The sequence below is a fragment of the Amblyomma americanum genome, chromosome 11 (genome assembly GCF_052857255.1).
Source record: "Amblyomma americanum isolate KBUSLIRL-KWMA chromosome 11, ASM5285725v1, whole genome shotgun sequence".
NCBI classification, from domain to species: Eukaryota; Metazoa; Arthropoda; class Arachnida; order Ixodida; family Ixodidae; genus Amblyomma; species Amblyomma americanum.
Window position 1 is genome coordinate 8,310,842 of NC_135507.1, and position 142,495 is coordinate 8,453,336.

The following is a 142,495-nucleotide window of genomic DNA, read 5'->3' on the forward strand; positions in this document are numbered from 1 at the left end:
ATAAAGTTGTTTGTAATGGGTTTGTCCAATGCATAGGTGGCCTGGTAAAGTTTTTAGTTATTCCTGTCAGAAATTGCACTAACAAAAAACGTGATAAAAATATTTGAAATTGTTTTCCAAAATGAAAACTACCCCATGTATAACTGTGTGCTCACATCTGTTGGCACTTTCCGCACCCAATTCAACCAGCAGTGTTCAATGCTGCTGCATTATAATATACGTCAAGCAAGTCAGCTTAGATCCTCTTTTTTTTTTTCTGCACTTAATACATGATGTGGATTGAATGTTTTGCCATTCTCTTTGGTTTAGCAGTAACAAAGCTATGCTGTTACTAAGTTAATGCTGTGTCTTAACATGCCCAGTGACAGCAAAAGCTGCATGGCAAATAAAATAGCTTAGTGGGTGAGTAAAAACAAGTTTAATCACAATAGGAAGCATATAAGTAGCTAGTGGTGAACATATAGCAAAAAATAAAAGTTCATACAACTTGTTACTCCCTTGCTGTTCCCACAGCGTTCATCTCTTGACTAAAATCTAGGCACAATGTTGCTAGGTATGGCCTAGAGCGAGTTTAGGACTTGTTACATGAGTAATAAAAATATAAAGTTCTGCACGTCGCTCAGAGTGATCACAGGATGGTGCACATCAAGGACAAACACAGTTTGCAATGGACAGTTCTTGTTAATTTCTTTGCTAACTTTGTCGAGTTCTTGTGTTGCTGATTTATTTTTACATGCATTTCAAGACTTGCTAGGGCATTGATTACACCAGCAAGGATTTGAGGTTAAATGCAATACAATCAGAGAGACTGTAAACACCAATATTATTATATTATACAATATTATAAGTGGGCGTTTACCGCATGAGGCGGATTTAGGGTTGCTTGATGGCGGAATTAAACACTGGCCCGTCAATGGTCCAGGGTCCAGTTTGGTCCAGGACCTTTTTCCCAAGCATCTCACCCCAGAAGAGCCGAGCACCAGGCCGGGAGAAATCTTGTACCCATTGGAAAACTGGTGGGTAGCTGACAGCACTGGGGATCGAACCCAGCACCTCCCAGATGCGAGGCGGATGCTCTACCACAAGGCCACGCTTAGGTTTAAAAACCGAACCATTAGATAACCATATTAGGTGAGTCGATATAGTGGGTGTTTAGTGGATGTGAAATATGCATATTTTAACAAAAAGGCTTCATTAATGTCAAGCATCGATGGTGACAACACACTTTTTCTCGCAACCAACTAATCGCTAGAATATGAGACCAGGAAGTTCAATGGCTACACTTCATAAATTTTTTTCTCAGAAATGACAGCCATCAGTGTCTGATAAAATGAGTGATACTTTGTCTTGGAGCAGTTTTCTTGAATATGTGTGTGAACAGTAAGTGCAAGTATGAATGCATCAGAACAGCAAGAAAGAAAAGAAAAAGGCCATAGTGATGCCACTGCATGTGTCCAGCCAAATCATGGCATGCAGTAAAATGACATCATATTTGATGTCGAAAGTTGACTACTGTAATGTTAAATATGACTGCATTCAACTGCGAGTCTACCGAATGAAAAATACAGCTCTACAGCATGAACCAATCAGTCAATCCAGTAATTTCCACACTTTCATATCTTGTCATGAACATCCAATAGCAAGTTCATTCGTGGTTCAAAAACAAACCACACATTGACAAAGTTCCTCATAACACTGCACAAATTACAGCACAAAAAGAAGTTAAAACAAACAGTCACAAAACTTGCTACTTAAAATAGCCTGAAATAACACGTCAGTAGCAATTTGCTTAGGTTCAGACAAGGGATCACCATACAGATCACTCAAGGAGGCTAGCCATGAGCCCGCTTGTTTCACTCTGGGACTTTGTATGGTAAAAGCATACAAGAAAAGAAACAATATGAGTAAAAAAAAATGTCCATGTCCACATCATACCTTCAATACAATGCTAATAAAATGTTCTCACTACGGAATGTCACAGGCTAAAGTGTGGCATGTGACAACTCTTTCTACTTTAAGGCAGAGACGAGGCGACATTTAAGCACAAGTTTATATAAATTCCACACACACATGATCATAATGATAAAAGTGTGAAATACTAAAAAAATAGCAATTTAAAGATGCCCATACTTATTCAGAGTAAGTACAGTGCTGATGTATGAACCAGAAAAATATTGTATCAAATTTAAAAGTATTTTTTACATGCTTATATGTACTGTTGGCAATATTGGTTGAGCAACTGTTTCTTGCCTTGCATTATGCGAAAAACGTCTTTACTTGAGACGCTAAGCGGCAAACGACTTCAGTAGCAGCATGGAATCAGTTTAGCTTCAGCAACCGCTTGAACCAGGCTTGCATATGCAGTGTTTTTATGCTAGACATGGAATGGCATGCACCTCTTTGTGAACCCAATGTATCGCCCTTGACTTCTGAGATGTTTACAAATATGACATGCACGCTGTTAAGTGCTTGCCATCTTAATTTTCAAGAAACATGACGTATCTACTAAACCAAAAGCCGCCCTCGATGATCCAAGTAAATAGTAAAGTATGGTCCCACATAAGTAGCACTTAGCTTGATGTAAGAGTCAATTACTCATTGCCAAAATCATCATGTGGCAGCCCAGAAAACAAGGTCACAGACAAGTCCATCAACACTCACTCCTGAAGGACTTTGGTCACTGTTATATAGCTTGTATCCTGTACCTATTAACAATTTCCTATTCTGTGTTAGTATCGCTGAAGTCGGTAAGGACAGTTTGACTCCATTCACTATCCTCCAGTTGTTATATGTTTACACTCCTTCCATGAACAAGTTACAACATACTAACAGTGTAAAGCAACATTACTGTTATGTTGCAAGTATTGTGTCAGACTTGAAGGATGCTTATCCTTGAAGAGGAAAATTGACTAGCAGCCACCAAAAACTGACTGCTGAAGTCAACTGAGGGACTAACCTCTAATCAAATACTAAGTAGGTATCCTCTGTCATTACTGTTGTTGCATATTGTTTTGCTGCTCTGAAAAGCTACTGGGTGAGTACTTTGTTTAAGCTGAAATTATTGGAGTTGCAAATTCCATTCAGTGTAGCACTACACAGTGGCTGCTTCTGATATGTTGGCCACGACAGCTGCAATGCCCCGCACCTCAGTAGTCTAAAAGGCACATTGCATCATGAACTGGCAGTGCAATAGCGCCCGCCAAGGCAATGCCCGTGCTGTCCGCCAGCGATGCAATGCGCAGAGAAAATTCACGGTGTTGAGGAGCTACCTGAAAACATAACGGAACGAACAAAAATTTTAAAATTGCCACCACATTTATTTATTTATTTATTTATTAATGCTGCAGCCCTCATTTGAGGGTCATTACAGGAGAAGAATTGTTAAAAAAGGAATTCTAGGCACTGCCAATACACCATCAGAAAGTGTGGTCAAAGCATGAATACAAGATCAGTAATGAATAACAAAAAATGCATGCGTGAAAGCATGAATCGAGAAGCGAGAATTGACAACAAAAAGCATGATCAGTTCTTAATTCTCTCATTTCCTGTAGTAAAATTCCCAAAAAGACGTTCGAACTCTGGCATATTGTGCTACTGCAGCACAGTCTAGAATGCAGCGCCACAAAGTAATACAAGAGGGAAAGAAAGGGGTTTGGGGACCATCAAGGAGTGTTTTATGAGGCTGTGTTGTGGCACTGCAGTTTTAACTTGTACTGTGTTTTAGAGGAGGATGAATATATGTTTCTTTGTTTGTTTTTGTTCATGTTTATGCTTAAGAGGTTTAACGTCCCAAAGCGACTCAGGCTGTGAGGAACGCTGTAGTGGAGGACTCCAGATAATTTCAACCACCTGGGGTTCTTTAACGAGTGCTGACATGGACATGGGCCTCTAGAATTTCGCCTCCATTCAAATGCGACCTCCACAGCCAGGATCGAACCTGTGTCCTTCAGGTCAGCAGCCAAGCGCTATAACCACTAAGCCACAGTGGCAGCTAGTTTATTTTTATTTGATCCTGAGTTATCTGGAGAAGCTGGCCTCCACATGGTTGTGCCAGCACCGATCATGATGAATAATTACTCCTAAATACTTAAAGCTACATGTATTCGAAGAAGTCTTCACTAATTTTATAGCCAAAATAAAGCAGTTTTTTCTGGTTATATGAGCTAATGTTGACTTCAAGAAATTAATCTCCACTGCCTGCTTTACGCATCACTCACATAAACCTTGCAGGCATTGCTTTATTTTAATTTGATCAGTTGTATTTAGCATTCTGGAGTAAATTAAAATCATTGGTGAAAAGTTTTATTTTTACAGGCTGAAACAAGAACATTAGTCACTGATATAAATAAAAAACAATAGTGGAACCCCAAACTAAACTTCTAGTGAATTAAACATGCAGTTTCCAATGCATATAGATTGTACACGACCACTCAAATAGGCTGCAGTCCATTTCACAATATCTGAAACAATAAAACTACGCAAACTGGAGTAAAGGTTGGAAACATTTTCACTGCTATGTGGGTTGCCCTCCACCATTAGCGCATTTAACACTGAGATATCTCTGCCAATAGGTCTAAGCATGAAACAACTGCAGCTGACAGCCCAGTGCCATCTTGTGTTATGTATAGATACTTAGTTCCCTTGTATTTGATGTTATTTTTAAATTCCCATCTGATCTTTTGGAGCTATGTATGCTTCTTAAAGGTCCAAATAACATGTCCAACTTCCGCTCCGCGGGTCACTAGTTCGACAACTAGTGAGAACCCCATTTTAGCACAACAGGGGTCAAACAGATTTTGAATGAACTCTCCAGCAGATCCTCTTCAGCTTCGTCAAATTTGCTTCTTGAAATTCACACAAAGCCACCTTTAAGCATTTTAGGCGTAAAATTTTGTGACGAGATACAGTTGATTCTGGTTATATTGAACATAAAGGCGACCACGAAATAGTTTTATACATCAATATTTCAATCTATATATAAAATATGTCATCAGGTAGGCTTATTAGGATTCTTGATCAACAAAGATTACATACTCTCAGTTGATTTGGTGACAGAAATAGGCTTTGATTTCTTTAAAGGCAATTCTCACCACCAGCAACTGGAACACTAAGAAGCAACTTTGCCTCTGCAGGCTCTCCTTGTGCGAATAGCAGCTAAGGCTCAGTGATATGAGATATAAGCACTGTGTCTGGCCCTCCCCCGCTTGCTGAACTGCCACGAACCCTATGTTAAAGGTGTACTAAAGAGGAACCTGAACTCGTCTTTTTACCGTGGGAACTCGATGTACACGTTCCGAGCATTCTTAGAAACTTCGAATTATTGTCCTGTGCGGCCGATTTCCCTAATTTAAATGGGATTAAACGTCCCGGCTCCCACCATTTTTTTAAACTCAATGCTGAAGGTAGGAGGAGTCAACCAATACGTGGAGTCGCTTTCAGCCAGTCCCGTGGCAGCTTGCCGCCTTGCGATCGGCGGAGTGATGTATAAATCAGAGTCCACGCATATTTTTATTTCCATGGGCCTAATTTGTGGCTATGTTGTCTGCGACTGAAACTACTTAGTCACAGAAACCTAAAAAACAAAATAAAAACGAAAACGAAGCTGCCACGGGACTGGCTGAAAGGCACTCCACATGCTGGTTGACTCCTCCTACCTTCAGCGTTGAGTTCAAAAAGAGGCCAGAGCCGGGACGTTTAATCCGATCTAAATCAGGGAAATCGGCCGCACAGGATTATAATTCGAAGTTTCTCAAGAATGCTCGCAACGTGTAGATGGAGTTCTTATGGTAAAGAGACTAGTTCAGTTTCCTCTTTAGTGCACTTTTAATCTGGAACATCCCCTTTTCTCCTGCCTTGCTGGCATTCAATCTCCCCATTGCCCATACCCCTTCTCCCAAAGTGTTAAGCCTGGCTAGCCTCAGACCAGCTGATAGGCCAGGTCCCTTTGGGGACCTTGGCACAGGATATTCTTGACACTCAATGCCATGTCATAATAAAGTTCTTTCTCTCTCTCTTCAGACCATACAAGCTGAGAAGCAGTAATATAAGCTTCCTTTTCTTTACAAAGAAACACAATTCTTGTCTTCCATCTACTTTGTTTTTCCAGTAGCTTAAACAAAACGACTACTAATTCTATGCAAGTCATCACGCAGCCAAAGCTATGACTGCTGCGCCTTGCCTTACAGTTTACTACAATAAGCAACTGAACAAACAGCTGTACCTTTGACATCTGCACTGTGATAATAAAGCACAGCACAAAGCTCAGCTCAAAAATGGAATCGAAAGCTGTGACGGAGGCGAAGCTTAAATGATCAATTTTGCCACAATGGCGCTTCCAAAAATTGTAGCACCCACGCATTCATTTATGAGTCTTGCAAGCAGCACCATTTTGTTAATTTCCTGAGCCAGTAAACAAACATGACAATTAATAAAAGTCACTGACTGAAACTGGGGCGTGTCACAATTGCTTGCAAGACACGCTGACATATATGAAATGCATGCCAAGATGATGATCGAGTTTCTATCACATAATCGTCACAATCGATTTTAAGCTGCAGAGTACTGTTTATCAATGGCCAACATGTTTTGCTCAACAGAGTGAACTCACGTCTTTAGAGATCCGATAGAAAGTGTTGACGTAGGCTGCTCCGCCGAGGAGGCCTTCGTACAGTACGACGACAACTACAATCCAGAAGCTGGGCAGGAAGAGGAAATAGGCCTCCGAAAGGATGAAGACCATGTTGGCAAACTGCAGAAAAAATTATGACATTAATATAACTTGCAAGCAGTTTTGTACTCCAGGAAAACAAGTCACATTCTGAAGCCAACCATATGTTGTTCTGCACCTCCTGTGGCATTGCACCGATTGTAATGTGCGCATGGCTTCTCTGAATGCATGCGCCAATTATCATCATCACCATGTTCTGATCCCACTTTGAAGGCAGCATCACAAAGCTTAAGTGTGCTAAAAGGGGTACCAAATAATTCTGACTGTACTTTGTGTCACTGCACCCACATTCATTATTTGCAAGGTAGTGATCTGAATTAATGTGAAACTAGCTGAAAAGTGTTCCATTCTTTTATTCTTGTTCACAATTTGATGACATCAAATTGGCAGTATCCAGAGAGGCAAATTTCCTTTGCTGTACCCAGTTCTGCTGCTTCAGAAAGTCAGTGTGCTATAAAGGTGATATCCGCAGAATTATTGTTCTAGGGTATAGCTCCAATACTCTTAGTGGCTTGGACCTCTAGCCCGTTTACACCAAGTGGACACTTGGTACAAAAATTCTTTTTTCCTTTTTTTACAATGTGCTATCACATTTGTTTCATACTTAATTCAATGTATATATTGTGAGGATACAATCAAGGCAGAAGATTTGTTCACAAGGCATTTCGCCACACTTATAGCAGTATGTATACACCCAGGAGAAATATTGATGACAAACCTGCAACAATGGAAGGAGCCACAGCTTTCTTATTTGTATAAAATTTACAGAAGACCGTGAAATGAGCACGCCAACTTGATACATAACCTGAAGCCTGAAACAGAGAACAATGTCACAGTGTTTGAAGCGACAAACTGGTGATCTTGTCTTTTCTACAAAAGAGTTCGGCAAGAATATAGCCAAGTGCTTACCACCTGTACTGCTCCTTGTGTGTAAGCTTTGTGTTCCTGAACACAATTAGCTCAAGCTGCAACGAGACAAAGGCTTCATGTAAATACTGTAGTTGGACTTGGTTAGTTCAGGCTCGGATAGAGGTGCCCAGTACCATCACAATGAGCCATAAGAATAAACAAGCTCTAAGGTAATTCACTTAGGATGTGTAATAAAATGGAAGAAGAAAGATCAGCACATACCAGTCCTTGGTTTATGAAGTACTCGGCAAAGTAGACAAGCCCAAGAGGAATCATGAACCTGAGCAGTGGCTGAAATCAAAGTGGTACAAACTTGTGTACATAATTAGACAAGCCAAAAAAGTGTGTATTTAGCCACTAACATATCTGGTTATGTAAACAAGTTAAAACCTAAAATGATCACAGCTGTAAAAGAACTCAGCGGCAAGTGTGAAGCCAAAGCAGTCTTTTAATGCTAATGAGACCATTTTGTTCACCATTAACCTAGCAATTTATTGGAATTAATTACTGTATACAATAAATAAACAATGATGGGTAATTGCTTTTAGCAGTTTCTGTTCGGTAATAGAGAAAGCGTCAGTAGTACCTGTATTTTTTATGTCACTGCCTCTTCCGTCGTTCACCTCTCATTCTACTTATGAGTGACTGTCAATACTTTATGCTTTTGAGCTGCGTATTTAATGATGGCTGTGCCTCAACTAACCTTAATAAGCTTCAGCTTTTGCATGAATGTGAGCGTGCTTTTGATTTGCTCTGAACAGCCGCTGCTGCAACTCAGAAGTGGTTCTTCGTCAGGCACGACTACGCTGGGCTCTCTTGAGCGCAGTCTTGGATGGACTAGAATGCCCCAGAAACTGCAAGGGACATAAGAAATGCACATCAGCAATTCGTAGTCATGTCTTGCTAGTCTCTACCTTCAGCAATGTCCCAACTTGAAGCATTATCTACATAAATTTTCAAGGTGCTAAGCACAGATCTGCATGAAAATAGTCTCACAGAACAGAAACAATAACAGAAAAAAATGCCGGTATACAGTTCTCATGCAATGCTGGGAATGATAACTGATGTACAGGGGTAATCATGCCAATGACAAAAGCTTTTGTTTTGCAGTGGACATAAGTTGGCTAGCAGTGATGATGGTGCTTCAACCATGTGGCGTATTCTATTTCCACTTGGCAAGATGTTAAAGGGACTATGCAATAAATTAATTGAGATTAAGTAAAGCAGACGAGAGATAGGCATTTCATGAGTTGTCACCCCAACGCAAGAATTTTTAAGCTAGCATCAATAACAACGAAGATATAGACGATTAAAAATTATGCTCCTCCTCTCCCCCTCAACTCGTACACGCGGGGCACCAGACAAAAATAAAGAAGAGAGCTCTGGGACTGGGCCCTGCCCTTGTATACGTCATCCGCCGCCGTTCCTTTTGCAACTTCCGGTTGTCGCTCCTAGCACCCTAGCAGCAGCGTCGGCGGCATGGTTGCGGCGCGCGTCGGGTTTCTTTGCTTGTCATCTGTTCTAGTTAGCAGTAATGGACCTGGACCTCGAGGCGCGACTGCTCGCTCTTACGGCCGTGATGGGCATCGAGCCCTATGCGTTCACACCGTACCGGCTGAACACCAGCGACGACAGTATCGACTCGGCGAGCCACTGCGAGTGGATCCGGAACTCTCGACAGAAGGAGGCGGCAGAGGAAAATTGAAACCATATGCGCGAAGGCAATGCCCTGGCTCGTGCTTGCCCGAAAGGGTCGCGCGGCGGCATGAGCAGACGATTGAGCAGATGATTTTCACGGCTACCGGAAGTGTGCCCGTGACGTTGTGGCTGCCGTGGCTCCAGCGAATGAGAGCGTGTGGTGCCCTGGCGACGTCATGGGTACAGTGACGTCTTTTTCACGATTTTAGTTTCAAAATCGGTCACTACGAGCACACCAATCGGCCCGCGAATTTTAAAAAACACGGTTTTTAAAAATTCATAATAAATTGCCGGCTCAGTTCCGAAGCATTCACTTGGTGTGAATGCTTCTTAGCATCATTTCTAAGCATTGAAAACATTTACAAGCAACTTTTTATTCATTGCATAGTCCCTTTAAGATGTTGATCTAACACTGTCACTTAGGAGGCAAACTTCGACTTTCATTACGAAATTCACTATCGTTTTGCTTAACATAAAACTTGAAGAAAGCTCCCTTTTGAACAATTCATGCTTCTACAACTCCAGGGAAATGCACTTTTACTGTTAACAAAATGCTCAAAAGCAAACAAAGGTATGTGCGTAGTGGTAAAAATGGAAACAAAAAAGGGGCATGGATCTCTAGCATTTCACCTCCATTGAAACACGACCACCATGGCCCAGATCATACCCATGTCTTTCAGGCCAGCAGCCAAGCACCATGACCACTGAGCCATTGTGGCAGCCCAAATCCTGAAGTGAACTGAGTGGTTAATCATGTGCTGCTGTTCTAGCAATACCTAGTTTTATGTATTCTGCACAGTTTTGTTTCAAGATGCTGCTTCAAGTGTTTACCACATTTGTTCCACAAATGTAAAAAAAATGATGTTTAGTATTGTATTGTATGCAGGGCTTAATTTCACAATGCTGAAAATGGGCTGCGAGAGATGCTGCAACAGCTCCCGGTTATTTTAGGGTGCCTGGGGTTCTCCAACATGCAATGACATCGCATAATGCACAGGCATGGGCATGTTTCCATTTTGCCCCCATTGAAATGAGGCCAACTACAGATAAGGTTTGATCCCAAGAGTGGCACTTGCCTGACTGCCATCATCACTGGTACACACAGCATGACCAAAAGGGTCGTCTCAGGTGTCAAGACTGATGCCATGGCAGCATAAGACAGGGCACCCAGGACGCCAGCGCCACCTAATGAGCACACACAGATCAAATCAGAGCAGGCAGTTTCTGCACAGGGCTGCAAGAAGTTGCAATGCAAAATGTGCTCTATTCTATTCATTTTCTCCAAACAAAACATTGTAGTGTATGGTCGCAGTAGACAGATGGAATGGTGGCTTCCAATTAGGCAAAGTGATAAAGAGACTAGAGCAATGTGCTAAGCTAGTGCAGTGCACTTTCCAACAGTAAGTCCAAACAACAACACTGGACTTTCCAAGGAATTGCAAAGTAACTGTACAGTTCTCTAGCAACATTCCTTACTCTTTAATAGAGACAATCTTCAGCAAGTTCAAACTTAACAGGTACATCTACAGATGAAATAACAAGGCAAAAAAAAAAATCATTCTCATAAATTTTACAAAATGAATTTGACACCATACTTTTTGCTCTGCACAGAATAACTCAACGTAACATTGACACACACCTATCTTAACCTTTATTTTTATGTGAAAAGCCCTCAAATATTAGAAACAAAAGGATCCTTAATTTTTGTAAAAGCCACATGTACCTCTTGTTTGAATTCTATACATTTCATGGCTGTTTTGATTTAGTTATTCATTTATTTATTTATTATTCCCCAAATGCCCCTAGGTAGGGGTTTTCATGAGGGGTGGACATCTTCAGTGAATGATGACGTGTTGACGTGTTGATCTTTCACTTTACGCATTTTTTTTTTGCCTTAATATCAATGTCCATGCATCTGAGTGAACTTCCTCAATTAAAGCCCGAAAAGAAATACTGCTATTCTGGACTTAAAAATGCTATTGCAATGAAGTGCAGATGACACGATCACAAACAGCAGCGAATGAGTTGCATACCTGTGCCGGATGACCAAGTTGATATCACATCCCTGCAGATAAGAACAGGTATCAACAAACAACTCAGGCAGAGTCCTTATCACCTCTTTCATCAAAATCTGCCATGCCATTACCTACCAGTCTTGTGGAAATAGAAACTTACGATTCAAAGTACGATGAGTAAGCAAGGAATGTGATCTCGCCCAGGCCACTTCCAATGGCAGCACAGACAACCCCTGCAATAATTCAATCCAACAATGCTTGTACAGCAATAACTGAATAGAAGATCAGCTGGGGGGATTCGTGATTTGCTCACCAAGAAAGGACATCCACTTCGCAATAGTGAAAGAGGTCATAAGAAAACTTGAGCAGGAAAGCAGAACAACAGCGGTAACTTGAATGCTGGCAAAAGAGAGAGAAAATTTGATTCACTTACATTTTTCTTTCATGTTTAACCACACCAATGAATATTCAGCACTGTTTGGTTAAAGTGGTTGCTGTTGTAGTTTTTATTTACATGCATATGTATGTCCTCCGCTCTTATGAGCAGCTCGCTGCAAATATCCATATGCAGCATATTTACACAAATTTGGCACAGAGGCTGTTTATTTCTTCAGCTTAATTAAAAATCTTCCATGTGAACATGCATCTGTCTGGCTAGTGAAAGTATGTGTCATACTTAGACGGTTTGCGAAGATCGTTAAATTGGCTCTTAATGCAAAGAAAAGTAAGTTTCACTGCGAAGCGAAGAACAGGCGCCGAAAGCTCAAGAGGAGCAGCCTGAAGCCATGTTCCCGCTTTGTGATGAAAGCTACTTTTCTCTGCATTAAGAGCCCGTTTAACCATTTCTCGCATTCCCTCTAAGTATGACACAAACTGTACATGAGGGCTATCACTGGCTATTGCAAAGAGCTGTGTGATCTGAAGCTACATACGGCTCAAGTATTGTACAATCAGCTGTTTTTTGCCATTGAGTTCCATCACAGTGAAATTCAGTAAACAGTGTGGCATAAATGCAAGCTGTTCGCACTAGTCATGTATGAAGCCCACCTCTAAAAATGCAAAAAAGCAGATGCATGCCAGACTGTTTTCTTATTTGGGATAGTCGCACCTTGTGCTGATGTTGAAGAAAGGGGCAGTGAGCTTTATAAATAGGGCAGGCAGGATATCTGCAAGTAGGATTGCCTGGAAGATAGAGACAGCAGTGATAGCAATTCACCATTTCATCAACACTGCTGTAATATGTACTTTCTAAAATGAAGAATATTAATTCATACTGCAGCAAAAAGCAAGCTGAATGGAAGAAGATGGGGACAAGCAATAAATAGGCGGCATTAAGGGAGTCACACAAATAAAGTGCACAAGAATGTCAGTGCATGTGAAATCAATCAGAATTCAGACTCACGACATGCGAGATTAGACATCCCATGCAAATGACATCAATAACTATGAAACAGCACAATAATCACTAAAAGAAGTTATAGTAGCCCATATTAATGCATCAATGTGATTATGGCATTATTAACCAGTGTGCACATGGCATCATTATATAAGATCCAAAAACAATCCATACACCATGGGCAGTGGCTGGCAAGTGACCACTTGTTTGCAGCTGTGAGTCTAGGACACCACTTTTTGTTACTCAAATTTCTGTAACCTTAAAACAACAGCATTTCATTGATTGATGGAAGAGGAACAAGATGTAGATCGCTCTCAAAACCACATAATATATAATCATGTATGGAAATTTCCAGTATAAACAACACTCACACAAAACTGGTTCCATTTACATATGACTGAACACAAACAGAAATGAGGGAAGGGCTCAACAATATTTACTTTGTTAATCAAAACATGCACAATGTACATGATGTGATTCCACATTTCTGATATAGAACATAAACTGTTTTCAGTAAGCTGTTCAGATCCTGGCAGAAAACACCAGCCTGCTGTTTATGTATTGCTCCTGTTTTTCAGAAAAGCCTGTTTAAATACATCTACCATGCTAACAGTTGAAAAAAAAAAAAAGAGTAACAGGTAACACATAAGGATTATCCTAGAATCAGGATTGTACATGTTAAAATGGAAAACTTGGATCAGTAACAGATATGCCACTTGAAAAGAGCAACTTACCCCTGTGGATGTTGGATTGCACCTTGTGCTGTTCGGTGGATGTGGATCCACCGTAACCTAGGTGAGGACAGCAGGATGTTGTAATGCAAGCAAATGAAATAAGCAAATAAATCACTCATGGCTGTAGGGTTCTTACATTATGAGGACCAAGATCCTTGTTGAGGATATCAAATGCTGCACTAAGCATAACCACGTATGCATAATTGTTGCAAAGCCCCAACAGCCTGGAATGAATCACATATGTATGCTCATTAGATTGTTCCTTTGGGAAAGTGGCCATAACATTGTGAATTACAAGCCACAGCTCAGTACGCAATGAGATGAGACAGGCGAAAGGGGACAGCATCATAGGACTTCGTTTTTCACTGCTCCACGTCACAGCTGAATGTAAGATGCAGTCAATAACGAATGCACACTTGTCCACAGGACCATTATGTTTCACAACTATGTTTATAGCTCTAGAATGCCTCAGTCCATCGTATTTGATGAAAGGCAGCCACATTTTAGGCATGCTCTTTCAGTTATGCTTTCATGATGAAAGAACATAAACTGGCCATGACAACTCGCAGAACAGATGAATTTATTAGTGTCGAGGATGACCTCCATGTGAGACGTTCTAAATACAAACACCGATCAATTTCTGAATTCTTGGAAGACCAAACAACAGCTGCAAACAGAAGCTGACCCTATTGTATTTCATGCTAGGTTATTGTAATCGCTCTTTAAATGCCCAACTCAATGAAATCAAGCGAGCAGCCTCTATTCCATATTAGGTCCTTAAAAACAACTTTTCTGTGTATAAAGCATTAATCAACTCATCTTCCTTTAGAACTCTACAGGAAGCCATATCTATTGTCAATATAAGACCTTTATTGGAATAAATATGGGAAAAAATAATCATTACCAAAAGCCTGCAAGATTGCGTGTGCGCCTGAGTTTATCTCCATGATCTGTGGTGTAAAGGGAAAAGATTGTTGTTAAGATCACAAATATCCACAATACTGAGACAAATGCAATGTAGAAATAGCAGCATTACTGCCCTACAACTATGCAATGATCAGTTCTCTGGTTTCATTGTGGTGTAGTGTTTTGCCATTACAGCACACTATGGGTTTATCCGCGTTACACTTTTCAAAATCTGTGCACAGAAATTAACACAACACCTACTCAGTTACATAAAGGGTGATGCTACACACTACTTATACATTAAATTTTTCTGCATTGCTAACCACAGGCATAGCCAAATAATTACCCAGTAAGTGAACTCCAACTTACAGAACAGAGTGGTACTATGGGCCAGTGGCATAGCCAGAAATTTTGTTTGAGGGGGGGCCTCCTTATAGAATTTGTAGAGGGATCAAACACATTAATCATAATTGCATTGCCAATGCCAATGCTATTGTGTATATGATGCTGAAAACGAATTCTTGAACGCTAAGCACTGTCAAGACATGTAAAATATGTATTTTTCATAAAAGAACATATTCGTATGTCCCAAAAACTGTGGAAGAAATAACTGATATCAATGCTTCTATCTTTTTTGTCTATTTAGTAAGTAAAGAAAATGTCTCAGGAATTTTAGAACTATATCAGTTGGAAACCACCAAAGTAGTGCATATCTCTGATATGAATAATCAATTGAGGACAAATATTTTAACAAATCTTAGTCATTCAAGAACCTTGTTTACAATTTTGTACATATGCAATGGCCACGAAAAAATCTGAGTGACACTGTCCTTCATTCCAATGTATTGCGTGGGCGCAGCTGTCATTGGTCAAGTATTTTAAGTAATTGCATCGAAATTATAGTCGCAACAGAGAGCAGATATAAAAAGCAGGAGTTCTGCAAAATATACATTAGAAGTGTGAAGATACAATGGAATGTCACAAATGCAAAGACACAGCTTGAGAAAGGGCAAAAAAGTGTCGCTGGAAACAAACTTCACTGAATGTATACACAAAACATGCCAAGATGATATTTAAATGTATTGTCATTGTTAAATATATTCTATAATAAATCTACATACCTAAGTTGCTCTATATAATATGTCAAAGAAGCCAAATAAACATGTTTTGCAATCGGAGATCGTAACCTTTACGCATAGAAAGACAGACTATCTTGCAAGAATATAACTATGATCGCAGAAATTGGGATATGTATTTGGGCCACGCTGCGGTCTCGACAGAACCATATGGATAGAATTACAGAGGAAGAAGGCAGAAATCAATACGAAAATGTGTATGCTCGCTGCCTGCTAAGTGGCAACAGTCAGTCTGCACAGAAAATTAAAGAAGGGTATTGGTCTGGTTCAAAAAAGAAGTAAAAGTAGGTAGCTAAAAAAAGAAAGAAAAGGACAAATGAAAGCCACATATGATGCGACAAGTTGAACTACCCAATATCAGAGAGTGTTTGTTTGGAAACGCCGTGCGGGCCGGGCTTTCAATGAGCAAGGTTGTTCAAATTGGTTATTGATGTCCTTGTAATTTTCGTATTCGCATGATAAATTTTATCTTGATGCTAACTGTTACAACAAACTACAAAAATTTCTGCGGTTTTAAAGGCTAATGAATAGTCATATGTTTTTCTAATTACGCGTTTATGGACCTGAAGGAACAGAGCTTTTTACTTGCATTGGTTTTGCTGCTTCGCTATGTAAAGGACAAAGTTTATGAGAAATTTATATGCATAAAGTTTGGCAATTGAAATCCATGCCCTCCGTAGATACCGTGGCTGCTGCGAGATTCTGCGACAAGCCTGCTCGTCATCGAAACACCCCTAAAGCTTTGTGCTCGGATGGGGCTCCTTGTATTATGTGACTCCAGGTGCATGGGCGTTAATTGCCACGAAATCCAGCCCGAGTTCGCAATGTTCGCACCGAAATGTCTTCTTGAGCGTGAAAAAGATATTGTAGACAAAATCCAGCACGATTTGCAGCGCCGGTGGTTGTTTTGGCCGGCGGTGCATAACAGTGCGAAAAAATTTCGAGGGGGGCTAAGGCCCCATAAGCCACCCACCTGGCTACGCCCCTGCTATGGGCCATACAGCCTCAAGATGAGTGCTGCTGTTGCAGCACTTGCTCATTGCTATGGTGGAGAGCAGCTTCATCCTTCAGCTGCTAGTTGTTCTCTCGTTCCCTGTACAGCACCACATGCATGCTGTCACCTGTTTTCATGTGTTCTCACCATAGCTGCAGCTTTGCCAAGATTGCAAACACACATTTAAGCAAGTGCGATGCCAAACCAACAGCTGCCATTGATGCTGACTGCTGCCCACAAAAGTGCCACCTGGCTCCTAGGTTTAGTCATCAGTAACTGTAAACTTACCTGCAGCAACATGCACCAGTAACAGATGCAAAGCAGTGCAAGAATAGAGGCACGAGAGAGAGAGAATGATTCTACAACCACCATAGAACTTGTCAAGAAAAAAATTTTTCAACACGTAGGACCAAGAACTAGATGATATACCGTAATGTGTTTGAGCCATCAGAAGGCCTTGCATGAAGCTGCACCAAATCATCCACATGCAGTCAATGAGAACAAGCCTTCAAGTTGCACTCCAAAGGAGTAGAAAAAATACACACAACACTTGAAACCGAAGGCACAGCGCACGAAGGATGGGACTAATAAAGAGATAAACACAGCGCTGAACCATGTACCGACTAGCCCAGACAAATACCTCATTGCAACACACTTGAAACCTTCACGTTAATCTTATCTTTCATGTGACAAAATGAAGTTGCCCTTTTTTTTTACCATGCACCTGGCACATATAATTCAGACCGAAAATTAAGTGAAAACTTATGATGCAGCTGCTGCTTGTGTTTGTGCTTCTCATAGAAATATGTAAAATATAATAAACATTAAATGAGCACCATGTTATCTAGCCAGGTGGATGGGTCACTGCTAAAAAGGTTGTATGCATGGTAGCTCAAATTTTTTACTATCATTTATACCTTAACTGATTATCTCTTTATTGTTTTTGCCATGAGTGCCTTCCATATGCAAGAGAACAGCCTCAAGTAGAAGGATTCCCGCCATTCATTTATTTATTCATTTTATTTATAGAAACTGCAATCGCATACAGGATTTTAGCAAGATGGATTTTAGCCCTGATACAAACTGCTCGACAGGCAACAAGAGCAGAGCAAAGAGTAAAGAGAACTGAACACAAAGCATCAGACACAACAGAATGTACCAAGACGAATAAAACAGGAGGTTGTCACTAATCACAGATCAATGTAGCAAAGAAAAAAGGTTTAAAGAAGGCAGGAAAATTACATCGTTGTCAAGCTTATTTCTATCATTAACAGTCCTAAAAAAAGGAAGATAGCATCGACGCAGTTATTGCAAGTGGAATAGGTAGCTGCTGCTAGTGTGTGCCTGTGCCATGTAGCATATCTTGCGGAAAAAAGATATATTTGAAATGTCTATTTTGTAAAGCCTTTTAATTGACTGCTGTAAGACCATATTTCTTTTGGTTAAGTTGGGAAGTTGAACCTTTGTTAAAAGTGGTGTTATTGAAGTGTATCCAAAGCTGTAATAACTGAAATGAAGGTCTTTTTTTTATATTTGCACTCTCGCTAATGTTTTCGAGTGTAGATGTACCAGATGCTAGAAGCATCAGCCAACGTGGGGCATACAATAGATATATTAGCAAAAAGGCAAACACCAGGTGTAAATATCTTTGACAATCATCTGAAGAAAGAGGGTTTTTGATTAACAGAGCTGGTTACAAAATTAATAACCTTAATAAAGCAACTGAAAAATGCTTGACTTCAGTTAGGAAAGCATTACATACTGAATATCTGAAATGAAGAGGACATTTTGCAAGATATTTTCACAAAATTTTTTTTTGAAAATTCACCAACATCTGCCAACCTTCGCAACAAAAGACAGCTTTTTGAAAAGCCTTGTTTAACTTGAATTGGTTGCTACCACTATTAATTAAGAGTAAATAGTAGAGACAACAGCACATAAATTAATCTTAACAACAATGCCACTCACAATATCATCATTATATAGCAAGAAAAAATTACTAACGACTTATCTTACTTGGCAAAATGCAAAGTACGTATACTAGCCCATCGCGTTTCATTTCGTTTTCGATTCGAGGCTAGAGTTTTAAGGTCAGGCTTCAGGCAAATATCAGTGAAATCGGTGATTGGGGACCTTTGTGGTAGAGCACTACAAAATTTTGGGACCGCTTAACGCACCTTATGAGAGGGCACTGCGACAGCGGTGTGTTGTGCATCTATTGCACATAAATGGAGGTTGATGAAGACGGTGATGTGCAGTACACAGTGCAAAAGAGTGACAGTTTAGCATCAAGTGTGACTGGTTATGACGATAGCATAGTGCTCTCATGCTGTGGCCAGTGAAGCTGATCTGTTCGCACCATTGCAGGTTCGAAACAGGCATGGCACAGTTGCAGAGATATGTATCTTATTTCAGCAGGTCTAGCTTGCTTCAGGCAAACAGACAACGGGTTATTTCATGATTGGAAGCTTTGGTGCTGCCACACTAAAAAAAAAGGGTCCAAGAACACTGCCTTAGGGAATGCCAGAATCCTTCTGAAATTTTAAGGAAACATTGACCCTTGAAGGAAACATGCTGTTCTCTTTTCAAAAGAAAGGCTGAAGTCCAAATGATAAGCAGGGTGTGCCTTAATATCATATCTAATTTAAGAAGCAACTTTTTATATATGACTTTGTCCAAGGCTTTTGTAAGGCCATGAAGACTGAATCTATATGTTTACCTGAATTTACTGGCACTCTAAAATCATGTAAATTATTTACAGAGTAGATATGGGGAGGCCTTTTCTAAATCCATGCTGGGCACTGGACAAAATATTCAACCTGTTGAGAAATTCAGAAATGTTTATGTATTATGTGCTCAAGAAGTTTGCATGATGTTGAAATGAATGGGGCAATAGTTCATTATGTGCCGTCTATTACTGTTGTTAAGAAGAGGCTGAACTTTGGCTGTTCCCAAATCGCTCAAAATCTTGCCACCACATATAGACTTAGAGCATAAAACATAAAAATATTTAGAGACCTACGATACAAAGCATTATAGAAATTCACTAAATGCCATCAGGTCAAGGCAATTTTTTTAACAGCAAGGCTGATGTTTAAGCTAATCCATTTGCTAAGCACTTCTGTATTCTTTATGCACAAAAAACAAGTGCACATTTAACCTAACCTGACGAAAGCACTGCAACAAACTGAATGATCATAGCCAGCCAACACTGTCTTGCAAAAAAGAAATCCAAAGCACGGCCAGGCACATGGCATCAGGGAAAAACCAACATTCGCCAGCACTCGTCCTACCATTGATGCCCAGATTCATGCAGACCCACGCTTTTGCAGCACTTCACAGGTTGCCGAATAAGTGACTACACGTGGGATAGTGAAATGAAATAAGCTCAAAAACCTATCGCCACAATACACGAAAGGGTCCCATCAACCAATCTCCATCCACGAAAAGGTTCCACCACCAGAAATAAAAGAACACACACACAACAAATATGCTAGTCCATAAAAGGAAATATTTTAATAAAGCGCCCAATGCTGCTATTTTCAGGATTACATTTATCTGCAAAGTACTGGTAAACCAGACAGATCCGTGGGGTACATAAGCCGGATCTACAAAGGTCGACTCGCATGCATGAGCATTTCCGCAGGATGCACAGCCACAAAATGCTTCAGAGCAATGACAACATCCCGCACGTGCTGATCAGGCAAAAAATACACAAACAAAACAATGTTATTGTTCGCGCATCCACGCTGTGTCCCCCATATCCGCCTTGTTCAAGCTACCGAACGAAAGGCACCACGAAAGTAGCGATCGAAGTATACAGGCGCTAAACGAGGCGTGGTTATATCGGAGTACAGTCACAACTAACGATCGTGTAGAGCGTACAACACTGAAGACTGCTAAACGACATGCCAGGCCCCAGTTGACACACCGAGTTTACAACGTGTCGTAAGTATCTGTTCTTTTGGTCCCCCAAAGTTTAACTATTGACGTTGCAACTCCTCAGAACACAAGTTTCATACAACGAAACTTGTAGCGACCGCCCACTTTTCACTGTGCTTTGATAGCACATAATTCAGGTGGTTTGATCACAAAATCAAGCGAAGTGAACAGACTACAAAGCGAGACTGCTCTGTATTTCGGGGCGGTGCGTCGTAAGCGACGTTGTCACAGCCAGCGAGTGACAGACAGTAAGCGACAAACACTAGAGCCCAAAAAAAACGAAAGTTGAACCTCTCGGCACAGGTGGTGTCTCTTCCACTGCGTCGACACAGTCAAGTTGGGTTGCAGGATTCGGAGTCATTTCGCTCCTTTCGAAGACGGCGCACCTCGCAGGCAGCATAAAGTACTAGACGATCATAAATGTGCAGGCGTCCTGCCAAGAAAATAGTTCACAGGGCTAGGCTGCATACTTGCGCGTTATCAAAGAGCGTTACAGCTACAGCTGTTGCATCACTACGCTCCTAACGGAGCCAACTGGGCTATGGATAAGGCTATGAACGGCCGTAGATGCTTTATTTCTTGATGCACTTCACATTAGGAAGGCAAACATTTTTCAATGTATTTTTGCTTTTGAATGATGAACAAAACATTATTAAACGTGAATCACCACGTGAAATTTACCTATGCTCAACCTGAACTGAATGAATTTTGTATTCTTTTATGCAGTTTCGGTTTCTGTTCAGCAGTTGAGAAAGATTTGCTGCGTCACAAGTTTTAATGTATATGCGTACGGCAAATACGGTAACGCGTTGCAGTTGCTATCGTTGCGAGGCTTGCCTATAGACACATTTGCCGTACGGTAGCAGTTCATTTCTAGGCACCATACAGTTTCCCTCCCCGTAGTCACCGTGTTTACCGCACGGTGGGACTGAAACTAATGAGCGCCAGAGCAAGTGAGGCATGAAAGAACTTCAATTCGGTTGTAATATTCTCTTGTTACCATTGCGACGTCTGGATCAGTTTAACGTAAAAGTTTGAATGAATTAAAACTACGAAGCAGCTGTTACATTGCAGCTTCTGTATGACATACGTAATCTCGTACGAACCTATAATGTCGCAATCTGGCAATTAAAACTGCAACTGAAACTACAGACAAAAAAATTCAGTTAAAACTATTCATTAAGCGCTGATGACTTTCATATTTACTCATATTGTAGGCATCACCCCAGATTTGAAAAAAAAGTACTCTGAAGAAACCCAGTCAGCACTGAAAAATAGAATAACGTTGCATTTTTGTTTTCGTCAAATGTTACTGCAATGTTCGTAATGTCCTTATATCCTAACGTTTTTTTTTTTTTTGATGTCACAAACAAACGTTAGAATAACCTTCCCCGACGCTAATGAAAAAGTTAAACAACATAAATATAACGTGCATTTAGCATCCTTAAAAAGTTCAGTAACACTGCACACGCATGCCGGCCCACCAGTTGGTCAGCTTCAAAACATCACAGCACTTTGTAAAGACCAACAATGGGTAATTAGAAATCCCTGGTAGCACCGAAAGATTACGGTAATGTTAGATTTTTATTATGATCAAACGTTATTTCAATGTGCTTAATGTCCTTTTTTCTGATGTTATTGTAATGTTACATATAAACGTTAGAATACCTTCCCCGAACATTAATAAAACATGTAAACAAAATGGTGAAGCAGCCCTGCACAAGCATGCAGGCCCACTGCTTGTGCTGGCACACAACTTACAACGTTTTGAAAGACCCAGCAATGATTGTGACACTTCAGTTCCACTGTACAGCGCAACATACAACTCGTATTCACTCACCTCCGAACGGATATCATGGAGTCAAGCTTATATACCCATTACTGAGGGATGTCCCATGAGTGATAGTGGCGAACGGGTAATAACCAAAGTTTTTCTGACAAAATAATGGGGCCGTGCACGCAATCTATGGTGAGCACTAAGAGATGTGGTTGCAAAGTACTGCTAGTTGAAAAACATCTTTACTGTAAAAACAGTGAGAAAGGTTCTGGAAGTCAGTGCTCGAAATATATTTGTAATGTTGTTCTATTTATGACGCTAAAATTATGATAACGTTTCGAATACTATATTAAAACAATGTTTCGTTAGAGCGTTAAAATAGCGTTCTCTATATAACACACAATTAATGTTATATGTTAATTTTAACGTTAATGTAACATTACAATGGAACATGTAGCATTACTGCAGCTTCCATAACATTTTTATAACACTATTCTAATGTTAGGTACTACCTGGGAAGCTTTCTGAGAAATTGAAGGGGCTGTACATGCAGTTACAAAGTACAGCTAGTTGAAAACATTTTTACTCCAACAACAGTCGGAAAATTTCTCGAACCCTGTGCTTGAAATGTATCTGTAATGTTGTTTTAAAATAATGAATCAGACGTTATAATAACATTCACAAGGCTATATTCATGCAATGTTTATTTGGAACGTTACGCTAATGTTTATTATACAACACAACATTATGATAACATTTCGATGTGCGCATTAGAAAAAAAAATGTTTACTTAGAATGTCGAACGAACGTTTTTGATATAACATATGACGTTATTTGTTAATTTTTATAATTGATGTAACGTTTAAATGCAACATATAATGTTATCGCGACTTACCTAACACTGCTCTCATTATATTGATATTCGGTGCAACTTGGGAATCTGGTGTCTACTCCTTTTAAAGCGCCTTCAGGCTTCGTCGACTCATGGCAGTTAATGCGCGTAGTGCGTTAGATCCAATGATTTGTCCCAGAAAGGACAGTTTTTTAACCAGATATCGTTGGTAGCCACATCAGAAAAGGATGGCAGCCTCCGTCCATCACATTATTTCCAGAAGCGGACGTGAGGTCACCACACAGAAAGTGACGTCAACCAAACCGGAAGTGACTGTGCGTTTTGATAATACCCACTGCGCCTGGGTAACCACCTCTAGACATCTTGGGAAACGTCTAATCCCAATCTAGAGGACCAGAAGAAATGTCTAGTTGTGTGCAGACATGTGTATGTATGGTTCGCAAACACAACCATCAAAGATGGCGCGAAACTCAATGTGAAGGATCTTCTAATTCTATCGCACTGCCAACACGTAACGCAATTAGATGTCCCTGCGAAATTTCTGTGTCCTCCTCGGTTAAACCATATAAGACGCGCTTGAGAATCTCGTTGGGGTTTTGGGGGTGATAATAAGGACCTAGCCCTAGCTTCCACCTCCATCTAGCTCTCTCTTCCACCTCTACCTCAAGCTTCCAGGGCACATACCTTCAGCTTACGCACTCGTACTGAAGGCGCTGCTGGTTGAACAAATAGGGAGAAGACATGGTGACAGAACTGCAGGAGGAGATCTCCAGCAAAACAACCCTCCTTCATCCTTCCCTTTGTGGCGCACCTGAAGCGTCCACCGAAAAGTGAGAATGAGATAGTTACTCTGTCTTTCCTTTCCTTACGACTAATTTTTTTGGCCACCCCACTATCACCATTATAACTTATCCCAAAGAGAGAGAGAGAGAGAGAGAGAGAGAGAGTGCGTGCGTGCGTGCTCACGTGCCACATACATGCAACGCATTTGGCAAAGGGGAAGAGAGAAAAATATTTTGTCATTAATTCAAATTGGAAGGAGGCCCTCAGGAGGTGAAGCCCTATAGTCTAGAACCGATTTTACCAGAAGCATTTACCGATGTGCCTTTACGTTCACAAGGAATTCGATATTGCGCGAGATAAAATGTAACCATATTTAGTCAGTGCAAAATCCCAACATCTGACGGTTGCTATTAAAGATTCGGGATAGTACTGAGGATTGTTGAAAATTAAGAGAAAAAAACTCGTAGAGGATAGATTTTTTAAAAATAAAATGTGACCATTTATGGCGTTTTTGAATGTCGGTAAATTTTAAAGTGCTATTTAAGAAAAAGCTTACTGATCTAGAACTATGGATTTTGCCTGAACTGAGGAAAACTACCTGCGGAATGCTAAAAGATTCAGCGGTGATATCTCAATGCAACCTGGCAGAAAGTCAGGCTGAAAAGTGCGTTTTCGCAGCACGTGCAAAGTTTAAGATATTTTTCCAAAACTGTGCCATAACAAAAATAAAAAAGTTTTCTAATGTTTCAAACAGTACAAGCTCCAAAAATTTGCTGAGAAAATACTGATGTACGACAAAAGTTTAGTGTGTATTTAACATGGCTCCAAACTTGCAACTTCGCGAGATGTCAAAAAACATTTTCCATCTCTTGTGATATACGGTTTTTTTTTTCGAGAATAACACCACGTTTCTTTAAAACTGAGCTTCATTCCTTTCAGTGCATGCATGTGACCATGATACATGAAAATTTAATCGCAAACAAAAATTATTCACGAGATTTGAATTATAGCCCTTATCTGAACACACTCATATATCATGCAGTGAAAAATACTCCGCCTGGTGGCACTCGCCACCACACCGTTTCACAGTCACTGAATGCGGTTTCAAAAAGGACGCTATTAGCATCCATTCATTCGCCCATTAAATTTTTAACATACCAGCTTACCGCGCCGCTGAGAAATGGACACTATATGGGAAGGCTCACAACTGCTGCCGCCACGTGTCAGTGCAAGCTCTGGCGAACGCACCGCACCGGTCGCGCATTAATAATAATAATAATAATAATTGGTTTTTGGGGAAAGGAAATGGCGCAGTATCTGTCTCATATATCGTTGGACACCTGAACCGCGCCGTAAGGGAAGGGATATAGGAGGGAGTGAAAGAAGAAAGGAAGAAGGTGGTGCCGTAGTGGAGGGCTCCGGAATAATTTCGACCACCTGGGGATCTTTAACGTGCACTGACATCGCACAGCACACGGGCGCCTTAGCGTTTTTCCTCCATAAAAACGCAGCCGCCGCGGTCGGGTTCGAACCCGGGAACTCCGGATCAGTAGTCGAGCGCCCTAATCACTGAGCCTCCGCGGCGGGGCTCGCGCACATGACGCAGGGCTAAAGAATGTTTTGTTATTTTTGTTTAACGTTGATAATCGCGCATTGGGCCAGCCAGACAATCAACGTTAAACAAAAATAACAAAACATTCTTTAGCTCTGCGTCATGACGCGACAGGAAGAGTTTATTAGAGAGGACAGGAGACAGCGCACATGTTCCCTCGTGAACGAATGCGCAGAGAGGGGCCCGCGCTGCAGGAATAGCTTGGAGACACGTGAGGCGAGCGCGCAGAGACAGTAAAATACAGGACGTCCTACAGGTAACGCGTCCGCACTGCAGACAGTATCGATGCTAGGCAGAAACAGGTGCATCGACGTGCTGAGAGAGTTGTCAGATAACAAAACAGAAGGGAGAGGTGCACATTACTGAAGGCTCCACTGTCATGCGGGAAACGGCGCCTTGAGCATCGCTGCAACGTTCACAGTCAGCGCTGAGGTGAGCATCGCTGTCTCAATTTTCGAACTGCGAATTAATGCTTTTCTTTAACACGGATCGTACATGGATCGTACATGAATCGTACATGAATCATATAACCCTCATGCAATATACCCCAACGTGAGGCATTTGAGGTGTAAATAAGTGAGTAAATAAATTAGCTAAAAACTTCGAGGCCTTCTTAACAACTTTCCTAAAATATTTAGGTTGCCGGCTATGGTGTCTGCAATGAGTGAATATAGTGTAATTCTTGCGGTTTTCCCGCCAAAACTCAGGTTGGAACCGGTTCCATTGCGCTTATGTGGTATACATGAGTCATAACTTTGTAGAATGTTCGAGTACCTCCCGTATGATTATCATATGGGATTATACTAATCTGTCCCATGAATCCACCTTAATCCACCCACTAATCCGCACCAATCCACCTTTACTCATTATCTAGGCTAGACCTACTTCCAAGATTTTGGGGGTTCTTATAGACTTTCAAACTTGGCGGTGGCCTATCATTGGCCCTCTCGTGGTCACAATGCGTTGACGACGTCACGGCCCTCTCAATCGCATTCATATATCGCGGGGACTCCCTATACCACTCCTGGCTCAGTGGTGCGGTGGTTCAGCAATGCACCACTGCACTGGCAGGTGACTGTTTCAAACATGGCCACCTGTGGGGCTTGTGAGACCCAGGTTGCTCATGCGCAGCGCCACAGTGGGCAGGTGGGAATTGCATCGTATTTGGCAACGGTGGGCAGTTTGCTCACCATCCAGTGTGCAGCTTGGCACCTGCAATGGTGAGCTGGTTGTGATGACGTCTCAGGGTCATGTGACTTCTCCGACCAATGAGGGAATTTGTGACAGAGAAGCGGTGAATGTTTTGTGAGACAATATAAATACTAGTGCATTAATAAAATGACGTGGTCCAACTCTGACACAAAAGAGAACGCATGTATTTTTCCGTTTTCCCTAAATATAACTGAAATACTGCCGCTACGAATGAATTTTGGTTGACTGTAGAAGCAAAGCGTCTGTGCATATATTTTTCTGACGTGTGAGTTCGTTTAAAAGTAAGTCTGGGCATGATGTCATTGTATGCGGGCCATACATTGCTCTAACAGAGGCGCACCCTTTGTAAAAAAAACTACCAGGCGCAACCAAAGATGTTGCGCATTTCAGCGCTACCTCGTCGCATAACCCCGCCTGTAAATGATGTCAGCGATGAATAAGCGGATTAATGTAAAACTATGCAAAGCATAACAGGTACGCGTTAACTGATGCTCGAACACCCCAAGTGGCACCATCGTGCCTCTCCTGGTTCTTGCGTCCGGAGGCTTCGGCTTCACAGGCGTGCGCTTACTGATGCTGATACCGTCATCTCATCATCTTATCGCATCGTGAGCTTGCCCATCGGGGTCCTACCGCCGCCGCTGACAATTTCACGGACGCGCGACTCCCGAGTTTACCGCGTTCGTCGCTAGCACTAGCGATCGCGGCGACGCTCGCGGCGTTCTTCCGATTACTGCTTTGGGATACCCCCCCATTCCACCAATCTTCTCAGCCACGGTTGCGAGCGACTGAGTGACAGCACGCTCACACTGTGAGCGTCCCGTGAGCATGACGTCACCCTGTGACATCAGAATAAAATCGGGCGCCGACAATTGTAAAACGGCTCCTCAGCACCCGCAGTTCATAGTATACTCCTACAAGATACTAAAAAAGACTCGCCCTTGTGAAAAATGATTCCCATTGCATCTATGTGCACAACAAAAAAAAAGCAATTCTGCACAAGCCGTACGCGTAACAAGCCGGTCACGGGAGAAGAAATGGCTTCTATAGCCCGCATTGAACAATGTCACGTGATTGTTCAGTCGCCTGTTCAAGATCATGCGCTGTCAACCACTTTCTTATCCTCTTCTAGAGAATTTTATGCTTTGGGAATTAACGAACAGTTTTACTTGGGCTGGTGAAAACGTGAACGACGGGTGCAGTTATATCTTAGCTACTCGCTCATGCTTCGAGTGGTGGTTGGTGTGCAAAGAAAGAAAGAAAGAAAGAAAGAAAGAAAGAAAGAAAGAAAGGAAGAAAGAAAGGAGGAAAGAAAGAAGGAAAGAAAGAAAGAAAGAAAGAAGGAGAGAAAGAAAGAAAGAAAGGAAGAAAGAAAGAAGGAGAGAAAGAAAGAAAGAGATAAAGAAAGAAAGAGAGAAAGAAAGAAAGAACTTCTCTACCATGCGCAACGTAAATGTTAGAAACTCTTCCTGAAAATGGATCAGATTGCCATCTCTTTCCACTCTCCCTCTCTGATTTCTAGATAAAGCGTTATCCCAGGGCTCTACTGAAAAGTTCATAAGGAGTGCTCCGACGATAACGGGACACTCGTATTCCCCTTTCGCTTGGCCCTCCAACTATATGCTCGTTCCGTGTTCGACAAGGGTGCCCCTGTATCCTTTTTTTTTTCTTTGCTCACTGCGGGCGCCTACGTCGGAGAGATAAGCAAAGCATCGGGCCTCAGCTGACTGCGAAGGTTGCGTATCTACCTGTACACCCCACAGCAAAGAACGGCAGGCGCGCTTATGCATCAAGCGCAGGAAAAGCCGGGAACCTTCCTTAGGACACTTCTGCGACGCCTTGTCTGATTAGGTATGCTTCTTTTATTGATTACAGTGTTTTCTCTCTTTTATCAAAGTTAAAGCAATATTTCGAAGTAGGCAGTATTTCACGTTACCAAGAGTTTGGTAAGCACTCGTCTTACCGCGATACGCGAGTTATGAACCAGTTGGCACTGTGCTACTGACCACAAGACTTTAAATTATTGTTATTATAAAACGCGTCTTTGTCAGCGACCACGCAACTTGTCTTCCGCGAATTCTGGAGTAGTCCATGGGGCTCTGAGACAAGCCGTCTCCAGGTTAATTTAGACCGCCTGGGGTTCCTGTTAACGTGAGCTGGCATCGCACAGAACAAGGCCGTTTTCACATCGGCCTCCAGCGAAATGCGGCCTTAGCGGTAGGGATTCGATCCTGCTACCTTGAAATCAACAACCGAACGACAAAGCCACTGACATAATTATGATACTATTGAGACAGTCCGTTCCCACCGGAGATAGAGGTTGCACTTTTCCGCTTTCTAGCCTGGTTGGCCATTGAACTAATAATATTCATGTATACAGCCATCAAATATGCTATATGAGGGGTGTAAGAAGCTAAGTTCTACAGTTCATTCCGAATTACTAGCCGTGCAGAAGCTTATATATTCACCGGTTAGTATACTATCGGACTTGTTCACAGTTCCGACGATACCGGACGTCTATTGTCTATATTTACTTAGCACCAGCATGTGCATCATTCAGTGGTCACGATCATCATCATCATTAGTCATGGTTATGTGCACCGTAGAATAAAAGCCGCTCCCAATAGTCTCCAATTTCTGCGCCAGCCGCAACCATTATATCCCAGCAGTTTTTATCATCTAATCTGCTCACATGACCTTCTGCAGGCCCCTGCATCTGCATGAAAAATTGGAGGGGACATTTAAGCTCCACTTTAAGGATATGACGCGATAGCGTTAATGAGTTAATGCCCATATATGCGGAATTTGTCATTCTCAACTTTACGTTCAAATGTTCCTGGGAGTCCTCATAGCACTTCTTGCGCAATGGTGCAGCGGTTAAGGAATGCGCCACTGCCCTGCGATGGCAGGTGCTGCCACCGGTGGGTCTTACACCCGAGTTGCTCTTCTCTACAGTAACCTCTCACGATCAACCATTATTTTAACTGCCACCTGCCAGGGTGGTTAGTTTGCTGACAATCCGGTGGGTAGGTTGTGATGACCCCCCATGGTCAAGTGACCTATACGTTGCACACCTAGGTCGCTTCTCCGGGGGTGGCTGCTTTGGCCATTCTACGCCACCCTATTTATCGCTCACGACGCCGACATCGCCGACGCCGCATTTTCTGCGTAACAGGGCCTTAACGCTATCGCGTCAATATATTACTCAGTGGTACTGGTTTAGAAATACTGGGTAAGGGGCGGGGGGTAAGAATTTTTGGTTTATCTTGGTGTCGCCATGCATCTTGCTCTGTACAACGCCCCGATTAAAGCTCCGATTTTATCGGTTCCACCAGCTATACCTATACAGCTATATGCGCCTGCTCATGGGTGTAGCAAATGTTATTTGATTTCTTCTTGCAGTGCCAGTCTTTTAACCGAACAATTAGCTCCGTGCGTGAGGAAAACATTTCTCGCAAACAGCTGACGTTTTGCGAGATGTCCCAGTAGCGGAATTCGTATGTGTTAAACCTTCAACCGAACATGATCACGGGGCTCGTCCTGTAAAGTAAACTCTAAGTGCTCCGTTCCTTTTCGATTTTTTCGTAGTGAACTCAGGCTCCTGCTTTTGATAACTGCTATATGTGACCAATCGCTACGTTTCATTCCCTTCGCTGCCTGCTATGATACCCGGAAACTGCTCAATTTAAACAGCGGGAAACCAACCCGCGGCTAGTTTTTTGTCTCGTTTTTGAGGACGATACCACCTGTACCTTTTCCTGAACATTCTGTGTATTACCAAAAGGATTGAACGTGGCGCGAGAGCACAGTGAAAGTTGCATCGAGAGTGTGGTTTTATTGTTAACCGACATTCGACAAGTTGAAGACGTCTGGTGCCGAGACTGCCGTTAAACGTGTGCACTTTTCGATGCTACACCCAAACTCCCGCCTTTTCTCTTTTTACCCAAGCCTACAGAAGGTATCCTGAGAGCGGTCCCATCATCAAGTCTCGAAATGGCCGACGAAGTCCGCACGGAACCGCCGCACACAGTGCCCCATCATGGCTCTGATTCGCCCAACGACTCTGCAGAACCCAACGCAGTGCCTTATATCCTTCAAGAGAGTAAACGCAGCAGTGACGTTAGTGTGGTCAGCTGCGTCTCTACTTGGCGTCGAGCAGTCCAGACCGTGCTAATGGCCAGACTCGAGATATTCCTGGTGTTCTACTTGGTGGCCCGCAGGATGAGCTCCACCGCACTCCAGGACTTGCTCATCCATAAGTCCTGCCTCAATGACCTTGCCCTGAACGCCAGCGTGTGTTCCCACCTGGACGACTTCGAGGAGTTCAAGGACATGGCCGAGAAGGCTGCCAGCATGACCAGCATGATGCGAGCCGTCGTTTTGCTGACGCCGTCCGCTGTGATCGCCATCTTCGTCGGCCCCTGGTGCGACAAATACGGCTACCGGACTCCGCTGGTGACCGCCACGTTTGGGTTTCTGGCCAGCACCTTGTTGGACGTTTTTACCGTGTACCATATGGGGATGGCGCTTTATGTGAACATCCTGACCGCCATTCCAGACGGCTTGTGCGGCGGCCCCATCTGCGTCCTCACCGCAGTCTGCAGCGAGGCGACGCTGACCACCAAGGAGAAGCGGAGGCGCATAAGGTTCTTCGCCATCAGTGTGACCATATCGCTGTCCTCGCCTCTGGGCAGCTATGTCGGAGGCCTCCTGTACGGCCGCTTCGGTTGGGAGACGGTGCTCTATTCGTCGTTCGCCATCGCGGCTCTTGGACTGGTGTGGAGCTTCGTGGCCATCAAGAACCTCATGAAGCCCGACCATGCTAAAGACGGACTGTCGCTTAGGTTTCGTAACTTCTTCCAGCTGCAGAACCTGACCGAGAGTGTCAGGAACGCCATGAAGCCGAGGCCTAACAGCGGAAGGCTGCAGCTCTGGTGTCTCTTTGGGGCCATCTGCTGCGTCATGTTCGACTTGGCATGTGAGTATACGCTTTCAAGAAACTTAACAGTGCTTTTAGAAAGCTCTGGGCCACATAGTAATCAAAGTCACGAAGCCTGCAGCGCGAGTCGCGGATTCTGCGCTGCTGTCGCTATACAGAAGCGCTTAGGACATTTGTGACTATTGTTTAAGTGTGAGAAGTCATGTACCTCCAAAACTCAAGGGCATGCAGACTTACAGCAACGCCCTTCGCGCCTAGCCTATGGCATCCTTTCTATGAGTAGCAACACTTTGCCAGGATAATTGAGATTTCCAGTGCGATTCCTGGAAGACATCGTTAGGCACTTAACGGTACTAATGTTCGCATCAGCGGACAGAAGATAAAGCTTCAAGAAATATGATGTAACTTGGGTGCATCAAGTCCATGGTAGAGTGAGGTTGGGTAGATGGTTCTTGAGCCCAGACAAGACAAGTCCTATTGTCGAAACGTTGGCAACCACCTTGAGGCATCCCCCCCCCCTTGTTCCCTTTTTTGGTTAGGTATAATAAGACAGCACAAAATGGACAAGGGACCGTAGGGAAGCTGGAGTCCGCCGACGAACGCTTCAACGAGAGGCCCATACGAATACAAGTGTTCGTGTCGTAACATTGGTGAGCGGACTGAGGCTTATTCCCTCCTTCCCCTTGTTCGTTTTGCACTGTAAAGATGTCTATCTTTTACGCGCCAACCATGCAGTGCGCATGCTCGGTCTCTTCGCAGCCATGGGCATCGCGTACTTCTACGTGCGCAAGATGTACTCTTGGTCGGTGTCCCACTACTCGACGGTGCAGTCTGTCTCGGCCGTGGTCGGCGTTGCTCTGAACACGCCCATCATTTACCTCTTCGTGAAGGTGTTCAAGATCAGCGACCCCGCTATGGCCGTGGTCGGTGTCAGCTTCGCGACCGCGCAGATGATCATCCTCGGGTTGGCCTACGAAGAGTGGCTCTACTACCTGCGTGAGTAGTACATTTTACTCATGCTCCGGCGAGGTCAGCCGCCGCGGCGACTAAATGGTTATGGCGGGCGGCTGCAGACGCGAAAGATGCGGGTTCGATCCCGGCCACCGTGGTCGTATTTCGATAGAGGCGAAATGCTACAGTCCCGTGTGCTGTGCGTTATCAATACACGTTAGAACCCCAGGTGAGCGACATTATCCGGAGCCCTCCACTACGGCGTCCCGCATAGCCTGAGTCGCTTTGGGACGTTAAACCTCATAAACCAAACCAAACCATCCGGTGAGGTCACTTCATAACAGATTGAAGTTGAAAGGAAACACATCTATCAAGGCCATGCACCGACCACAGATCGAGACAATGATAAATTACGCGGAAAATAGGAATGGGTTATGAGGCCAGGCACTCTCAAACTGTGAGCAGCAGGGCTTACCGACATCCCCCCCTCCCGAAAAAAAAAATAAAAAAATTAGGGGCGGTTAATAGGATTGACGCGGAGAAAATGCGATAGCATGCTTCTTTCACTCGCCAATCTATTCCAGTGCCAAAGCCTCAGCTGTGCTATGCGGTATCCAGTGTAGCGGCGGGGCCTCAAACTGATTTCGATTAAACCTGCGCAAAAATATCGGTGCATGGTCGTATCTGCATGCATTTAACATACAGGGTATTTCTTGCTGTAATGAAAATAAAGCCACAAAGCGGAGAGACAGATAGAGAGTGAGGGGAAACTCCCAGAAATGTTTTGGCTTGCTCCAAGGTGGAGATGCGACAGTGATAGCTACGATGCCCTCCTCCTCGTCTCCTCTCTACGTAAGAGTGCCAACTACAGCAACAACCTGATTCACTGATCAGCTGGCAGTCGCTGGAGTTTCCGATCACGACATCCCACGCCGCCACCTCTTATCCCATTTGTAGCTCTCTCTGTAAAAAAATTACCAATCTAAGCATCATGACATGCGCTACGGAGAGGGTTCGGCCCGATGCGATTCCTCTCTGGTCGGGTTTACTTGGAACTCGAAGCGATGCTACGACGAAACAGATATGAAGAGCGCGTCATTCGCGATGCGCCACCTGCTTCCGCCTTGAAGCCATCGGTGTGACTCACTCAGAGGCGTCGACCGCGTAAAAGCGGCTACGCACAGAGAAAGTTCGTTGACGCTCGTGAACGTTTATTCGCGGCATGCGCCTGAAATCATGTGCGCGCATTTCCCGTTCTGTGGTCACGAGTGCCGTTTCTATACCACTAAAACCTAGCTCCTTATATATAGCTATGGCATCTCACAACCACCACCGAGGATACACTAGGCGGAATCGGGCGAGGTGGCTTCAAGACCGCGATGAAATGCACAAATCTCCCCCTACCCCCCCTGTCGATTAATACTCGTAACGACAATCTAAACAAAAAGGAGTAAAAAGGGAGTAAGCTGTGCTCTAGCGCACTCCCTTTGTGCACACGCGCGTTTTACACTCTAAACACAAAGGAATAAAAAATTTGCTGTGGTTTAGCTCTGGTTAAACCTGGAGTGACGCGACTACAGCTGGCCGAATGAACTTGCTCAATCTAATTACAAAGTCGGTCTTTACCGCTCCGTCTCGCTGTGTGTGCGCCTTCTTCATCTTCGTCCCATTTGACACGGCGCATGCGCACAGCTGTGGAAGCTCGGTTTCGACGCCGGCAGCAGCAGCTGCTCCGCACCACGTGGCTGGTCACGTGACCAACCGCGTGACGAACCACACGATCAGCCACGGCGCAGGCAGCTGCTCCGCACCACGTGACCAACCACGTGACAGCGCGGCGGCGCAGCCACGGCACCGCCGCGCTGCAAGCCCGAAATGCTACCGTAATGTACCTTTCGCTACAAAAAGGAAGTCAGCTGTCCTCTAGAGCTACGGGCAGGGACATTTTAATTTTCGCTCTTTTTATCGTCCCACAATAATTTTTGTCCTTTAGAGCACTTCTTTACGAAATGAAGCGCGCTAGAGGATAGCTTGTTCTTTTTTTACTCCCAAATAGGCGCATTTGTGTTTAGAGTGTATGCTATGCGAAATCGGCCGGTGTTGGCGACAGCTTTGTTTTGGTTGCTTCTTTTTTTTGTATTTGCCAGCTTATAAAAGCTCGATTTTTGGGGAGAGTGGTCTGTTTGTGATTAGAACGCTTATACCCTATTTATACAGCCCAACCTAAACTTGTCTCCAGGATCCCTTTAAAGCGAATGATACTGTCCAAGCAATGTTTTGCGCAACCCTAAGTAGAACGCTTGTAGTATAGCTTGAAGACGATGGGTTTATACGCTATTTTCTTTCGCACACGCACATGAAACTGACATTGGAATTACTGCGGAGGATAGAAGCTATTCCTCAGTACTCAGACTCATCAAATGCCATAGCAGTGAATCCTATTCGCTAATAATCCGCACTAAGAAAGAATGACGAAAAATATTTCTCGTAGCGCTGTATGGTTGGACCTTGTAACAAAGGTCAACTCGGGAAGATACATTATGTGGCGGATGCAAATAGGATGAGGATAAAGTTACCTTTTGGTTAAGATTAATTGAGTAAAACAGTTTTGATCAGAGAGCCATCCATACGGCGTTCCCTCAGTGGAACTCAGCTCGGTTCCTTCTCATGCTGCTCGCGCTAAAGAAGGGATCGTGCAGGCCAAGGACAAATCAGGCAGCAATAGATTGGATACGTTCAAGTTTACATAACCCTTGTAAACAGTGTAAACTTCTTTGCTTACAAGCTTAAATTACGTTGAAGAAAGCTGTAGGATCTAGCTGCTTTGCCAGCTACGAATTTATTAAGCACCGACCACGTACAGTTCTCAGAAAGAAAAAAAACCTCTCAGATATTTATGCGTAGTTCTTGACCAAATCATTTCACCTTTACGGGATACTGATATGTTATTTAGCTTGTCTTCTTTGCGAAGCATACGTGGACGAATTTTTTTTCCTCACATTTAGAGACATTCTGTTGGAGCAATATCAGCTATCAATGCATCCATGAGCTGTGTGGAATCGAATTTAACGGACTATCTGGAGTATAAAACATAATCGTCCGCAAACAGTCGCGTTCCAGACGCAATCCCGCCAGTAATATGATTTATAGAAATAGAGCATTTTATTATTTTTATTGAAAAAAGGTTCAAAGGAAAACTTTGGAAAACTACATTTCCAGCGTTTTCTTTTGAATCGAAGACAATATCCGAACAGCTATTTTTTAGTCATAATGGGCCTTGCTGGAACGACAAACAACAATTCGACAACAAAAATTCATAGCGCAAAGAAGAAACTAGTATAGTTTACAGTAGGTATTGGTGAACCTCATGCATGCACATGTATTTGGCATTCTTACTGTACCATGCTATAAGTGTCACGTCATGGCAGTGTGACGTCATTCGAGTTTCCTCCCACGCTCGGCACTAACGCCGAAAAACCACAGCAACGTCCCCGACACAGCTGTCACCGTAAAAGAAAGCTATTCTGTGTGCTATACGGTTAAACTGCACTGAAGAGGCATTTCCGTTGGGAGAAACGACTTCCGGTGAACTCTAGACACGTGTATATACGAAGTGCAGAGCACATGCTCCGCCATAAACGCGAAGCCCTTAAACTTCACATCTCTCGCAGAACCTATAGTCTGGGCTGAGTTTCAAATCCGTCCTTTCCAAAGGGATGATTTTGGTGAACCGAGGAACGGTCAGCTACACTCTAAACAGAAAGGAATAATAAGGGAGCGAGCTGTCGTCTAGCGCAATCCATTCTATAAAAGAGTGTATGCTAGAGGTCAGATTACTCCCTTTCTGCTCTCATTTAGGTGCTTTCGTGTTTAGAGTGTACATCTCGATCAGTGATGTTCCAGACCCGAAATTCCCAATTTCTGGCTATTTTTTGCCAGCAGCTCTCAAGGAAGTCCAGTGATTTGAAGAAAAGAAAAACGTAGAAAATTTCATTCCTTAGAAGTTCCTGAATACATATCATAAAGAGCACTGGCCAAGGCCAATAAGGATGGAAATTTTGACGCTTCGGGAGCACTACGGCTCCCTTTTTCACTATGAAGAACCGGCGCACGAATCCGTTCTTTTGTAGCACCCAAAAGCGTTTTTAATGATTTGGCATATATCATTAAATCTATGCTATTTATGCTGACTCATTAAATCGCTTTCCAGTGCTACAAAAGAACGGATCCGTGCGCCGGTTGCTGCATAGTAAACAAGGGAGCCGTAGTGCTCCCGAAACCTCAAAATTTCCACCTTTATTGACCTTGGCCAGTGACAGTACTCCTCATCACCATGATTCCTGACCGGACGGTATGCCGACAAACCCTCGACTACATATAATAAAAATTCCCCTTTTGCTACATTTTGCTCTTAAAATTTCTTAAACAGGGAAAAATTCTCCGAATGAGACATCCCTGACGGCGATTACGTTGAAATGATGCCGCGTGAACGCACGCGAACTGAACTGGCATACAGGATGGCGGCCGGGCTTCAGTGGGCCAAAAATTCGTCAAACAACGAGTTGTCGAAACCGAGGGCGCCAACTTTTTGTCCGTGGTATTATCGCACCCGCATTGTTCGCGCTCGCAGCGAGTGGCGTCGTGTCGACAGCAGCAAGCACTGATTAGAGTGGCTCCTTTTGTTTTTTCACGCAATGGCCTCTTCAGGCGAGAGTGCACACACAAAGCGTGAATGCTGGCGCTACCGGAAAGCACGTGCTTCAGTCAAGAGCTCCCCTTGTCTGCCTATTTATTCCACCGAGCCTCAGGTTTTCCGCTCCGATAGGGGCGCCCGCGACCTCGCGTAAGGACACAGTCACGGGTGTCTTTGCCTCATATGTAGCGTAACGGGCAGAACTGAAGGATGGCGCCAGCATCGTAACCAGTGGTCTTTGCAAATGGCTCGAACCCCAGCCACAATAGTCGACCAAGAGGCAGCTTGACTTTGCTAAGCTCCCATGTAATGAATTAATATAAATGCTCCTTGTGATGATAACAACATATTTGACTTGACAACTAAGTATACATTGCTTTGACTGTTTGGTTCTGCCTAATTTCTGACATGACAAAGTCGAAGGGTAGCCTATATGTCTTCCGTTATATGCATACGCATTGGTGGTAAAAGACAGCTCTGATCTCAGTGCAAATACTAGTAACGACACTTACTATCTAAGAAATGTTAATTAAATTTCGCGAAGTAATTGTTACTATACCATTATAAACACAGACTGTCTATGCAGTTGATACACAACGACAAGGCCATCAGTTTGTGGTGCCGCCGTTGGCAACCATAACGTGAGCTCTCTCGCCTCTGCGTGCTTACCAACGTGACATCTACAGATTTCCTAGTGACTTTTTTTTGCCAACACCAAAGGTCGTCGCACGGACAAGCGATGTTGTGGATGGCTAAATAACCGCCGCTATCAACAATTATGCTGACAGACAAAAAGTGCTAACGGGCTTTTTTTCTTAGTCGTGTGGCGGAGCACTTCTGAACGGGCACCGGAATTTCCTTTGACGTCATGCAGACGTCTTAAACGTCCACAGGACGTCCATGAGAGAGCCAGTGCCGATTGAGTTATGGCACCCCTTAAGCTCTGAATCTATGTAAGGTAAAAAAAAAAAAACAACAACCTTATCCTCACCTTTCGAGACCTTTTGGTCTTAGGGGTGCCGTTTGGGCTCCACTGTATGGCTTAGAAGAAAACATTGTTGCCTGGTTGTTTTGACATAGGCGGTACAAACAAAATGCCTACATGGGACAGGAAATACGCGAAATGCTCAGGTGCTTGCCAGGTTTCCATCTGCCAGCTACTAACCAACCTTTATATGGTTAATGGTTAATGAATTTTTACGTGCCAAAGCAACATTGGGGCTACGAGTTATGGACAGACCTAAATTTGTTCGAGTTAAGTGTAGCCTAATCGCTATTCTTTTCATAAACGGGATTATGGCGGGGCGTAAGCGTCGGTCCAAGTTGAGAGAGTTCTATTTAACGAGATTTTTCTATATACTGTGATGAATACATGGAACGCTTCTAGGAGATATCCGAGAGACAGACAATATATTGAGACCGCACAAAATATTGTCTACTCCGAACGTATCTTTGCATATTTACAGAGTGCCTCGTGGGGCTACCTTCCTTCGTGGGTCAGGTGGGAATCCGTACCCACCTCTCCAAGCTCGTGGGAGCCGACGAAGTTGGTGAGTGACGCCACGACCACTTCCAAAATTTGTGGCTCGCCTTGTTCTGTGCCCCTAATCTATATTTTTGTCGTGGCCTTCACAATCTCCCCCCCCCCCCAAAAAAAACAGCTCTCTGACATATCTGCTGGCGATGAGTTATTGAAAACACTGACCGCCATCATAAACAACACAACTGGCATTTGTACGTGCGTAAAGTGTGTTATATCGTTTCGGTATCTTAACTCCAAGACACACCGACCTCTTCACTAACACCCACCGCAGGCAGTATTGCTTTAGATAGCACAAATCTGGTCAGTAAAATACTGAGTGGCAGCAGAATACGTCTTACAGAATGGTCCCCAAGGCATACCACTGGGCAAAACGGCACTAAATGGGACTAAAAAGTATTAAATTATAAGTCCAGGGAAATGACCCAACGCCAAGAAGAACAAGGCAAAAAAAAACGAAAAAAACGAGTTTAGAAGAGGCTCCGCTGAGCATTAAATGCACGATAAAAAACGCCATACTCTCAGTATTTTTGCGAATTGCCCAGCCCCGCAGAGAAAGCGAGAGAATGGAGAAGGGGCGAAAAGGAGGGAGGGATAGCAAATTCAGCTCCTGTGGAAGAGAGATTGCGTAGAAAGGACAAAGACACGTGAGGAATCGAACAACTGTATGCACGACCAGGATGCTGCATCACGGTCTGAGCAACGTACATACGGAACAGTTCTTTAGTCGTGCCAATCCCAAAGCTCCGAATCAGAACCCAATTCGTCACCTCTGCGGACAGTTTCTGAGGGTTGACAGACGGCAGTGCCGTTAATGTGCCGGGAAATCAAATACTGGTGGCCCACCCTTACAACGTATCCATATTCTCCATATACATAGTTTCAGCACAGCTTCAGAACGTTGATCTGAACGCCACATGGGGGCGTGGCAGCCAGCTAACTTGAGTTTCTTCTGCGTTAGATATACATCAGCCCGATGCGGAGCTTCGCAAACGATCCTCGTCTGGCCCGCGCTAAGCAGGTCCTTGACTCCCTGTTGCAATTTATTTATTTAATTTATTTATTTATTAGTACCTCCGACGGGCGCAGCTCCAGGGCCAGGTTGAACTTTTTTCCCGACCCTAATTCCTGTTCTTTTTACCCTGAGTACTGTCTCCTCCCCAACCTCGCTCATGCAATTGCATGTCAAGGATGAAGTACTCTTTTCACTTCTTCCAGTAAACATGTTCGCGTCACTTTGTTGCAGGCAAGATCTTCTCGCTGTTGGCCTCGTTCGAATCGGTGGTGCCCATTGCTGGCGAGGTGTTGCTGACCACCGTATTCAACTGGTCCATCGGATTCCTGCCCGGGCTGCCTTACCTTGTGATCGCCGTCATCACCTCCATCGCCATTGGCCTCACTGCGTACGTTGTACAGAATGGGGTGCAACACAGATTTTGGTCTTGGGGGTCCAAATGGCCTCCGGGATTTCCCGTTTTGCGAATCACGGAGGCCACGTCAAGAACTGTGTATTGCATCGCAGGCATAGTAAAAGTACTGAAGAAACGAGTCCCCGGGTGTATGTTTGCGGCTTATCCCAGTAACGGGCAACATTAGAATGCAATTCTAATTAGTCAATTTTTTCAAGTGCCCAAAAAGATGGACTGAAACGCACAATTTTTCAACCAACCATCAACACAGCAATCGTTCTACCAAGATTTTTAGTAACGGCGGTACACAGAGTTTACGACCGCCGTAGGGCAACTACGGTAACTGAGGCCTTACGACAAATGTGGCTAGGCAGGCATGGCAGCGGGAGCAACGGCAATGGGTTACCGCGTTCACCAAACGGCTTTCTGGCTGTGCTGAAACTCTCCACTGCCTATACTACTACGTCCGTGGTTCATTACACATTACATGTTCACAAGTTATCAAAGCATAAAACCACGCCTCCCTCCTGCCCCCCCCCCCCCCCACACACACACACACACGCACGCACGCACGCACGCACGCACAAGCCGCCGCGGTGGCTGAGTGGTTATGACACTCGGCTGCGCTGGCCCGAAAGACGCTGGTTCCATCCCGGCCGCGGTGGTCGAATTTCGATGGAGGCGAAATTCTAGAGGCCCGTGTACTGTGCGATGCCAGTGCACGTTAAAGAACCCCAGGTGGTCGAAATTCCCGGAGCCCTTCACTACGGCGTCTCTCATAGCCTTAGTCGCTTTGGGACGTTAAACCCCCATAAACTAAACTATATACTAAACACACACACACACACACACACACACACACACACACACACACACACACACACACACACACACACACACACACACACACACACACACACACACACACACACACACACACACACACACACACACACGCCCCGTTGAGAATAAATAACTGGCTGATTACTTTCGTACCTTAGAAGTCCTAAATAGAAGGCATCTACAGGTTTTGTCAAAAGTGGAAGGTATAATGATAGCGAAAAATTAAATTTCATCGCTCTCGTCTCATGCATCCTTGGATAAATATACAAGGCCTAATTGGAACTGTGCGAATTGCGCAGCTCCCCAATAAATCTCCGGGCTTTGACTTCAGTTGCATGCCACCAGGAAGCGGACGCGCAGGCATGGCACAGGCGTATGGTGCTGGCTGGATAAATTCGTCTGTATACAAGGGAGGAGCCTCATGCTGAGTGCCTCGGTATCGCATGTGCAATTTACAAGATTTGCGCTGACATTTTAGACGTGCATATCGGAGGACACAGGCGCACTACTAAATGTGAAAAAAATAAAATAGTCCTTAAATGCTACTGCCTCTAAGTTTTCTGTGCAAAAATGTACGCTAACTGCAGTGATTAAAATATCAATATTAGTAAATTAGTTCGGTTGCGATGAGAATTTTTCTCACTCTGTCTGCCTGACCACATAACCCGTTTACAGTAACGACTTTCGTGTACTGCTTTAGGTATTTTTTTTAATTCTTAAAGCTTAATTTTGAACACCCTGTATAGCGGCATCGTTGCTCCGCCACTGCCTCGACGCGCCAGATATCGGCTAGATACCCGCATACTTCCCAAAACACGGAGAATTTTTGTTTTCGCGTCCTGACTTACAGCAGTGCAAAGTCTTAAGCGGTACTTGTAGTTGAAGTAGACTTGTAGCTAGCAAATGGGGTTTAAATAAAGGTCTGCGCAGTGCATCTTAATAAAAAAAAATTGGCGGTGGTTTAGCTCTGGCTAAACCTGCAGTGAGCGATAGGTACAGCTGGCCGATTGGAACTTGCTCAGTTGAATTGCAAAGTCAATCGTTCGCCGCTTCGTTTCTCTGGGCGTTCCTTCTTCATCTTCGTCCCACTTGACACGGCGCATGCGCACAGCTATGGCAGCTCGGTTTCGCCGGTGCGCCGCGCCCGGCAGCAGCTAGCAGCTGATCCGCACCACGTGACAGCGTGGCGGAGCAGCCACAGGGTGGCGGCGCCGCCACGCTGAAGGCTCAAAATGCTACCGTAATGCAGCTATCGCTACAAAAGGAGGAACTGGAGGCGCGGATTTTCGCGTGAGGACATGCATCCAGAATTTAAATAGTTTATATATAGTCAAGGTCCTATACCACCTGTCCTTTCTCCCCGAAAATTACATCATCGCCATTGAGTGCAGCTTCCATAGCGCCAGCTCTTAAGGCGGCGGTTACCGGCCTGTAGTAGTGGCTGTCAACATCAAGCGTTTGCACATAGGCCGGATGGAGCGCAGACATAGCCCAGAGGGTATTGAGGTAGCGCGAGGAGAAGCTGCGAGGAGCAGCAACGAGGATGAAAAGCAGAGAGGAGCCGCACGCAACGTGAACCAGCGAGTCAATGGCTGGAGAGCGACGCCCCTAGGGGGCGCTCCGCACGCATAAAAGCTAGGGTGCCTCGATGCTAACGCCGTAATAAAGGGCCACAGTAACTTTTTTTCACAGTACCACGCTTCTTTTTGTTTCCTCGCAGGTATGTGACCAAGCTGCACAGATACAGCATAAAATACCAGGACATGTCCGCGACTGAGGTCTCCTCAGGACCGATCAACGACTGAAAACAGTCGGACAGATCACTACAGCAGGAAACTCTGGATTAATGCGTATTACCTGGAGGCACTCGTCGGCACATGTAGATATACGACGTTAGGGACTGAAAGACCGAGGGGTGCGCAGGCGAGCGACGGCATTGTGCAGCTCTCCGACTTAGTCCCCTCAAAGGATCGACGTCAGCATCGAGTGCAGAATGAATTTTAGCGCGCCGAGTGTTCACTATTAGACTGATCAACGAAAGAAAACTCGCCGCAGCTTGCTCGTTCGTTTTAAAATGCTTGTTTCACGAATCACAGTGCTGCGCCTCGAGCCCGTACGGTAACAACCTGAAAGTGATCGGTGCCTCATAATGATGGAGCCATATCGCAAAGGTGTGTGATCGCAGCAGTAAGGACCTGGCATCACGTCAGCAGGGAAAACCATGCCACCGAATCCGAAACTTGTTGGAAGCGAGCTATTCTAGCCCCACAAAGCAATGCGGGATTTTGCTATGGTCCAGTGCTCAGAGCAAAAGCCAGACCAAGCAGGCGGCCAACAGCGACAGAAACGATGTGGGCAGGAATCGGGCTCATCCAGTTGTGCTGACCCACATCCACCAGCCCCAACCGCTGCTTCCAGACGCCGAGCGCCGCCACTCACTGCTGAGGGCGTTCAGGAGGAGCCTCAGATAGCATTGCCCTCGCAGGGACCCTCTTGCTCCGTTCCACTACGTGCTTCTAGTCTACGCTTCAAGCCATCAACGACGACCTTGAGATTTGAAGCCATATAGAGACAGTGCAAAAACCAGTGCGCCACTTCAGAGTACGACCGAGTCGGACCAACGGATAGTGCATGTGGCGACGTATATAATATAATCATTTCCAGCTTTCAGCCCCACCTAGGAGTTCATGCTGACCCAGTGTGGAATATGAAGCACGTTGTCTTTCATTTTTTGGATCGAATCCAGTGTAGTGCATTATGCAGAGGAGGTGTTTGAAACTCAGTTATATAGAATGAACAAGGCGAGCAGCAGGCTCGCGTTAGCCGTGCCGCTACTTACAGGGAGAAGATGGCTGCTCTCTCTTCGTCGAAGTTGCCATACACGTGGCACAGCCCAGCGCATGCCCACTGCGCCCCGCTAAAACTGATGGATTTCGCACAGGTATAATTTTGGCGGCGACCAATCAGCGGCTGGGTCTGAAAAATTCCGCCCGTAAGAGAGGGTAGCAAATAGTATGTGGTGTTTAAAGGGTCACTAAGGACAAATATAAGTTCACCTGTTTCGACAGGGTACTGCGTTCTAATCACAGAGACCACTGACACCGAAAATGGAGTTTTTGTAAGGTAAAATACGAAATACAGGTGTCACCACCACCAGCCGATCTCCAGATTTAAATTAGTGCGTCGACACTGCTATTAAGTTGCGTATCCCCGAGGCCACGCTACATCGCCATTCACTTTAAAATGGTGGAAACTTGCCAATTTCGATAAGGCTGTCACGAGTTTGAATCGACTGGCGGGAAGATTGTACAGCGAAAGCTGTAATAGCCTTGTGCAAGCCAAATAGTAAAGAAATTTAGGAGGTACAACGGCAGCCGTTTAACGTATTACGGATTAGGCGGAAACCACCGCCATGTCGCTCAAACCGCGATTGAGGTGTCCTTTCATCCAAGGGTTCGGTTATGCGCCTTTCCCTAACTCAAAATTAATGGAGTAAAAATCAGCGGGAGGAATAAGTACAATAGGTTTGTAAATCAAGATCATGGCGATCGCATCTTTATACGCTAGAATCCACCCTGTTGGACAAGCGCAAAAAAGATTATGGGCAGAATGTGGAAGAAAAAACTTGGGGGCCTTCTTAACCACGTTGTTAAAGAAGAAAACGCGATAGCAATTGGGGGCCAACTCCCAAATTTTCCGGGTCCTCACATTTTCAACTTAGGCGGTGCCCTGATTGATCCACTGGTGGTCGCGCTGTGTTTGTCGTCACGACCCTCTCAATCCCATTCATAGATCGCGGGGAGTCCTCATACTCCTACTGGCGCAGTGATTAAGCGATGCTCTCCTGCACCGGCAGGTGGCCGTTTCAAACACAGCCACCGCTTGGGCTTGCGAGACTCAGGCTGCTCTTCCTCAGCCCCCGTAAGGCTCATGCGCAAAACCATGGTGGGCAGCTGGCTACTGCATTGAATTTGGCAACGGTCGGCCGCTCGCTCACAATCCAGTGGGCAGGTTGCCACCTTCCATGGTAGCCTTGGACGTGGAAAACTTTTATTTCGACAATTTTAGAGGTGTTGGCGGCCCTTTCAGGCCGCTAGTCGCTATAGTCGACCATAGGACCAAGAAGCTGCACGCACCTGGTTGCTGCCATCGTGGCTCGACGTACGAGAAACTTCTGTACGTCTCCCCTCACTGGCCAGCAGGTGCTCCCACTGCGTCACACTCGGGTTGTCAACTTCGGGTCTAACTCTGCCTGCGGGCAGGTCTACATTACGTGCCCGAGTGTCGATTTTGTCCTTGCACAACGGACATTCGTTGGTGCATTGTGTAGAGTGCATCTTGCCGAGTTTATGTAAGCGTGGGTAGGTGCCTATCTGTAGCCTTATCCAACCTACTGCCTCTTCTTTGGTTTAGCTTTTTGTGCGGGGCTGACTAGCGCTCCCGTTGCCCCCGGTAACTTCGTTAAGGAGAAGCCGGAATTTTTTGTTCCACGTAGTACGACAGGCTAAATGCTGTCGAATTAAAATCCGGCATAATCGGCGTCGATATGATCTAAAATTGTATTTTCAAAAGGTTGGACTAGCACTATTTATATCTCCAAGTTTACTGCAATGTTCGAACAAAAGCCACATAAAGGCCGACGGTCTTTCCACTGCCGTGGTATGTTAAACACACACTGAACCCTCGACAGCGCACATTACTGAATATGCTACCCGTGATTGACTTGCAGGTTAAGCTCTTTTTAAATGCGCGTTGGCTGTGCACTCAGCCCGACGTGGCCACACGATGCCTGCTCCAAGAGAGAAAAGCAACAGTAGTGGCCTTTGTTTCTGGCCTTTGAATTATTACTTACGAGGTGTCGTCTGTTGCCACAAGGAAAATGTCAAGTAAAAAACAGCACCAAACCGTGAAAGTCCTTTGCGAGATGAATACTGCAAAAAAAGAAAATTCTAAGGACAATAACGATTCCTCCTAATATTAGCGAAATTTGAACGCAGCTCTGTCGGTGTCTCCGTAGACTCACTGTTTAGCTTGGCTGGATCATCTGTATGTCTGGCGACGATAAATATTCGATAATATCAGTTAATGAAGGACGACAATTTGCAACGCACAGCGCACGGGAATGTGTATATTGGTCCGATAGCAGTATTAGTTGAAGATGATGTGAAATGCACAGTGCGAGTGTGTGTTGCAAAGGCGTAATCAGCTGCGACGATAGCGTAGTGCTCTCGTGCAGCAGCCAGTGAAGCTGACCTGTTCGCGGCGCCGCGGGTTCGAATCCCAGTCACGGCAGTGTTTATTTTTATCTATTATGGTTTGGCTCGTTTACACCGGCCGACAGTGGCGACGCGGCTCAACCCACGAACGGACACTAAGGATATGCGCTCTAAAAATTACGGACACTATAATACCTATAGTTCTTTACAACGATGGCTATTAGATGGAACTTTTGGTAACTGTCTCAATACAGAGGGGAACAGAATATCAATTGGAACACGAAAAACGAGACCACGTTTAGAACGGAATAGAAACAGAATAATGGATTGTTGGGCGAGCTGGTGCATGACGCAGGAAAACAGCGACGCAACACAGCACAGCACAGGAAAGAACACGACACATGCGTACACTATAAACTGTTTATTTGACAGAAAAGAGTCATATCTATAACACCAAACTTCGGCACGTGACACATCGCATGATCGCTTCGAACACAGCCTGCAGCACGAATGCTTGCAAACCATGAATAACGCTTCTAACTTCTTACATATAAAGCACCGCTATCGTTGCCTTAACAAAAAGAAGATATTTCTTAGCAAAAGCAATGTTAAGCATTCGTAGTAAAAGCAGTGCCAAAAAAGCGAAACAAAAGCAGTCAAAGGAGTAAAACTTTAGAGCTAGAGAAGGTTCGGGTGCAATGGCCTGCGCGAAGACATCGTCGTCGCTTCGGCGCGCACGGAGGCTATGGCCGACATTTCATTTCTTGCGCTCTACATTTTTCTTCTTCTTTCTACTCTATCGTCTATATGCCTGCAGCAGAGATAGTTGCCAGTTTGCACCAGGCAACAGACATTCTAGCTCGGTGGTTCGCGCCGTGGTCGCTAGGATGCACTGCGGTTTTGCGTTCAGACACCCGACGCAGAACTTGAGTAGTGTAGGCCACAGACCTATAACTGCGATACGAAGGGAAGAAGTTGGTTTCTGGCGAAACAGTTGCTCAGAGATCAGAGAAACTGCTCGGGTTGCGTTACTAAAAACTGCTGACAAAGCGCTATCCCCGCTTTTATATTCCTTGTCCGTCATGAAAGCCGAGTTTACTCCCATTATGTGTGTTTAACGCTCCAAAGGGACTCAGGCTATGAGGGACGCCGTAGTGAAAGGCTCCGGAAAATTCGACCACCTGGGATTCTTTAACACGCATTGACATCGCAGAGTAGACGGGTCTCTAGAATTCCGCCTCCATCGAAATGCGACCGCCGAGGCCAGGATCGAACACACGTCTTTCGGGTCAGCAGCCGAGTGCCATAACCCCTGAGCCACCGTGGCAGCTTGCTTTCGCTCCTTAAAAATCAAGAATGAACCAAAACCAACTAACCAAACAGCAAGTTATCTTAGGCGCTTCGTCCTGTCATCTACCTCCGTGTTTTGTCCTGTTTTTGCGCATTAAAAATGAATTAACAGAAACCAACTGTCATGAATAGTGTTCACATGTCACTTTAGCAGTTTTGCATCCACAAGAGAGCTTAGTTTTAAAGATTACTTTCCTAACGAAAGCACACCACATATTCTATTGATACACTTTGTGGTACACTTGTGTGTCTTATGCTGGTTATATTTTAAATCTTTTTAACTCAACGAAAAAAAAAGACGGCTGCAAGACATATTGAAAGGGATGCACAGTAAACTGCTTATACAGAAGGATACCTAAATCAGTGGAGTTTTGAAGTATTGGAAAACTGATATCAGAGGCATTATGGTGTGTTATAAACAGATACTCCAGAGACAACACACGCAAATGATTATGAAAAAGGTTGAGACAGCAAGATGGAATTAGAGTTGTTACGCACTCACCATCATGAACAATGTGAAGGAGGACAAATAAGTGAGATTACCTAAGCTAGAAACTCTGTTGAAAGCATGAAAGGTTATCAGTAAAGTAATTGGAACATATTTAAGAAGCTGCAACACATTTTCACCATATGGCACACTTCTGCTATCCCCATAAAGTAGCCGACAAAATTGTGCAGACGACCGAAATGTCTGCATTAGTGCACAATAGCTGTGCCAACAGCCAAGTACTTATAAGGTCAGTATGCGAAGTGCAGGGAACATTTCGATCACTTATATGGCTTCCTAACAGCAAATGAATAGCTAAGTGTTTACAGGCATTGTACCTTGGCTGCACTGAGAGGAAGAACAACACATGGTACCTGAGGTTGGGGAAAGCTAACACATACATCTAACACATAGATAAATCTGTTAGCCTTACTTTCCATGCCCTTTGCTTTCCACTGCATTGGCTTGTTTTGTTTTTACAACCCATTCACACACGAAACAATGAGCCTGTTCTGCCCATCAGATATCTCAGTCATGCAAGGCCCGTGAGTGTGGGACTCTACACTGTTTGGGTGCTGCAGGATGTTTCAAGTAAATTTTACCAACAGATTTTAGGCATCAGTAAAATGAGCTCTTGGGCGAGTTGGTTACTTATCTTAGGCACAATAGCAGCGCAAAAAACACACAAAAGAAGAAGAACGAGACATCGAGAGACACGCACAGACGCTGCACTTACAACTGATTTTATTCCAAGCCATCAAGAGGAATATATAGGCTGTGAGTGCAGCGTCTGTTCATGTCTCTCGGTGTCTCGTTCTTCTTCTTTTGTGTGTGGTTTTTGTGCTGCTACTACACCTATGATTTTAGGCAGAACACATGAAACCGAATAAAGTAGGCCATCTCACAACATTCGAGAAACACAGATTTTACGTAAAAAAGCACACCAACTAGTTCACACAGAGGTTTCAATAAATGTGTTTATTCTCTCATTCTTACAAATCTTAACCGCTTGATGGTCATTCTTTCAAAAATGAACTTTGCAGGGTATTCAAATAATTTTACTATGATTTTTGAACAAAACAAAATGACCAAAGTCGGGAAAGAAATTTGAAACAAAATTAGGAACAGTATTTTGGTGCTAGCATGACTGAGAACTGCAAAAATATTCAATGACATTTGAAAATATGGTAGTCCTTGAGACTTGGCTCTATGCACAGTGCCTTGTCGCAGTCTGCACACATAAATCATGTGTCTGCTCTCCGCTTGGGGTGCCGAGTTGTGTTGGCGCAGGCAACAGCTTTGCAAACTAAACATTTTGACAGATTTGCCTGTCTGGTTGGGTTTGAAGACTTATAATAAACTACTTTAACCCAGCGTTTCGAAGCCGACTCAGCTCCTACATCAGGGGTGACTGAGGGCAGTAGCTAAGCGTCTAAGTATGGAGGGGAGGAGGGGGGAGTCAAAGGAACGACAGCTGTGACGCGAAAGGCGCGTCAATGGTCTGGAAACCCTGTAAGCCAGGAAAGCTGATAATACCCCATGACTGTCAGTAATGAGCAATCTAAAGACAGTGCCAGTAAAGATGAAAATTGAGATCGCGCAGAGAAAGCAAAACCACGAAAACGCGTCACTGTGAATCGCACCGCACGCTGAAGAGTGAAATCAGTTCTTTTTTTTTTGCAAAGGTAGCATAAGCAGTTTTCTAGCAATTTTAGTAAGTCCTAGGAGGTGGCCGCACCTCTCAGTGAACATGTATCGTCAGCATGGCATGAACTTTCGAATGCAAGGTAAGAACCGTTCCCATACGGAAATAACTATGCAAGACAGAAATCCGCTGCCGTACGTGAATGGAAAAACTTATCAAAGGGTTAAAAACAAGCCAGAAAAATGTGTCGAGATTACAGGAGTAATAAGCAGCAAAATATACAAATCCCATTCCTTCCTAAATGTATTTTATTTCAAAATATTGCAGGCCAACATTTATGGCCTGTGCAGGGGGCTACAGAAATCATGTAAACATACAATAACACAAGAAAAGGCAGTTCACGAGGTTGCAATCAATATTACAAGCAAAAAGGTACAATACCCACTCAATCCAACTGTGAAAAGGAAAAAAACTGTGCTTAAATGCCGCAGTCCCGAAAAAAATTGGTTCAAGCAAAAAATGACTTCCAGACTGCTGCGTTTATCTTGGTGATAACTGCTTGAGAATTTTGGGATGAGGTATGTTAAGTTTATGTGTAAAAACGGTTATGAAGAAACAATAGACGGGACATTTGTCTACTTACTTCAAATCCTGGGATTTTGTTGGTTTTCATTAGTGTTTTAGGTGAATCTAGCCTCCTGTACTTGTTATGAACATGTCCACTTTCTCTGTAGACCATATCACGATGGTAAATGTCTCATTATGAAGGGATCCCATAAGACTGAAGCATACTATTATTTTAATCTAACAAATGTTGTGTATGCAACAAGTTTGAGCTTGAGTTTACTTGGAGCACCTGTAGACTTCCACCTTAGGTAGCTTGTGCACTGCTTGCACTGGTCTATATAGAACATTTAGCCACAGTGATTAAATGCCAAAACATTAAGGATGCAATTTGTAATAAAAGTAATCTAAGTAATAAACAGACCAATGTGCACCAGCAGCCCTTGTTTACACAATCCTGCATGAAAGAAAGCTTCTTACTTTAAATACAATGTGGAGTCAACACAAGCACATAGTAGCTCGTAACTGCCTGTGTAGTTACAAACATCAGGATAGTGAATCTTTGTTTGCTGTAAAATATTGTGTACACATTAGTAATCTAGGCAAAACAAGTGCTGCAAGTATGGAGTATTTCTGTGCCATTCTCATTTTGATCCTTTGTTCTCTCACAGTCACAATACGTATGTAATGAATGAAAATAAGATGGTGTTGAAAGGAGAAAGCGATAATCTTTCAATACTATGAGTGCGAATTATTTTACAAACAATTAAAAAACGGTGAGCACCTTTTCTCTTATGACAATCCTTTCTCCTGGGACAGTACAAAAGTGGAAATAAGACATTCAGAGTAAGCCTTACAGTTTGAGTTTTTTTCGTACACACTTTGTACTCTGGATGAAGCATCAAGAATAAAGGCATTAATAAGATATACAAATTCATAGACACAGCACATAAAACTGAATATACAAAAATAGCGTTATGGTAATTGCCAGAACTCCAACAAGAAGTTCACGATTTTCTCACTGCAATTTAGACAATTGGCTGAATAGCAGGTTAATACAATATGGAAGCAGAAGTTCAATAGTGCCTGTGTACACTTTAAAAGTTCCACACACAAAAAAAAGCAGCTTCCCAACACTGTGGAAACAAGCTGCAAGGATCATTAAGACCACACTCTAGAGCACTCACGTGCGATTACCTCTGGTGTCTTTGTTGAATGGTTGAATATGAACAAAGGCTCTGGCCATAAAGGACAACTGATGCTTCGGACTAGGTATGACAATTGGTATGAGCTTAGAATCAGGATTTTAGCAAAAAGCGCACTATACATACACTATACAAATAAAAAACTAGTAGTAGTGTTTTTCCTGTATTTTCAGTACTGTAAAAGGTACACCTGCCTCAATTACTGCAATGTCACCGAACCCAGTGAATGTTTTCAGGAGCAACCAGTGCTTGCTGGAGATGCCACACCATCAGTATTGTGGTAGTTCAGGTTGGCCAGTCCACCGTGATATAAAGGAGCACTTTAGCACTGGCGCTGACCAAGACCAAACTGCCGGTAAAAAAGTATTTATTACCACAGTGCACTGGTGTTTTGGGCTTATTTTCATTATCACTATGCCCTTAGGCCTCCTTCAGGGCAAAAAAACTGACAGCCAAGAACTTTGAGCATCCTTTCAAAGCTGAAGCAATTTTTTTGTACCTTGCACTGCACTTTGGCACAATGAATGGGGTTATCAGTGTTCAGTTAGATTATGGCACAGCACAGTGTACCTCGTGGGAAGCTATGTATTAACTACACTGCCAGGCACCGAAACCAAATTTGAAATGACTGGCATGTATCATAAAGACACCAAAGAAAAGTAATTCATTGTCCACAATTTCATAACCAGGTGCATGGTGCAAGAAAGAAAGTGCAGGTAGGCACTGCTGGTACGTTCGGTTAGCTTGGCACCATTTTTCTTAAACGCGTATGTGGTCCTTGCCATATGCTATTTCATGTTTCCATGCCTGAAACAGAATGGTTTCGCTGGAGACGACCACAATGATTAGTACAAAGACGCCATGTCATGGTCACTACGAGTTTAGAATGCACTTATGGCTTTACTTCTTTCTTTCTCTTTACATTTTCATGGCCATAAGAGAAAGGTTTGCTCGAGACAGGCATCGCAAACAGCACAAAAAAATTGTGCCACGAGGCTACAACAGTTCTAAAAAATAAGCAAGAAATGATTTTGATGCCGTGCTCCCTACTGCTTTCAAAGCACAGGTGCTGCATATCGTCCTCAGTTGACATACATGTACCCAGGTGCATGAGCGGAAAAAAGTCAATATCATTGAAACAAAAGAATGGATGAATGCACAGAGTTTTCGTTTTGTTGACGGTTCCAGGGCACGTTTCGCACACCCGTGTTCACCATGAATGTGTTGGCGGATATAGCAGCAAAACAGTCCTCAAACCAGCTGGTCACCAGCACAGTTCATCGTTAAAAGGTGCAAATAATTCCTGGGGTATTGCTCCTGTAATCTGCGTCTGCTGTTGTACGCACATTTTGCTCTTGGAGCTGCCAGGTGCTTTCAGTTGTGACTAGCAATAGCGTGAACGCCCACTACCTCACGTACAGGCTCCGCTGGGCACATGGCACCATAACATGATACGACGTTTGTATAAAGACTGCCAGGAAACTCCGCTGCGATCCTCACGTGTTACATGAGGCGACGGCGGAGTTTGGCCAAAACATTGTGGTCCCCGGCAGGGCCTCAGAAACGCTCGCAACGTCGTCCGGTCGCAAGCAGGCTACATCTAGTCTGCGGTGCGAACTTCCATTTTCGAGCAGAACCATTTCCGTCCGCCCTGCCGTGGTCCTTTGCAAGCGCTCTCCAAGTTACAGTTGGTAAGTCTACTTTGTTATGCACACGTTCCCATTTTTTTAAAGCTTAAAAATATATGCGATTAGCCAAAGCGATTTCAGCGAACATCTTCACGTCTTGATTGTCTTGCGAGAAAAAGTGCACTGAGACAACACATACTAACTCCTTCTGTGGGCTAATCACTCGGATTTCCAAACGGCGAAAGTAGATGACGTCACAAGTGTTGAAGCGCGCGATTCGGTCGACGCAAAGCCCTTTAGGATTACCGTACAGCAACGAATAACTTCGCAATACTGAGTCGAAGACTTTTCGCGGTTTCATGTTACGCGTTCGGCGAGGAGTTGGGATGGTGCTGTGAGCGCACGGAGAGCTCAGAAGTTTAAGGTACGCAAGCGTCCTACGTTCCGCACATGTGAAAACAGCTCAAGTTCGCGAATACTATAACTGTAAAAAAACAACTTCGACGTATATTAGCGAGTTCCTTATGACTGTCGCTCAGGCAAATCACTACGCTTCTCCTAAGGATGCTGCGAACGTCTGACGCCGACGGCTTTCTCGGAGCTTGGGAAAAAAACAAAAAGCACATATATAAACTGCCCTTCCGAGGGGGCGTATTTACTACCAGGCAGAAATGCTGAGAGGTCACTGCAGGCCCTTGAAGACGACTGCCTAGTTATCACAAGAGCTATGCCACTTGCCATGCCTTCACGTAGAGCCTTCAGACTGTGGCGTTTCGTAAGTGCTTCGTTTTATCGAAATACATTGCAGCTTGCGGTTAAAGCTATGTAACCAGTAGCAACGGTTCAGATATATTTTTGCGACTCTAGCTGAGAACGATGTCTAGCATCCGTTAATAGTAAATGACAGCAACGTTGGAACCGAGTAAACTGCTGACAAAGATGATGTCACACACAAAAGCTACGGCCGACTAAACTGTGATTTCAAGTTTTTGCCTCAGTATGAAAGAAATGAAAAACAGACTGCGCTCCAGGCTGCGGCGCAAAGCAGAATTTTCATGAGAGAAGTATTCAAATGTCACACCCCAACAGCGCCGATTTCTTACCTGCGCAAGTTCATTCTGGGGATGTAAAACCAGTTTGTGCGTTTAGTTAGTGCATCGTAGAGCAGAGCATGGTAACCATTACTATTCGCAACTGCTTCACTATCACACAAGACAGGAGTTAGCTGCACTAATCGCAACACCTACTAATGTTAGCAGCAGCAATCCCGACAGCTGACGACAGGTGTCAGGCTGGAAAAAACAAACGCCCTTTAAAGCCAACGTAGGCCAACGTAAGCCACCATTAGCCGTCACCATAGACACGTTAGCCGTCGTCCCCGCCGTCGTGTTTTGTATTGCTCTAAATTACGCAGTTTTAACACAATAATTTTTATTTAGCTTCATTGTGGAATTTTGAGTTTGTCAGTATGTGCGTTGTGAATTTTTTAAATACTATTTTGCATGAAACAGCGAAGTACAAAAGCCCATCAAGCAACTGTGAGACAGCTAGCGAAGATGGCCGCCTCCTGTGCATATTTCTTCTTGTTTCTGTCAAGGATAAACTCAAGGATAAATTGCTGGGGTGTGAAGTCGGAGCATTCTTTGGAACTGCGGAACAAGCTGTGTGAACGGATGATTCGCTAAATATAAAATGTTGTACCTTACAGCTGCTGTCACCGTGTACATGTATACGCAGCTGCCTTTTGGACCTAGCCGTCCGCTCGTGCGGAAAAGCCCGTAAAGCTTTCTTTCCAATAAGTGAAGGATTTTCTGCGGAATGTCTCTTTCCTGGTGAAGAAGGCGTTGTTGTGGTCGCGCTCGGCGTATCGCGAGATTCTCTCCTATCCGTATCGCACTGTTTGCTAAACTGTAATTTTAGAGGCGTTACTCGGAGATAACATCATATGGATAAACGTCGTCGTCAGCTGGTTCCCACTTGGCAACAAGCTTTCGTATCTATCGACGCGCATTCGAAGGCCACACTGAAGGTAGGCTCACCAACTGCTGGCTGTTAATTTTGCCTCGCGCTACAAAAGGGTGACGCGCGATTGTTTCTGGGACGGAAGTGTGTGATTGAGACGTTCCAAGTTGCGCGCTTGACGCAACACACGGAAGGGGATGAGTCAGAGATGGATATGAAACTCCTGGTGCTGCGTGCTCTCGAGCAAACGCAAGATGCACTTTCCGCTCAGTGGAGGAGTGGAAAGACCACGAGGATACGAGCACTTCGGCGGCTGTGATGCCCGTCTCGTCAGACGTGAGTTTGTCATAATCTTCGGCCGAAAGGCGCTGCTATTTTCGCAGTTGCATGCTCGCCACACTGTGTATAGGAGACAGTCCTCTGCAACCTGGCGCGTTTATTTAAAGCACAAGAGCTGAGTATATCGCAACCGTGCGAAGGCGCGTGACAGTGCGGGCAAGGTTCACGTTTCTTTACGCAAGCAGCGGTCACTGTGTGGAGAGGGCGCACTTGGCTACGCTTACGCGCATTATTTTCGAGACTGGAGGGCGGTGTTTTACAGTCGGCAAGACGTGCAGCCATCTGGCATACCGGAGAAACGCCTGCTGAGCGGATTTGTGACAGGTCAGTTTCGGTTGAAGTCAGGATGTTACTTAAACCACTGGGGCGGCCGACACTTGTGAGTGGTGCTAAGAATCTCGCTTGGTGGGACTGTCACATATGTTAATATGAGGGGTTTCACGCTCCGGAGATGCACCTGGGCTACTAAAGACGCCGCAGTGAAGGGCTTAGAATTAGTTTCGACTACATCCGGTTCTTTAACGCGCACCGCGATCGCAGAGCGCGCGAGAGTTTCCGCATTTCACCTTCAACAGCATGCGGCTGCCACGATTGATACGTGTGTGAAAGAATTCCCAGCTACCTGATCAAAAGTGCTTGCAGTGAAAGCCAGATTTTGCATACGGCAAACGGTTGGCCGGTACCTCGTGCCACGCGTTTCTGGCGACAGCATTAACTTAAAGTTGGCGATCACTTAATTCCCTTTTACACATACATCGCTCAACACCTCAAGTGCTGTGCACTTGATTAAAATTCTATAGCACCAGCATCTACCGTAGAATGAAGCCCTCTAGTGTCAGGCGACAGTGTATAGTTGTATGTGTATCTGTATGTGCGTTTCCCGCGAATGAAGTGACAGTGCTACGACTCAAACTGGAATTTTCTGCGCGCCAAGCGACATAACCCGCCTCTCACCGAAGATCACGTGACCTCACGTAACCTTACTAAGCGGTGTTGCCTCACACCTGCGAGACAGGCGGAACGCGTTAAGAGCGCCCTTGACTGAACCCCGGACGTAATTAAGCGGTTTCTCTTGCCTGCATTCTATCCTCGTTGGGTATGCATCCAACTTCGGCGTTACTGCCGCATTAGGTGTGACTGTATAGTCAAATCGACGCCAATGCTGGAGGGTTTGCGTTGAGGGGCATTTGCCATTTCATCTTCAGCTGTACTGGACTCTGCGAGGAGATGATGGGCACAAAGGCTCTTATATTTCAGGGTCTATTCTTTGAGCTTGCTTTGAGCATTGTCAGGAAGTCATTCGGTTCGTATATCATCTTCAGACCACGGGAACAGTGACAGAACTGCATGTCAGCACTATCTGACGACGCGCGTCTCTTGTCGAGATATGCGCCGTGCACCCTTCTTAACATGTTCGCCTGTTCGCACACACATCGGCGTCGTACACGGCTTTTTCGACAGAAGTACTGCAAAAGACAACTATGCGCTTCCGTTATGGAGGGCCGTCTGGACGAGCGAATTAGAGCGTGCGAGCTGTTTTCTCAATCAGTTTCCGTTGCAAATCGCTATCGCTGTGCAACTTTGCGCGTAAGTTCTGCATGCGGTTTCCACGTGACCATGAACGTTACCTCAGCCTGTTGAGCCTATTGCTCGTTTGCACGGAAACAAATTTGTGCAGCGCGCAAGCAGTCAACAAGCAAAGTTCTGCCGTGATGCCACTTGCAGTAGAGGTTAAGAAAGCGGCTTACGCGCGCTAACTCGCTCGCCCAGTTTGCCTCCAAGGAAGAAAATACCGTGCGAGCTTTCTGTTAAATAAGGCATCTCCGATGAAAACGCGTGGGCTAACAAGCCAGCAAATGAGAGAGGGTGCACTGCGCTTGTCTCGACAACAGGAGCGCGCCATCACGTAGCGCCGACTTGCAGTTCTGTCACCGTTCGCATGGCCTGTCCGTATTTACTCACGCCTGCACAAAAATAAAAAATCGCAGTCATAGGGTCGGTAGTTTTCTGTGAGCTTTTGCCGTTTTCCCGTGCTTTGTGCTACGTTGGTCTGTATGCTTTTAGAAACGCGCATCAATGTCTTACCACGCATACTATATGGGGCAGAATATACATTTAAATAAAAGTTAGAAATTATCGCATTGTGAAGTGCGGAAATGCTGCTCCCATTGGGCAAAACTGCGCCCCTGCAATAGGCCTTCTACATATGTTGCGACAAATGGGTGTATTTTGATGCAATCGCGCCATTGGTGAGCCAAAGTACGATTCCAACAACCGACTTGAGCCCGTGCGAATGCTTGTTGGGGGGGACCATCGCCTTAGGCACGGGCATGACTGTGGCATATTTACCCAAAGTGTGACAAAATTGGTCAACGATAGAAACTAACTCCATTGCGCTCTGCTAGTCCGTGATATGTGCGCGTTTCGCCGACTTTTGCTTTGATGGCCCCTTCAAGTTCAACCAAAATGAACACAACGAACGCACTTTAAAAATGCTGTTAAGAGACTGGTAACTAAACAGGTAAATTTCGAACATATGCGTGATTATTCTTTTTTTCGCAGCGCCATCACGCGTCTCGTAGAGTAAGCGTATAACCGCAATAGTTGCAACTGATATGCAGCTCGCTTTTTCTCGCAGGTCATTCACGCTTACCGCGGCACCGTTTCCAGTAGCCAAGCTGCCGGTTTGTTTGTACATTGGGGCCTCGTTAATTCCGACTTTAAGCGCGGTTGTCTATCCGGTTCCTTTAAAGAGCAGTAAAAACAAAAATCAGCAACGTTAAATAATCTGTCGCTCTGGAATTTTCCGCGTGTATAATTTGAATGACCGAATTATACACGCCTAATTGCGAGCTCGTATTGTCGCCGGACGTCTTTCACCGCGCGAACCTGTAATTATTGTAGTTATAGTCAAAGAAGCCTATAGCAAAAGTCCAATCGAGCCACACCCCCGAAGCAGTCTGCAGGTGCTGAGGCGAGGACCACGCAATTGACCGTTTGCGGACGAGCGAGCGCCGCCTGTCGTGCAAATCGGCCGCCAGCACTTTCGGTTGGAAAGGGGCACTCGAGAAAACATGTGCACATGTTCTCGCGCGCTTGTTTTGTTGTTTTAGTGTTGTTTCTTTGCCGGAAACGTGCGTTTGATAACGAAAGAGGTTATTAGAGCACGAGAACATCACATTTCCGTTTTTAGAAACTGGGTGGAGCGAAGACTTTTCGCGTTGTATCCTGAAAACCGACCATGTGTCGCAATACCTGCACTCTACTACCTCATCGGCACGCCGAATGATCAAATGAAAATGTGCATGAATGTGCGCCTATGCGCGGGCGAGTGTTGTAACGATGCCCATTCCTAATAGGCACATACGTTCGCGCTTCCTTGATAGGGCAAGAGTTTCTGCTAACTTCATGCAGCACCTTTTGCCGCAGGCCACACTTAACTGATTAGTAAACGACCCGTTGTACTATCTCAATCCCGGCTCGTGCTGATACGGCAGAGCGTTGCTTTGCGTGGTAACGGGCCGCGGGAGCGTTAGAATGCGCGGATATACACGAGGCTGCGCTCGGCCGTGTTCCCGCTGTTCAGATAGCACATCTTTACATTACGGTATTTATGGTGAATGATCATACTAGCATATATATCATTTGGTTTTCACCGAATACACACGTGCGTCGATGCCAAAACTCTTCTAGAACGACCGAGCTGTGTGCACTTGGCAGCAAGCGCGAAATGTAGCAGGAACACCAATTTCGAAACCTGCTGGGTGCGCGCTTTACTGGCTCCATCAACGGCTTATTGTTTTGTGTCTTGTATCTCGTCGCGGCATTTATTACGTCGAAGTCTCGCAGTTGCGAAACGCATGGTTAGTTTATATAGAAAAACGTTGCAGTTACATGGCAGTTATAGCGCACATCAGTCGCCGCACTACAGCGCAGGAATGCACGGCCGGCTCATGTTTTCCAACCAAAACCAAATCGCCTACAGGCGGCGCTGCCTGCGCCTTCACCACGCATGCGCAGAAACTTTTCCGCAAATGAGCAATTACGAATCAGCACTTCGTAGTCCCTACTTTGCAATAGCAACACCAGCAATAACTGAAAAGTAGTAGTAGTCGCAGTGGCTTATTAAAATAACAAAAAAGGATAAGATTTTTGCTAGCCCAGGCATCTACCATCGATACTGAAGCACCTGAGCTGGGGCAGCGGAAATAAAGACTAGCAAGTGAAAATTGAAAAAAAAAATGGGTCTGTGGGAAAGGAAATGGCGCAGTATCGGTCTCACGTATCGGCGGACACCTGAACCGCGCCGTAAAGGAAGGGATAAAGAGGTGCCTTAGTGGAGGGCTCCGGAGTAATTTAGACCACCTGGGGATCTTTAACGTTCACTGACATCGCACAGCACACGGGCACCTTAGCTCTTCTCCTCCATCCAAACGCTGCCGCCGCGATCGGGTTCGAACCCAGGAACTCCGGACCAGTAGCCGAGCGCCCTAACCACTGAGCCACCGCGGCGGGTGCAGCAGTAACTGGTGTTTCCATTATCATGCTGTGTTAGCCGTCGGCTTGTTTAAACAGTCACGTATCGCCGGTTTCGAGTGTGGTTGCTTTTAAGCATTGAACGCACCACCCAATAACGAATGCCCCGAGGTGCTTGCCTCCGGCATTTGACGGTTCCCGTTCTTTCTGCAGATTGTCACTTGGTGGCGACTACGGTGTGGTCAACTGCCCAGAAGACTAACGTGGTGTGCTGAGATGAACGCCTTACTGAGCTCACTTGCGTTTACCAATAACTGAATTCGTCAGCTGCAATTGCAAAAATCAAGCTCGGCGGTCGCCCAAAACAATGACAGCCGCTCTCAGCCGCGCACAATTTAACGGTGACGAATTTTCGAGATGAGGTACGGAAAACACACACGACAGTCTTGAACGTCGCGTAAGTATATACGTGTCTACATTCTTGCACATGGGAGTCTTGCCGCCTGTGGCGTCATAAACAAAAGTGGCAATACCGCGTGCTTTGCGCCAGTATATATGTCCGTCTTGCTGCCTCGAGTTCTGCGCATGGCAAGCGCAGCGCAGTTCCCCGTGAGCGTGTTCGCTCATGGACTTTTGCCTCGTGTGTTTGCCGGCGACCGTATACAGCAGTCGCATTCCGAGCCGGGGAAATCGCTCGCAGCGCTCTCTGTTGTTTGTGTATACACAAGGCGTGGCGGTGTTCTGTGCGGTGCACGTGATCGCGCGGAGGCGACACAAGACGTAAAACTCGCTCGATCGTCTCCTCTTGAGCAGAGTCGAGTACGTTTTTTTTTTGTAATTTTGTGACTAATCTATTACGTTTTTCATGCGGTAACGTTCCGCATGATTCAATCACTTCTTTCTCTAATTGATTACTGGTGATCAGTCACTTAGTTCCGGAAACCAGTAGTAACCAACGATACAGCTGGGAGAACCTCAACCTGACAGCAAACACTAGTATGACAGACAAATTTTGGCTATTTCGGCGAGTTACGCGCACTGGAGAGGTTGCTTTGCGTGCAAGCTTCTCGAGAGCACATGTATTATGGTGCGATGTAGCCAAAAATTGTTGTGATACAGGGTAACCGCGTTTTATAAATTCTAAAAACTCTATGAATATTACTTACGGTGGGGTACATGCCTCTCAATAATTAAGGATCGAGCCTGACACAGCTAGTTAAAAGGTTGACTACTCAGTATTAGTAGACCAGCCTGCTAGTTAGCAGGTCTCAGCTGTATTCCAGTGTACTACAACGCTGACAATGCTGTACCGAAAAAAAGAGCTCTTGTAACTCAAAAGGCCTATTTAAAAAAAAATAGATGAAACACCCGGTATGCCCCGGAAAGGTGAAGTGAGAAAATAAGGACGATTTGTGAACGTCCAAGAACGTTGTAAAGCTGAACATGCAGGCTGAGATGCTTGAAACCAAGAAAGCAGCAACATTTACTAGATTGGTTACCGATGGCGAATGCTATACGTCGCCAAAACGCAAAGGACGGCTCCAAGGACTGGAGCACAAGCGCTTGCGAGTCTGCGTTGTTGCATCTGGGTTGCAAGCCCCAAGGGTAGCGTTGGCCTGGCGGCCTGGGGCAAAGCTGGAAACATTCGAAGGTCCCATCGTGCCGTCCCTTGCATCTGGCCGTGTAGAAGTTCCAGCATAGAAAAACTCCACATAATTCAATCAGCTGCTGGCGGAGCAGTACGGTTATCGAAATTTTAGGTTTTTCCGTCAGTATGGTCTAAGATTTGCTTAGATTTTGCAGTGAGCAATCTTTTATCTGCAATTTTGAATTTCTGGCAGCTCACATTTTAACTCCGCTTTGATAAATATGTCTGGAAATTTCGTTTGTGCAGTATTTTACGGAATGATCGAGGTGTAATTTTGCGAGCATAAGCAAAAGCTATTTGCATTTTTGCAGTCTGTATCGTAGATGACACGTTGAGAGTTACAGGCTTATAATCCGGGAGCACCGTTCTAGACATGTATATTCTTCAGACCGTGACATAGGGACTAAGGGTCACTGGCGAATCGCTGATAGAGTTCTTAGGCCCTGATCTGTAAGCATTCTTTTCCTATTTTGTTCTTAGCCTCTGCGATTGGTCAGTCCCGCCTTCGACACCTGAGCACGCCTGTGGCACCGCTTGCGTCAATCTTGACGTCACAGGATGCAGCTGCATGCCTATGGATTGTAAAGAAAAAAAAAAAAGACCGGAAAATGAATTGTTTCAAAATATCGCTCCTAAATAAAATTTCACATGTTGAAGGCTGCAGGGCTTTTGCTTTACAAGTTCCATCGTTTACACCTCACACAGCATGAATTATTTCCACTCAAAATGAATACCCGCCTCGGTGGCTCGGCTCCTGAGCCGGAGGGGCGCGGCGGCCGCGTTTCAATGGCGGTGAAGCGCAAAAGGCGCCCGTGCGCTGTAATCATCATCACCATTATCAGCCTGACTACGCCCACTGCAGGGCTAAGGCCTCTCCCATGTCTCTCCAATTAACCATTTCCTTTGCCAGCTGCACCCAACGTATGCCCGCAAACCTAATTTCATCCGCCCACCTAACCTTATGCAGCCCCCTGCTACGCTTATTTTCCCTTGGAATCCACTCCGTCACCCTTAAGGACCAGCGGTTATCTTTCCTTCGCATTGCATGCCCTCCCCAAGCCCATTTCTTCCTCTTGATTTCGACTAGGATGTCATTAACCCGCGTTTGTTCCTTCACCCACTCTGCCCGCTGTATACAGGGAAAAGTAAATTTAGTACCATTACCAACTAGGGTGGGAAGCTGCGCTTCCCACCTTGGCTTTGAGTTCGTTTTACCATGTGGCGCTTTCATGCACAAGCGATTTAGGCCACTTTCTAAGCGCATGTTAAAGAACCCGGGTTGGTCTCACTGGCAAGTCTTCCACTACGCCTTGCTTGCCTCATAGCCTATGTGTCGCTTTAGGACGTTTAAACCCAACAATTTACAATTTTTATTTTAAATGAAAATCTGTTGTCAAAAGCAAAGTTTGTACATAGGGACCGTACAAGTGCGTCGGTGCTTTTACATGCCGACGATTTAATTGCTTCGGGCGCTCATTTAATCCGGCATGCTTGAAAGCCTATAACTTCCAGTGCGCTCACAAGGAAGTATGAAACGCAGAATTACGACATTAGGTGACAGTCACTAAGTTGCCATCAGGAAGGAAATAAAGACAAGGAACGTAAAAAGCAACATGAGTGCAGCAGCTTGATATCAGCGTTGCTATAGTGTTGCGCTGTTATCGCAAGCGCTGGGCAGACAATTCCGGGAAAATTAGAAGGGGGCTGGCCATGTCCTATTGAGTGTTTAATCTCATTGACCGGGCGCGATACGACTGCGAGCCTAAGACAAGCGTGACGTCAGAGTAGTGTGATGTTCAGCCAGCGATGCACTCTTAAAGCCAGTCAGCCAGTGACGCGTCACTGGCTGACGCAGACGAGAAACCACCGCCAACATATCGGCCTGCCGCTGGTGCGAGGCCGTCGAGTTAAGGCTGCAGGTGATTTCGTTTGCTCAAACCACGCTTGAGAGCAGCACGGTCTTGGCGCGCAAGTGCGTCAGTCACGTGGCTTATTTTGTATTTAGCGGGTTTTCTTTGGACCTGATAAAAAAAAGACACAAGTGAGTGTTTCCTGGGGGTTTCTGAAGGTGCTCGACAACTCTTCAAATGCAATTTGTTGTCTAAAGTCAATATTTATTAACTGTGATAATAAACTTAACTAAACTTATAATTAATCGCGAAATCAAAATTGCCTGTGGTGCGCAAGTTGGATGTCACCAATATGCAACTAGTTTCACTCGCCTGTCTCTAATAATTTATTTTTAAACTCTTGGCTCATGTAAGCTGGGACACCCGGTAGACCAGCAACCAAGGTGGGTGCGAGCACCTTGCCCGGAAATCATGGGCGGCTTTCTAATGTCAGGTTTTATTGCATGGCGCACACTGCTCGAGCGCTCTACATAAGGGTGACGCTGACTGTACAGTATGCTGCACACTTGTATGATATCTCTTTATCCTGCGTGCACATATATAAACAGCGGAGCAAGAAATTCTCGAGAACGAACAGGACCAATGCATACAGGGCCAGTTCTAATTTGGCACAGATGCGCTCGAACTATTCGATAAGCGCCGTCTGCGCTCGTTCTAATCATGAGCGCAAATAATACGTTTTCCCACATGCGTCTAGCAGCGTTTGTTAGCGCAGGCGACGTGGAATCTTAGTGCACTTCCGCCTTCCAGCTGCCCCCCGATCCCCACCGCGCCGACCTTTAGTATGTGGGCAGACTTCGCTGAAGTGGAATATAACCTCACGTGCGCTCCACTTGTCGGTCGGAGAACTGTGTTATCGTGACCTACTGAAGTGCGCCGTTCGCTTGAACACGGGAGAAGACAATGCCACGTCATGCCCTTGCATATTTAAGCACACTGAGCTCTCCAGGAAAATTGCCGGTGTGCCTTGTTTCTGCGTAATCCATGAGTGGTGTATACTCCTCGCCTTTACGAGGCTTTAACACATTCATTGCGGCAGTCGTGGCCTACCGGTAGGCCGCCTTTAAATTATTTTGGGTGTTCCTTGACCCACCAGTGACCAACAGGCGAAGCCAACGTCTTGGAACAGCCTATACACGGCAATATCGACCTGGTATGTGATTTTCGTAGCGTTTTTGGAGCTCTGAGCTCGCCCACGGCTTCATCGCGCTACTCAGTATTCGTGGCCATACAGCATGAAGAACTTGAGCGACTATAAGAAGTTCCGTATGCATGTCCTCACTGCTGTGTATTATACGGGTGTCTTCCGCCGCGTGAGGAGTTCTTCTTGGCCCGATGAATTCACTTATCATCCGATGCTTTGTTTCGCTGAATGAAATAAAAGGAAAACATTCTTCACGCATTTGTTCCTGCTGGAATTTCGCATGTGATTAATAACGGATTGATAATTGCAGACAATTAAAATGACGTCAGTTTATTTAACGAATTGCAGGCATATCTTGCTCACGGTATATGATGCAGAGCCCGTTCTGGACAGCAGCTGCTGGTATCCTCTGCGCCAGCAGGGGCCTCATTTGAACTCGGAAGCGACGTCGACCTGTTCATGCGACATTGAAGCTCCTTGCTGGCTCAGGATTCACGAAAAAGTGGTTCTTCGACTATGGAGATTTTTTCGCTGATGAGCTGGGCGCTGTTTTCTTTAGACGTGTGTATTGCACCACATGCTGTTCCTATATTTGAGATGCGAATACGGTAGCGTGTGGTCCTGTTCCCTATCATCCTGAGCATCATCGTCAGCCAGATTAGATCAATTGCTGGACCATGGGATCGACCGCAGCGGTGGCTCAGTGGTTATGGCGCTTGGCTGCTGACCCAAAAGACGCTGGTTCGAACCCGGCCGCGGCGGTAGAATTTCGACGGAGGTGAAATTTTAGAGGTCTGTGTAGTGTGCGCTGTCAGGGCACGTTAAAGAACCCCAGGTGATCGACATTTCCGGAACCCTTCACTACGGCGTCCTTCATAATCTGAGTGGCTTTGATGCGTTAAAGCCCCATATACCAAGCCGTGTGCTCTCCCATTGATCTCCTTGCCCTGGCAGCTTCAGCTGCGGTTGCCATGTGACATATATCCCAGAAAAGTTTTGTAATCTTGATTCCCCACCTGACACTTTGCCGCACTCGGTTGGAATCCGGTCTATTACCTTAAAAGACCATTGACTATTTCTAAATTCTATTTTATGTGTCAACTACGTCCATTTTCTCCTCTTAATTTCCATCAGGATAATCCTCCGTGTTCTGATATGCATAAAGTTCTGCGAACATGGCCTCGCAATTTCTTCAATTTTTCTTTTCTCTAAGCTTTAATTCTGTTGCGCTCTATTCATCAACACCAGTTGCATATCGCAGATGCTCACCTTATTCTATTTTTCCTCTTTCTTCTTTACATCCTTTTTTTTTTTGCCTTCCTCCGTCACAGGATAGAGAACCGGAATTCCTTCTTTCATCCATGCAGCCTCTTTCTAGTGAGCATTTTTTCTGCTAGCAACCCTGGAAGTCCGGGTTTCATTTGCTAAGCCTGACTGTATTCACTGCGCTCCGTCTCAGCACTTTGCCTCTCTGGTGTCTGGCGGGGTCGAGCAGGACTGTGTTTCGATGCGGAGGCGCACCTTCTCGCGCATGCGCTGCATAGACGCCTATTCTTTTTATTTTTATTCGATATGTTTGCCATTAGGCATAATGAGAAAGGGAGAGAAAGTTAGTAGAAGGAGTGTAAACAAGCCTCGCTTAAAAAGTGGCAAAAGTTGTCGATAAAGCGATTACCAAGAGTCCACTTGCTATAGTCGTTTTCAACGTCCCATCGCAGGCCTACGTTCATTAGGAAGCGTCTTCTCACGGGGGCTGTAGCCGGGCAAGCCCACAGCAGGTGTTTCGCGTCACCACAATGGGGACACTTGTCAGTCACTTCTAAACGTTTGTCACGCCACCGATGACTCACAGAGGGAGTCGGAGCCGCTCCTGTCCGAATACGGATACCTCCTCCTCCTCCTCCCGAGTGAGACCACTGGGGAGAGGGTACGAACACGGAGGAATTGGAGCGCGTGTTCGCTGACGCAAAGCTTGTTTCCTCGGAAACATGGGACAGGAACAGATCTGGGGGAAGAGGGGAAAGTGGCGGGGTGTGTGATGTGTCAAGGTGTGTCATTGCATCCACATGAATATTATGCGGATCGTGAGCATGGCCGCGAATACAGTGTATACGCACAGGACGGGTATTTTTTGTAGAATTGGTGAATGGATTGTGTAATTTGGAATGTGCGCTTGACTGCTTTACGCTGCTTAAAGGCGGCAAGGGAGTCAGTGTAAATGTGAACAATATCGAAGGTGGGTACGAGTGGAACGGAAGAAGTCGCATTGTGTATCGCTTGGAGCTCCAACGCAGAAGGGGGGGGGGGGGGGGGGGGCTGCAAGTTGAGATGAGATTAGGATAGGAGGGACTGTAAACTGCGGTAACTCTCTGCAGTGCTGTGTGTGATGCATCGGTGTATAATATGCACCGTGGAGGTAGATGCGCGGCTGATATCGGCGGCAAAGCAAAGGAGCGATTGTCTGTGAGTTGACAGTATGACCACGGAGGAAGAGTCTGTAAACGATGAAGCTGAAGCGACATCTTGCGTGCTCTGTTTGCCTCACGCTGGTCGATGATTTCACTTAATGTGTTAAGTTGAGCACACTCTTGCAGAATGGGTATGGGTGTAATACGAGGGAGGTAAGTAATTGCGCCTCGGGAGGCTATGCCTGTTCTTCATAGGATAATTTTCTCCTCCTTTACTAGAGGCAAGGCTGAGGCGACGATAAAGTGAGGGCCCATTTGATGCTGAAGGGTTCGACTATAGTCTTTAGGGTTGCTCGCGTTTGTGGCAGCCATCCAGCAGACGTTCTTTGTTAGAGATGGACAGTGTCTTGTCGACTTGTTGTGGGCTTACCGGGACAATAGAAGCTCACAGTGAACGTAAAGAAATAAACGTGTTGGTTAACAAAGGTTAGGCGAGGAAGTTCTTACTTAAGAAAAGCAGTCACTGCACGTCGGAAGTCAAGGCCGACAGCGCCAATATTTTACCATCATGAGTCAAAATCCTGCCATTTTTGTACGCATTTTAAAATTGTACATTTTCCTGAAAAAAAAAATAAAACTACCTCGAATTCAATGCACAACCAATTGTCAATATTGCGAATTATAGGCCAAATCATGGACGCCTTGTATTTCGGGTGATCATCATCGGTCATTCCGCATCCTTGCCTATCCCCTCCCCATCCCCACCTTGCTGCTTTCTCCACACCACACTCTCTCTCAGTGACGTTACAAGAGGCGGTAACGTCCGCACACGAGAAGGCCACTCAGTCACATGACTCTCACTATCGCCGACAAAACCACGGGCCTCGCAATTCCCGCGGTCTACTAGAAGTTATCGGCAACATAGCTTTTTCCTCCGCGAAGAGGGGGGGGGGGGGGTGCACGTACCGGGCTTGAAAGCAGCCCCCTGTCGATATCGCCGTCATATTCCGTTATCTTTGCCCTTTTTCTCTTCAGCTTCTCTCTCCCACGTCAACATCACCCCAAGCGCCGCCGGCGATTAGTTCTCGAGCGCGTTGCTATTTGTCGCGTCTATATTCCTTTATTGCGTTCGGCAGCTGTTAGCTGACTGCACTCCAGCAGCGGCGAAGGGTTTTTCGTCTGCGGGTTGTAAAACTCGCCGGGCCGATTTCGCCGCGGCCCTTTCCTCCTCTCCCGGGGACAATTTCCGGGCTCGGCCTCGCAGCGCCAACGGATTATGCTGAGTGCCGATCCACAGTGGGACGCTCCAGCTCTGAACAAAGACGCCGTGGTGAGTTGGCTCTCTTGAGAGCTCAGTTCGAGAGTGCTTCGCGGAGAGTGCCCTGTGTGCTCTACTTGAGCTCGTCCCGTCCCTTTAGGTCGTCGACTGGCTGGCTATCTGAAGGTAACAAGCCTTTATCTTCTCACTTCCATAGCACTGTTGCATCTTGGACCCATTTTTGGACCCGTCTGTGTGGCCAGCCTTAGTTTTCGAACATTCCGCGTATCAAACTTTGCATTCCTCAGTTCATTTTTCCCCCGAATGCAATATGCGACTGGAATTATTTTTCCTTTATTTCCCCCTACTTAGTTCGGATGGATGCATAATGTGTTTCCGCTGTCTCCACTGTCGTACCGTCTTTGCGGCCCCATCTTAGTTTTCGAACTTTCCATGTATCAAACTTCGCAGTTATCAGTTCTCTCTCCCCCCCCCCCCCCCGCCCCAAATACAATATGAGACTGGAATTATTTTTTCTTTATTTCCCCCTGCGTAGTTCTGATGCATAATGTGTTTCCGTTGTCTCCACTGCCGTTGCGTTCCTTTCGTTATTATCTGTATTCTATTCAATCTCAAGATGTCTCTATTATGCTCAAGTTAATATCATTGCAAATGTATGGCGATACTTTCAATTTTGGCGCCCTCATCGTATACTCGTGACTGTGCTTAGTCCTTTGCATTAGATGAATAACATTGTATTAATTTCAGTCATGATTATGATACTTTCGGAGAAAACCTTTAAAAATTCCCGGAAGATTCCTGAATAGCGCACGAAAAATCCAACTTTCCCTGATGATTAATTGTGCAGTTTCTGTCGGAGCCAGACGCATCCCACGTCATTACTCTACACTGTTTTTATAGGCAATGTTGCTTCCTTTGACTCAATTTTGTAAGATGTCACTGTGCAAACAAATCGGTTTATTTTCGGGCTGATGCGTGTAAAACAAGTTAACGAATACACATAAATTTCTATTTTTTTATTGATACTGTAAGTCCCATCAGGGACTGTAATAGGAAGGGCGGTGAATAATACAACCAGATGTAGTGCACATATTGGTAAGTAAAACAACTTGACCAATAACATAAGGTACAAAATGTTACAAAATCGGTTAGAATTCAAGTTGAGGTAGAAAGAATACAACCAGGTGTAGTGCACATATTGGTAAGTTAAACAACTTGAACAATAACATATGGTACAAAATGTTACAAAATCGGTTAGAATTCAAGTTGAGGTACAAATAATAGGCTGCAAACATTGTGACAAGCAAAAAAAGGAAAATCGGCTGTAGTTAGCGCTGTAATTTCAGTCTAGGCACAAAAAAAAAAACGGTAAAAACAAACAGGGCAGAATAGGATAGTGTGGAAAATGAGAATAACTACTGGGAAACAAACAGGTGACCTCTAACCAGGGCACTAAACGCATCTAATGATGAGCTGTTAGTAATATCTATGTTTAGATTGTTCCATTCTCGTGTTGCTCGAGGAAAAAATGAGTATTTGAATATGTCAGTACGGAATGGAAGCTCGTTTGATTTGTGAGTGAGGGTTGTGGCGGGTCGATCTAGTTTTTGTGGTCGTTATGTATTTTGTAGCGGACACTTTTAGTTGGTTGTGTATTAGCTGATACATGCCACTCCGGCGTACGAGCTCCGGCATACAAGCCACTCCGGCGCTTACGGGAAACGCGGAGGCGTCTATCTTAAAAACAGATTTTTTCAGCATTCATTTTGTCTGCCTGGCTTAAAATGGTTCTCCGTGCCTTCCTCGAAGAGTTCAAAGTATAAGCTCCAACCATTCGCGGCGCATTGTATCCCTGCAGTAACCGGAGCGGACACAACAGAAGTTTCGCACAGCTTCGTGTACGCTGCGACTGAAGCAGTTATGTATATAAAGTGACTACTAGTTAGCTTGGTATTAAAAGACCACTACGACGAGTTTTTTTCCTCTATGGCTCGCTGACCCCACGATGGGGGCGTGGTCCCGTCGACTGCATATGCTCTATAGTATCTAAGACTTCACTCGACATGATGGCAGCAGGCTATGCACCGACCTGTGGCATTTCGTATTGTCCAAAAATGGCAGGCTTATGATGGGCGCTTGTAGAATCGCTTTGAGAGAAGTGGTGATGATGGCTATAGCGCCGAGAGAAAAATACAATTACTTAAATAAGTACATAAATGAACACACTGAATAGATTTGCAGCGTGTTTCCTCAAGGACGACATTGTGCAAGGTCTCCAATAGGTTCACATTACTTAATTTGCCTTGAGAAGGCTTCGTGTTTCCTCTGTATAACAATATTGTCACAATAGGTTGCAGAACCAAAAAAAGGGCTAGGCACAGGCCGCAAGCAGTCAAGCAGTGTCCCAGCTGCAAGATCACGCGTGTCTCACTTCTTTGTCCTCATGAGGCACCGCCCGGGGACACCTGGCGGCATTATCCCCCCCCCCCCCCCCCCTTAAAAAAAAAGGAAACAAAAACGTGGGCGCGCTTGGGAGCGAACGGGAGTATGTAAAACAAGCGAACAAGCGATCACGGGCCGCCGAACGGCTGCAGGCAAAAATAAAACAAAAGAAAACGCGAAAGAGGCGCCCGTTACTGCGTAAAGTAAGCCTTCATACGCAGTACGTGCACGACCTCAGGCTGCGGTCGACGGCGAGAACTCGGCAGAGTGTCATCGGGGAGGACTTCATACGTCACATCCGTGATGCGTCGCAGCACTGTGTAGAGGCCAAAGTAGGCGGCTCAGGAGCTTCTCCGACAGGCCGGGGCGACGTACCGGAGTCCATACCCACACTTTGTCGTCGGGGTGGTACTCGGCGTGGCGACGTCGTTGGTTGTAGCGTTGTACATCCGTTGCCTGCTGCCGGCGGACGTGCAAAACGGGGCCAGTTGGCGGGCTTCCTCAGCGTGCCGGGTAAATTCCTCGGCGTCTGGCGTGAGCGCCTGGTCGTCAGGGGGGGGGCACGGAAACATGGCGTCTAGCATCGTTTGTACGTCACGTCCGTAGACGAAGCGAAACGGCGTAAAGCGGGTCGTTTCCTGAATCGCCGTGTTATAGGCAAACGTCACATATGGGAGGATCTCGTCCCAAGTCTTGTGCTGTACGTCGACGTACATTGCGAGCATGTCCGCTAACGTTTTGTTGAGGCGCTCCGTGAGCCCGTTTGACTGCGGGTGGTATGCAGTAGTCTTGCGGTGGTTCGTGTGACTCAGCTGGAACACCTCGTGCATGAGCTGAGCTGTAAACGCGGTGCCCCTATCGGTGATGACAGAGGACGGGGCGCCATGTCGTAAAACAATGTGGTGTATGAAGAGGCGCGCGATTTCAGAGGATGTATACTGCATGGCACCGCCTGGGTTTCCGCATAGCGCGTCAAATAATCAGTCGCAACTGTCAAATATCAGTCGCAGCTTGTTGCTCGGCAGTCCAGACGAACAGTGTATCGTCACGTGTTAAACGGGTGAGGGGTTCAGCGATCTTGGAGAAGTCGGCGATAAAACGGCGGTAGTAGGCGTACAAACCCCGGCGCTTGAGCGTTTTCTTTGTGGTAGGACGGGGAAACTCGGGTACGGCGGCAGTTTTCTCGGGATCGGGTCGTACGCCATCAGCGCTCCAACATGGCCGAGATACTTGTGTAGCGAAAGTGGCATTTCTCAAGTTTAAGTGTCAAGTCGGCCAACCGCAGGGCATCCAACACGGTCCGCAGGCGTTCAAGGTGTTGGTCGAAGGTTTCTGAAAACACCACCACGTCATCTAGGTAAACTAAACAGGTTTGCCATTTGAGGCCAGCCAGGACAGTATCCATCATGCGCTGAAACGTCGCCGGCGCAGAGCAAAGGCCGAAGGGCAATACCTGAAATTCATATAGGCCGTCGGGGTGTGGTGAAGGCAGTTTTTTCGCGGTCACGTTCATCAACCTCAATCTGCCAATATCCGCTCTTTAGGTCGATCGGCGAAAATACATGGCGCGGCGAAGTTTGTCGAGTGAGTCGTCGATGCGGGGCAGCGGGTAGACGCCATTTTTCGTTATGGCGTTCAGCTTACGGTAATCAACGCAAAAGCACAGTGTCCCATCCTTCTTAACAAGCACGACGGGCGACGACCACTGGCTATTAGAGGGCTGAATAATATTGCCTGTAAGCATCTACTTCACCTGCGTTTGGATGGCGTCGCGTTCCTTCGGGGAAATGTGGTACGGCTGCTGTCGTATGGGGCGAGCGTCATCGGAAGTGATGATCCGATGCTTCGTGATCATCGTTTGCCGCACTTTCGAGGAGGGTGCGAAGAGGTTTTGTAATGGAGCAGTAGGGCGCGGAGGTCGCACTGTTGAGTCGCTGAGAGCCCGGAGCTAATATCGATACGATCCAGGGACGTGTCCGGACGTTCCATGGCCTCGGACGCAAAGCACTCAGTAACATCGGCCAATTGGTCGGCCCACGCGACGGCAGTAGCTCGGAAAAGGTGACGAGGTTCGTTCGCAAAAGTTAGTAATCAGGAGTTCCGACCTACCGTTACGGAGGTGGACAACGCTTCGGGCCCGAGCAAATGCCATGTGTCAGCAGCAAGGAAAGGTTGCCCTCGGCGACTGCAGGTCCATCACGTAGCCCATCATCGCATTTGACTCTTGCAAAAACACTGGAGCGCGGCGGGATCAAGACACTTTTAGTGGAAATACTAAGGGCGGAGCTGCGTTGACGAACGTCGGAGGTGTCGTCGGCTTTCGCTGTAGAAAACGTAACGGTTCTGTGCCGTAGGTCGATAACAGCACCATTCTCACGGAGAAAACCTACGCCCAAAATCAGGTCACAAGAACAGTCACGAAGCACCAGGAAGCTAACTATGAACGTCGAGTCGCTGATCTGGACCCTAGCCGTGCATTTTCCAAGCGGAGTAATGATATGCCCCCCCCCCCCCCCCCCCCCCCCCCCCCCCCCCCCCCCCCCCCCCCCCCGCCGTCCGGATCTGCACGCCAGAGCAAGGAGTAGTAACTTTGTTTAGAAGCGCTGCCAATTTGCCACTGATAATCGAAAACTCCGCTCCTGTGTTCACCAACGCCCCCGGAAGTCGCTGTCCCTCAGCTTTCCCGGCGAGGCTTGGGCGAGCGGTACGCCGTCGCTCGCGAGGAGTTCTGCGCATTCGGTGAAAACGATGATCGCGAGGTGACGGCGATCGGGACTGACGGCGCGCCATGGACCACAGAGGTTGCTGGATTACGTACTCTTCAATCTCACGGGGCCGCTGGCCAAACCAGGGCCTTGGCCCATCGGAGAAAAAACCCTGCAGGCCAAGCTCTCGATATGGGCACCGGCGGAACAGGTGACCGGGCTCCCCACAGTGGAAGCACAAACGCCGGCGGTCAGGGCCACGCCAGACGTCCGCTCTGCGCTGGGATTGTCGATCATTCTGAATGCGGTGCTGAACTGGCTGTACGGAGGGTAGCAGGACGTCGTGATGGTTAGGAATAACTGCCGCTGGATTTGGGGCAGGGCGTCGCAGAGCGTCAGCGTAGGTCTGGGCGGCAGTAGTCTGCCTGGTTGGGCGGTGGAATTGCCGGTGGATTTGGGGCAGGGCGTTGCAAAACTACAGCGTATGTCGGGTGGCAGTAGTCCTCTGGATTGGCTGTGGTTCGGCGCGTAGTAACGGAGGCCTGATAGCTTGCTGCACCTCATCGCGGATAACGCCTCATAAGGGAGCTGGCTGCGACGTACCACAAATCTTCTCTAGCTCCTCACGGACAACAGCGCGGATCATGTCGCGGAGAAAGTCGGTATTGCTGTTGAAAGCCGGGAGCGACTTCGTAACATAAGCAGCAAGAACTGACCAGTCGTACGCGGTGGAACGCTGCCGGAGGACCTGCTCCATCGTGACTGCCTCCGCTAGAAACTCGGCAACAGCGCTTGGGGTCTGCGCACGAGGCCGGCGAAAAGCTGTTCTTTAACACCGCGCATTAGGTGGCGCAGCTTTTTGGCTTGCGGCATGACTGGGTCAGCCCGTCGGAAGAGCCGCGTCATGTCTTCGACGTACATGGTAACCGTTTCGTTGGGCATTTGCATACGGGACTGCAGGGCTCGTTCAGCTCGCTCCCGACGATCAGCGCTGACATACGCGGCGAGCAGTTGACGTCGGAACTCAGGTCATGATGATAGAGTGCCCACACGGTTTTCGTACCACGTACGAGCACCGTCCTTCGAGCTGAAGAAAACGCTCCTCAGCTTGGCGGCGTCATCCCATTGGTTAAATGCGGTGACACGTTCAAACTGGAGGAGCCAATCTTCCACGTTCTCCAGTTGAGTCCCGTGAAAGGACTTTGGTAGCCGTGGGTTCTGGAGGGCGTAGTACGCGGCGCCCTGCATGACTGGTTGAGGGGCAGGCGCCGAGGGTGAGTCGAATGGCCTGAGCACAGGAGGCAGTCGGCCAGGCGGCGAGGTTGTCTCCAATAGCCCATGCTCAGGGGGCAGTCCAAGATTTCGGCTGCTGACCCGGTGCACTGGCGTGTCGACAGAGAGAGGTCTGGGGTCCTCGGTGTTAGGAGGGGTGTGCGACATATTCCAAGGCGATTTACCCAGCGCACTCCACCACAATATGTCACAAATAGGTTGCAGAACCAAAAGGGCTAGGCACAGGCCGCAAGCAGTCAAGCAGTGTTGTTGTTGTTCCCCCTCACAAAACGTCCCAGCTGCAAGAGCACGCATGTCTCAATTCATTGTCCTCAAGGCGCCGCCCGGGGACACCTGGCGGCAATACGACGTAGACTGAACGGAATATACGAATTGATCCTGGTTGGTTGGTTTATGCGGGTTTAACGCCCTAAAGCCACTTGTGCTATGAGGGGCGCCGTAGTGAAGGGCTCCAGAAATTTCTACCACCTGAGGATCTTTAATTTACACTGACTGTGCACAGTAAGCATACTTCTAGCATTTCGCTTCCATCGAAATGAAAGTGCCGCAACCATGATCGAACCCATGTTTTTCGGGTCAGCAGCCGAGCTTCATAACCGCCGAGCCACCGCGGCGGCTTGACGGACCAATTGCTTTAGCGAATGGGTTGTTAATACGAGGGCGAGTTGTTAATACGCTGTGCTCAGACAGCGCAAAAGTCGGGGCACGCAGAAGACGACGCTATAGAATTAGTGTAGAGAGACGGCAAAATGGCAATAAATGCATTGTAGTAATTGGCAGCTTGACACGGCGCTGTCAACTGTCCATTAGTCAGTTCGTGTCCAATGTCTCAATGCCTTGCCCTGAGTCCACCGTATTTTTCGTTGCGTCATGAATTTAACAACCGTGAGGACCTGCGGCTAATTTCACGTTTCGTTTTATTATAGCAACAGTGTTGTTGTAAGGTGTTAAATGGAACCTGTAGCGCTTTTTTCGTTAGAGGCTTGTACTGAAATGATCCACTGGCTGTAGTGTGGGTCTTGAGCACTTTCGTATAAGAGTTTCTCTAAGTGCGAGTCACCCGTTCGCTTTCGAGTAGTTTGGAGAGCTTGCGCGATTACAGATGCCACTTTTCTCTCGCAGACAATCAACTATCTTCACGTGTCTAAGGGGCTAATTGTATCTCCTTCCCTTGCACATATAAAAGGAAGCCTGTCTTGAGCCGAGAGAAAAGCTCGCGACCTTGTCTTGGATAACAGTGCGCGCATACGAGGGCGCACAGCTCTGTTCCGTTACATGCGTACGCGAGTGTTACCCCCTCACTCTCTTTCTCTGGTTGTTTTTGCGTTGGCGCCTCCTAGCTCTTGGCTAGTCTTCTTGGTTCTTCCTGTGGCCCTTTCTTTATCTGCACGGACAGGGCGATAACAAGGTGAACGCTGCTAGGCCGTGATGCCGCTCGTCGATTGCTGGCTGACCACACTTACTTAACGGCCGCTGACGTTGCGCAAACGCATTCCGCCCTCGACCTGAAATCCGAGAAAACAGCTGGGATTATAGATTTGCCAAGCTTTCCGTATGGGGAACTTGCGCTGAAATTTGTGGTGCCGATTGCAGCGCCATAACACACTGCCTAGCGAGAAGAGCAAGCAGTTTTGGGTAGTACTCTTAGTACTTTTCCGCGCCACCTTCAGGCGCTTATTGGCGTGAGCCTCCGCGCTCTCTCGAAGGCGCACGTGCCGTGCGTCAGCTATCTGGGCTACGCCGAGAGAAGCTAGGCAATGAATGCTGTCAGCCAAACGCGGGTATCTAATCGCGCAGAATGTGTTCTTGCATTTGCAGCGGCCCAAGCGGCTGACAAAAGCAGTTTTGAGTCACCGAATGGAACAATTTCAGTGCCACCTTGGCAGCGCAGGTTCCCCATAGGGATAAGATCGGTTCGATGTTCAGAGGAATCCTCCATTGTGGAGAATATTTGTAAAAAGGGAGTAATTACTCATTGGCATCCACCCAAGCGCAGCAATGCGGCTACAAAGGAAAGCTATGCAGCTTTCACAGAAACTTCGTTGTTAAAGAAAAATTCGTCCTAGTCCGGGGTTCAAGCCCGGCACCAAAGCTTCACCGGAGCAGTCGCTCTACCAACTGAGCTAGCCGGGACGTCAAGCTTATGGTAGGGCGAGAAATAATTGATCATTATCTCGAAATTGGTACAGAGAGCTGTATAGCTTTTTTTTTTTACCCGTATACCTGCGCTTGGGTGGATGCCAAGGAGTAATTATTTCGTTATTACATGAATAAGGTCAGTCTGCAGTTGGCTGTCGTCTCACGGGGTAACATTCTGATCAGATTGTCGGAGCACACTTGCTACCGCCAACCGCGGTTTTCGTTCTGCTTGTGCATAACCCACCAGCTGGAAAAGCTAAATTTTATTTTGCGCCTGACACACACTGCACGGCAGTTAGAGCAGTCCTTTTTTCAAAATTTCCCTTGGGGCGCAGAACTTGTTTTTCTCTATCGAAAGCTGCTTTCAAGAGTTCGCGCGCGCGTGTGCACATGTGTGAGTATGTGTGTGTGTGTGTGTGTGTGTGTGTGTGTGTGTGTGTGTGTGTGTGTGTGTGTGTGTGTGTGTGTGTGTGTGTGTGTGAGTATGTGTGTGTGTGTGTGTGTGTGTGTGTGTGTGTGTGTGTGTGTGTGTGTGTGTGTGTGTATGCGTGTGCGTGTGCGTGCGTGCGTGCGTGCGTGCGTGCGTGTGTGTGTTATGTGCACTACGAGCGCAATTGGAGCTCTGGTGTACATCGTGGCCATTATCAATATTTTACATGACGCGGACTTCTGGGAAAAAAAGAAGTTATTTCTGCGTCGCTTCCCTGTAGTCTTTCAGCTGGTATCATTCGGTGCCCAGTGAACGCAGCTCGCATGTCCCGCTCGGGATTCAATGCTCTCCATTAACTTGTTTTGCCCGACTGCACAGCAATATTATTTTTTTATCCTCGAACCCGCACTCCGCAAACGTTTGTCCATGACAGTATATCACCGAGGCGCCGTTGGGAGCTCATCCTTTTTCTAGGCCCACTGAATCAACTACCGAGTTTTTCCGAATTCAGGTACGAATATACAGATGCAAGCGAGATCGTAGGAAACATAGTGAACAAGCGCGCATCCAACGCTTTTTGCCGAAACATAAAGAGCTAGCGTAGTTTTCTTGTTTTCGATTATTGCTTTTTGTAACCAATTATCCCCGTTATGCTTCATTTATTATTTTTGATGCGGAAGTAAGCGTAAAGCTGTCTCATGAGTGAAGACTTCTGTATTTCTGAAACATGTTTATGTCTACTCTCTAATTTAGACGCCAAATGAAAGTAAAAGAAAAATATAATATTGGCCGAGGCTTAACTTCCGGGGGACAGAAGAACATTTCAGAACCGAAAGTGTTAGCGGCATATCCAGTGTAAGCTTGGCTCATTGCTTACTTTCGCCGATCCTTCTTCTTCTTTCTAAGGGTTCCACGTTGGCCTGGTCCAAATGATATCATCATCATCATCATCATCATAATTTACTATGCTTTTAAAGGCCCAAAATTGTTTACGTAGAGGGGGATCGATGATTTAAAATTTAAAACACAAATCGCACATGAGCGTGACCAAACGATGCACAGTTTTTAGCGCACAAATATACGAAATACGGCGATAAAACAACAACTATAGACCGATGCAACATAACTCTGCAGTGAAGTTCCGCCCACATTCATGACCGTCGCACAGAATTCTTCCATGAGAAAAAGTAGTCCGTGGTTAAAACTTTTCTTGTTACGTAAGCAATAAGCTGAACACGACACCGAATTGTAAGCTCAAGAACTTTGGTACGTCTTGCATCTTTGGTGTAGTCAAATATAAAAACTGATTTCGTTTGCTGTTGTGATTGGTCAGCGGAGTAATGCTTGCAAAATGACATGATCGTCACACCTCGGTGGTTATCACAGGGTGGGCTGTTGTGATTGGTCAGCGGAGTAATACAAGAAGCCGCGGACTATGGCCCATTGCTACCAACTGCTGTTTCATTAAGTTGTATCATACTGCAGAAACAATCAACAAGGGTGTTGACCGCAGAACCTGTTTATTTTGGCGAACTTTGTGTAAGACAAATAACGGCAGACCTATCCTTGTTGGAAAATTACCGAGGGCACTTAAGCAACTTACGCGTGAGTAATGCGAAAGCATTACAATTCTTTTCCAATTTTAATCCAGTTCTATTTCAATTCCAATTCTGTTTCAATTACATTCCAATTCTGTTCCTTTGTGGTTTATGCAGCACAGACTATTAGCGGTTAACATTTCGTATTTTACCGCCTTTGATGACGTCACACTGTCCTGACCAATCGCGAGTTCTCTAACTCCGCCATTTTGTCGGCGACGCCGGGTTTTCGAGTCAGTCGTGAGATGAACCATCTAATGCTTTCGCATTAATAAATACGGATCGTCTGATTTCATTTTGCGTGCCTAATTCGTACGTGCTCCAAGGTCGTTTCCAGTGTCGGGATGTTTTTTTTTTCCCTTTAACTCACGCATTTGCGCTCAATTCGGACTATTTGTGCACTTCCGCCTAGGTACGATTAGCGAGTGTCTACCGCCACTCCCTGTGTGCAATGGCAGGCCAGTGATGCCTGTATCCTATTTTCGGCGCTTACACAGGAAACCGCTGGCACGTGATGCACAGCTCGTCACTCAGGCGACGTCCTTGGCCTCAGAACTGATGATGATTATGGATTTTTATGGCGCAAGGGCATCTATGGCCAAAGCGCCATAACACAAGGTATTTTCCATTTCTGAAGGTGGGGTCAAAAACATATTTCTCAATCATTTCACCCTAAATAAAACGAGCACCAGGCCAGGGAAAAGCTTGTACCCATTGCATCTTAAAGGAAAAAATACAGCGCGAACATAGACGACGGACGAAGAAGAGGTGCACAACACAAGCGCTGTCTCGCAACTAAAATTTTTTTTCAAGAGGAAAACACGCATATAAAAGCGTCCGAAAAAACGGCAAGGTCAGCAATCACATGAGGCAATCAACACTTGTAACAAACTAAAAAAAAACAGACCAGATATCGCAGGGCGCCTTTTTTTTTTTCTATGACCCATGGCAAATCAGGTGTTGCACAAGAACCGTATCTCCGCATCACATAGTGTGATAGAGGGTTGACTGATGCACGTGTTAATCTTCTTCTTTATAAAAAACGCTTCCATGATCTCCCTAGTACGTTGGTCGCGATGCCGGTACAGTACCTCGGTTTTCTGAAATATCGCCTTACAGTTGTCTTTATCTTCGCACTGAGCGCAATGTTTAGAAACATCTGACGATGCGTTTTCGTGCTCTTTTAGTCGGATATTTAAGCAGCGCCCGGTTTGTCCGATATACACCTTTTGGCAAGTGAAAGGAATCTGGTAGACCACCGAACGCGCACAGTCCACAAATCTTGATCTGTGCCGCACCGAACACCTAAAGGGGTGCATTTTTTTCTTCCATTCTTGGACATCAGTCCCAGTCATCGGACAAAGGCGTTGAAGCTTTTGGGGTGCTGTACAGACCACGTCGACATTAAAACGACGAGCAGCATTCCTCAGATTGTGCGCCAATCTATGCACGTAGGGAACGGCCACTGCTTTATTTTTGGCTCCCGTTCTTTCACCTCTGTTCGTGGTCCGGAGACCTCTGAAATTGCCAATTAGTTTTTCGCATGTTCGTGATATCACAGAGAGGGGGAAACGTGCCGCGGTCAGTCGTTGTACTTGCAAGGAAACACCGTCTGCGACGGAGTGCACAAAATATTTTTCTAGAGCAGATCTTAGGCAGGAGAGGGCTATGCCGTTTTTTACCAGTTTTGTGTGCCCTGAGCAAAAGTTCAGTATTGTAACACGTTCAGTAACACGTGCATCAGTCAACCCTCTATCACACTATTTGATGCGGAGATACGGTTCTTGTGCAACACCTGATTTGCCATGGGTCATAGAAAAAAAAAAAAGGGGCGCCCTGCGATATCTGGTCTATTTTTTTTAGTTTGTTCCAAGTGTTGATTGCCTCATGTGATTGCTGACCTTGCCGTTTTTTCGGACGCTTTTATATGTGTGTTTTCCTCTTGAATAAAATTTTAGTTGCGAGACAGCACTTGTGTTGTGCACCTCTTCTTCGTCCGTCGTCTATGTTCGCGCTGTATTTTTTCCTTTAAAATGTACGTAACCCAACTAGCCCAACTTTCCATCCTATTGCATCACCGGTGGGTACCCGGCGGCACTGGGGATCGAACCCCGCACCTCCCGCGTGCGAGGTGGATGCTCAACCACTCGGCCACCGCTGCGGTATCTTAGCCTCAGAACTCCAGGCCATGGCATGCATCGCCGTGGTACGCACCAAAGTTTGCGCCAGGAGCCCTATATGTACCGCCCCAACACCGATGTCGCCCACCCATGTTTCAGGGAGCTGCGCCACGGAAAGTAGGCATCGGGAGAACCCCTACCCACGTCATCTGATCTGCTTCCACTGCGGTGAACCTAGCCATATATTCTGACACTGCCCATACAGAATGAAGGGCCTCCACCACGCGAACATTCGAGAAACAGGAACACTTGCGTCACGCCAGCTTCACGCATAGCCGCGCATCGAGGTCCCCGCCTCCGTCATCTGCACGGTTTGCATTGCCACGTCGCAGCTACGCAGCGGCCGTGCGAGAAATGTCCCCCAGCCCGCATAGGGAAACTGAAGGCTGCAACCTTTGGAGGTGAGGTTGCTCACCATCGAAACGGCGCCGACCACGCCGCATGAGGACGTCACACCCGCTACGACGATGCAACACACGATGACAAGCTCGACAGCGATGCCACGCAAGTCTCAGATGACGACGCCAGCCAGAAAAGCGTCGACGACGCTTCCGAGCCACGGTTCCCATACCCGCAGAAGTCGTGACGCAACTCCGAGGCCAACATGCCATTTGAAGCCGTACCTTCGAAGAAAACCCTGGAACATCCTATTGCCCTCGCTGTCCTGGGTGAAAAAGTAAGCATCCCACCGTTCGTCATTGTCTTCGTAGGAAACGCGGATTTCGATAGCATTGAAGGCATCATCGAGGGCAACACACAGTTGCACATTGACCGAGGACTCGGCATCACAGGAGGCCTCGCTCGTTCCCGTAATGGACAATTCGAGATGTTGGTAGCCTTTCAAAAGATGGCACATACCTACACTGGGGGATCGGCCAAGAATCGGGAGGCAGAGGTTGCTATACATCTGTACGAAATAAAGGCAGAAGAAGCGCACGCGGGAGAGCAGTACCGAGATAGTGCGCGTGTGATATTGCTTTTCGTTTTCGTCTTTTTTCATGCTAAATTTTCGAAACGTACTGATGACAAACTTCAGCAAAGAATGCCGACACCGCAACACGCCCGCGCCCTATCCGAGTTCTTCGCGAGCTTTAAACAGCGCGGCCAAGAGCGCTGCTGATTCCATTCTTCGACGACCGGCAAGCACGTTTGTTGCGTCCCGGCCGCGGTGGCTCTTTGGTTATGGCGCTCGGTTTCTCACACGAAAGACGCGGGTTCGATCCCGGTCGCGGCAGTCGAATTTCGATGGCGCCAAAATCCTTGAGGCCTGTGTATTGTACGATGTCAATGTTTAAAGAACCCCAGGTGGTCGAAATTTCCGGAGCCCTTCACTGCGACATCCCTCAAAGCCTGAGTCTCTTCGCGACGTTAAACCCCCCTAATCTAAACGTTTGTAGCAATCGCTGTCGTCGATTCGTTCAGCTCTTTCTAGGCGCAAGTCAGGCCAATTAAGTTTCGTTTAAAAGCCTTTCGCCGTCTTCCTGCTTGCCGAACGGTCGTCACCATTACGTGTACTATCGGGGACAGAAGTGCGCAGGACACACTGCCGCCGGCTTAGATGCATCGCTGCGTCAAAAGTGTCATCTTGTGGTCCGAGAATAGCGTCATAGCGTGTCCATTTCGCACGCCGAGGGGTGTTCGTCTGGGAGCCTCTGCTCTGCCCACCTGGCGCTTGGTGCGTGAAGCGGCCCACGCGATGAGTCGATAAGCTGGCGCGCTTCCCGGCGTATGCCGCCGCTGTGATAAGGCGCTGTCAACTGCATTTCTTTTTTTTTCTGATTTTTCCGGCAGCTCGTTGCTGTGGGCTGCCGGAGCGCTGCTTCGCGTTAGAAACTGAGCGGTTGAAACGCCGTTTTGGGGAAATTCTCTGACAACCGCCCCTTCTAGCAGGAATGGACATGGCGATAAAAAGAAATTAATCTGCGCCAGCGAGCCATACGTTTTTTTGCCAGCGCCTGAGCATTGCTGTCCCCGATAGTTCATTGTCGTCTGTAGGACCCGTCGCCTTTTGACGCCTGTGGTGTTCGGTGGCAGCGGCAGACATCGTCGTCGTCACTGGGATCGCCTGTGAAGCGTAATACCTTTGCTTCCCAGCTTTCTGTGGTGAGCACTTTTTAGGAAATTTAATTTATTAGATATCCACTGATGAGGCAGGAGAAGTACCGATATTTTGCTCTAGTTACTCTACTCGGGAGGCTCCGAGTGCTTTCCGAGGCTCCGCTCAGTTTGAATGTGTACGAGCACGCGGCGTCGACGTTCGTGCCTGCGTGGATTGTCAACAGGATGGCAAGACGCGGACGAGTTGACAGTGTAGTGAAGCGAAACAGAGCGAAAGACGGGGGGGCATAGTGGATATAGGCCGAATGCAAGTGAAACCTCCTCGCGCCGCTTCTTCCCTCCATTCACGCCTTGTCTTTCGCACTGTTTGGCACAATACTCTTGTGCCATTCTTGGCCATTGGATCTGTAAAGTCTAAACCGATTGTTATCCGAGTAACGGCGGGACTTTATCCTCGCAACGGTTTGGTACGTGCGGAGACCGAAATTAGGGGCGATCCGTTCGCAACGGCTCTCTGAGCAAGTAGGGTTTTAAGAGGCTAGCGGTTTTTGTGACGAAATTAATCCTGTACCAACAAACCGGGTGTCACTTTTATACCTTTCTGGCTTCGAGCGTAGTTGTCTATTGTGTGGGTCCGGGAGTGCTTTATCCCTCTTGAAGAACGAGCGGATGTTCGGGGAAGGGTGGAAGATATGGGTCTTTTCCGTTTAATGTATGTGCATATGGACTCATTTCCTCCTTTTGTTTCTTTTGCACCGCAACAGGCTGAAGGCAGTGAGATAGTCGTACGCCCCCCGACGCTCGAGATGAGTCAGCAGGGGAACAACGGGTCCTCGACCACGACGGATCAGCCTGAGAGTTCCACTGGCAACGGCTCGTACACGACCAGCGATGCGACCCGCAACGGCGCCATGATGGAGCCCAGCGCCGACTCGGGCATCTTGGAGACCACGCGGGTGGAAGACGTCGTGGCCGGACCGCGGACCCTGAAGCGCCGGGTGGTGGAAGCCGTACTCTTGGTCAGGCTGGAGATCTTCCTCGCGCTCTTCGTCATATCGCGGTTTATGTCCATGACTCCCATCCAGGTGGGTGTTTTTTTTTTTAAATCCATAGCGTTAAAGGCCCGTTGCTCAGAAAATCCGGTGTCGGCGTTGTGAGAGAAAAATCACGAGCACGAAGGTTGTGCCAAGAGAGCAACCTAGGAGGCTGGTGGGCTACTTAGCTCACGTCACCTTGCGGCGCCATCACAACCTGCCCACCAGCCGCCGCGCTGGCTCAGTGGCTACGGCGCTCGGCTGCTGACCCGAAAGACGCGGGTTCGAACCCGGCCGCGGCGGTCGAATTTCGATGGAGGCGAAATTCTAGAGGCCCGTGTACTGTGCGATGTCAGTGCACGTTAAAGAACCCAAGGTGGTCGAAATTTGCGGAGACCTTCACTACGGCGTCCCTCAATGCGTGTGCCGCTTCGGGACGTTAAACCCCAATAAACCAACCAACAACGTGCCCACCGGATAGTGAGCAAACTGCCTACCGTTGCCGGGGAAGTTAAATTAATGATCGGTCGCTCGGGATGAGCAACATGGGCCGCACAAGGCCCACCGCTGGAAGCACTAGCGCTCGCAGGGCAGTGGCGCATCGCTTAACCGCTGCACTACTGCGCCAGGAGTGGTACGAGGATTCCCAGGGATCTATGAATGTAAAGTCGAGAATGACCTTCTGTATATATGGCAATTAACCCACTACGCTATCGCGTCATACCCTTATGGTGGAGCTTAAGTGTCCCCTCCAATTTTTACCTTTAATTTTTTTATCCAAACACATCCTACACCGCCTACATGCATTATTGTAGAAGGTTTGGATAAATGCGTACGACACACACAGTTATACTTTTTTCCCGTTTTATGGCAAGCGTTTCATGTACAAATTATTATGACATCAAAAGACAGAACACAAAACGTTGAGAGATGACGAGAAAATTATCCGTGGAATACACATGGTCGAAGGCTGGCTAATAAGTATGCGGTTCTCTTTTCAAGTGTGTTAGGCGCACCGATAGAGACGCTTCACGTGAACAGTGTTACTTTGGGTATACTTCAGGTAGGGCAGTTTTGGAGGTGTAGTTTATTGTGCGCATTCCCTGCACGCAGGGCATACTGTCGCGCTCAGTATAACCTGCTAGACTCTGTCTGCTACACACAAGAGCAGCGTGCGTGGCGCTTTATAGAGAATGCCAGGGTTCTCATGTCGAGCTCTTTCCTTGTTAAGTTTACCTTTGTACTGAGGTTGCACTGCTTGTAGCAGCTGCTTGCTGTCACGGGTACTTGTAGGTACAGCCGCGCGCAAACTTAACACGAATGGTGGACAGCGTGTCTTATACTGACGCCAGTGCCACGAAGTGTTAGCCGCCGGGTGCGAGATAATGCTCTAAGTATATGTTTGCAGTGGCTGACGATAGTTGGTGCAACGGAGGACAAAAAAAGCTAGGAGGAAGCGTGACGTCACGCGCTCAGCCTCGGCAAGTTATCCTCCTCTGACGCCGCTGCATTTTCTCGCCGAGGGCCCTTTTGCGCAATGAATATTTTGTATTTGGTCTTTCATAGTTATCGTATTGCAAGTCATGGCTTGATTCGGGGTGTTTTTTAGTGAACGTGCTTGCACCGACGCAGCGCCTGTCCGGCGGCTGCGCAGCGAGCGAAAGTGAAACGTGGCTAAAACCTACCGCTGCCTTGTCACGTGAGGGCCTCTTTTCCATGATGCTTCCCATTATATTTTTTTATGACTAGGCTTCAAAAATAACACGTGTCGCTCTATCCTAGTTTTTTTCCTCCATGATTGGTGCGCAGTTCAATTTGACTGCTTTTTCGCCCGTGCCCGGTCGCCTTGTAGGGCGTGCTCGTGAAGGGGGCGTTTTTCCGCGTTTCGCTTGCGGGAAGCCGAGATACTTATCTGCAGAAACAAACTGATTCGCGATGTCGGAGAATGAGCAGTGCGCGCTGGGCAATATTATTTTTATTTGTGTTCATCTGCCCACACCACTTTGTCGGAGAATGAATAAATGAGGAAGAAGGTGGCACAATTTAATTCGGCAGATTTATTTACTATCAAACATTAGCAGCTGCACGAACTCGTGTTGCCCCTGCTGTTTTTATTTTTTTGCCTTAAGCGGAGCACACTTCTCGTAATATTTATTTTGTTAGACCGGCAGCATTGGGACCAAACTAGAAAGGCGCGCGAGCTGCGGCGGCCACTTAGCGCGCAATGTGCACCCGCGATAAGAAAGCTGCAACGTGTTGACTGGGCACGCGATGCCGCAATCGTGAGCGAAGCGCGGAAAAACATCCTCTTCACGAACACGCTGTCCATACGGATATCGGGCACAGGCGAAATGATCCCGCATCCGACGGCTAACTCTTCGTGGCGCTGGAGTCAGTCTAAGCCACGCTGCCCGCCATTCGTGTTAAGTGTGCAGGCGGCTGTACAAGTACCTTTGACAGCGCGCGCACGTCGGTATAACCGACAGCATACGCCACACGAATCGTGCGTACTATCTGCAGGAAAACAGAAAATGCAATAGCAGATTGCAAATTTTATTTCTTCAAACCTGACATAGCGCTAAGGGATTATACTCTCCGTAGATAGCAGAATGAGGTTATCGCGCACGCCATTTTCTGGCTGCACTGTGCAGGTGACCTACAGCAAAACTACAGCAAAAGTCGTCACTTTTGTCGTCCATCTACTTATCGAGCAGATAGTACACAACGCCTGCCGAACCTGTGTTCACGCAATCCTGTAAAGACAGCATGATAGGCACGTGTCTTGTGCGAAACATGTGTGTCACAGGTTGGGCACCGTACGCTGTCAGTCTTGCGTAAATGTGTTTTGCAATGCACACTCAGGGAAAACGCGTATGTTTGTATTCTTTCATTAACACAGCGCAAAGACGAACACGGACAAGAGGGGAGACACCACGACGCTTTGTGGTGTCTCCCCTCTTGTCCGTGTTCGTCTTTGCGCTGTGTGAAGGAAAGCATGATATACCAACTCGCCCAGCAACTGATTTTAATGCTTGTATTCCACGTACAATCTACCGTGGTTTGAAGGCAATCGCTGTGGTTACAGCCGAACAGGGAAGATATTTTTTTCCCTCGTGCGATGACCACTTACTCGTCAATTAAAATGATGGTGCAGGTTAAGAGCAAGGAGACTAAGTAAGTTTACGTATTTTGTTCAGCTTTCTTGCAGAAATGAATTTGGTCACAGCACTTTAATCCGAATGGGTAAAGCCTGAAGTGATAACTTCCAAATCGCGTCAGACTGTACAGGACGCTCCAGTGTGAAAGGCAACACGTGAGCCCGTGGTTTTGCGGGTCAGTCGTGAGCCTGTCGCCCTTGTAAAGATTGGCGGCACGCCCCTTCGCAAGGACGGCAGAAAATATCGTCAATTTTTACGTAGAAGAATGAGAACATTACGAAAAGTTCCACCAATTTTAAAAGCTGAATACGTACCGAAACAATCTGCCACAGCGCTTTCTAAAGAAAACGGCATGAAAGGACGATTGGGCGTGCGTCCAGTGCATAGAACAGTTAGAAGCGTTGGTCGGCCAGCATCGCTATGGGCTTGCGCCTCCCCTTCTTTACTACCTGTATGGGGAGCTCCAATATGAAAGGGAACAGTCACTTCGCAGAATAAGATGAATCTCTTGTTTTTTCTGCAGTTAAGCTTGGAGTGCTTGCCACTCATACTTATGGAATAAGTATTGGATATACTCATAATTGGTTCCTTTCATACTGGGGCTGCTTGTAGACACATGTCATCATAAAGAGCTGAGTTGAACCCTACAACAGTACAAAAGCCTTTAGTTGCCTTTAGTGACCTTTAGTTGCCTTGTGCATTGCGCCAGCCTCGGCCAATCAGTATCCCAACAAATTTCCCGACCCCATCACTCTACCTGAGTCTCTACACTTTCCTTCGTTTGATGCGTCTGTTTTATTTCTTTAATGTACCACCGTTTGTCGGTTCTGCGCTTGGCGTGCACAGCGCAAGTACGCTCACCTATTTCGCTTAGCCCATTTGCTTCTTACCTGCAGTATACAATACGCGCCCCTGGAAAGGGAATGGACCACCCTCTAGGTAGGCCTCAGATACAACGAATATAGTGCTATTACCAGTCGCTTTATTGCCTGGAATAAATCTTTCTCGTTTTCGTGTTCACCCGACATCCGTATATTAATGTTTCCAGGACCTCATCCTTCAGAAGGCGTGCCTCAGCCGGTTGCACCTCAACTCGAGCATTTGCTCGCACCTGGACCACTTCGAGGACATAAAGAACCAGGCGGAAAAGATTGCCAGCATGACCAGCATGATCCGTACCGTCATCTCGCTGGCGCCGGGCGCCATAGTCGCCATCTTCATCGGTCCCTGGTGCGACAAGTATGGCTACCGATCTCCGCTCATAATCGCCATGGTAGGCTTCCTGGCGAGCACAGCCCTGACCCTGATGACCGTGTACCACATGGAGATGCCCCTGTACGTGAATATCCTCTCGACCATACCGGACGGCATCAGCGGCGGCTTCATCACCGTCTTCACAGCCATCTACAGCGAGGCCACTCTGACCACGGACGCCAAGAGCAGGAGGGCGCGCTTCTTCGCGCTCAACTTCACCATGTCCCTCTGTTCGCCTCTGGCCGGCTTCACGGGAGGTCAGCTCTATGGCCACTTCGGCTGGAAGACTGTGCTCTACGTTTCCTTCATCATCGCCACTCTGTCCATCGTGTGGGCCATCGTGGCCATCAGGGACCACGTCAAGCCGGAGCACGCGCAGGATGGGCTGGGCCTCAAGATTCGCAACCTGTTCCAGTTGACGAACCTGGCCGAGGGCTTCAAGACCTCGATCAAACCGAGGCCCAACAAGGGAAGGAGGCAGCTCTGGTGTCTCTTCGGCGCCATCTGCTGCGTCGTGTTTGACCTGGCGTGTGAGTTGCCGCACTGCCTGTCCGTTGAGTTTCTTTGTTTGGTTATTTGTTTCAAATCCCTTAAACATATCTGTATTAGGATATTAGAAAGTTTTAGTTTCACGTACGTATAGCTCTCACGGGTGACCAGTGCGCATGCGCAGAACGCAAAGGGTATGCGCGAGTCTCACGTACGTACGTGAGATTCGGATTTTTACGTTGCGGTCTTTGCGTTGCTTGCGTACGTAGCGTTGACAAACATAGCGGCGCCCTGCCCGACGCTTCACAGCGATAACAGCTTCGTCGCTAATCCCTCGACGCGATATCGTGTTCTAAACTGTTGTATTCGCCTTCAATTTGCCCATTCTTACCCTAGCACAAGGTTTCAAGCGGCAAATAGCTTTTGTTTTTCAGACAGAAGGGCGATTTTTCAGCTGTTAAGCCTGACGAAGTAGCGTTGGCCGTCGTCATAGCAACGTCTCGCGAGATCTCGAACTGAGCCCCAAACCGCCAAACACGAGGACAGACCGAATGGCTTGGCTTAAAGACTTGTCTTGGATGATTTAGGCTACAACCTGTGTCTGTTTTTTAGTAGATGGTGCTAGGAGTAACGCGTGGCGTGCGTCGCGTACGTGTAACTATAAGGGTTTCAAACGACTTGCGTGCAGGCTTCGTAGACTTCTCACGTTTGCGTACGTGAACCCTCTACGTCCGTGAAACTAAAACTCTAATAGAACAAGGTTTTACCCACCGCGATGGATCAGTGGTTAAGGCGCTCGGCTACTGATCCGGAGTTCCCGGGTTCGAACCCTACCGCGGCGGCCGCGTATCGATGGAGGCGAAATGCAGAAGGCGTCCGTGTGCTGTGCGATGTCAGTGCACGTTAAATATCCTCAGGTGGTCGAAATTATTCTGGAGCCCTCCACTACGGCACATCTTTTCTTTTTTCACTCTCACCTTACTTCCTTCCCTTATGGCGCGGTTCGGGTGTCCACCGAGATGTGAGACAGATATTGCGCCATTTCCTTTCCTCAAAACCAACTTAAATTTCAAGAAGGTTGTATGGCTTCATGAGTTGGGCTACAGCCGCTTTTAAATGAGCAGCATTTTGCAGGTTTTCTTGGAGTAGGCAATCTCCGTTACCTGTCTGACCACAAAAGATTTAGAATTTGAAGGTGTGCGCGCTTGTACTCGGCGCACTGAGTTGTGAAGCTTAATTATTTATTTATTCTGAAAAAGTGCCTTGGAGAAAGCAGTGATAGTTTTGCCAATTGATGTGGTGTAAAATATGTATCAGAGGCAGGGTTTGGGGCTTTCGTCCATACTGAACACTTGAAAGGGTCGGAGTGCTAAGGAGCCTCACTGTAGATAAATATCTGTGCACTTTTAAATTGATTTAAGTGTGTTAGAAATGTTTCTCTGACGGTGTTCCGAAAATGTTTATGTTTTTTCTAACTTGGGTCATACCGAGTATAAATTGGCCAGTACCTTTCCTGCCGCAGTGCCAAATTTCTCTGGTTCCGTTGGATATAAGCCAAGCCTTCAAAGTGCAGTGAAATATGCTATCGCCCTAAGAACGTTATGCATTTGTATTTAAAACTACGAAATGATAACTATAACCCTCAAAGTTGAAAAGAAAACAGCTTAGATACATGGCAGTACTGACTAGAAAGTTGTTAAGGGAAGCCAGTACGAACATGGTGCGGACTAATGTCAGCACAGCAATGAAATCAGCTGCCCATGCTTAATGTTAATTTGGTCAACAGGAGCAAAATGTAATATAGTGTACACTCCTCTGTTTGACTGACGTATTTGAGGTGCAACAGCAAATAAGTAAGCAAAGGGATATCGCGGGTAGTCTGCCCTGTTTTTATGGCCACTCAACACATATCAATGGCCAGTTGACATAAGATATGCACCAGGAGCCATATCTTGCATAGCAGAAGATATGGAAGCAAATGCCTCCATGCCTTGTATCGACTGCATGAATGAGCAGAGAAAGATTATTTACGAAAGCGAAGATTTTTCTTTCTTTTATAGGTTAGAGCAGGGCTTGTTCTGAATTCTTTTTTTTTATTTTTTATCGCCTGAAACTAAGATTTGTTGCTTGTACGCACCCGCTTACGGGCAGAGGGTGCAAGAATCCTTATGGGCAGAGTCAAGTTTATACCTAACGGATTCTTCTGCAGCGAAACAACATAACACTAATACAAAACATCTTTAATTTACAACAAACATTTGTGTACTTATCGGATTTTTCACGTGGGCCACGAGTTTCTCTCGGTAGTCCTGATGGAAGATTAGAGTTGGTCCCTCAAGGATAGGGTTCTGGAGCTTTACTTTTCTTAGCTTTGTAAAAAAAAAAGCAAGGAAAGCAAATAAAAACCAATCTAAATTCTGGGTATAGGCTCTTATAATGTAACGATTCCTTTTTGATTCCGTTTCTTTTTTGTTTGTTATTTGTGATTGGCTCAACCGACGCCATGCCTCCTCCATCACTGGGCTTTGGCCAGTCACAAAGAAGCAAGGGAAGGCGTGGTGTTGCTTAAGTCAGTCTTGAAGACCCCCCTAAAAAAAAAAACTATAGAACGGCATGGTAATGGAGTCGTCGTATTTGAGAGGCCTGGCTGACAGATTGTTTATGATTGAAGGTGCTGGAATGGGACACAAAGAAAAGAATGACGTCGGAACGATGCGTTCCAGCGTTTTTCTTTGTGTTCCATCCAGTTATGGCCCCTTTAAAGTAAGATGAACTGTAACCAACTAGCCCTACATAAAGTCCTCCTGGCAGACAGATCCATTAGCAACCCTGCTTGCGCCGTTACAAGCCACATGCTGATGGCTCCCTGCGTGCCTTTCTTGTCGCTGCTTGCTGTGTCCGCAGTGGTGAGCACGTGACTTAGCTCCTTCCAGTCGCTCTCACCCCTCTCCCTCTCTTTATGCGTTGAAGGCACGGCCTCGCTCACATTTTCGCAGCCGTCGGCATCGCCTACTACTACGTGCGCAAGATGTACTCCTGGTCGGTGCAACACTACACGATGGTGCAGTCGGTGTCCTCCATCTGCAACGTGGTGCTGAGCATGCCCATCATTTTCCTGTTCGTGCGGGTGCTGAAGATCAGCGATCCCGCCATGGCACTTGTGGGGATGACCTTCGCGCTCATCCAGATGACCGTCCTGGGCCTGTCCTTCAAGGAGTGGCTCTTCTACCTCCGTGAGTTTGGGATACTGCATTGGGCGCATGGATATTGCTTTCTGGTTCTAGCCTGGCGTTTACCTGACAGTGATAACGATAGGGAGAGCTTCAAGAGCTCCAAGGCATGTGCCCCAAGCCTGTGTGTGCGCGCGAATATGTGTATCGTCTTGCACACGTATTGCACACAGTCCGTTAGGACGTCGTCAGTAAAAAGAAAAAAAAATTAATGTCAACATCACCACGTATTAGGTCATTAAAATTTGATGAGTTAGGAGCAGCTGCTATGTGAACTGCTAAGTGGTTACACTCGATGACAGTGCGCGGTATTAATGACCTCGCAAATGCAAATGAAGGTCACGTGAGGCTGTGGACAGAAGGCTGATTGTGACAAGAAAATCGTGGTGAAGCGGTGGTATGCAAGAGCGCTAGTCGTGAAAGTTTACGGCGGTGAGATAAGTCTTCTAAATCGGCGTGATTTTTTTTAAGGCAGTGACACTGGAAGTATGTGAGTAGTATGAAAAAAAATTTCTGACCCGTATTCAATTTTCGAGCGAATTAGTGTGATGAAAGCAAGTTTCTTCAGTTGCGGAGCAGCCTGCTTGAGGCCACGGTTTACAAAGCCGAGTGAACAGTTAGCGGATGCTAAGCTGAATAATGTGGTGGTACTATGTTAATAGGAGCTGCCGGTGGGTCAGCCCATTGGAGCTGTCCACAGGGCTCGCCTATAGGTAGGTATATGCCACGCTTCGCTTATTCCTCGTTTGGCCGGTGACTTGTGCGAGTGGGATTGATGTACGAGTGTTAGTGCTGCACTTCACCGTAGTGCTCCGACATATACTTCACGTAAAGTAAGATACTCTGTCCATCCCCGGAAGGGAGCTATTCTAACGTCAGTGAGGGAAGCCTATGTCGTGTGCCGGATGTAACCTGGCCGATGATGATGATGATGACAAAAATCGTGTACGTGGTGCTGAATTGCGCACGACAACAAACTACAAGTTTCAGACACACTGGGCTGGCCTCTAGCTGTTCGCAAGAGCTGGAAATCCAATGGGCTATGACTGCGTAAGGCCTTTTGGTCGCGAGACTTGAACGTGGCGGTAGTTCATCCAAGCGCATTATCCCATTATCCCAGTGATTCGGTCTGACTAAGCGGCGTTCTTACGTTGACATGAACGCACATTACGCAAGAACTGTTCGTCTGCGCGAGTTGGAAGCAGAACGGGAGCTTGTATTTTTAGATGCAGCAGGCAGCGCATTCCTTTCAATTAACCCGGCAGCATCGTTCTGACTTCATGCGCCCCTCCAAAGCGCGTTACGTTTGGCGGCAGCCAACTTCTACCTTGCTTAACATTATTTTGTTTCGAAAAATCTTTTCAGTGTTTAGTCTAAATTTTATATAGTTAAGCGAATTGTTTTTGGTGGCCTCACCAGTGGGCAGAGATCGCTGCAAGAAGGTCATTGTAGGATTCGCTGTTCAAACAAAAAAGGTCTGTTCCGTCAGTTTTATTTGTTTTCTTTTTTGTGAGCGTGGTCGAAGCATTCCTAGGAAAGCATATATATTAAGAAATTCAATAACATCGACACACCTAATTGAAAAGGTTGTGCAGAACACTGCGCACGTTATCACTCTCTTTCCTGGCTGGATTGTTGCTGCTAAAATTTTCCTATTGTTTCAAGTATGTGTGCATCACACCACCACCGTGTTGCAGAACTGCGTGTCATACATCGTGCCCACGAGGGAACGCGATACGAAGGCTGATATTAGAAGAGGATATACCAGCCCGAAAGCTCCTTGGCGGTAACAAGTCTCCTTATCTCTGATCAGTTGTGAATGGGACAACATCACCTCTTGAAAACGGCGCCATTACGAGCGTAGAGCAGAAATGATCGCGTCGCGTAGTGGTTTCAAAATTTCACTTGGTCTCTGTCATATGCTTCCCAGCGGGCCGCATGATACAGCGCAGTGATGAAAACCGCAGTCGCATATATGTTAATCAAACCATGGATGTCATCCTCTCTTTACGAGCAAGGGTTGCCTCTTGGGCTGTAATTTCTTATTAAGCAACCTAATTGAATGTTGCTACGTTGAAACAAACATTCGCAGTACTTTCTTTCCAAGAGGCACATCAATTCTTACTATGACCGCCCCCCCCCCCCCCCCCCTCCACACGCGGCGGCCGCATTTTGATGGCGTCATGCTAGAGTGTCGTGTACTGTACGATGTCAGTGCACGCTAAAGAACCCCGGGTGGTCGAAATTATCCGGAGCCCTCCACTACGGCGTCCCTCATAGCCTGATTAGCTTCGGGACGTTAAACCCCATGAAACCAAATCCCCTAGGGGCGATTATCTTCTGTTCCCGATACGCTATAATCACTGCGCGACGTCGAGGAGAAATGAGTGGTGTTGCTTACGACATCAACTAAGAAAGACATTAGTAACCTCTTCGTCGGAAGCTAAGCGTATACTCTTAGATATGTTCCGTCTACTTGGCGGAAAGAGCCAGATGTACGATGGCGTAAGGCACGGGGCTGTGAGATGCGTCAGGCAGAAAGCCAGCCGCATTTTTCCATAGTGACGTAGGCCGGCGCCCCGTGGCTTAGTGTATCTATCGCCGGTTGGTAGGGAGGGGGAGAAGGGCTCCGCCGGAAGAGCACTTTCCAAACATTTATTTGATTGCAGGAATTTTAAATTTCGTCAGTTAATGAACAAAAATAAGAACTCGGACCAGGAAGCACCGCTTATTGAACTCTCCTCGCATATCGTAGCAGCCTGCTTTGACGTCAGTTGTTCATTCAGACAATTGCCTTTGTGTTTTTTTTTTCGTATTTTGTTCCGCGCCTGCGACAATGTAGTTCGAGTGTTTCTCGCGTTCGTCAGGCTGCGCCGAAAGCGAAATTTTTCCGAATCGTGGAAACGGCAGTTTCTTATCAGCCGGCCGGCTTTGCCAGTGTCTCTCTCTTATCGCCGACGGACGCTGCCGTGTTTGTCCTCTCCGACAATGGTTGCGCAGAGAACCGCGTTCCAGGCGGGAGGCGTGCCTGTTCTTTTGTCTCCACTGCTCACGAGGCCATTTCACAGTGTGTGTGTGTGTCATCTAGGCGCCGTCATTCCGGCACCTGGTGCTGGCAGCCGAACAGCCATGCTCTTTTTACACGTGTTAGTGCGAAAGCATTAGTTGCCTCACCGACACGAAAACGCGGCGTCACCCAAAAATTGGCGCCATTACAAAACTCGCGATAGGTCGATATGGCGTCATGTCATCAAAGGCGGGAAAATACTAAATTTTAAGTATTAATAGTCAGTACTAGCTGCACAACTGCAAAGGAACAGAATAGAATTGGAGTAGAATTGCAGTGCTTTCGCATTGCTTGCACGCGAGTTCCTTAAGTGCCCGCGGTAAATTTAGCCGACCATAAAGCTTTTGCATGACTCTCTTGCAAAAGTTACTTTAGATGTTCCACAGAGTGCCTATAATTTTTTTTAAACGCGAAGAGCTTTGTAACCGCCCAGAGTGACCGCGCCGCGGCGTCGCATCGACTTGGGGACGCAGCCTCGCATTAGAAACGAGGCCGACATTACTCACACGGTAATATGGCACTGGGAGAGACTGAGGAACCGCAGCATTATTTTAATTGTCCCATTGAACTCGCGTAAGTGCACTACATAGACGTGAAACTTCTGTGTAAGTTTTCGTGTTCTTTTCGCACGTAATTGATATTCGTGTTCCACTGATTAGAGCTGGAAGATGGGTGAGTTGTTTTCATTAGCTTTAATAAACTATCTGTGCTTTATAACACGCCTGGCGCACGAATTTATCGATATGCAAAGGTCCTCTAATCGGGTCAGCTGGGCGCGATGGCTGCTTGCTGCTTCCATTTGACGCTGGCGCCTCTCTTGGTGGCTAGTTCTGTCCCTGCATGAAACACTGGGGGATATTTGGTGACCGGAAAGAATCATGTGGCCGCGGGATAGCCAGCGTTGGTCTGCTACCGCGTATGTCAAGTTGGAGCACGCTAACTGTGTGAGTCAGAGCTGAGTAGACGTTGAGGTGGGTACAGTGTTCCGTAAGAGTGAGCTATCTGCGCTGTAATATGACGTCATTCTGTGACATGGAATGACGGAAGAGCTTGAGTCATGAAAAAAAAATAAAGCCAGGAATTAATGTCTGAAGCGTGAAAACAGTGGGTAGGAGCCAGTGGTGGGACAGCTTGAAAAAAGCAGAATTTGGCAAAATAAACTTTTCTTCAGTTTTATTTTTCGGGTGTGAAGAAAGAAGGTTAAAAAGCGGACATAGTTCAGTGGCAGTGAACAATTATTCCGGTGAACATGGAAACTTCGATGGGCGACTGCATAAAAAAAAAACGCGAGGAAGTGTGATTCTTTTAAATTTACGTTTCAGTTGAGAAGTTATTCGGGGTTGAGCCATATGACATCATGCTTACTTGTCGCTTTATGGGGAAAGCCTAAAAGACTGCGGAACCAAGTATCGGTCAGCTCTCGTGTCATGCTTTTTCGAAGAGGGTCAGATCCGAGGCACTATCAGAAACGTTGCACGGTTGTGTTCTGCGTGAAAACGCGGTTACACGCGGTGAAAATTTGAAGGCAATACTTTAATTATTTAATTAGGTCTTTTTCTCTCGATATCCGCTTATCTATCTATACATAAAAAATTTGCATCGCGAGGGAAGAAAAAGTTTGTATATGGTGACGAGACCGCCAGTAGTCTGCGGTTTAAATTCTAGAGTACCAACGGCAGTTTCGAAACCCGCACAATCGTTCATAATTAAGAATGTCAGAGACAAGACTTGGAATGAGGGCGGAGACGAAGGAGAAGAGCCCGTGCCACGTGAGCTGAGGAAGCTCGCGCAGAAGACAAAGAAGTGGAAGGAGAGTACGAGTCTTCTGGTCGCCACCGGTGTTCCTGCTTGTCGGCAGAGGCCTGTCTCAACTCTAGGCCTGTGTCTTCCATCGATCCACGGCGAGGGTCTTAAAAAGACCCCCCCCCCCCCCCTTCGGCACGCCGAGGAGTCAGTCAAAGCAGGCCTCGGACTGTGCCTCGTGCTCTCCGAGATTCGGGGAGGCGGCAGGTCAGCGGCAGCCATGCCGTGCACCGCGTCATCGGTGGTAGAGCTTCAGCTGCTCGGCCATCTCTGGCGCTCCTCGCTGGCGCACCTTTCGAGGTGCTCTCCTGGGGTGGCGATAAGGCTGGTGACGAGGCAGCGAGAGAAGATAAGTTCGTCTGAGATGGCAACAAGGCTGGCGATAAGCCCGCTCGTCCCCGTGGTCATCTTCGTCACCCTTGGCGTTGCACACCGGTCGAAGCAAGAACTCCGCCAGGTAGACTTACTCTGCCGTGACATCGTCAACGGGCCCGTCGTCTCTGCCGGAGTGACCTTGGTCGGCTCTGCGCTACTTCGCCGTCACTGGACTTCGGCCGCCGGTGAACTGGACGTGTACTGCGGATACGACGAGCTGGACAAGATTTGAATGGCGTGTGTGTGTTGGTGTTTAGGGGATCTCAGTGAATATGACAGTACGCAATTGTCCATTTTTTTCGTTTTTGTATTGAGAAATATCGCGAATATGTGGACATGATTAATTAAAGGTTTGATGCTCTTATGTTGTGCCGTGGTGATTAAGGTTGCAGGAGGCGACAAGCCAAAGAATGTTAACGAAAAGAAAAGATGGGCGTATGTCAGCAAGACTACCCACACATGCCTCTACATCGTGTTTTTTACGTACATCGTGTTTTTTTTTTTCTCGTTCTCCACGAACAAGTAATTTTGTTCTGGAAACGTTTTAATGCCGCCGAGACAACTTTAATTCATACGGCTGCGTCGCTTGAGAGATTCCCCATTGTCGTTGATTCGCACAGCTTGCTGCACTCGAGTGAAAATCCTAAGTCACAAATCCCTGAACTCATACTAACTGCATGCGAGTTGATGGCGTCTCCGTTTCATCGTGGCCGGCTGTAGTGACCTGTGAATGTGCTGACGCGGACAAAAGTAAGCGAAGGACGTGGTTGCCTTAAAATATTTTTTTTTCATGGGCTGATAGTGTACACTTGCCCGCTCTCTCATGGACAAGCAACTGTTTCTTCATTTCCGATTGAGAAAGCATGATTGCACTTCGAACGGAATACAGTGCTCTGTTTACTTTTGTACGCCCCTGTACGGTGCGCTTGCTACTGTCACGGACGCCTAGAGCTGCGGCTACAGGTTAGTGCTACGGCCACGATCATGGGTCGTCCATTTTCATTCATTCTTAAACGAGCCAACAGTCTTGTGAAGTTGAATCTTCGATAACTTACGCCAACCAATTTGTTCCCATGTCGCAGCGCTGGTTTAGTGAAGGTAGGGGATGGCTGCGTGCAGTCTTTAAGTAGCCCATCAAAGAGCTCTGCTTCTCAGCCGTATAGCAGTGCATTCATGGTAGCCACTTATCTCTAAATCTAAAGATAAGGAGAACCCTTGTGCTCGCCTTTCGGCACCTGTTGGTCCGTTGGAAGGACGTAAGGGCTACACAATATGGCTGAAAAGCAAAACCGGTTTCTCAGTAACTTTTGGCACAGGGCGCGCACAGCCTTAACAGGGGAACATCCCCTGTGAATTCGCAGCGATTGAAATGGCGTGAGTGCTCAGCGTTGCCTTCCTTCATCCAAATTTAGTGCAATCTTTTATCTCTTTCCCTTCTCGCTAACGCATTGGGTGTGGCGGGCCTGGGCTAAGTACACCATATGTTGCGTACATTTGGCGAGTCTGAATGCATGGTGTCTGTTTGTGCGCAGAGTGCGCGATGGGCATCCCTGCTTTCCTGGGCCAGGTGGGCGTGCGGACCCACCTCTCCAAGCTTGTGGGGCAGGACGAAGTGGGTGAGTAATGCAGGGCCCGTGACTGACCGTTGTCGTGTGTAGTAAATACGCCTTATGTCCAGTATAATGATGGTGATGGTGGTAAACTCAGGGCAGGAGCCCAGCCGTTTTTCTGCGAGTGTGTACAGTCGTCTTACTGTGTGACGATGATGATTTACAGATCATATATATAGGAACTCCTGTGACCGTGTGTAGGGACGTATTTTGTTACGACTACCATGGTGGTGGCAGTGGTGTCTATGGGGCGACGGCAGGGTTCGAGGCTTGCTGTTCTTTGCTGTTGCGCATAGGGGCCTTTCACGTGACATCACGGACGCCACTTTGGCGCCCAACATGCAGCTTCAATAGTGCAGGCCGGATGGCATGGAGATAAGCCGATTAGGCGCACGCCGTAGCATTTCTTCGTGCTGCATGGACGCCAAAATGCTGAACACTGGGCCTTGGGTGCATACACTCTGTAGAGAGATGTTACGATTGCGATGATGATGATTATAGTGTCGCTGCGGCTGACGATGATGGCTGTAGTAGTGGTAAAGACAGTAGTGGTAGTGGTGCCGTTCCTTGCAGGTATGAGTTGAGCCGTCTTGTCATTGTGGAGGCGATGGGATTTGGTAGTAATGGTGGTAATGACCGTGGTACGTTTTCCTACTAAACGGCGTGCAGTGTGCCCACTCGAGCGCATGGGCGCGCTGGCATGGTTGACCCACCTGCGTGATCACATGTTAGCCCTACTTCAGAGGAACCTGAAACCTGCAGAAACACAAAATTAAACGTTACCAAATAAGTGTTTAGAGGTCGGCAGGGAAGTGTACAGCTCGAACTCGTCGTAGCTGACTCTGCCGGGATGATCGAGGCGGGTAAACGTAGTTCGCGGGTGCTTGCCAGCTACGCTGATAGTTGCACGAAAGTGCATGGCAACGACCTTGAGAGATAAATCGATGGAACTATAAAGGAGAAGTCCGTAACAGGCGCGAGACTTGCGTAGTTCGCCTGTCGTAGCTATGAGCGGGACGAGCGTGTTTAGGAGACCTTGCATAAACTTGCCGAATATTGAGGGTTTCAAAGCTGATTTAAAAATGGAGTGCCAAAGTCCAGACAGTGGTTTACAAGCCTTTTGGTGGCTTTAAAATGCCCTGCAGATTGGTCAAAGTTCTCACAGTCGTTAGCAAGGTTGTCATGCTTTACTTTGGTAAGCTTAGGAAGTTTTTAAAGTAGTCGAATTAATATCAATTGCTCCGCAGGCTCCCAATGACAGCACGAGTGTACAGTATAGCGATGCCGGACGTTAATAGCTTCGGATTCTCTTATGCTGTACAGTCAAGCTGAAGCGAATCTTTCAAACACTATTTCGTTAATTGCATGGAAAAATTTCTATACTATATTATTATTGAATCTGGCTGATAATCACGAAGGAACATCGATATTTTTGCTTCAGGAAGTGCAAATTGCTGTTTCCCACAAAACTAAAAACATCGCTAATTTTTACGTAAACCACACAGAAAGACGGACAGGCGCCCGTCCTGTCCATCTTTCTGCGTGGTTTGGGTAAAAATTAGCGCTGTTTTTACTTTTGTTACACAATATACCACCAACTAGCCCAGCAAGAGGTACTGCTGTTTCACACAATGGAGCCGTAACAAGGAGGAGGAGAAGGAAGAGGAAGAGGAAGAAGCCAGAAAGGCTTGTGTATGATGATTATGGATTTTTATGGCGCAAAGGCATCTACGGCCAAAGAGCGAAATGGCACAAGGTATTTTTCATTTCTCAAGGTGAGGTCAGTGACCCATTTCCAAAGCATTTCACCCCAAAGAAGCCGAGCACCAGACCAGGGGAAAGCTTGTACCCATTGTATCACTGGTGGGTACCCGGCGGCACTGGGGATCGAACCCCGCGCCTCCCGCATGCGAGGCGGATGGTCAACTACTTGGCCACCGCTGCGGTAAGGCTTGCGTAGCCAGTGTCAAACTTCGTTGCCACAACCATTATTCCCACAAAGCGCTACTTCCTTGCAGACAAACGGCGTACGGAACACCAGTTGGTCTCCGCATGGACTAATTGCGGCAGTTAGTCCCGTATTTTACCCATTTTTTTTCATCAACTGCACCCTCGACCACGCGATGCATTCCCTATGCAGCCAAGGTGTTCGCGTTCCTCGCCTCGTTCGACGCGGTGGTGCCCGTGGTGGGCGAGATACTGCTCACCTCGCTGTTCAACGTCTCCATTGGCTTCTTGCCGGGCCTGCCGTACATCGTGGCCGCCGGAATCAACTGCTTTGCCGTTGGCCTCGTTGCGTAAGCACCTGATTTTGTTGTATTAGTCGGTACTAGAGGACTTCCTTAGTTGCTCTGCTGCAAGGAACAACGAGCCCTCTTCAGGGTCTCCGGAACAGGGGAGGGGGGCGGTTGCCCCCCAGCATTTCTCCAGAGGGGGCAGCGCCCTCCTTGCCCCCAAGTCTCCATCTTCTTGCCCTCAGATCAGATTTCTGACACACTTCGATTTTAGGACGTTATAAATGTAAAGCACAGTGAGGCTCAGCTCGTTCGCTTCATACCCAGCCTTAAAACGCTTAAATTCAGTAACCTAAACCAATCATGTCCCAGCAGAAATTGTTAATTGACTGAGCTCTGTTCATGAGCATGATTATATAGCATTGAAACAGTATGAACAAACTTTTTGATGCAGTCGATCACTCCTCAAGTGTACATCTTTATATATATAAAGTTGCCCATTTCAAGTTATATATGCATTACAAATACACTTTTGAACAGCAAAGTATGAAAATATAAACAAAAATAAAAATTAAACATTTAAATAAAACATGGAATAAATAAAGAAATAGTAAAAAAAACTCGAAGACCCCCCCCCCCCCCTCTCGAGAAAATGTTCCGGAGTCCCTGGTCCTCTTTACCCTGCGTTCGATGCATGACAGCCTTAATCATTTTCCGCCATTAAACCCAACCCAACCCACCCCAATGCAATGTAACACAAGACATTCTCTGTGGGCGCAAATGTAGATAACACGTTGCTTATTCTCTGGTAGCACGTCTGAAGCGAACAGTCCTTAAAACAGCGATCCAACGCTACTGACGTTTGATGGTGTCACGAGATAGTGTTATTATACGCACAAACTGTTATAGCGGTACAGGCTGTGGCCATTAACGATGTAACATGGATGCGTGCAGTTGTGCAGTCTACGTATCAACGCCACTCTAGCTCTCTCCCTCTCTCAAAAAACAAACTGAACATCGAGTCTCTGTGCTCTACCTTAAAGTGGACACTATCTGAAAGTTACAGTAGCTCTTAGTATTCTGAGGGTTCAACAGCAGCGAGATCAACATCCCCAGTTGCAGTTGACATGCGTTCCAGCTTTGAGACTCAACAGTCGCGCCAATCACGTCGTCGCACATTTTATTCAACACCTGGACACCAGTTAACCTCACATGTTAGCCCTGAGCCGTCAATCTACGAAAGCGTCAACTTTACAACGCACGTTCTGCGCCTCCCGGAAGGTCCAGTTGTAACAGGCGGATGTATTAGCTATAGCCAGATAGCCAAGTGCTCGCGCCGTCTGGACAGGGTCTTAGGTCCTGACGTCACCGAGACGCGTGCTCTTCTCTTTCCAGTTACGTCACAAAGATGCACCGGGAGAGCATCGGCTACCAAGACATGACAAAAGCAGAGGCCGGTCCGGTACCCATCAACGACTGAAGGCGCTGCTTGGACCAATACGACGGATTTTGCAGCATACCGTACCGAATCGAAATCCGCGACATCGGGAGATTTTCAGCGCACCGTCACTACGGCGTGACGGCTATCGTCACCACATGTTCCAGGCTTTGTTTGCGCGTGCGCTTGACTATATCCCGGTGTGTTTAGTTTGTTCAGCTAGTGCCCGACTCTGACAGGAACGGTGGCGGGATGAGGTTGCGCGCGGCTCTGCACCTAAAAGTTCCCATTAGCTGTTAGCTTGTTGTAGCGCACTGCTTCTCTAGTCCCGCTGAGGTACTCGTTGCAGGGAATGTGCGCCTGTGCTTCTTCCATCCACAGACCGGGGCCGTAGAAGTAGCTTGCTATGACGCTTCTCCCTATCTGTCTGGATGATTCGAGGAGCACTATAAGCTTTCGCTTTATTTATTTTTTATCACATTGTATTCAGTGAATAACTTTTTCGCACAAGCTGTGCCGTCCACGCGAAGCATTGGTGAGGCGCGCTGCGTATTTTAGGAACAACGACCAACCTCACTTTTTCTCTTTCGCCGTCACGATTAGTTGTCGCTGTGCAGCCATTACACTTAAGTCTAAAGCTTAAGTGTTCAAGTGTAAGTTCAATCGAAAACGGCGTCTTCAGAGACCACTGCCTGTAAACCATCGTCACGTTCGTGACAGTTAAGCAGGGGAAGAAATCCGTCCGGCTTTTATACATGAGTGTATATACTGCAAGTATACTTCACCTAACTTGCTAACCGAACAACTTGGGCACGGCACGCAATGTGTATTATGGCTACACCCTTTGTACATGTGCCGAACGTAATTTTCAGCTTTATATGCCCACTGGATGCAGTGGCAGGGGGCTCAGAATAACACGCTTGTGTTGTGCAGACCACCTACTGCCAGCGCCTGTTGGTTTATCACACGAAGAGTGTGTTGTGCTTTTACTTATGAGGAGTCACTGTTTAACTGCTGTAGTCATGATAAGGAGTAGGGAACCATCGAAAAGTCGTCTGTTACCGCGTCTCCTATCAACACACCTTCATATATATTGGAGGGTCATAGTTACAATCATTCAGGTATTTTTTATTCTTACATTTTCTGCACCTTTTTGTTTATATCTTTCTCTCCCGAAAACCTTCCGCAAGGTGCAGTAGCATGTGAATGCTATTCACACGCTGGCTAAATTCTCTGCCTTTGATTATACAGATTCTATCTCTGTCTCTCTTTTTCCAGGAATTAGGGATTTATCCCATTCGGTTTCAACCTATCGGATGTATTCATGGGACGTCACGGGCGCCATCCTGTGGTGCAGCGTGCAGCCTCAGCAGTGCAAACTGAAACAGGTGGCGATAAGCTGATTAGATATTCTTGAAGCCCGGCTGTGTGCCTCGGTATATGCACTACAAAATGGCCGCCAATGTGACGTCGGTGCTTACTCTCTTTAGTCTCAAATTAAATCTAACTACAGCTAGTTATAGCCACCGGTTAAAATAACGCACATATCGCCTGGCGCACGAGTCTCACCTCTGTGCTTTCTTCGTTACCTGCAAAATCGTTTCTGCACATTGAGCTTGGCATTAGGACTGCACGACTTCACAAAAGGCTGTACAAATCACCTCTGATGATCTGCAAAGAAATAAGCCTAATATGGCATAACCTTGTGTTAGTAGTCCACATTTCAGTCTGTCATGTTTGTGGAAGCTGCCATGAGCTATCATGCGAATCTCTTGAATCTTAGCTGCAAGATTAACTCTTTTGGTAACTGGTCGCCTAGCTTCAACCATTTCGGACGCCATTTTTTTTTCATCTGAACCAAACATTTTTTAGCCTAAATAGTATATTTCGACTTCAAGAAAGACAGCTATTTTTCTAGCGCGAAATACCAGTAGTTAAACTTATATCGGAATGTGCAGTGTTTCGTATAAAGTATCGGGAGTGGATAAAAAGAGTAACACGGAAATGCCGATATTTACCAATTAACAGCTGAGAGGTCCTGGAGTCACTTTGTTTTGAGGATACTCAGGGAAAGCGCTCGAAACTGAGGAAAAAAAGTTATTGCTAGTGACAAAGTCGTGTCTGCTTAAAAATGATGGCCGATGTGTTGCCTATCTCACTGTTTTGTGCGGTATTTAGTATACAATTTTGTACAAAGCTCCTTGAAGGGCTTAATATTCAAAATCAGACTTAAATAGCGCTATTCATACCTAAACTGACATTGAGCCTAGGCTTGCGCAGCCATTTCCCTAACGTGGACCCAACATCGGATCCAAGACTAGTGTGTTAAAATGGAATAGTCATGGCATTGGAGTGACACTTGTGCTTAGCTGTCTAATATCAAGCCAAGAACAGTCAACTTTGTCGCGTTCACATACATTTACACGCATTGAGCATACATTTAGCGCACATACAAGCATATTTAACCAAATCGCAAAGGGCGTACATGCGCGGTCGAAGAGTCCGGACATATCTACCTCCACCGGCGCAAGTTTAACTGTCCTTTTTCTACATTCATATACCTGACCATGTAAGTGTGTTTTGAACCATGTTTAGTTTTGGCTGTTTACTACGCTTTGTGAATACAAGCCAGTCTTATTGCTGGTGCGTGCGCGCGGAATCTCTCGTTATCCCATAGAAAAGCTTTCCGTACAAGTAAGCAGACCGTTATAGAAAACCTGTATACAGAAATGGGTAGAAAGTGTATGGGCAATGAATGAAAGATTCAGTGTGTATCCGCAGCACCGCCAGGGCCATTGTGTATGTCTTGAGTCGGTAATCATTGATGGTCTGCTCTTTGTTTCTTGTCGAGCAGCGGTTATTTCTCGTTGAGTGTGTATTGTTTAGAGGTTTTCTTCTTACCTCGGCAAAAAGTACTGCCTGTATACGTTTTGGTTAGGCTTAGAACTGCCTCGGAACTTTTGTCTTGCTTTAGTCGCGCTGTGTAGAGGGCGCCTTTTGTGAGGGCATGTGTGCGGGTTCATTGTACTTGGCGCTTACGTGTCATCGCATCACAGACGCCGTTGTCAACTCTGCGCACCACATGACGTGACTTGTGGGGTGTCCTGACTGTGGTGCGAGATATAGACTTTTTACCTGAGACTTAGTTTAACTGTCATCCAAGCAGTTGGCGTGGCTTTATTTTAGCTCATCAGCGAGCGAGCAGCATTTCTGAACGCGTCAGAACAAATACAGAACTATGTGGGTAGGAAGCTCGTGTAAATTTAACAGTCGTGACAGTTTTCTGCAGTAATTGTGGAGTCAAAGATGGCATACCTTCTTGTCTGTCACTTTTCAGCGTGTTATTTTATTTGTGGTATCTGGAAAAAGTATATGGTGAGCATATTAAAAAAAGGAAATTTGTGCAGAATATTCCCATTCGTAGTTCCTTGCTTGTAAACTGCTTGTAATATCTCACAGTACTGCTCTCCGAGTCACAGATGTACACGCGAGCTACAGGGGAACCGTCAAGAGAGACTGCAGTAGGTGCAGGTCATTTCTGCCCCGGCCGTATTCCACGTGCTCTCCGGCGGTAATTGGAGGACCTTTCCCCGCGCTTTGGGAATGTTCTGTGGCGTGCGCGTGCGCTGTTCATATCGCCCCGTGGCAGCTTGTTAAAAGCGCACCGATTTCTGCCACACTGGCCCAAACGAAACTGAGAAAAAAAGAAACTAATGTGTTGCTCACGCAGTCATTTCTGTATTTCAACTATGACAGAGGCATTTGTAGATTTACTTTCATTCCCAAATAGTACGCCATATAAATTCTTCACTCATGTTTACGGGCTTTAAGAAGCCGCCTGTTTTTTTTTTGTATGTCCGAAATAAATGGTTATTTTGTGTTTTTGCCACAGGTGTCTTGGTTGTAGAGCGAACTCTTATGAGCAGAAAACTGCTGCTTTCATCCGTTCTCTCAACACACGCCATTGCGGGAGGAGGAGTTCCTAACAGACCACTGTAATTCCGATTGTACTTAAGGACCGCCAGCACACATATGTCATTTGGATGCGCAGAAGTACAACAGTGCGGCATTGCATGTTACCTAAGGTGACCTTTTTTTCTGCTCTGTCAGTGACTTCTTCAGGGAGAACCTCAGTAGAAGTCCGGCGGTTGCTACGAGACCAATCACACGACATCCGCTCCACCGCAAAGTGCATGGAGTTTGTGACCTTTTGAAAGTAAAAATAACAATAGCTCGAATTAACTCCTGACATTTCAAGCAGTGTTGGTTGAGTATTGACTGTGAGGGTACCTTAAACGACTTTCGCATGCTTGCATAGCCTGATTAATCCCTCAGTACTATATACGGCTAGCATTCCCAGCTTTGCGTAACTATACTGTTGGGTTGAGGAAAACGAGAGCGTTGAGACGCCAACCGGACAGCCCGGACGCCAACCGGACGCCATCCAGCCCAGTGAATACCGGCACGAGCACGAGACGCCCGCCAGCCGCCGCGAGCCTCACGCGGCCCCGCCGAGCAGCCAAGCCAAGCCACGCAGACGGCCTAGCCACTGCATGTGGCTACTGCCTTCAACAATCGCAACCTTGTTGCTGGCCTTTAAGAGTGCCGTAGGGCGCATCTGTATTCGACATCTAAAGCTCAAAATAGTTCGTCGTCGCCCTCCCCAGTTGTGCTCGACAATGGACATAGGCAACGAGGAGGGGGGGGGGGGGTTGTATTTGCCAATTTCAGTTACAAGAGCGCAAGTCAACAGGTCTGCCTTCTGTATCACGCAGCTTGGTTTGTCAAATATGATTTTCTTCTATTGTGCAGGCTACGTTGTATTTCGTAGAGGAAATTTAAATTTATCTCCTAATTAAACTCATCAGCAAAGGTTCAACACATTAATGCTTTAGAGTGGCAAGTACTAGTGCAATGGGTGGGGAAAGCTGACAGCAGCTTGTCTGTTTTGCCAAATGCGCGTATGCGGTTTTTGAATATTGTGTTGGGGGAAGCGCACACCGTATATTTTTTCAAGTATGCGCGCTGCTTTTGCTTATAGTGCTGTGAAAAATTAACTGGCCACTGACGCTAAAGACTATGCGACAGATGGGTTCCGGCTATGTTTCGTCGCCTAGTCCCTACCGCCAGCGACCATTTGGTGCACTTCAGAACACATTCCTAGTGCTCAGTTGAGTCCTTTGTGGCCTTGACACTAGATGAATTTTCCTGCGGAGAACGTACGTGTAAGACAAGAAGCAAAAGACAATGACACACTGGCGCCGGAACTCTCTTCATTCTGAACATGGGCGTGCTATTCTTTTTTTCTAAGTTCAACGTAGAACTGGTTACTTGCAACGGAAGTGGTTCTTGCATGACCAGCGCTTCCTGAACTTGGCCGAGTAGAGGTAAGGAATGTTGACGCGCTGTTTGCTGGTCACCGTGGCCGTGGGCTGGAGAGACACACCGTAGCTGCGACACTTGCTCATGGCAGTGTACAGGTAGAAGAAACGCTCGCGGTCGTAGCCGATCAGGGGGTTCACGGCAGACGTCGCCAAGAAGACGGCGATGAGCCGCTCGCTCCAGAAGACAGAGATCTCATCGGCGTACGCCAGATGGAGCGCGCTGTCGCGTATGCCAGGGGTTAGGTAGGGACCGTAGCGGGAGGCCGCACAAGCCTCGTAACTCGCGTAGCTTGTCAGAGTGACGTTGTCCCAGTAGTTGCTCAGTTCGAAGATGGGCGCCAAGGCGTAGGCGAGCTTCCAGGTCACCGCCACGGCATGCATATAGAATGCATCACGCGTGCTGGGTAGGGTCGTGTTGAACAGTGCCATGGGGACGTACAGTGTGTTCTCGGGGAACGAGTAGACGGGCATGGTATCGAAGACCGAGCCGTACCACTCGGGGTCGGTGATGTGCTTGTCTGGAGGTCGCAACGACATTGCTGCCTGCATTCGCCGCCGCCAGACGTGCGAGTACATCTGGAATACGTCACCATTCCGTTTGGGAAGCAGTCGCCGATTGTAGGCGTCCAGCTGCGTGTCGTTGAGCAGCCAGCGGGGCAGGAACGTCTTGAACTCCATGAGCATGAGGATGCGAAGGAGTTTCTTCTTGTCCTCGCTTGAGAACTTCCACGGTACAACGGCTCGCGTCAGCACTGTTCGCTTGATGACGTTGACGAAGTTGTCGAGGTTCTGCCAGTACTCTGGGGGCTTTGTCGCGTACAGGTCGTAGAGATGGAGGAGTGGCAGTGCTTCTTCTGAGAGCCGGAGACAGACTTCGGCCTTGAGCCACACCATCTTGTCGATTCCGGTCAGCTGGTACATGCGAGCCCTCACGATGTTGTTGGGAATTTCGAAGATGAAGGGTGACAGATGCACCAGAAGTCGAAAGCCGAGGTAGTTTAGCAAGTGCTCTGGTTGCAGGTAACGGAAGACAAAGTCCAGTGAACTGGCCACGGTCGGGTTCCTAAGAAGAACCGTCGCGTTGCTCGTGATGTTCGCTTTTTCCGGTAGCAGCCTTCTGATGTAGAGTTCCAAGACGCCCAATTCTCCCAACGCAGCCGTCACGTGGGAGAAGGTGCAAAAACTGCGCTCCGAAACCCTCCTGGATGCATGGGCAAGGATCAGAGAAACCAGCTGGATCTGCTCTTGGACCCTGTAGACGTCTTTGGAAGTGTGTGAGAAGTAGAAGAACGACTCTGCAATGAGCTGCCGGTGCAAGACCAAGGACCGTGCCTTCATCTCGTAACTCGAGAGGTCGTCTTTTCTCAGGAGGAGGATCGGGTCGTCGACTTCAAACGTCCGGTCTCTGGGCCCGCCGAAAACTCGCACACTAACCAAAGCCGTGAGGCCCAGACCCATTGCCAGCCGGCTTGCCGCAACCAGGACGTTGGTGAATGTGACGTCATGGTGTTGAGGCTCGGTGTAAGGCCATCCGCTCAGGCCGAACTCCGCGAGTTCCTTGCGAGCCATGCCCAGAGTGCGCCGCTCTCGCGTGTCAGTTTTCATGCACTCCTCGAAGAGCACGTCATTGGCGAGCTCGAACTCGAACGTGGAGCCGTTGGCCATTGGGGGTGAGGACGGCCTCTTGGCCATTTCGGCGAGGGCTCGTGTCAGGAGCGTGTTTAGGACCGAGTCCACTTTCTCTTCATCCGGCGCGCTGTAGCCGCCGTGCGACCGAGTCCAGGTGCCGCAGGCGAACTCGTGGAAGTCTTCGCACGGACTCACCGACCGGTTCAGCGTGCGCTGGACGACGTCGTACTCGTCGCTACAGTACTCGAACTGGTCGCACGTCATCTGGGGCATGTGCGGCGCTGAGTCCAGGGGGTCTGCGTTGCGCGCATACAGCCGCAGGCAGACGACCAGCACGACCAAAGTGATGCCGGCCGCCAGGAAGGACAGGGCAAAGCAGAGGAGCTGGCGGTTCCTCGACGGCTGCGGGGCCCTGCGGAAGGACGCCGAAACGGCGCCCTCTAGGGAGCCGTACCGCCAGAGGGAGAGGCGCCGCTCGCGCAGCTTGCGGTCGACGGAGGCCGTGGGCACCCACTGGAGGCTGCGCTTGAAGGACAGGCGGCCGGTGAAGATGGAGTTGCCGGCCACCGAGCGGATGGCGGCGTCGCCGCCGTGGGCCACCGAAAAGCGCGACCAGCCGCCATAGGCCGCCGACTGCGCCGACGAGGTGGTGGACGAAGAGGCCGGGCTGCTTCTGTGGCGACCCCTGAGCGAGGCTTCCGAAGCGGCCGTGTCCAGGTTCTCGTAGGTGATCTCGGAGAAGAGCTGCTGCTTGGGATTCGGCTCCGGCGTGTCGCGGCGGGCCTCCAAGCCATCGCTACTGGACATCAGCCCTGTTTTTTTGCGGTGGCCCCGGCGCGGGCAGTCTGCGAAGCGTGATTTGAGCGAATTTCTTCCACGAACTGCTGCAGAAAGAGCCCAGCGACGGCTGCGTTAAGTATGTCAAAACGCCCAGATTATATTACGGGGAATACCGGTGGCACCTAACAAAGTCCAAGGTAAAAGACCCGATAGGTTTCTGAACAGAGTGCATGTTTCTTATGCACTGAAGAAACTGAAAGTAGAATCTTGACCCCTTCAGAGAACAATTAACACTGGCTAGCGCGACCTGCGAGTCGCCGACACTAAGGGCCGGATTGAACCGAGGATTATCGCGGTGAACGAAGCACTACACGATGCCGTCAGTTTCACGTCTGCCGGTAGTGGGAAGCCTAAGGTAAAAAAAAAAACCCAGTACGTCACTTGCGAGTCGCTGCTGACTGGTTCAGCTGTGTTGGGGCTATAATTGTATGGATGGAAACTCGAGAACCGAGATACTGCCCCACAACTGTCTTTTCGACCAAAACGGTCGGGCGACCTTTCGTGACTAGCCAGTGCGAAAACGCAATCACTGCACGCAGTCGCTCGCGATTAGCGTTGCCCCTTCCTTCCAGAGTACCGCTGCGGCGTAGAAAGGCAAAGGCCTAGTCGTGACTAGGCCCGTCCCAAGGCTCACATTGCAAGTCCGGATCAGGAGCTCGGGAGCAGCGGCTGGTAGCGACCGCGCAGGGCTCGTGTCCGCTTCTTCTTCTGCCTCGCGCCCACGACAGCCGCCTTCCTCTTTCTTCCCGCGACGAGGTGACCGCTCGTGTCTCGTGGTGCAGCTTTTAAACGCAGAACTGCGCTAATCTCATTTGCGCGAGAGTAGCAGTTTTGGATTGTCTTTCATGGTGATGATGATGATGATGTTATAGGCGCGTGAGAACGCAAACTTCACTTACAGAAATGCTGTCCGGCTTAAACCGGACAATTGGAAAGTTCAGCAAGAGCGACTGCAAGATCCAGTGGACTTCCAGAATAGGGGGGCCGATTATCAATTCTTGGTGTAATAAAAAATTGCCTTCATCATCATCAAGAAAGGACCGAAGTACAGTACTGAACCTGGTATCGCGCCTCATCGACTCCTGAGGAGTATCTAGTAAGGAGCAACCAGAAGGTAAAGAGAGGTGCCTGGGTGGACTGCCGTCTCAGGTCTGTCGCAGAAGGCGGCAACCGCTCTAGACCATGCTCAGAAAAGGTCGTCGCCTTCTTCAAAGAAAATAAACTGTGGCTGCTACAAGGAGACAAAGACTGCTTTTGTTGTGTTGTCATCTGTGACGTTGAACGAAAAAGCAACGCTGGCCATTCACAAGGAATTTCCGTCTAGTGAACATGCTACTTATTTTTGGGGAAAACTTGGGATATTCAAGCCTATGAATGGTATCCGTGGAAGAACGCGCGATAGAGGCGTGTGTTTAATTAAGATGCAATGCATCTAAATGAAGTAATTGTTAGTGAAAAAGTATCATAGCAGATACACAGCAGTGATTTTCTTTCAAAAAGCTTCAAATTATTTGGCGGGGATGACACATCTGCGGGGAAGAATTCTATCGATATATATGTGTTTGAGTTGGAGAACACTGAACCAACACAGATTTTCTCAGTAGATGATGACGATGATGATTATGAATATCAATGACGCAAAGCCAGTTTTAGCAAAAGAGCACCCATGGCACAAGGTAATTTTCCTTTACTAAAGGTTGGCTCAAAGTACCATTTCCTAAGCATTTTGCCTCAAAGCTAGCAACACACCAGGGGAAATTGATTGATTTGAAAACATTTATCGCGTCGAGAGCAGGTTGCAGGAGACACATACTAGATTGCCGCCAGCCCATGGCTGGCGCCGACCTCATTGGCCCGCTCTATTGCCCGTACTTTAATGTTAGGGTCCGAGCTGACCAGCAAGGCCTCCCACCGCTCGGGAGAAAGGAGCTGTATCATATTCGCCGGAGGCGGATCGTTTGCGCAGTTCCAGAGAATGTAGTCGTATGTGGCCCTTTCACCACATTTACGGCAGTTTGGGTCGTACTGGCCGGGGTACATGAGGGCAAGCACTGCCGGATTCAGAAGGGAGTGTGTTTGCAGTCGGCGCCAGGTAGCTTCCTGCGCTTTTGTTAATGATTTGTGGGGAGGGGGATATGCGTGCCTCTCCAGCCTAAGGTGATGGGTGATGTCATGAAATGAGATCAACCCGTCCTTCGTGAAATTCTGGTCGGAGGGCGCGCTCACTGCCCGGTCGACGAAACCATGGGCTTGCGCGTGAGCCGCCTCGTTCCTTGTATTAGACGAGTGGGCCGGGACCCAGATCAATTCAACTTCTCTAATCTGAAGGGGAGTGTTTTGAAGGATGTGGAGTGAGGTAGATGTGATACGGCCCCTCGGTAAATTTGCGAATGGCTGTTTTGGAGTCGCTGAATATAATATCAACACGCGTGTTCACTATAGCTAAGGCTATTGCCGCTTTCTCCGCCACCTCAGAGGAGGTGGTTTCTATCGACGCGGCCGCCAACGGGGCGCCGTCCACGTTCACCGCAACCAGTGCAAACGCTTTTCTCTGGGTTTACTGGTATTCCGCTGCGTCCACGTACGCCACATTCTCGTTCCGGCCGTATTTTGTGGCGCGAGCCCTCGCTGTGCGTCGGCCTTCGTGGTGCGCGGGGTTCATGCTCTTGGGGAGGGGTTTAATCAAAAGAGCTTTCCTGATGTTCGTGCGTTTTCGAGTCCCTCTCTGGGAGCTGTTCACACATCTTTAGTCTGTATAGGATGACCCTTTCCGCGCTCGTACGAGTGAGTCGTCCGAGCTGGGAAACGAGGTGCGCCTCGCACAGCTCCGAGAGTGTGGTGTGTACCCCAAGGGCCCGCAACCTTTCCGTGAACGATACTGTGCGGGAGCCCAAGGGCCGCCTTGTAGTCTTGCCGGATTGCAGCGTCGACCTTGTTCCTTTCCGCGAGCTGCAATTGCAGGTAAGGTTGGTAGTAGACGATCCTGCTCAGCACGAAAGCCTGCACAAGTCGACATAGATCTTTCACTTCCATGCCTCGTCTTTTGTTGGAGATACGTCTGGTTAGGTGCACAGTCTGATTGACCGTAGACGTAAGGCTGTTGATTGTTTCGGTGTTTTTGCGATTGCTTTGTATGTACATCCCCAGTATGCGTATGGTTTGGACTTCTTGACCGGAAGTCTTTGCACATATACATCCAGACGGGTCGGCGGGGTTAGGTTCGCGTTTATTCCGCGTGGCTTCACCTTAAGAACGTTCAGCAGTTCCGATTTCGAGTGCGAGCATTAGAGACCCGCTCCCGACGCGTAAGTATCAATTATGTCATCCGCCTGCTGCAGTGTATCTTCTATTTGGCCGTCATTCCCAGTGGTCACCCACAGGGTGATGTCGTCCGCGTATAAGGTGTGCTGCAGCCCCGGCAAGGCAGCGAGTTTGGGGGGTAGTGTAATGAGTGCAAGGTTAAAGAGGAAAGGCGACAGCACCGAGCCTTGTGGCGTGCCTCGAATTCCCAGAAAAATGGGCTCCGATTTGAGGCCACCTAATGGAACCTCTGCGGTCCGCTCGGATAGGAATGATCGGACGTAATTGAATGTCCGTTCTCCTGGGTCTATTTTAGAGAGGTTCGTGAGGATGGCCTCATGCGAGACGTTGTCTAAGGCCTTGTTCAGGTCTAGCCCGAGCACTGCCTTCGTTCCGGTCCCGCGTAAAGGGTCCAGCACGTCCTTCTTAAGCTGGAGCATCACGTCCTGCGTGAACAGGCTAGCCCTAAAGCCAATCATTGTGGGAGGAAGTTGGTTGCGGTCTTCTGCGTAAATTTGTAATCGGTTAGGATGACATGCTCTAATAGTTTTCCGATACAAGACGTGAGGGAAATGGGCTGCAGATTCTCGATCGAGAGTTTCTTTCCCGGTTTGGGGATGAAGGTCACCCGTGCATGCCTCCATTCCTGGGGAATCTCGCCTTCCCTCCAGTAGGTGTTCATTAGGTCTGTCAGAGCCGCGACAGACTTGGAATCTAGGTTTCTGAGCGTCTTGTTCGACACTCCGTCCGGTCTCGCCGCGGAGGTGGTACGGAGCTGACCCAGAGCAAACCAGACCTCGGCATCTACTATGTCCGCGTCCAGGGTCTCACCTGGGGAGGCCCTCGTATGCGGGTAGAGGGTCTGTATGCGACGTGTTCAGGTAGCGTTTTTGCAGTTCGGCGAGTAGCTCTGCGTCTGTACCCTGATACTGGTGAATTAGTCTCGTGAGTTGGTCGCGTTGTGTGGATTTTGTGTTTGTTGGGTCGAGAAGGTGGCGGAGCAAGAGCCATATCTTTCTGCATCCCATTTTCCCATTAATATTATCACAAACCTGGCCCCATTGTTTTTTTCGCAGTTCTAGCGTGTATGCTTCGATTTGGCGCTCGAGTTGCGCCATACGCTTGCGTAAGTTTCTGTTTCTTCCAGCGATTTAGCAGGCTGGCGTGCGCTTCCCACATGTGGGGGTGTTTAGAGTTTGTCGTTTGATGCGGCTCCTCAGTAGGCGTCTCGACCGTGGTGGTCTTGACGTCGTCTTTGAGTGCAGCGATCCACTCCGTTAGGTTGTTGATCTGACCGGGGGCAATCTGCTCTCGTAAGCGTCTGAACCTATCCCAGTCGGTAATGCGAGTGCGCATGGGGTGCAGTTTGTGCAATTTCGTGTCAAATGTCGTGGCTAGTATGTAATGGTCGCTTCCCTGTGTGTGTTTTGTATTGGACCAGCGGGCGTCGCGAATGTTTTTTGAGAGTGTAAGATCCGGTGAGGTATCTATGCTAACGCTATTTCCGACCCGCGTGTTTTCTTGGGGATCGTTAAGAACTGTGAGGCCCAGGTTCTGGACCGTTTGCCACAGCTTGGTGCCCTTGGGGCTGCTTTGTGATAACCCCAAGCTGAATATTGGGCGTTAAAGTCGCCTACCACCAGGAGTTTTGCCCTGGCGGCCAAGCGCGTGGCTTTAAGCAGTAGGTCGGGAATGTCTGAACCTCTGTCTTTCGGGGAACTGTATAAGTTCAGAATAAAGAGATTTGCGTCTCCTTTTTTCCTCTGCACAATTTCTAGTAACGTGTATATCGTTCGTTAGAACTGTCTTTAGTGTGTTGTATCGCCGTAATGTGGCGTTGCACAAAGGTAGCCGTGAACGGGGTCGTCGCTGTCGTCCCTGTGTTCGAGGGGGGAATGAATGCCTTAATTATAGCGTGGTAATTTCGCCGGGCTGCTAGCTTCTTGAAGGGCTATCACGTCCGGTTGTCTACCTAGGTTTTGGATGTGAAATTGCAGGCTTCCCCGTTTGTTGCGGAACCACCTGCAGTTCCATTGCCGTACCTCAATTTGTTGGGGAGCGGCAGTGGTGGGATATGGGAGTGATGATCACGGGCAAGGTCGCGACTGGTTTCACCACGTTACGGCTTGCCTCCAAGGCCGCGAGGCACTCCACTACTTGATTGAAAAATGTAGCGATGTTTGTACCCAGCTGGGTTACTTCCTTCGTAAGGTTAACTTTTTCCTCGAATAAATTTGTTCTCGAGGGCGTTCATTTTGGCTCTTATCTTGTGTGTAGCCTTAGGTTTGATTTTCGGTTGCGGGGCGTCTTCTTGGGACGCTTCCGTAGCGCGTTTCGATCCGGAGCTCTCGTCGGAAGGAGCCGGCCTTTTGAGGTTAATGCGGCTATCCGTTTCCACCGCATTACTGGTGGAAGGTATAGCGCTTAGCGCGGGAGAGGGGGGCGTGCGGATACTTGGGCCATGGCTGTTGCGGGGGGTTGTAGCGATTTAAACAGCCTTTTCATTTCGGCCATCTCTTTGCATTTGCGCAATGGTTTCGTCTCTCGACTGTATTTTAGCTAGAAGCTTCTTCTCGCGAGCCATATAGTTTTGGGAGGTCGCATCCGGCCAGCTCACCTGCTTCTTCGAGCAGCTTCCACTCCTGCTCCTGCTCGCACACTTCCGTCTGTCCTTGCTTCCCTGTCTCGAACTGGCACCCTGCCTCGACGACAGCGGTGGGAAGAAGGTGGATCGGTCGCGGGAATTGCTGCCCCTACGGTGGCTCGACGATCGATTGCCGGCCTTGTCTCTGGAACGCTACTTGTGGCCGGACTGCTGGTCGCTTTCCTCATTTTGCTTCTTTTTCTGTCGGTTGTGCCTGAAGCGGCGGTCTACAAAGCGATGCTTGCAGTTCCTGCTGCCGGTGTTGTGGGCGCCTTTGCACACAATGCACTTTGGCGTGCACGTGTGCTCTTCCCCCTCGGCTGAGGGAGGGGGTTTTTCGCCGCATCTGCGGCACAGTTGGGTCCCGGGTTTGTAGCAGACGTCCGCCGGTGACCGACTCTTTTCCCTGCTCCCTGTGAGGGTGCACGCAGAAAGGACTCTCCCAATAGTAGATGGTGTCTGGAGCCTTCTTGGCGGCGAAAGTCACCAGGATGGACATTGACTGTCCGAGGCGGCGAGCATCCACCACCGGAATCCCGTGGTTGCGCTTCAGAAATCGCTGTCGGACCTCATCGGCTGTCCCGCCATCGTATGCATAATAAATGACGCCTGTCGTGGAGTCGTCCGGCGCTGACACGTATATGTCACTTCGTACGCTTTCTCGCCCATCTTGAGCAGTGTCAGGTTGGTGTACACCGAAGCCCTGAGCTTATTCAGTGTGCTAATGGTAAATGTATTGTTAACTGTGTTAACACGAAGACTGTCTTCATTCACCACCTCTTCAGGCGTTAAGTGGAACGCTACACAGGTAGCTCGGAGAATGTTGCGCGGCGCGATGGTGCGCAAGTCCATGCCTCGCGGCCTGACGACGACTTTATAGTCGTTTGCTGGTAGACGTGGGAGGGGTGCCTGCCTACGTTGGACAGGTGGGTTTTTCCGAAGAGCGGATTTGGACTTGCCTTCGTTGCGAGGAACGCCGGTAGCGGTGCCGTGCTCCTTCCCCGGCGTCGCCGGCGCGTTCGTTGGGTCTGCGTTCCCGTGAATGGCGTTCTTCGCTCCGGGACGCCGGTAGCGCTCTTGCAGGTTGAGTACGGTCTTCCATCCTCCTTCGGCAAGCTGCGCCGGAGTAATGTCTTCGCGCTCTACGGCGTATTCCATGAGGCGATCGTCCTGGGCGGTCCGCGTGGTTAGCGGGTCCCAGCGGCGCGGCACCGGCGTTCGGCCTAGCGTTAGGCCAAACGCGGTTCACCAAGTGTTGGCACTTAAAGTCCCGAAAGATGGGTAACCAGTGGTCGTAACCGGCGAAATCCGGTATCGGTTGGCATGGAGCACCTTTTCGAATCCTTCGCGCTAATCACAGGAACAGAAGTCAACGAGAAGGGAGATAGAGAAAGCAATGACGCGTCCAGGACTGAACGAACCCGCGAAGGGCGACGAGCCTAGCGTGTTGACAGCAAGACGAGCGAGCGTCAGTCTCCGGCACGTTCCCGAAATAAACTCGCCAGGGGAAAACATTTACGATTTGTATCACCAGTGGGTACCTGGCAGCACTGGAGATCGAACCCTGCACCTCCCGGGAGCATACGAAGTTCAGTGTTGGTGTTGTTGACTTGATCTATTCCGTCCCGCATAAGAAATTGTTTGAATCTGTCGTTTCTTGCATTGACCAAAGTGATGCAATGTACTCCCAAAATGCCGCTGGAATCTTGGTTTATAATTTAATGAGACTTAGAATTTCACGTGTACTCTACCGCTGTTTCCTTCAGGAATCTAATATACATGCAAAAGAACGGTATCTACATTGAGTCTTGTGCAGAGATAGACAAGGTTTTATTAGAGGTCTTAAGCAGAGAAAAAGTTCTCCAGGTTTTTAGATACGACCTCCTAGTTGTTTTGAAAAAAAAAAAGAAACAGCCTTATTGGACTTACACAAATAAGTTGGTTTAAGTTTTATTATTTTAATTATTTTAACTGGATTTCTTTATTTTGCAATTTAACTTATTATTAGGCAGCACATCAACTTTTTAGGTTTCACAAATGAAACTCGTATCGTAACCTCTTAGAGTTTTTAGGTTTTCAAATCTTTGTCAAGAAATATCATTGAATTGCTGGGTACACATTCCCCGCGCCAGGATGGAATTGCTGCCGTTCGATTCCGCGCATTCAGGGTGATTTCTTCATCACATTTTTAGGGGCTATTCCCGTGGGAGCCACTTTCTGTCCTTTCCCTCAATCATCATCATCATCATCAGTATCCTCATCGTCTTCGTCGTCAGCCTGAATACGCCCATTGCAGGGCGAAGGCCTCTCCCATATCTCTCCAATTAACCGTGTCTTTTGCCACCTGAGGCCACCGTATCCTCACAAACTTAATCACATCCGCCCACCTAACTTTCTGCCGCCCCTGCTACGCTTGCCTTCTCTTGGAATCTACTCCGTTACCCTTAAGGAGCAGCGGTTACCTTGCCTTCGCGTTGCATACCCTGACCAAGCCCATTTGTTCCTCTCGATTTCAACTAGGATGTCATTAGCCCGCGTTAGTTCCCTCAGCCACTTTGCTCTCTTGCTGTCTCTTAACGTTACAACTATCATTTTTCTTTCCATAGCCTGCCGCGTATTCCCTTTTCGTTATCCTCCACGTTTCTCCCCCACAGGTGAATACAGGTAAGATACAGCTCTTGTATACTTTTCCTGTGCTGAATACTGGTAAACTGCCATTCATTACCTGAGAGAACCTGCCAAATAGGGTACCCCATTCCATTCTCATTCTTCTAGTTATTTCACTCTCGTGAACCAGATCTATGGTCACTACCAGCCCTACGTAGACGTATTCCCTTACCCCGTCCCTCTAATATGGAGAGAGAATTCCCCCCTCTCCACTTTGCCACTTGGCAGGTGACGTAGACAATATTGTACCGGACGCCCGGCCGCTTTTTCTTCACAATGGGGCTTGCAATTGTTAACGCATTAAAACGCTTGTGTGCTGTGTGACGTACGCACTATTTAAAGAACCACAGCTGGTCTATATTAATCCGGAGCCCTCCACAACGGTGTCCCTCATAGCCCCTGCGTCGCTTGGGGAAGTTGAAGAAGAGGACATTCTGTGCGCACGTTGTCCTTCAAACATGACACGCGAGGATGCGGGCGCGCTCGCGCACTTCGTGTTCTGAGGCTGTCCTCTTTCCCGTGGCATGTGGATTCCCAAATCTGGCCTGAGAATCGCCGCACGGCCGCTCCGCTGGCTGCTGCGACAGCTGGCCGGTGCGGGCCCCGAGGATCCCGAAGACGGGCCCCGCTCCCTGTGGTCGCTGTTCTTCGACTGGCTCGCGGCGCGACAGATGGAGGCTCTGCTGTTCGCTTACGCCGCGTCCGCAGCCATGCCGTCGGCGACCATCGCGGACATCTTCGAGGACCAGGCCTGCCGGCGGAGCATGGGCTACGGCGAAGACGTCTGCGAGGAGCTCGCCGACCACGATGAACAGCGGTGAGCGGCTTTTCAATGCGTTAGCATCAGAAGGGCCTGAGCAAGCGGAAATGGCGACCGCCGTCACGCCCGACAAGTGTGACCATTGTGACGTCATCACAACCTGCCCACCAAATTGTGAGTAAACTGCTCGCCGTGGCAGGTGGCACTTAATGATTGGTCGCGAGAGGTTGCTCAGTATGAGCAACCTTGGTCGCACAACCCCCACCGGTGGCAGCACCTGTCATTGCAGGGCAGTGGCGCATCGCTTAACCGCTGCACCACTGCGCCAGGAATGGTATGAGGACTCACAGGGATCTGTGAATGTTAAGTCCGCATTATGGGCATTCACCTATTAACGCCGTCGCGTCATATACGTTGAAGGCCCTTTTGTGTTAACGGGCTGGTGTCACGCCGCAGTTACTCGGTGTACGTCGTCTCGCAACGCCACCTGCTTCTGTCTGAAGGCGTGCTGACGCTCACCTCGGCCGTGGTGGCCATTCTTGCCGGCCCGGTGTGCGACCGGTACGGCCACGCGACGCTGCTGGGCCTGGCCATCGTGGGCGCTGCCGGAACGTCGCTCGTGCGCGTATTCCTCGCTCTGGGCGGGGGACCCATGCTCGCCTACGTGTTCGCCGTCCTGCCCATGGTGAGCGGCAAGGGTAGAAGTGCTGCGGTGAGCGTAGATCTAGCGCGCGAATGACCGCGCGAACCAGCGAACAAACGATAGCTGGAGCGAACGAACGAGCGAAGGAGAGAACAAACGAGGGAATGAACGAAAGAACGACTGAGTGTAAGAATGAACATAAGAACTAGGGCGATACTAGAGCCTGTAATAGTAAACGAAGCAGCGGACGAACGAGTAAAAAAACGAATGATCGAGCAAGCGAGTTAGCGGACTAACGAACGAGCGGATAACTAATCTAGTCGCCATAGAACACAGTGCAAAGGCACATCTACAGACCCGTGTCTCAGAAGAACCTTACTGCCCTGCGTGCACCGAGAAAAACTGAATTTCTCGCGCCGCGTAGGCCTTGCAGCTTGTAATCTGAATGCCTGCATGCATGCACACACCGGCAGAGCTGAAAAGCTCCGGTCAGAGGGCTAAAAGTACATTTATTTTCTCCCGCGCAGGGCTGCTCTGGCGGTCACGTGCTCATGTTGTCCTGCTGCTACTACGTGGTGACGAAGCGCACTGAGGCTAGGCTCTTCCGAACAATCAGGTCGGTTCTTGTTTGCCTGAATCTCTTAGTCGTCCGATGATAACATGATCAATGTCGGCCTCTTTCCTTCTGGATACTGTAATGCACGGCGTTGCACTATGTTGACAGCTTTCTCCCCCTTTGAGTGAGGACACTCGCGCTGTCCAGCACACGTAGAGAGCATTGCCTCTGCTCTTCGAAGTCATTTTTTTTTAAATCTTGTCTCCCGTTAGCTGAATGACAGTTCTTGACTCATACTAGTTGAAAAATGCCATGTGCGGTTCAATGAGCCCAGGATTCTTGGACAAAAATACTGAATAATTCGAATATTGTAATGTACTGTTATGGAAATATTGATGGTAATTTCCCATTCTTCCCATGCGTAAAAATTCTTTTAAGATTTTTGCCATCGCCCGCATCGAGTAAAGACGCCCATTGTAAACCAATAGCGAACGTTTTTGACGATTGCAAAAACGGTGACAGAAAAAAAATTCAAGCTTGCCGACGAGAGATCCGCAGTTGTAATGATTGTTTTAGTGAAATCTTACAGTATATGAAAAAATTCCGCTTATAAACTAAAATTAAATTAAAATCTAATAATTTTAAATTTATAAATTTAAATTTTACAGCCTCAAAAATTGCTACTTGCTGTTATTCCTGCGTAAACAAAAGTAATGTATCCCTTCGAAATCCTAGCGAGTTTTTTTCATAATTGTTGACTTATTTGAACACTTATCAGCAGTCCAGAGTTCCAGAAAATATTTTGCCATGCCGTGTATTTCGCTGAAAGAACTCTTCGCTATTAGATGTAGAGCATTCTTTGTGAATATATGTGTTCATTTTAAACTACGAATTGAAATTAAACAGCGCTACATATTTAGACGAACACATAGAACGACATGACAGGTAGAAAAGTAAATGCATCACCAACTAGCCTCGCAGCGTGTTTTACTACGGATTGAGTGTTGCCCATTTTGCAAAACTGCCCAGAATACCTAGTACACAACCTACTATTTCAGTTAGCACTGCATTCTTCTCATTTACACCTCCGTTGTGGTCTTCGAAATGGTATGGTCAAGTAAGTAGCCTCTGCTCGTCAGTTCTACGAACAGTTTACATTATGCCCCCCCCCCCCCCTCCCCTCCTCCTGCAATCTACTTTAAATGGGATTCGTGCCGTTCCGTCTCCTCTCAGGTTTTACCTTCTCGACGTGTCTGCGCTCATGGGACGAGCCGTGGGCTGGTTGATGGGCTGGCTCTTGCACTCGGTTCTCGGTCACCAGGTGTCGCTGTGGTCTGCGCTGGGCGTGCAGTGCTTCATGCTGGCAGTGCTTTGGGCTAGCCCAGCGCTCAGGTATGCGGGACTATTGTACCGATGTCGCTACAGTTGTGAAATCTTATCCTTCACCCCACGGCCTTGTGCTTATTTCCAGGGATTCAACAGCCAGCACGACTACCAGCAAGATTAACCAGCTCCGGCTGTTGGTCAGCCCCGCCAACGCCCGCGAGGCGGCCAAGATGTTCTCTGGGCACCGGAATATCCAGCGGACGCTCAAAGTGCTCTTCGCATTGCAGGCGCTCATCGCCGCCATGAACTACGGTTAGTCTCTCAATGAGAGCCTTGAAACGCATAGGTTTGTTCGTTCACGGTCACGTTTGGGTCGACCCGCTGCTGTATCAGCGATCAAATTATACGTCATACGGCGATCGTTGTACTGTGTCGTTCTGTGGAAGCGTTGCTGCAACACGGCGCATCCCCCGCGACGCAGGCCCTGACGAGATCCTGTACCCGTACACGCGGCTGGTGTTCGGCTGGGCGTACTCACAGTACGCGATCGTTTCGGCCATTGGTGGCCTGCTCGTCGGTGTCGTCGGTGTCTTCGCCGTCGGCTGCATGCGTGTCGTGGGCGTCACGGACGTCACCTTCATGAACGTTGGCGCCACCTGCGGGAGTGCCCGGGACCTGATCATCGGCCTGACCCACGTGCCCGCCCTGTTCTACCTGAGTGCGTCGATGGTTTTGTTTATGCATTTCTTTTCTGCCTCTACGTCTACTTTGCGTTCACACCAAAGCGCGGCGGCAAACCGGTTTTCCAGTCGGACGTCGAATCACTCGAATTTTGAGGCTTCTAGATGAGAAGCGTTCCCGGTACACTTGTCTTATGAAAGTTTAATGCGACAATATTAGAAGCAACGTTGCTCCTAAAGTTTGTGTGTGTCAGTTCTTTCACTATATGCACAATTCTGTCACTGTCATCGTCTATTTGAACACATATAATCATGGGCCGAGTGAGTCCACAGAGAACCTGTTCCAATCTGCTTGTCTCCCCCTTTCCCCGTTACCCGCTCCCCCCCGTTTTTCAGTTTTGAATTTTCGCGCCGCGGTCGCGTGGCTCTGTGACGTCGTCGCATTTTCGATCAATCAGTGACTTTTCTAACGCAGGACGCGAAATCGCATGGTGTGAATTGCCATGGTGGGCACGCTGTGATGACGGCACAAGGTGACGTGACCTTCTGACGTTATCACCTTTCCGCCCAATCAGCGACTTTTGAGACTAACACAGGACGCGAAATCGCACTATGTGGAGGCTGCGCGGAACACCCGAAACACTTGTGCTTCTGGGGTTTCAGGTGCCTTTTCGTACATCGCAGGATTTTTTGACGCATCTGCCATTTTTCTTCAGGAAATTAGTCATATCAAGAATCGTGTAAGCGTGCATAACGATTAAATGGGGGACTGTATTTGATATTTAAGGAGCCTCGAATGCATGAAACAAGGTCTAGATTTTTGTGACCATGTCATGCCGTTCCGTGACACCCGTGTTATTCGTGCACTAAAAAGCACCGGCTCCTCTTGGTCTCAGGCTACCTGCTGGCCGTGCCGCAAGGCGTCGCACCCGTCGGCCTCAAGTCGTACTTCTCCAAGCTGGTTCCCGTTGACGAAACCGGTGAGACTTGCCAATCTGAATTTGGTACATTTTGCCAGGGTCTATTTAAAACGCTGAAAATATAGCCGCTTTAGCCCTTATTGTTATAGTAGTTTAATCCGTCCTGATGAGTTTTTGGCAGTTGGCAGTGCGTATATCTGACGGGTAGGAATATCGCGAACAAACATGCGGAAGGAAGAATTGCCTTAATAACTGTTGAATGTGTTGTCATGAACGCTGCTTGCCTTTAGCGCCGCAACGAAGAGTGATAAAATGTAGTGAGACATTGCGAAAAGAAAGATTAAAATTTACCACAGCACCTAATCACCCAGTGGTTCTTCAGTGTATGTTGGCTTTAGCTTAGCTGCTTAATGTGCGTAGTGAAACGGGGGCTAATAATTCCTTGCGCATGCGCATTTTAGGTGCCCGCTTGTTGAATAGGTGTAGCCTGTTTATTCTGTGCCGCTTGTCTAAACGCTGCCCATCAGCGCGTACAGGGGATGCTCATGGCGCTTGTCGACTGGGAATACCTTCTGAGTAGCATCACTCAGAAAAAAGGTAAAGTCAGAAAGATAGTTTTTTTTAATGCAGTAGCATTAAAGGCCTCATCGGAAAAAAATGTGTCTTCGGTTATAAAATTCGCCCATTTGCTGGAGTGAAGTGACGTCACCAGACCGAAAGTGGCGTCACTTCCGGCAAAAGCATCAACAGCTTTTAATGCTATTGCATTACCAACACACAAGGGGACTAGGTGTCCGTGTAGATTTTTTTTTCACAATGCATTTTGGAAAGCAAAGCGTAATTACGCGCCGAGATGCCATGCCGCATAAAGAGAAAGAGTGACGTTCGTTTAGTCCAATAAATGCGGTTGATGGATAGGCCGCACACCACTGGTGCAATGGTTGCACCCCCTTCGCGGCAATTTTTTCTCGTCATCGAAGCCGCGCTGACACGAGCGCCCTCTCTTTTGTGCATGCGCAGGCAAGTTCATGGCACTGGTGACCGCTTGTGAGTCTGTGTTCACGGTGCTCAGCAGGGTGGCGCTGTCGTTCTCTTTCGACGTCGCGACGGCCATCTATGTCGGACTACCTTTCCTGCTGTGCGCCGCGCTCGTCTTGCCGGTCTCCGTGTTGTCCGGGTACGTGGTCTCGTTGAATAACATCATCAACTCGAATTCACACAGTACCCTTCGTTTTTGGGTAAAACCCGGTTTTACTAGATGCTTGTAACCCAGACAGATTTCCTTAAAATCTGGTTAAACCCGTTTCCCACCAGAAAGCACCCCTTCTAGACAACACGATTTCCCAGCACACAAATCTGAAGACACCGCATGGAAATCAAAGAAAAGTTGGTCCTTATTGTGTGCAGGTAGCTTCAGTTAACTGATGAATTTAAGCCTCATTTAATTCTTCCTATTTATGACGTAGCTTATCCTGAGGCCAACTTCAAACACTAAGTTCCAGAAGTGAGAGGTCAGCACATTTGTACTGAACAGACATCTTAATGATATCACTCACTGTATTAAGTACTGCCCACGCCAACGACGTCCTGTTCCATGGCTGCTGTGATGCTGAATTAATGTTTTCGCAATACACAAATCCAGGTAGGTATTCCACGGACGCGGAGGTACTGAACAGGTGATATGATAATGTGAGGAAATAATGGTAACAAGCAAGATGTAAAAGGAAATATTTGGTAAATATTTAGTGCAACTTACGATTCTATTTTGTACTAAAAAATTCACAGGGCCATCCAATTACATTGTGTTTGCAAGCAGTACGATAGCATTAGCAGCTGTAGGTGCTTTTACCGGATATGATGTCACTTCCCTCCAGTTTCGTGACGTCACTTCCTTTCAGCCACTGGGAATGCTCTGGTTTGGTGACGTCACTTATATACAGCCAGTGAGCGAATTTCATAACCGGCGACTCATGTTGTTGCCATGTTATTAATCAGCAATAGCTAAAGCATTTTATGTCCCGCACAAAAACGATACCGCTTATAGTAAACTGTATTTTGCTGCAAAAAATGACTATTAAAAAACCCATGAATTATTGAGCTTATGGTTGAATAACACTGTTTATGCCCGAATTTCCGCACAAAACAATGTCGCCTCACCCTTACTACTCGAATATAACAGGGCGCTCCTGGTTTCACCATGTTATAGGGGCAGGCGCCGGTGCGTATAGTAGCGCCACCTCAGCATATCTCCCTCCCCCTTGCGCCAATCGCGATAAAAGGATATTAAACAGTTGACTAAGCAAATTTAGCAGACATAAGCGTTAAAGGTATACAGCTCAGGACTGTTCGCGGTTAAAGACTCTGGTATAGTATATAGTATCACCAGTGCTACCGTTCAGTTGTTGAAGAACCAGCAGCAGACAAGCAGGTGAACAATACAAAATATAGCCGTAGCAAATATGCTTTATTCAACATTTTGGAATTGATCCGAAGAAATTTGGCCGGAATAATTATCGGCAAAGGAAAATTTATTCACGAATAACATTTGAAGAACGTCAATGTCATTAAAGTTTGCTTCACTCTTAGCATTGCGACATTGCTGTGAAGTATTTTTTGCAGAACAAAATTTCTAGGTGCCTTGAGGCAAAGTGGCAACAAAAGCCGTGGCACTCCCCGCCCCCTCCATCAGGGTGCGGCTATTCCCAAATGCACCCATATCACCCCCCAGGTGACCAGGTCGAGGCCAGGTGGCGCACCATCTTACCACCACGTCCGCCTGGCTTACATGGCTATAAATAGTGCAAATTATTAAATGTGCCAACGCTTCACTGCGCATCTTCCTTCATGATTCAGACCTACCTAGGTGTCTCGTTGTACAAAATGGTAAATGGTAGAGTTTTTAATTAAGAATTGTGATGGCGACGCCACTTTCACCTGGAATGAGCCCTGTGCAACAATTGCTGCAAAAACAAATATGGAATCGAGATTACACAACTGACAACGCAGAAAATTACCGCTGTCTGGCATGTGGTGATTTCACGCCGAAAGATTCAAGTGATCGTTGCTGTTAGGTTTCTGAACCCGACTCCAGAATCAACCAGCTCCACCAGCAGTGCACCTGGGCCGGGTGAGCAACTCGCTGAAGGAGCCGGTGGGCCTGGTGAGGCCGCAGGGGGCACCGCCGTCGCCGCTGGGGCCCCGGGTTTGACCCCCGCGTCACCAGGCGGCGTCGTCAGCGTTGTCAGCGTTGAGCCCTGGCGACCGTTGGCGGGCATCGTGCTCCCAGCGGCTGAGCAGGCCATGCGCGCCGTGTCGCCTACTAAAGTGGCCGCCGCCATGTTGTTTCCGGCGCAGCAGCGCCACCCCATCAGGGCGGCGGTGCCGGCAGCTCGGATTTAAAGCGTGGGCCTTGGCCACCTCCGAAAAAAGAGGTGAGGTGGATGTGGAACTCTGCCACTTTCATAATTGTAACAGTGTTCCAATGGTGCAAATGAAGAATATATTAGAGCGAAGAAATTGTGAAAAAGTACGTGAAAGAGAGGCGGTCAAGCTTAAAATGTGGCGCTGGGTTACTTGCTGAAGAAATATGCATCACCAACCAGCCCCGCAACGTGTTTTGTTTAGCAGACGCACGAGCTATATATACGTGTCTGGACTGTTCGCGGTTAAAGAGACTCTTATAGATAGTACCACCAACGTTACCGCTTTGTTTGTCCTGTTTATTTTTATTTCCACCTTTAGTTGAGACAACCAAAAATGGTTAGTTTTGCGCAGACTAGGTGTTCTATTTTGTATTCTAGGCACCTCTACCTACTGATGCGTGTACACTTTCTGTAATACTGAATAAGAGAGAGTTTTCCTTGCATTATTAGGAGTCTAGTATGTTAACAGTAGGGCGCACGTTGATAGCACTTACCAATATAGCTTGGTAAAGAGTAATCCTTACCGTTGAAAGCGAGCCCAACCTGTGTCGCCTCGTATTAAAGTTGCCTTGTATTTCTTTCTTCAGTGCTTTTTTCAAAAATTGGAGGGGACACTTAAGCTCGACCTGAAGGGTATGATGCCATAGTTTTAATGAATCTCTGCAGCGGCCTGGTGTCCTCTTTCCGCATCAATTCGCAGACACGGTCATTCTCTACATTACATTCATAGTCGCGGGGAGTCCTCATACCACACCTTGCGCAGTGCCACCTGTCACTGTGGGCAGGTCGTGATGACGTCACAAAGTCACATGATCTTGGTGGTAGGTGGACCACCTGCTTTTTCGCTCACATCTCAGACGCCGCATTTTCTGCAGAACCAGAGCCTTAACGTTGTCGCGTTTACATCTGACTGATTAAGCAACTAGTGTGCCAACAAGTCCTTCTAGAAGTAACGAACTACTGAAGCTTAATTTCATGCCGTTATTCGTTACTGTGCTTGTGGAGACCCGTTAGTTAAAGCCATTAATCTGCTGCCTAATTTCACTCTTTAAAGGTGTCGGTATGTAGCAAGTCTTCTGTTTCATGCAGACTTTTACCTCCCCGTATACATTTCCCCATTGCGCGGTTCAGGTGAAACGTGGAAGGCGCTGCGACTTGTCGACCCTGATACAATCTAACTTGTCTCGCCCGTGGTCACTGTCATCACTTCTTGTTTTCCACTTAGTTGTCCTCAATAACACGAACATAGCGTGCAGGAGCGCCCGTGAAACGGGATCGGTGAAGATGACGCGAGATACTACCACTGTATAAGTACCGCAATAGTTTTCCCCTCTCTGCATGTGCTGTGTGATAAAAAACAAGATAAGGATCATTTTCCTCTTTAATTTCTCCCTTCACTGCGCCATCTATGCGCTGCGTTAACGTCTGCGGCATAAGCACAAAGCACCATGAACACATCTAGTAAAACTAATGTAAGTACATAAGAATGTATCGTTTTATTCAATAGATAACTCACAATATATTTTGAATGCTTTTTAGAACGTGTTACGGAATAATTATTTATTTTTATGTCTTGGGGGTGTATATTAATCATTTTATCACAAATACGCTCTAAGGAAGTGTCTGTCTAGCCAGATATAAAGCAACTTAAAAAAGCTCGTTAGTTATGACAGTTTCATAAAAAAAAGAAGACTGATTGGCATAAAACGAAACACCCGATATAACACAGCTCAACCAGTGGATTTTATTTCTTTCGCACGTAGGGGAGTGATAATCCTATTTGTCTCTATTTTATTTTGTTTAGTCTCTTACTTTATCTTTTTTTTTGTGTGGGCGGTGGGGATTTGGTGCAATCTGTTACTCGAGACGCGAGTGCTCCTTGGAAAACAGGACAATTTCTTCAGCGGTGGCTTGTAGCTGCACCATATTGCCTCGCTGTTCGCCTTCATCAGGAATGCCGCGCCTGCCTTGCACCTCACGTAGAGTGCATAGGAACGCGCCACGCATTTAGCGCCAGGGGCCGCGCCTAACGTCAACACAGCGGGCGGCCGCAATGGCCCTGGATCGATGCTGGACGGGGCGCCTGGCGGCTGCTGATAAGGAGGCCCGTCGGGAGAAAGGGGGGCGGAGGAGGCGTAAACCTCTTCGTCTCTCGTCCTGGTCGTCCCCGGCGGAGGCTGTATGGCTCGGTCTTGCTCCGAGGCAGCGAACAGCGCCTTGGCAACTTCGATTGCTTTCGCAGACAACGCATAATGTACGCGTACTTCGAACTGGTGCGACTTTAACGATGTATTTGACGCTACACTTTGTTTTGTGATGATGCACAAAATTCACAGACCCATGGGACGATGACAGTACAAAAGTCCTTCGTCCCGTCTGCCTGTTCTGCTGTCGTTGTGCCTTTGGTCCCGTTTATGCAGGAATTATCCGCTCTAATTCAGCATTGTTTTCAGTATTCGCTTTGAATAGGTCGAATTCACGCTATTTTGTGGGCACAAGTAGAAATTTCTAACAGGCGCCTGAGCTTCGGCAGCGTCGCACGTTGCACTGTCGCGAGCGCGATCTCTTTGTCTTTAGTTACGGGTCGTCAAGGTCATCGTCAGGATTACAACTACTACATTCGTACACAAGTCAAGAGAATTCAGTAATAAGGAGCTTCGTCTCGTTGTTTACAACGTAACCAATTCAAATGTGAAGCTAGAATTTGCTATTTTTCTGCCTCATGCCCCATGCATTCGTTCCATGGTACGTTCGTTGCATTCATTGCATACTGCTCCAAAGACACCGGTGCTGTACAGAAAAGCGAGCTTGCCGGAGTTCTTTATTCAGGAGCGACGCTGTTTATATGCTATTACATTGTACTACCTCTTATGGAAGTCAGCTTATAGTGCAGTGTGTAATGTTGTTAAGATAAATAACTTCTTGATGTTTTAGGACTTTTTATTGGCAGTCAACAGACGAAAGAGAGGGGCACTATAGGCTGGTTACCATAACGCGTAACGTCAGCTTTAAAACCTTGCGTACAGAATGATACAGCGAAAAAGAACAGCCTCAGCAACTTTTTACTGCATCTGATGACCATCTTAACAGAAGCAAAAAAAATATATATATATTCGCTCGAGGCGGCACTCAAGCGTTGTCGCGAAACACGACCAGGTTGTCTCTTTGCGTATATGGCAGAGTTCACTGCTGTTCTGGCGACACATATATTGAACGGCGAATTGGTGCTACGAGGCCAGCATTCCTCACGTTAGATGAAGGTAGCTGAACGATTTGCTACATACGTTCCCCTGGCGTCCCGAAAACATCCTTAGGAGTAACGTATTCTGGCAGGCTCCCTTTTAACACTTGACAATTGGGGACACACTAGAAAAAAATACAAAAGTCTCAGAGAACTTCGAGGGGTGTGGTCTACTAAAGCAGGCCGAAAAGAACTAGTTATTGCTGAGCACACCGACACGAATAGCTGTGTGCGTTCATCGGGCACCCTCACTTCCCGTGTGTCAGAATAGTGGTGCCGCTTCCCTCGTCCCCAGGACGAGCACGCTCCATAAAACCTCGATGCGAATCATAACTCCGCTTCCCGCAACTCCCCTGCATACACTGACGCCCGCACTGGTGCAGGTGCGCTAGCCGGTCGTGTGGCACGCCTATCTCTTCGCCGAGTCGAAAAAAGAGGAAAAAAAAAAGAATTAACACAGTCATATGAAAACAAGTGAGACAAACGCGACGAATCAGACAGGCGACGGTAGACAACGGGACTGCTGGCTGGTGGCGGCATCGGAGCCGGTGCGAAGAAGCCGAACTAATCCGCCGGCGCTGCTCACACACATACAAACGGCCGCCGGCGTGGGAAAACGCTCGCTGCTCCCCCTGCCGGTGCGGCGCTCGGTGAGGGAAAGCGCGCGAGCGGAAATGGGAACTCGAAGCGGCCGACTACGCCTCCTTCTCCTGCTCCAAACTGAATGCTCGTCCGAGCGTCGTGGAAACCCCGCCGGTCGGTCGCTGCTTCTCTCCCTTCCAATTTCGCGGCCATTAGCCACCGGCCTGACCTTCCCTCTGTCAACACGATAATTCAAAGCCAATCGGCAGAAGCAGCTCCACCGCCATACCCGGACGAACTGCGAGCAGCACCACGCATAACCGGGAGATGGCGCTGATATCGCAAACGGGCGGAGGCGGCGCGGACGAGAAAGAAATGCGTCGCGTGTCGCCAATATCACGCGCGGAGGCGCGGGCACGGATTGTTTTTCAAAAGGATCGGCGAGGATTAAAAACGGGAGTGCCGGCGGCTGCAGGGTCTTTTTTTTCCCCCCTTTTTAACGGCAGTGCTCCCATAGACGGTCCTTTCTCATCTTTTTGTGCGCGTGCCGTTGAATTTCGAATCAAAGTTGGCGCAGCGGCTTTCGTGTGCACAGATAGATTTGTGTCCTCGGCCCCAATAAGCGAGTGTAACTATGACTCGTCCTGAGAACTGGCGTTGTTTCCGAATGGAACGCCGTCGCGTCGTCCATGCGTTCATGAAAAAAAAAAAGCTACGATTATTCTCGTGGAGCTGTAGACCGCGCGCGCGTGGTCAGGTTCAGCTAAGCCTTGTCCCGCATGTATCCGTTCGTCGCCGTGTTATAGTTGATTTCAGTACGCATACGCAGACAAACGTTAAAGAGGGTGAGTGTGATATGAGCTAGAATGTCTATAAAGGTGAATAGAAGCGTCCTGCTCACCCTGGAGATATTTAGAGCTTCAACGGTGCCTTAAGCTAGCTCCCCACTATACGGTTGAAATGGAAATCATGGGGCGTGAACACGTTTGAGCAAGGCTGTGCATACGGCTTGAATTTTCGAATGATGTCTCAAATGATGTATTTCTTGTGTGCTGAACTATTCAGGAAGATTTAATTGTCGCTTTGGCTGCGAGCCACGGACACCAAGTGAGCCGTTCACTCTAATCCGGCCGATATATAGCACAAACATGCATACCGCACCGATTTCACTACAGTACTCAACAAACGCGCAAGCGCGAGCATTTTGTACTACTTGCGTAACTGGGGCACACTTCTCACAATATCCCTAGCTCTCTACTTATTTGTCTCCGCGAACTTTGGTGAATTCATCATGTTTTCCAAGAAAAAGCATTGTTAATTGTGCAGCTTCAGCCAAAGATGACTCGAAAAACCTTATCAGTCAACAGCTCCACAACTGAATGACTTCCTTTAGTCACTCTGTATGTAGACATTGGCGAGCGACCACCTGCAGTGGTGTTAGCGCACTTCGCTGACCGCCATAAATGCCGGATGCGAAATTTGGTACAACCAGAAAGGCGTCACCGCATGACGTCCGTCGTGTTGGTGTGTTGAACCGAGTCAGATTTCCTTAGCTTCGCAGCTCATTCAGTGACCACGACGGCTCTGTCAGAGCCGGCCGCACCCCTTCCTCGTGAAACTCGATCCTTGCTGCGAGGCCATGCTGTGATGTCGTGCGGCGCGACCACACAGTGATCCGCTTCCAAGGAGGCTGTGTCCGTGTAGCTACAGAAGCGGCTGCAGGCCTTCCTTCTTTTATTTTTTGCCCGCTAACACAAAGCGTCCGCTTCCTTATCTGCGTCCGGTTTCGCCGCCGCTCTGTCTAGGCGACCCTATACAGAGTAAGGCGACCCCTGCCTGCAGACGCCCCTTCACTTCCGGTCGGCACCCTGGCTTTCACGCTTCTACCAGCTTCCACGTCCTCACAGCCGCGTCGCACAGACACGAGGCAAAATTGCTTCTTTATCCATGCCTGACCGAGAGGGACATAGGAGGATATTTCTTTTCCTGCACGCAATCGACTTACTCCGAGCAATATGCGGGGCAGCTGTGACCTAGGTAATTGACTTATCCGTGAAAGTATTAAGTATATAATGAAGCCATTAATGCCTGAAACAATAAGCATTTAACTTTAACAGTAAAAAAGGGCCGAGCTGAATTTAAAACTGCGATCACGAAATTCTGGCTGTGGTGGAGCTTCCCCCGTAGTGCAGGTATCGTAGTCAGTAGCTCCTTGGAGTTTTTTTGTACTCACCCGGCAGATCAGTCTTTTCTCGGAAGAGAGATTTAAAACCGACCTTCGTATGATTTAAACTATGAGCGAGAAAGCGCGGATGATGCACATCCTGAACCTCGCCATCAAGGCTGATTCAGCAGTTAGTCATTCGGTGTATGAGAGAGTAGAGCTTTTATCTTGCCCTTGCCGCCGACTGTGGGAGGGTATGGCTGTCACCGCCCGTGTTGCCAGCGCAAACGAGAACCAAAGTTTAGATTGCATTTCACAGTACCGTCAACCTTACAATGGCTCTTTTATGCCCTACGGGACGCGTACAGATGCAGAAGCTTCTGATAAAAGGAATGGAGATTCTTTTTCCCCGTCTCAATCACGGAAGTTGTTTACATCGAATGCGTAAGCCCTTAAGTAATAAAATAATGGCGCTACAAAAGAAGTAAGCTATAGTGCCATGAAGATAATTTTAGTGCTGGGAACGTTATTCGGAGGCAGCCATATTACTTTGATGACGGGAAGTGCGGATAGCAAGGATGGTGTACTCTGAAAAGACGCATGCACGTGTGAAGACTTGAGATTGTTAGACAATCAGAACTGCGAATCTGTGCGCGTTGATAGACGGGTCGCACTCCAGCAGTGCACACTGCACAGAAAAATGGCGTTAAACAAAGAAAACATCACATATTGTTTCACTGTTTTTTTTATTGAATGAAAGCGCTTTCAGCGACAATGCACCTGTAGCAAGCACGTCTTTCCTGTTTAGGCGTGCTCATGTCAGGCTGCCTGAGCTTTGCAATGCAAAGATCGCGCTCCGGTTTTACTGTGGTCGGCTGGCAGCGCGCGATCACAAGAGGCTCCATAATACGACGGAGCCACTCTATATTAAATGCATTGCACAGGAAACGCAAAAAGCGTACAACAATGAACGGCACATTCTTAGTGCACCTGTCGCTGCACGCCTGAGTGTAGCGTATGCGGCGTAGGGTGTGTGGTCCGACGTAGTTAACGTGATAGAAATCATCAGAACTATTCTCTTACACGAAGCTCTCTATATGATCCTATAGAAACCCGGTACTTCAGTTGGTTAAAAAACGCAATGTTCAAAAAACTTAATGAGTTGCCCAACGCTGCTGCAAGCGTGAATATGGGAGCATAATGCAGAAAGAAAAGTTGTTGGGCGCCATCATTACCTGTCTGTCCGGCTCATAAAAGACGTTTTGTAACTGATATGATTAAGCAGCTCTGAGAAATTAGTGGAAATTTGTTTTCACATCGCTCGCTTTATGTCGTTTTGGTGGATTAATTTCATTTCTGATACTTATGCGTTTAGAGGACCCTATACCGGATCATTACGGATATCAGTTTAGAAGCAACAAAATGAGCACTGCGCATGCCCGTGATGCTGCCATGTAGTACAGCATAACATTTGCGTGTGATGAATAGGTTAGCGGTGATTCGGGGATAGAACCAAAACATAAGATTATAATGCGTTTCACTTAGTATTGAGAACTTGATTCAGCGTACAAAGGCGGCGAGGGGGGGGGGGGGGGGGCGGAAGCGGGGTGTTCGATGAAAGTCTCAATTATTGTGGTACGACATATCTAACAGTTTTTTTTTTTACTAGCATACTGAAATGTATACGCTATGACTAGAAGAGCTCACCCGCGCTTGAAACGCTACTGAATTTGGGCGTATGGACTCCACAGACCAAATAGGCGCCGCTTGCGTCTTGTCCGAAAGCACGAAACCCTCATTACTGGCTTACGCGATTTCACTGAGGCAAGGGTTCAGTGGGGTCAGAGCATAGAAGGTTTTGGTCTGAGATCATGAATAGAGACCCATCCCCGTTCGGAGAGAGAAATACTGAACGGAAATACCACACCAGTCTTCATTTTTTTTTTTGTGATAAAGAAATCAATAGGCGTTTTCTCTCGCTGATAAGATAGCTTTAAGGCAACACGGCGTGCTCACTTAACAGCAGAACAGCCAACATTTAAAGCAAGTTAAAATGCATGCGCATTCCGTGTGTTCTGTGACGCAGAAGATACTGAAATGATTCCGCGTGATGACGTCACATGTACCTGTTAAACGCCGTGCATTTACTTCATGATCTGAGTAAGGGACAATCCTGTGTCTATGGAGGATGCGGAAGCTACGTGTGCTGGCTGTCAGCTTCGTTGTAGAGTGCTGTTCTCGCGCGCCCACAAGCCAATGACTTTTTTTTTCTGCAGCGTAAGTTACGACGACTTAAGAGATAGGACGCCTGTCTATCGCGCTCATAGAACTCATCTCAACCCTTCTTTCTCCGTCACCTCAAAACCTTGCCCATTACTGAGATGTGAGCATTTAGACAGCGCTGGCCTCAAGAGGCCATTGGCCGTTTAGCGCACGCCGGTTTCCTTTTCACAACGCATCTGGATGTCATCGGACCGCTAAGGGCGCGCCGCCATATTTTGGAAACTAGCAAATGTACAGAGGAGCTCCAGAGACTTGTCGGGGGCCACGTAAACGCCGCACTGTGCAGTATACTGGTGTCATTTCCTAGCGGACTGGGGTTCGAACATTATTTGTCGTGCACGCAGTTTCATATGGTCCGTGGTTTACTCATGTCTCGAAAAGCTATACTGAGCCCAGTAGACAGCCACAGATAGCACCAGAGCACGCTGCGCTCTCTGAAGGAAGCTCTGAGAAAGCTCGATGACCTTTAATCTCGGTAGCTTTCGGGACTTCATTTCTCTGGCTTATTTACAACGCGTCCGCTCGGGCACAATGCAAGGGTAGAGTTTTGGCGGGATATCAGGGACGGTATAACTGCGGTCCTTAAATCTCTCGATATTTATATACAGGAGTGTTAAAGTTGGCTTGCACCCGACGTCGATGGGCGCCGTAATGGTGCACCACGCACAGTTTCCAACAAGCTTTCATGGGGCAGACAACGATCAGAGGAACGAACATGCTTGCGTGATCCCGGGCCACCAACATGGCGGCCGGTGTGACGTCGGTGCAAGCCATGCAGGAAGGAACTAACTTAGGAGAGGCCGTTACATCACATTTTTTTTAAGCCGGACGTGAGCGCTCCCCCTCGCCAGATGTCCGCCGTCTCAGCGCGTTTGCGCATGCGCATCAGGTTTATCTCTCGTCGCGCCGAGCTGACGTCCGCTGACCGATGTGCGAATGATGCAGACGATGCCGCTGCTGCACCATGGGTCAAAGATTCCTAGTAGTGCTTCTGAAAACGCGCGACTTTATCTCCTCAGTTTTCCTTCCTACATGACGCAAGCCATCTGTCCGTGGGAATTGGACATTTCGCCATACACACGTGTGTGTGTGCGTGAACAACTTTCCGCTCTCTCGTTCTGGCATCGCGGACGCTCTCACGGCTCAGCCATGCTGCTCAGACTCGACGCCGGCGAGCTGGGCGGCGTGGGTCCGTTGGTCGCCTCGTCAGGCGGCTCCTGCTTGACTCGCACCGAGCACAGGAGCAGCAGGCCGTCCCGAGCCACCCCGCTGCTACCGTTGACGCCGCAGCCACCGGCGCTCACAACGCCCCCTGTGGTCGAGCAGCAGAGCTGCTGCTCCCAGCGGCGCTGGTAGTCCAGGATGGAGCTCAGCAGGCGAATGTAGCGGATGGCGAGCCGCAGGATCTCGTTCTTGCTGAGCTTCTTGTCCGGCGGGTGGGTGGGCACCAGGCGGCGCAGGTCGGCGAACGCGCCGTTCACGTTCTGTTGCCGCCACCGCTCCCGGCTGCTTGGGGGCGCGCGGGAAGCGTCGCAAAAGAAAGGGAACGACGAAGCACCGGATTAGACCAGGGTGAAACGAACGAACACGACATCGTCCAACGAAACGCGCAACTTTCTTGCACGGTTTTCCGCATTTACGCAGCTCATAAATTGACCTGTCGAAACTTGCTTCGAGAGCGGGTTTATGAGCAACACAGCACAGTTGCCCGCGAGCATGTTGCACGTTATAATGAACGCGGCTGTAGACACACAAGCGCATGCGCATCAACACGTGTAAGAGGTACCTGTTGGTGAACATTCTCCGGGTTGCCTTGCGGGGCCTGCGGCGGCCCGAGCTGCTCGACGTGGACGAGGAGACACGGCCGTAGCCCGAAGGCGGCGAGCAGGGCTCGTCGCAGCTGCTGTCGTCGCTCAGGCCGTTGCGGTCCTCCGAGTCGGTCGTGTCCGTCGAGTCGCGCAGCGAAGACGCGTCCATCGCGGTCTTCCTCCTCACCTGCAGCAGCAAGGACGTTCTGAATAATAATAATAATAATAATAATAATAATAATAATAATAATAATAATAATAATAATAATAATAATAATAATAATAATAATAATAATTGGTTTTTTGGGGGAAAGGAAATGGCGCAGTATCGGTCTCATATATCGTTGGACACCTGAACCGCGCCGTAAGGGAAGGGTAAAGGAGGGAGTGAAAGAAGAAAGGGAGAGCGAGGTGCCGTAGTGGAGGGCTCCGGAATAATTTCGACCACCTGGGGATCTTTAACGTGCACTGACATCGCACAGCACACGGGCGCCTTAGCGTTTTTCCTCCATAAAAACGCAGCCGCCGCGGTCGGGTTTTAACCCGGGAACTCCGGATCAGTAGTCGAGCGCCCTAACCACTGAGCCACCGCGGCGGGGCGACGCTCTGAAGGGCGATTTCCAAATGGACACATGTCTGTTTCCACTGTAGAAGCAGTAAGTGTTTTATTAAAAATAATAATAAAAAGGAAGGATAACATTTTTGCAGAGTGGAGAAATGAAACGAAAGAAGTGATGGGACAGGAAGAGAGGATGGGGGAGAGGTACAATGCACAAAAACTATTTACACAATAATAAATGTATACAGGTTGCACGCGTGATATGCTCATGAAAAAGGGATAAAAACACGCACACAGCACTATGTACACTACAGCTGGACTGGGGCGTCCGCTGTTAATCGTCTAAATTCCAGTGCAGCCTTGATAAAGATTACCGAGTACGAGTGAGGAGGTAGGAAGCCGGACGCGTTACGCCTTTCAACAGCCATTGTAAAAACAGTGCAAGGATGCATACGTACTGGTTACTCCGTGGTCGCATCATCGCAGGACATGCTTTCCTCCTCAGTACGCGGTGTGTGGTGAGGCAATGTGGATGTGCAGTACTTGCTAGAAAGTTGTTGAATGCTTGTGTCGCTCAGTGACCACCCTGAATCTATCATCCACTGCTGCTCTTGAAGGTTATATAAATTGCAAACATTTACAAGCCCTTATGGTGATACTGATGACAGAGACGGGGATCGTGCATGCAGGCAGGCCGTCGTGTATCTGTACAAACTGGACACGGACGAGAAAGTAGAGAGGTCCGGGTCCACCAAAGTGCGCCGTCAACATTTATAGTTTATATCGATGTAAGCAATCTAGCCCAGTGGCGTTCGCGGATGCCTTGGCGTGCTGTGTAAATGCGCGAAGCTTCGGACACTGACGAGCTATGTGTACTCAAAAAATGTCCAGGAATCTGTGGCAGTGCATTATACGCATATATACCGTAGCAATGGCGTAAAGTACGACTATATTTAATATGAAGCCCGTTATACTTAGTGGTGCGGGCCGGGACAAATTTTTCTTATTTCCTTTTTCTTAGTCCCAATAAAATCTATGTATTTAATTTGAAGCCAAATGCACTCAAACCAAACATATTGACAAAGGAGCAGCAACGGCTTATCTGCTTTTATTTATTTATTTTTTTACTGGGGAGTAAAATTGAAGAGAATAAAACAAATTTGAGCAACGCGGTATTCGTGCGTAAAACGAGCCAAGCCTTCCGTGTGGGCTTCTCAACAAAGCAAATCGTAATCACTGTCTGAGGTGAATTTATTGCGGAATCTGACCCCTCCAGCGTTACCCACCGCAGGCTCAGTGGTTAGGACGATCGTCTACTGAGCCGGAGTACCCGGGTTCGAAACCGACCGCGGCGACCGGTTTTCGATGGAGGCGAAACACAGACGCCCGTGTGCTGTGCGATGTCAGTGCACGTTAAAGATCCCCAGGTGGTCGAAATTATTCCGGAGCCCTCCACCACGGCACCTCTTTCTCCCTTTCTTCTCCAAGCCCTTCCTTGATCCCTTCCCTTACGGCGCGGTTCTGGTGCCCACCGATATGTGTCAGACAGCATGCCAGGCCGACAACCAGGCAGACCTCTCCTGTTCCATTAAAGTCCCCCCTCCTCTTTTCCTGAAATACAATTTTATAATTTTCGCGTAGCCTGAGTCGCTTTGGGACGTTAAACCCCCATAAACCATAAACCAAATTTGCAGTGTTGCCCGTGCAATAATAATAATAATAATTGGTTTTGGGGGAAAGGAAATGGCGCAGTATCTGTCTCATATATCGTTGGACACCTGAACCGCGCCGTATGGGAAGGGATAAGGGAGGGAGTGAAAGAAGAAAGGAAGAAATAGGTGCCGTAGTGGAGGGCTCCGCAATAATTTCGACCACCTGGGGATCTTTAACGTGCACTGACATCGCACAGCACACGGGCGCATTAGCGTTTTTCCTCCATAAAAACGCAGCCGCCGCGGTCGGGTTCGAACCCGGGAACTCCGGCTCAGTAGTCGAGCGCCCTAACCACTGAGCCACCGCGGCGGTGCAAAAAATCGGTTTTTTAGGAAAGGAAATGGCGCAGTAACTGTCTCACGTATCTTTGTGGACACCTGAACCGCGCCGTAAGGGAAGGGATAAAGGAGGGAGTGAAGAATTGAAGAAAGAGGTGTCGTAGGGGAGGGCTCCGGAATGATTTCTACCACCTGGGGATCTTTAACGTGCACTGACATCGCACAGCACACGGGCGCATTTTGCATTTCACCTCCTGGCTACAAAAGTTTGAGCCGCGCAATCGTTTAAAATAAAAATAAAATTTCTTACGGTCGTATCGCCTACGGTACGCTGCACATGTATACGGTATAGTACATGTATGTGCCTCAGGCACGTTAACGTGCGCCCGTCGAGTGCAGAAATACATAAGTTCAAGAGGGCTCAGCCACTGTGTGGAACAAACTTGCTAGCACGAAGTTCATCTTGAGCACAACAGCCTATTTCTCTCTGCTTTTGTAATTATTTGACCTCCAGAGCCCTGCTGTTATCGGGCGCAGGATGTGTGTCCGGACGCCTAGGGACGGATGTGCCGTGCGATATAACGCGTCGCCACTATGCGACCGATGTCCTCCTCGAGGCGCCCTGTTCCGGGAAAGATCTGACTCAAACTACGAAGTCACCCTTCTGCACAAAGCGCTTGGCGCGAACAGAACGTGCACGTAAAATATGACAGATACGATAACCACAAACGCTTGCTGCTGCACCTCTTATAAATTTACATTTTTTATATATTGTACTTCATGACAAACGAAAAGAAGCGCTTTTATTGAGGTTATCGGTGGAGAGAAGTAATTTGCAACTATTTTTAAAGCGAAAGCTTTACTGCCTCCTTCCGCAGCTTGTTCAGCATGCGTTTCATATGGCCTTAAACCGAGGGGGACCATGTGACGTCGCCGAACCGCAGCTGTGCCGAAACTGATAAAGGGTGGGAGCTTTGAAAGCAAATGAAAAGCGCATAACTGGCCCCTGGGACAGTGCACACCAAAGTCGCGCTTTGAGGTGCTACGTGCAGGTGGTGAGAGATATGGGCTGCATGCATTAGCTCTGACAACGTTGTGGCAGACACGCGGCACTGAAGCAATGAGCCGCAGCGTTCAATGGGTGAGCAACCTCTCGCGATCAACCATTAACTGCCACCTGCCAGGGTGGCAGGGTGGGCGCGGTGCCTATCCTATGTGCGGAACGCAGTCAACGTTACAGACGCCAAGCCGCGTCTAGTTGCCCGGTACACCACGCCTTGCGCTCTATAACCAGATTAAGCAGTAGTTAAACCGCAGCTAATTTTTTTTAACTTTCTTGATCAAGCGAGCCAGCCTACTTCGCTTATTGTACTTCTGCATAACTCTCTTACACGAATTGAACCGCATGAATATTTCCAGAGAAATATTCTGCAATCCCCAGAGCATTCTTGAACATTGCTGAAAAAAATCTGGACATTTAGTTAGTTGTAAGTGCAAGTTAAACAAGGCTATATGCCCCTTTCATAAACGTTAAGCCATCTCCACCACGGTGTAGCACGCCCTGCGTATGGCAGGGCTGCTAATTTTTTAAAACAGCATAATAGCCATAGTTCACGAGTTTTCATGTGTTCACGGTGACAACGCGAGGTGCCCGTATGAAACGCTGATGTGAGTGTTTAGCACTTTGCACTCTTTACATACCAATGGCCAGCGATTCCATTTTTAGGGCAACGTGTAACGTGAGAAAGCCAGCTTAATAAATTATGAAAGGAACCAACTGTTGATTTTCCTCGCCAGCAAGTTGGACTTCGTTGCATAACAGCAAAGCCTTGCAAAGAAGCATAATCATGCGTTGCTAAGACAGCGCGGGTTAGCCTTGCTTGTTTGCGTTGTGACGGATTAAGCACACTCGACGCACACTACTCCTTAGCTGTGCTCATATTTCCTGTTATAGCAGCCTGTATTGTCTGGAAAATAGCGCACAATAAACATGAGGTTCTTTCGTGTGAAATTATTGCCTTAAGTTTGGAAGCGACACCAACAGCAGGATGATTGACCGTTTACGAGAGTTTCAACCTTCACAAAACCGCAAGCCTAAGGAATAACCCAAAGGCTGCTTTCAGAAGAATTTGTTTTAGCATATTTCGCACTTCACCATCCAGTTTCATTAGAATCCGTGTCATGCGCAAAAAGAAAATGATAATAAAACTGTCCCACTTACTTTTTTAC

At 47.4% G+C, this 142,495-nt stretch overlaps 6 protein-coding genes across 18 annotated transcripts in view; 3 read left to right on the forward strand and 3 right to left on the reverse strand.

Annotated features, from left to right (window-relative positions):
* Nucleotides 1-399: 399 nt before the first annotated feature.
* On the reverse strand, nt 400-21,010 carry Cln3 (CLN3 lysosomal/endosomal transmembrane protein, battenin). 3 transcript variants are annotated; one of them, XM_077643770.1, is made up of 15 exons: nt 20,749-21,010; nt 14,384-14,429; nt 13,616-13,703; nt 13,480-13,536; nt 12,458-12,531; nt 11,663-11,748; nt 11,510-11,582; nt 11,368-11,399; nt 10,411-10,519; nt 8,340-8,490; nt 7,859-7,927; nt 7,637-7,692; nt 7,446-7,539; nt 6,608-6,748; nt 400-3,269 (listed from the first exon to the last, which is right to left on the reverse strand). In XM_077643770.1, the coding sequence occupies exons 1-15, from the start codon at nt 20,855-20,857 to the stop codon at nt 3,147-3,149; spliced, it is 1,308 nt and encodes a 435-aa protein (XP_077499896.1). In that variant the 5' UTR covers nt 20,858-21,010; the 3' UTR covers nt 400-3,146. The 3 variants fall into 3 exon arrangements, with proteins under 3 accessions (XP_077499896.1, XP_077499897.1, XP_077499898.1); XM_077643771.1 differs by lacking the exon at nt 20,749-21,010 and adding an exon at nt 16,945-17,140; XM_077643772.1 differs by lacking the exon at nt 20,749-21,010 and adding an exon at nt 16,495-16,882.
* LOC144110710 (putative peptidoglycan muropeptide transporter SLC46) lies at nt 20,092-45,918 on the forward strand. Of its 4 annotated transcripts, XR_013309910.1 has the most exons (7): nt 28,320-28,545; nt 30,643-31,672; nt 32,393-32,629; nt 38,744-38,827; nt 40,064-40,220; nt 42,790-42,931; nt 42,983-45,918. XR_013309910.1 is itself a non-coding variant. In XM_077643766.1 (6 exons), the coding sequence occupies exons 2-6, from the start codon at nt 30,688-30,690 to the stop codon at nt 42,872-42,874; spliced, it is 1,548 nt and encodes a 515-aa protein (XP_077499892.1). In that variant the 5' UTR covers nt 20,092-20,463; nt 30,643-30,687; the 3' UTR covers nt 42,875-45,918. The 4 variants fall into 4 exon arrangements, 3 of the variants coding, with proteins under 3 accessions (XP_077499892.1, XP_077499893.1, XP_077499891.1); XM_077643766.1 differs by lacking the exon at nt 28,320-28,545 and adding an exon at nt 20,092-20,463 and having other exon boundaries at nt 42,790-45,918; XM_077643767.1 differs by lacking the exon at nt 28,320-28,545 and adding an exon at nt 25,672-25,914 and having other exon boundaries at nt 42,790-45,918.
* A 6,835-nt stretch (nt 45,919-52,753) lies between these two features.
* LOC144110714 (putative peptidoglycan muropeptide transporter SLC46) lies at nt 52,754-106,754 on the forward strand. 7 transcript variants are annotated; one of them, XM_077643774.1, is made up of 8 exons: nt 55,200-55,462; nt 83,113-83,220; nt 83,940-84,260; nt 88,416-89,151; nt 92,107-92,343; nt 99,118-99,201; nt 101,336-101,492; nt 102,825-106,754. In XM_077643774.1, exons 1-8 carry the CDS (start codon nt 55,445-55,447, stop codon nt 102,907-102,909), a joined length of 1,746 nt encoding a protein of 581 aa, XP_077499900.1. In that variant the 5' UTR covers nt 55,200-55,444; the 3' UTR covers nt 102,910-106,754. The 7 variants fall into 7 exon arrangements, with proteins under 7 accessions (XP_077499905.1, XP_077499904.1, XP_077499901.1 ...); XM_077643779.1 differs by lacking the exons at nt 55,200-55,462; nt 83,113-83,220 and adding an exon at nt 52,754-53,227; XM_077643778.1 differs by lacking the exon at nt 83,113-83,220 and having other exon boundaries at nt 54,696-55,462.
* A 928-nt stretch (nt 106,755-107,682) lies between these two features.
* Nucleotides 107,683-111,488, reverse strand: LOC144109402 (neprilysin-1-like). Its single transcript, XM_077642189.1, has 2 exons — nt 111,355-111,488; nt 107,683-110,725 (listed from the first exon to the last, which is right to left on the reverse strand). Exon 2 carries the CDS (start codon nt 110,685-110,687, stop codon nt 108,195-108,197), a length of 2,493 nt encoding a protein of 830 aa, XP_077498315.1. The 5' UTR covers nt 110,688-110,725; nt 111,355-111,488; the 3' UTR covers nt 107,683-108,194.
* An 8,229-nt stretch (nt 111,489-119,717) lies between these two features.
* On the forward strand, nt 119,718-127,453 carry LOC144110896 (uncharacterized; the record flags this gene model as incomplete). Its single annotated transcript, XM_077643965.1, has 9 exons — nt 119,718-120,148; nt 120,548-120,776; nt 121,262-121,350; nt 122,524-122,682; nt 122,762-122,928; nt 123,098-123,334; nt 124,193-124,276; nt 125,237-125,393; nt 127,288-127,453. Coding segments are annotated over exons 1-9 (1,581 nt in total), but the record flags the coding sequence as incomplete, so codon positions are not given.
* A 6,899-nt stretch (nt 127,454-134,352) lies between these two features.
* LOC144111219 (T-cell acute lymphocytic leukemia protein 1-like) overlaps nt 134,353-142,495 on the reverse strand; it is an 8,252-nt gene continuing 109 nt past the window's right edge. Inside the window, exons 1-3 of one of the 2 annotated variants that reach the window (XM_077644433.1) lie at nt 142,488-142,495; nt 137,695-137,903; nt 134,353-137,417 (exon numbers count right to left, since the gene is read on the reverse strand). The exon at nt 142,488-142,495 is cut by the window's right edge and continues 109 nt beyond it. In XM_077644433.1, coding sequence (XP_077500559.1) covers nt 137,045-137,417; nt 137,695-137,885 — 564 coding nt within the window. In that variant the 5' untranslated portion in view covers nt 137,886-137,903; nt 142,488-142,495 and the 3' untranslated portion in view covers nt 134,353-137,044. Of the gene's footprint in view, nt 137,418-137,694; nt 137,923-142,487 lie in introns of both variants that reach the window. The other variant, XM_077644434.1, reaches the window with a different exon arrangement.

Excerpts from the sequence above, each read along its gene's own strand:
- Cln3 (XM_077643770.1), bottom strand. The coding sequence starts at position 20,857 with ATGCTGCCTGCGAGGTGCGCCGTCTTCGAAAGGAGCGAAATGACTCCG. Across the intron at positions 10,520-11,367 it reads AACTTGGTCATCCGGCACAG|GTGGCGCTGGCGTCCTGGGT; the intron begins GTATGCAACTCA and ends TGTGCTCATTAG. Across the intron at positions 7,928-8,339 it reads AAAAGCTGAAGCTTATTAAG|CCACTGCTCAGGTTCATGAT; the intron begins GTTAGTTGAGGC and ends CTTTGATTTCAG.
- LOC144110710 (XM_077643766.1), top strand. The coding sequence starts at position 30,688 with ATGGCCGACGAAGTCCGCACGGAACCGCCGCACACAGTGCCCCATCAT. Across the intron at positions 31,673-32,392 it reads CGTCATGTTCGACTTGGCAT|CCATGGGCATCGCGTACTTC; the intron begins GTGAGTATACGC and ends GTCTCTTCGCAG. Across the intron at positions 32,630-38,743 it reads AGAGTGGCTCTACTACCTGC|AGTGCCTCGTGGGGCTACCT; the intron begins GTGAGTAGTACA and ends GCATATTTACAG.
- LOC144110714 (XM_077643774.1), top strand. Across the intron at positions 84,261-88,415 it reads TGTCCATGACTCCCATCCAG|GACCTCATCCTTCAGAAGGC; the intron begins GTGGGTGTTTTT and ends TAATGTTTCCAG. Across the intron at positions 101,493-102,824 it reads TTTGCCGTTGGCCTCGTTGC|TTACGTCACAAAGATGCACC; the intron begins GTAAGCACCTGA and ends TTCTCTTTCCAG.
- LOC144109402 (XM_077642189.1), bottom strand. The coding sequence starts at position 110,687 with ATGTCCAGTAGCGATGGCTTGGAGGCCCGCCGCGACACGCCGGAGCCG.